Raw genomic sequence first — 141,679 nt, 5'->3', positions numbered from 1 at the left:
TGGCGTCGACCGATTCTTATAGCACCGCGGTTAATCCGATTAAGCCGTGGTTCATCTCTTTTCATCTTTTTACAGAAGCAGATCCAAGGGGATCAACCACTTGATCATGGTAACTGGTCGGCGCCATTGGCCGGACGGCCTCCTTTGCGGGTCATCTGCCGCTTCGCTCTTGAGTTATGCAGTTGGGTGAGAAGAGGCAAGGGTGTATGAGGTGGCCGATAGGATGGCTGGAAGGAACTTGCCTGAAGCTGTCTCCATTACGCTTTCGGCGTGGTCTGTGGAGGGGTGATGTGGCGGGTAGGATTGTGTGCGATAGTGCGCGATCGATGTTCTGTAGTGTTGTGCAAGCGTGTGGTGGTCGAAGGTTTCCAGTGGTTATGTTTGCGGAGGGACTCGAGAGGCGATTGGCCGGCGCCCGGAAGCTTAATTCTCGGGCAAACACATGAACACGCTCATCTCCAGGGGCTCCCTTGTTCCCTGGTCCCCATGTTGGGGTGATGGGGTCCGGCGGTGGGTTTGGGAGGTTGGAGTACACCAATTGGCCTCGACTGATGAGTGATTCCTGCTGTGTCGACAGTCTTTCGAGTATCGCCATAGGCAATGCGTGCCTATCCCTCAATAGAAGGTGACTAAGTGAAAAAGAGTGCATAGTTTGCATCGCTTCGGCTTTATAAAAAAAAATCGACGTGGGGTTGCTGCCGCGCGTTGAACTCATAGTAGTCAAAGACTATCTTGTACACGGTACAAGTTATCTAACGCGCGAAGATATTAAAACTTGCTATTAGTATGTCAATATGCACAATTATTTACAAACAGGTTGGCTCAATGAACACTTCAGAGGGTGCCGACTGCCGCCGCCCCGTTTTTTCGAAAACGGAATGGGTGCGTGTTCGCGTGTCTGCCTTAGATTGGGATATTATGTCTGCTTGTAAGTGACGTGCTACAATTCTACACAGCGGGATCGGTACGTATCACTGGTATGTTGCACCGATTCTGGAGTAGCAGAAATAAAAAGGGCATAATGCAGACTGTTTCAGCTAACCAGTGCGAAGATTTAAGAAACGACAATGCACTCTATGGAAATATACTATCGTAGGGCTGTGGACAGAGGTCTTGACAAGGTCAGCACATTTTCTTTAATGTGTCTGATTAGGATTTTTTTTGCCTTAAAATATTCTTGAAAGAAAAACTACAAGAGGTAGGTACACGTATTGCATATAAGCCTAATTATGTCAACGGTAATATTATTTTGTTAAAAACAAAACGCTCTGTATTTGTATCAGCAATATAGTAAAACCTCGTTCATACTTTCCCGTTTCGCACGATTTCCCGGTGTATGCGCTGAAAATCGCGGGCATTAGAAATGCCTATTTTTCTCCCGGTTAATATATTGCTAAATGACGATTTCAGGCCACTACTTTAAAATTTTGAAAAATCCTGATCGTATGTGTTTAGCTACTAACCGTACGCATGCATATACACAAATGGGCCGAACTCAGGGGCACGCGACATGAGTTGAAATGCAATGGCGGGCACTCGTTGTGGTTGCTTCTCTGCAGTGCACAATTGCAAAGGGGCAAAGCATTAAAAAAAAAAGCGGTGTGCTGTCAAACGAGCGGGCCATTTCTGCAGGGACGTGACGTGGAGGAGAAACACAGCGGCTTCTTCGCGGAACATTAAAAGACAAGGGAGCGAACGGAGCATCTGAGAACTACGGCCACGCGCTTACACAGGAACGGGCCGGGTCTGGGGAACGCAGCATGAAAAACAAGAATGCTACGACAATCATCGACTGCAATGGCTTCTTTGCAATGCGCAATTGGTAAGGGGCAAAGCATCTCGAAATGCCAAGGAAGCGATTTCGGCTCTTTTTGCCATTGCCGTCGGCTGACCGGAAGTTCGTTCTGCGCTTAAGATAACGCAAATCCAGGCTGAATTCTGCAAGCAGCAGAAAATGAGCTGTTCAAGCGTTGTGCCCAACAGAGCTTATTCTCGCTTTTACGAAGTGGAACTGCCAACAATTGCCTGGATGGGTATACTTCATTCTACAGTTGCATTTTTTCAAAATTAGGCGGTTTGGATGACATCGATAATACATTTTTCCGCATTGTTATTTTCAGACGTGTCAGCTATGTTTTAGTATATTTCAGCTTGAGCCCACTGTTAGCAATGGCTTTCCGGCGCTGCACTCAGACGCTGCTGCACAAATAAAGCCTTCAGAAGCTAGCCCGACTTTAGTTCTTGATGACATGGCACAGCGTCTGCGATGTGGATCTTGAGGCTTAAAAGTAACTCTTCAGATGCATACTATCACAAACGCTGCATAAACTATCAAAGTAATAAAATCAAAGAATAAAAGAAAAACATGCTTTTTCTTTCTAACATGCGCAGCAGCATAGCAAACAGCTGGTGGAACCATAGCCGAAGCTAATAAACTCCAATAAATTACCCATGCCTATGGGCTGCAGCATATTCAGCAACAATATGTTTAAGAAATATAGCACGTTTTCGGAAATCTCCTAGTTGTATACTGTCTTTACAGTCATGGTAAAATATTTTTTTATATACAGTTTGGTTCGTGGTATAACCAATGTAATAGTAATGAGTCATTAACCGTTTGTTTCCGGTGATGTTAAGTTAAAGTTTATGTTAGTGGCGTTTCTAGTGGGACGGGTATGAAGACACTGGCAAACGATGAACGATTCTGGCATGTTATATTATTGAGTAAAATTGCAACAAACATTTCAGATACAAATCTCTCGTTAGCTCTCTTGTGCCGGAGCAGTTATATATGCACCAACAGCTGATGGAGCTGGCGTCGAGAGGTAGAATATCGTTTTACGTCTTGGCGTCGGTGCTACTAGAAGGCATTGTTGTAGGCGTTACCGAAAAAAAGTAACTAAATACGTTACTCGTTACGCTAAGAAGAAAGGAACGCGTTACCGCAATTCTTTACCAGCAAAGAAAACTAACGCGTTACCGTTATCGTTACCAAAAAAAGTACCGCACGTTACTTTCCCGTTACTTCACGGCCATAAATTTTAATTAGTGCGTCTTCGCCTTATAAATTCACGATAACAATTTCATACAGCTCATATTTCACACAAAAATGCTCGCCCAAAGGACGATTTTGCGCGAAATCCTGATTTAACGAGAATACTTTGCACAAATGTTCAGGTGTTTAGTAATGCTATAGTGGCCTAAAGTTGCCTGTAGATTTACAGGTGATAGATTCCAACTCTGTGCTACACGGTGAAGCCAATTTCTGAAGGTGACATTAAACACAAAATTACACTTCATCATCAATTCTAACTTCATAAAGTAAACACCGCTGAACTCTCAATAAATTTCCGATAACTCTGAAAAATATGATGTTCCAAAATGCTCGGCATGCTTCCACTCTGTAGAGTTGTGTGTGTGAGTGGTTCGGGAAGGGGAGGTAGGTGAAGGAAGTGTGTGAATGCGTGTTTGTGCATGGGTTTCGTGCTTTATGGCTATTCTGTCTTTTTTTTTTAGTTGGGTGCGTCGTCAACAGCAGGTGTTTTCTGGCATGCATGCGAGCCGCAACAAAGGTCCTCGAGAGCACCTGTTTGTTTATTTGCAACATCAATTTAGGTGTTCTGCGCTTTTTTTTTAGAAAAAAAAAAGGTGGCGGAGTGGGGGACAACTGCAACAAAAATAACAAGTAACGTGACACCTCACATTACCAAAAATTTGTTAACGAAAGTACGTTACCCGTTACAGTTCCCAAATGGTATCGAGTACGTTACTAAGTTACCGAAAAAAGGAACGCGTTACCGGTAACGCAGTTACTTGTAACGCGTAACCTCCAACACTGCTAGAAGGCAATAGCCACAGCCATCCGTCACGTACGCCGGAGTTGCTGGGCGAGAATCCCATTGGAGTCCGGAACCGGTGAGCATTTTCTTTTAGAGCGAAAGCTCTACTTCACGACCAGAGCTGCAAAAGCTTGAATAAATAAGTAAAATAATTATTGCCGCGACTGGAATTTGAACCAGCAGCGGCGCGAATAGATGAGCTTCGCTGGCCACTGCTCGATAGCACTATGCTATCGCCGCAGATTTTTTTTTATTTATTGCGTGGAAATTGTGCTGTTGCAAATGGGTCGCAAGCCCCAAGGGTAGCGTTGGCCTGGCGGCCTGGGGCACAGCTGGAAACATCCGAAGGTCCTGGCAAAGGATGAGTCGACTGCCAACAGAACAACTTGTTTATTCTAGCATCGCAAAAGAGCAGCCGGTCAGGGCGACCACGTTACTCGACGGAAGAAATCGAAGTCTCTTCTTGGCGTCCGGGGCAGCTGCCTTTATACCCTCGGAGTCGAGGGCAAGAAGGAACGGCTCGGGATGAGGCGCACGAGACGGCGACGCACGGACACGTTGAGACGTGACGTGAAGCGTCCGCCGGGCCGGCGCCGGTCAGACTTCCTCGCCTCCCAGTTGGGGAGCTCCTCTCCCCGGCTGCCGCGCTTTGACAAGCGTGGGCACCAACATGCACACACACACACGAAGACACGTGGCATTGAAACCTGCCTGGACGCGTTTGGCGGGAGGCGTTGCGGCAGCACTGAACGGGCCAAAATGACCGCCACTTTGAACGAAGCCCCGGCGTCCGTTGCATCCACGCCGGCTATACCGCGCGTCGTAGGCGAAACGTAACAGACCGCCCCGCCGGGAGAAGGAGATCCCGATGGTCAGGGGACTGCATCCGCTGTCCGGAGGGATGTCGCTCGATGATGCTCGTAATCGAAATCGGTCGCCCCTCGGCGTTGCTTGAGCGCAGCGCACAGAGAAGGCCTCGTTCTCAGGTTCAGGTTCACACAGGACACTGCAAAGTGACTTCGGGAGAGTTGCCATTTTTGTTCTCGTTCCCAGCAAGCGTTAGAACTACGCCGAAACGCAACCGCTCAGTCAGCAAGCACGAGACAACCCTCACTAAGCTCTGCCAGGCTCTTTCCCCTTTTATACTACTGCCTAGTTCCTTACAGTAGTCAAGCAGCACTCAGAACGCGTCCACAAATGGGAAAATTGCACTAGAAAGCACGTCATCACTTTGAAACACTAAACAAAAGCAATATGATAAAAATCCTGCCTCAGGAAGAAAACATCAGTAACAAACAACTTTGAGGCGGATTCCTACGTTAGGGGCCTCGACTTAAGCCATCGGCGTTACCGTTAAGACTCCCCTTTTTGTAACGCACCTCAAAGGAATATTGTTGCAAAGCGAGGCTCCAGCGCAGGAGGCGGCCATTTTTGGGAGAGATGGTCTGCAGCCATTGGAGAGGGCAGTGATCCGTCTCAATGATAAACCTCGAGCCGGCTAGGTAGCATGACAATTTCTGAACGGCCCACACGATACACGCACACTCTTTCTCGGTGGCGCTGAACGCCTGCTCACGACAGGTCAGCTTACGACTAGCATAAAGGACGGGTGTTCCACTTCTCCATTTTCCCGTTGGCACAGTACAACGCCCATGCCTCGCTCACTAGCATCGCACTGAACAACGAACCCTTTTGTGTAGTCTGGCGATCGTAGCACAGGCTGGCTTGTTAGGGCGCTCTTTAGGGCGTTAAAAGCTCTGTCCTTTGTCTCGCCCCAGACGACTGTTTTGGGGCTCTGTTTTTCTTAGAGCATCCATCAGGGGAGCCGCGATATTGGAGTACCTGGGGATGTACCTCTGATAGTAGCCGGCGACACCTAAGAACGACCGAATATCGGTCTTCGTGCGCGGTTGCGGGAAGTCTCGCACAGCGGCCGCCTTTATTTCAGAGGGGCGGCGACGACCCTGTCCAATCACGTGACCGAGGTAGACAACCTCGGCCTGTGCTAATTGGCACTTGGGAGCCTTGACTGTCAAGCCCGCTTCGCGCAGGCGGGTTAGCACTGCCCGCAAGTGTGCCATATGCTCAGACCAGGATGCGGAGAATATCGCTACGTCGTCTAAATACGGTAAAGCGAATTCTTCCTGTCCCCGCAACACTTTGTCCATGAGGCTTGAAAAGCAGTATGGCGCGTTCTTCAAACCAAAACTCAAAACTTTAGGACGGAATGTTCCCATTGGTGAAATGAACGCCGCATACCTACTAGCCTCTTCTGTAAGTGGAACCTGCCAATAACCCCTGACAAGATCTAGGGTGGAAATAAACTGAGCGCTACTAACTTTCTCAAGGCGCTCCTCGATGTTAGGGATCGGATAAATTTGATCCTTAGTGATGGAATTAAGCCTGCGGTAGTCGACGCAAGGACGAGGTTCCTTGCCCGGTACCTCAACTAAAATCAAAGGGAAGGTATAATCACTCTCACCCGCCTCAATAACACCGAGCTGTAGCATTTGCTTTACCTCAGCCTCCATAAAATCGCGCTGGCGGGGTGACACCCGGTACGCCTTGGATCGTACTGGCTCTGGGGAGGTAAGTTCTATTTTATGAGTAAGGACAGAAGTCCTACCAGGCCTCTCAGAGAACTGACCTTGAAACTCTTGTAAGAGTTGGTGTAGTTCGGTTTTCTGCTCAGGCGACAGCGGTGCTTTACTGATTAAGTCACTAATGACCTGATCGGTGTCTTCCCTGTTCGTCACTGGGCCTAGTCCCGGAAGCTCGACCGGAAGCTCTTCGGGAACGTTTACCATCATACACACCACTGCTTCCCGTTGTCTATAGGGTTTGAGCAGATTACAGTGGTAAACTTGCTGTGCTTTCCGTTTTCCTGGAAGACTCACCACGTAGTTAACGTCCGACAGTTTTTGAACAATCCGTGCTGGGCTCTCCCACTGCACGTCGAGTTTGTTTTTTAGCGATGTGCGCAATATCATTACCTCATCGCCCACCTCAAAACGACGGGCCCTGGCTGTCCGATCATAATAAACCTTGGCCCTCTGCTGGGCCTTTGCCATTGCTTCACCTGACAACTCCTGTGCCCTTCTTAAGCGTTCGAGGAGACTAAGCACGTACTCGACCACGACTGGGTCGTCGCCCCTGCCTTCCCACGAGTCTCGAAGCATGCGAAGCGGAGACCGCAGCGAGCGACCGTACACCAGCTCAGCTGGCGAAAACCCCGTAGCCGCATGCGGCGCGGTCCTTAATGCAAACATCACCCCAGGCAGACACAGCTCCCAATCACTTTGTTGCTCAAAACACAATGCTCTCAACACGCGCTTCATGATGGAGTGGAGCTTCTCAACGGAATTCGACTGTGGGTGGTACACTGAGCTGTGTAACAGCTTTACCCCACACGTTTCGAGAAAGGCTGTCGTCAAAGCGCTAGTAAACACTGTGCCCTGATCTGACTGGATTTCCGCAGGAAAACCAACTCGCGCAAATATGGACAGTAGTGCATTGACTATCTCAACTGAGCTGAGTTCTTTAAGCGGCACTGCTTCAGGGAACTTTGTCGCTGGGCAGATCACAGTCAAAATGTGTCTGTACCCCGTGGCTGTTACCGGCAGAGGTTCCACTGTATCCATAACGAGCCGTCTAAAAGGCTCCGTAATGATAGGTACCAACTTCAACGGCGCCCTCGATTTGTCCCCTGGTTTGCCAACCCGCTGACAGGTGTCACATGTCCTCACAAAGTGTTCTGCGTCACGAAAACACCCTGGCCAATAGTACTCTTGCAAGAGACGGTCCTTAGTCTTCTTAACTCCTAGGTGTCCGGACCACGAACCGCCATGCGACAAGCGCAACAGATCCTGACGGTAGCACTGAGGCACGATCAGCTTATCGAACTCCACTCCCCTGCAGTCTAGATACTTCCGGTACAGGACCCCACCTCTATCCACAAAACGAGCATTTTTCTTGGCGATACCTTCCTTGACATTGCAGCGCATCTTTTCTAGGCTGCCATCCTTTTTTTGCTCGGCTATCAAAGCCGACCGGCTGACTTTTAGCAACCTATTAAGTCCATCGGACGTAGGCGGGATGAGCAAATCTGCAGATAGCTCTTCTAACTTTCCCGTGTCGGGCATTTCCTCTTCAGTACCTGGTGCCTTCAACGCTACAGGCTCAATTTTATTCAGTTCGGACGTGCTCTGAATATCAGCTTGCTGCGCCTCCGACCCTTTCTCATTGTTCGACAACGTCGGCCCCGCAACTACCGCCTTTGCAGCGAGCTCCCGAACTCTCGATCTGGTTAAGGCCTGAACGCTAGCCTCACCAAACAAAAGCCCCTTCTCGCGCAGGAGGTGATCGGACCTGTTCGAAAATAGGTACGGGTACTGGGGGGGGGGGGGGGGGGGGGCAGCATAGATGACACTGCGGCCTCCGTCTCAAGTGCTCCGAAAGGTCCTTCAATAAGCACTTTTGCTACGGGCAGACACACGCTATGAGCTTCCACGGCTTGCTTGATCCATGCGCACTCGCCCGTGAACATATCGGGTTCTACGTAAGAGGGGTGAACTACATACATTGTAGCTGCGGAATCACGAAGCACTCGGCACTCTTTCCCGTTCACGAGGAAGTCTCGCATGTAAGGCTCGAGAAGCTTCATGTTCTCGTCAGTGCTACATAATGACAAACACACGACTTTTCTTTTTGTTTCTGGACACTGCGCCGAAAAGTGACCCGGCTTCTGGCACGTATAACACACGCGCGCTTGCCTCCTCTCGAACCGCTTTCTGCGTTCGGCTTCGGCTGCCGCCGTCTCCTTACGTTCGGTCGGACTGCTTTCACTCGCATCCGCACTACGTGTGTCCCCCCTTGCTCTCATGGGTGTGAACTTCGGCCTCTCAGACTTGGAGCCAAATTCACCCTTTTGACCGTCCCTAGCTCCGCGAGCCCGACGCGTCACAAACTCCTCGGCTAGCTCGGCGGCTTTAGCCACTGTACTAACGTCTGGCCTATCCAAGACCCAGTACCGCACGTTCTCAGGTAACCGACTATAAAACTGTTCCAGCCCGAAACACTGCAGAATTTTCTCGTGGTCACCAAACGCTTTCTCTTCTTTGAGCCACTCCTGCATGTTTGACATAAGCCTGTAGGCAAACTCTGTATATGACTCACTTCTGCCTTTTTCATTTTCCCGAAACTTCCGACGGAACGCCTCCGCTGACAGCCTGTACTTTTTTAGCACACTCGATTTCACTTGGTCGAAATCCTCTGCCTCCTCTCTCTTCAAGCGAGCGACTACGTCGGCCGCCTGGCCGGGTAACAAAGTGAGCAAGCGCTGTGGCCACGTTTCCCGAGAGAACCCCTGCTTATCGCACGTTCGCTCAAAGTTAACCAGGAACAAACCAATGTCCTCTCCAAGCTTAAACGGCCGCATCAGGTCAGTCATTTTGAACGATAGGCTCGTTCTCCTGCACCGTGTGCCTGACTTCCATTACGAGCGCATTCCATCTCTACCTCGAGACGCTTCATTTCCAAAGCGTGTTGACGGTCGCACTCTTCTTTCTCTTTTTGTTCTTTACGTTTGCGCTCGTCTTTCTCTTTTTGCTCTTTACGTTCGCGCTCGTCTTTCTCTTTTTGCTCTTTACGTTCGCGCTCGTCTTTCTCTTTTTGCTCCCTCTCCTCAATAGTCTCAAGGCATTCCGACAGCTCGTCATCCTCAGCCTCCAACTCAAGAATAGCCCTTAGCAGTTCTGGATTTCTGAGTTTGTCTGAGACATCCAGACCCAACTCTCTTGCAAGCTCCAGCAATTTCGGTTTGCTCAACGATTTCAAATCCATGGCTGCTCCGAATGCTGCTTTCTCTACTGCCTACTATTGTCTTGCCGCAAACTAACCCGCAGCAACGACAACACAATTACCAGCTCTGTTTCTGACACTAACAAAAGCCTGGCAAAACTCAGAAGAAGAAAGTCCCGCACTCACCAAACCTCGCAGCCAAGAATTCAGCGCAGTCGTTCCGCTGCAGGCAACCAGTCATCACACAGGGCTCGTTGCACTGCTCCCGGATGGTCGTTGTGCTGCTCAGCATACAGTCGACCGCATATCTTCGCTGCTGGCCTCCGTTGTCGCGATCTCACCGCTGGCAACCAGTTGTTGCAAATGGGTCGCAAGCCCCAAGGGTAGCGTTGGCCTGGGGGCCTGGGGCACAGCTGGAAATATCCGAAGGTCCTGGCAAAGGATGAGTCGACTGCCAACAGAACAACTTGTTTATTCTAGCATCGCAAAAGAGCAGCCGGTCAGGGCGACCACGTTACTCGACGAAAGAAATCGAAGTCTCTTCTTGGCGTCCGGGGCAGCTGCCTTTATACCCTCGGAGTCGAGGGCAAGAAGGAACGGCTCGGGATGAGGCGCACGAGACGGCGACGCACGGACACGTTGAGACGTGACGTGAAGCGTCCGCCGGGCCGGCGCCGGTCAGACCTCCTCGCCTCCCAGTTGGGGAGCTCCTCTCCCCGGCTGCCGCGCTTTGACAAGCGTGGGCACCAACATGCACACACACACACGCACACACGAAGACACGTGGCATTGAAACCTGCCTGGACGCGCTGGGCGGGAGGCGTTGCGGCAGCACTGAACGGGCCCAAAATGACCGCCACTTTGAACGAAGCCCCGGCGTCCGTTGCATCCGCGCCGGCTATACCGCGCGTCGTAGGCGAAACGTAACAGTGCCTAAAAGAAAATCTCAGCATGCTTACGCCACAACACACCAGGCCACCATATACCTGCACGACCACACCTTCCAAAACATCTAAAGTCTGGGAGGCACACATGCATCCAGATAAGGGAGCCAGCTAGGCGGCTCTTCCAAGGCCGCATATACTCCCCGCACCAAAGCGCATTGCTCACGAAACAAAGGTTTCGACGACCGTGGTGATTCGGCGTGGCGGTCCATCATGCGGCTCTTCCAGAGACTAAATAGTCCCAGCAACATAAACAGATCATATGGCACAACGCAGTTTTTCTCCACAGGCAAAAAACGGATACTGTAGGAGTTGAGTTGAGTTGAGGTGTTGAATGCTACAGGTGGGGTTAGCATGGCTTTATCTGCCGGCAATTGCTCCACCATAGTGTCTATTCTATATTAACAATGTCCTGAAGCCTCTCGCATCTACACCGCTATGCGCACAGTCTCTTATAATAGCACACATTCTCTCCCGCAGTCACCATCTATGCACACAATCACTCCACACAGTCCACTCCAGAAATCACCATCTATGCACATTTTCAGTCACAGTAGAACATAGGCCATTGTAGTGCCACAATCCATTCACAATCCATACTGTGATGGAATGTGTGCGTACATGGTGTCTTCCGGAGTGGACTACGTTATACTGTGAGTGAATGTGTGTATGGATACTGTAGGGTACGTGTGATGTCAATTCCTTCTTAATTGTTCGTTGTAATATATCCCAGAAGAACACAACATCAATGCACAGAATAAAACAATGGTCAATTGTCTCTAGTGCACTGCACAGCCGGCAGTTCACCGATCACGTGATCGCCGCAGCCGATCGCGTCTCGTGTTAAACTCCAAGACATTCTCACGCTGTGCATTACACATCGTCGTCTACATCAACTTCTATCAGCGGAGCGAACAGATCGGATCAGCTTAACCTCGATCGGAGCTTAACCTGAGTCTAACACTGTCGCCAGACGTGCCGACGACCAAGCAAAGCAAAATCACGAGCCAATCACGCTAAACACATGCTTTCGCAAGACTACTCGGTTTAGCTATACGTTAAAACCCTACCATTTCCTCCTACCAGCTTCCTCCGGCGCTCGGCTTTGTCGGTGGAGGAGGAGGAGGAAGCAGAGGAGGAAAGGCAGGGAGGTTAACCGGAAGAATAATCGGTTTGCTACCCTACACGGGGGGGAACGGGGTGAGGCGAGAAAAATGAAAGAGAAGGGAAAACACCTTAAAAAAGGCGCCATCTGTCTGTGACTAAAACTAGTCTGTATTTGTGGGCATATGGAATCGGAACCAAGTCAAGTCACTTTGAGCCAAGGTGTTGGCGGCGCCGCCTCGACGAAAGCCTGTGTGGCAGCGCTCGCTCTGCGATTGGTTGCCTGTGGGAGCGTCATGTCCAAAGCCCTTCAGGTCGCGATGAACTCAATTAAGTGCATATGAATAACTATTCGGCCTGTAAACGGCAAAGTCCTAGCCACCACGGCTTGACCTCCCTCTGAGATGGTTTTCCAGACGGAAAGCTCACGTCGTTGCGGCACTTCCGATCATCCAGTCTACTGTCGAAATGGGAGGCGGGCTTTCCGGCCGCCATTATCGACCCCTGCTGCTGAGTGCGCGCGCGCAGGCAGTGGCCGCCATCCGATCGATTTAGATCCGTCAGCCAATGTCGGGTAAGCGGACACTCCCCCGTGAAAGAGGGCCGAGACAGAACGTCCCCAGTCTTCATTATGCGCCCACACACGGCAGAAGCACTGGAAGCTAGAAGCCACACGTGCCACATGCTGTGCAGAGTTCGGTCTTTCATAGCCTCTCTCCAGTGCGGGCCGCGGGCTTGCGAGAGCATATAAGCACGGGGTCTTATGTAAGGCCGTAGCCTTAACGACCAAGGATTGTCGAGCAAGGTGGCCACGCATAAACGCGCTGCAACGACCTACAAAGCGGGCGTCGCCTGGGGACGGCTCGTCTGCGGCGCCGTATACCCGAGCGGAACGATTCGTGCTGCGCAGTCATGCGACAGAGTTGAGTTGATATTGATGCTAGCTACTTACAGTGTCAGCCTTGCGACTATTCTGCGGTCAGTTGCTCCACGGTAGTGGTAGTTGAATATTAAATAAATGCAAATCAGCCATGCGACACCCCGTCTGCAGACCACAACAGCGCCTCGCTCCCTCGTGTGGAACCAGCACTCCATGCGCCACCAGTTAGGAGACGCAGTGTGTCTCTATAGCTGCTCGAGCGGGCACCAGCTCACTGAGGGATTTCAAAGGGAGTTTTTTTACAAGTCTTTGATGTAAACGGCGCTGTCGCCGCAACTGCCGCAAACAAAACGCCCCAGTCCGCACGCAGACCATAGTAACAATGTGAGCCTGCTGAGCCTAAACCGTAATGACAATTGCTGCTGCAGAATAGGTTGTTCTCGAGGGCCGGACATTTGTGGTCCTAGAGGGCGCTGCTGGTGATCATTTCACCATCATGTCACCTCCCTGCTTTTGAGCCACCAATCTTCCAATCGCTTTCTGCTAATTTCTACTGCAGACTTATTTACATGACCACTGTTATCTCTAACCCCTAGGACCTCAGGAAGAGTGACTGCGCCTGCATCGACATCGGGATGGATACCATCACATTCGAGTATGAGGTGTTCAATTGTTTCCACAGATTTACCACACACAGCACATGTGCCATCTTCTTCATTAAATTTCTTTCTGTAGCTGCGCGTTCTAAGACACCCTGACCTAGCTTCAAAGAGTAGGGCACTGCCTCTTGAGTACCATACAACGCTTCCTTCCTGATCTGCCTTTTCCAGTATCCATATAGTTCTGCACTATGCTTCTTTTTCGTTGGATTAATCCAATTTTTGCCTTCCGCGTCTTTAACCTGTCGTTTAGTGCTCTTATCTCCGTCCTCGTGTCCGACATACTTACTGGTTAGTTTCCTAGTTCTTTTCTGCCAATGTGAGTCAACGCTCTTTCTGTATAGGGATTTAAACAGCTTCGCTGCCCACCTGTTATCGTCCAATTTCCTCAGGCGTTCTTCGTATAGTACTGTACTCTCAGCTTAACGTGCTTCGAGAGATGCCCAGCCCACAACCCCTGTACTGCCTCATTTGTGTTTTCCCCGTGGGCACCCAGTGCTAATCTTCCAACAGTTCTCTGATTTACTTCTAATCTCGACTGAACTTCTGCCCTCAAACACAGAACCACATTCCCGAAAGTAAGCCCCGGCACCATTATTCCTTTCCAAATACCTCTCAGTACTTCATACCTGCCGTACCCCCACAGTGCCCTATGTTTCATTATCCCGGCATCTCTTCGCCCTTTTGCTATGAGAGACTGCTCGTGCTTTTTCCGTGTACATATGCCCGTTGTTTACCCATACCCCGAGATATTTGTATTCGGCCACTGGGGGTATTTCATGGTCTTGTATTGCAAGTACCTGATCAGTTGTGCCGTTGAAAACCATCACACCTGACTTAGTTGCACTAAAACTGAAACTCAGAGCGTCTCATTCGCCTCCACAGCAACTCACCAGAGTTTGCAAATCTTCCTGTCCATCTGCTGACAGTACAATATCGTCCGCATACATTGAACCCGGTAGCCTTTGCTCTACGACCGTTCCGTCTAATCTGTACGACAGGTTGTAACCTGCAAGGAAGACTGCTTCCTTGCAGCCTTCTTTCCATACTTATCGTATAAAGCATGAACAGCAGCGGTGATAGAGGACAACCTTGCCTTAATCCTTTGTCTACCTCGACAGTTACTGTGCTCTTAATTCCTTCCCATGTAATTTTATCTTTATTTTCTCGGCATATCTTCTGTAGAAAATCAATTACGTCATGACCGATAACTTAATGTTTTAATAGGTTCCACAGGAGTTCCCTGTTCACGTTGTTGTATGCACCGCTTACGTCCAGGAAGGCTAACTACAGAGGTCTGTTTTCCGCCTTAGCTAAAGGTGTAGGAAAACGTATTTTAAGAAAATGGTGAATCTTAGTATTTTAGATAACAGTTAAACAAAAACAAAGAAAAAAAGCCGAGCATGGTGGCAACTGCCACCACCCCGTTTCAAAGGGGACGCTTCTACCTTCCACCCATCCGTCAAGATGCAGGCGGGGTTAGCCCATTCGTGAGCACTGAGGCACAAAAACTAAATTTGGTCGAGCTTGTGTGTAATCATCTTGAAACCATGGCGTTCCTCACAGCAGCGGAAAGGAAGGGGGTCGAATTAACAAGCGCTGACTATAACAATTGAAGCTCTATTTCTGCGAGAACGGACATTTTCATATGCGTATCAGCTGGAAAAGCAGGGCAAACCAACGAGAGAACGAGAAATAAAATGAACTGAGATACCGCTGGCTCGCACCTACAAAACGAAATATTATAAAAGAACTCTTAGGTGATCCTCGGTGAATCGTTTGAATATGTTCGCACACAAAGTTCATTTTATCCGATGTGGCATACTAAGGTTCTTTATATCCGAGGTGGCGTATACTTGTGTTCTTATAGCCGAGGTTGACACAGTAAACTTAGTTATATTCGTGGTGGCATAGTAAGCTCCGTGACGGCCACGCGTGACGACCATGCGCCACGACTGGACTGCATCACGCCACCTGCACTGACTAATGTTAACACTAATGTTAACGCAAACTCCGCTGCATGAAGCGCGCATTGATCGTCTGTAACTTTTTTTTAACCAGCCATACCTGTGAGTGATGAAAAAGAGTATGGATTGTGACAAAGGAGCAATTAATCATTAGCACCCAACCAGCGCATCCACTCACTTGAATTCGCTTAAGAAAAGATATTCTGTATATTACATCTCGAGGATTCATCCATGCTATGAGGCTCACCGTACTGCAGTACACCGGATTAGTTCCGATCGCCTGGGTTGTTCAAAGTACACCGTATAGTCCCATTATTCATGGCCGTGTTTGTATTCCGGCTTCACCGAAATGTGCTTGCCACCATCGCGGTGGGTATAAACGCCCCGGCGACCCGCTCGAGAGCATATCCCTTACAAATCTGATTTCTGAGCTTCAATTGACGCCTTGATGAGCTCTTGTTTAATCAACTGGAAACCAACATGAATGCAATGTACGTCGAGCCTATACTCAATATGTGCTAAAAAAAATTTTGGTTAGTTGTACTCAACATAGTCTACATTGGAGAATTTATTTCCATCTTTAAAAGCTTTTACAGAGCATACAAATCGTAAATTCAGGCCCATATGTGCATTAGATGAAACATGGAAATAGACCCCTTTTAGAAAATATTTGATAGGGCAAGTGTTCCGCTGCATTGTATATTTCGATATATTAGGGGTACGATCTCACATAAATGACAAGTTACACGAAAATTTCCAATGTTGCGATAGTTATAAGCACTGCCGAACATTGAAATGTGCTGTGCTAACACGTGCTAACCTGCACCAGTTGCGCTCCTCGGCGCGAGTGGCGCCCTTGCCAGCGCCGGAGTTACGTTCGCCCGTTGGGCCCGTTGCGTATACTGTGCTGCCAATATGTGTCTGTCCTCGTAGCCAACGTGAAAAAGACTCAGGCCATGATCACTGCACCCGCGTGTCCTTACGGCGAAGAAGAGCTTGGAACGTTAATGTTTAGCTTTTTAACGCGCAAGCATTACTTGGCTCATGCGTGGCGTTAACAGAAAAAAATTAACAGAAAGTATGGACACTTACCCAAATACACTCGGTAACTCGGTTACTCGGTAGTAACTCTGATAAGCTCGGGTAAGTTCGAAGGAGCGTCGCGCCATCTGTGCGAGAGGTTGCTCGGGAATAGTAACATGGGTCGCACAATGCCTAAGGGTGGTTGTCACCAGAACAGCTACATGCCAGTGCGGTGGCGCATCGCTTAAACAGTGCGCTGCACCAACCCGAACGTTACACAAACGCACCAACGGAAACAGCAGCAGTGCACAATGCTTTCGCATTCATAACACTTAAGCAGACTCAAGTGCTCCCGGTAGTTTTTTTGTTTGTTTGCGTGTCGAAGCAAACTGTAGTAGCAGATGGCTGCAGGTTATTTTCGACCCTCTTCGACGTTCAAAGAAATCCCAAAATGGAGGCGGAGAGGAGATGAGGGGGGCGTGGGACCGAGGTGCAGGAGGTTTGCATTTCACCTGCATCGAAATACGACCACTGTGATGTCTAACACAACTGTTCTAACATTTACTGTTCTAACGTGAGTTGAACAAGCACAGGCAGCAATAAATGCTCGTCTCATTTTTCCCGTCATGGTCACCACGTCGTGATCTTAGTGCACTATACGCCGCAGGATCGAGCATGCGAATTCGTGATCATCGTATACAGAGAAGCGTGTTAGCGTGCATGGCGGTAGAGAGCTAAGAAGATACAGGGGAAACTTTTCACACTCATTGGCGCGCCATCGATGCTGGTACCTTGGCACAGCCATATGCGCCGGTACATGAACTATTGGGAAAGTTTGGGCGCGGGCTGGATAAATTATGAAAATAAAAATAGCTTTAGGGGATTTCCTCATCACGCCGGGAACGATTAATTTCTTTCGTCTTGCTTGAAAGAGGATTTTACTAGTGGATTGGTACAGGGTTGCAGAGACATGTCACCCTTCTTGTTCCAGGGCAGAATATATGAACCGGTGAAATTGCTTAAGGGCAGTTTTTTCAGCTAGTGTCACCTAGTTTCAGCTGGAATGAACTGATTGATTGATTGATTGATTGATTGAGCTATGGGGTTTAACGTCCCAAAGCGAGTTAGGCTATGAGGGACGCCGTAGTGAAGGGCTCCGGAAATTTCGACCACCTGGGGTTCTGTAACGTGCACTGACATCACACAGCACACGGGCCTCTAGAATTTCGCCTCCGTCGAAATTCGACCGCCGCGGCCGGGATCGAACCCTCGTCTTTCGGGCCAGCAGCCGAGTGCCATAACCACTGAGCCACCGCTGCGGATCAGATGGAATGAACTGTTTGATCACTTAGGATCTTTTCATCTGAGCTGAATATTAATTATTAATTACTCCATTAATTCACTGCTGTCCTCCTTATGTCCGCAAACCACCGATTGCTTTCAGTACCGTTTTATACCAGCTGAAACGCCCCAAGCTCGTGCTTGGCTCATTCGTGACCGAAACTTGGCGTCTTCAGCACACAGAGCAACAGCTTCACCGTGCTCACATTTTTTTTTTTTGCTTACCGCACTACAGCCGTCGGACACCTGGAGTATTTTGGTGTCGGCAGCAGGAAGTTTTGGCAGTCTCATGCGGCAAATACGCTAAATACGGTAGTTATATATGACCCCACGGAAAATGCGGGTAAGCACGGCCCAAGGATGCCACGCGTTATCGTATTGGCCGGCCGTGCGGCTGTGCTAAAGCAGCCGAAAAGCAGAGAAATTTGTAGGCAAGCAAAATGAAAGCGTTTATTAAGGCGAAAGCCTTTAATGGCTCATACTCCAGTTCGGAGTCCATCCGTCCTTTACATCGCCAACCGGAAGTCATGACAACGGAAGTGACGTCATACCGTCCGTCAGTCCGTTACGCTCGACTCGATAACAAAAAAACTTCGTGCACGGGATTCTAACCACCATCCTTCCCTTCCGCAGCCAAGCGTGCTAACGACTATGGTACTTCCTGCTTTTTTTTTCTTTATTGCCTGGCTTTGGCCCAAAACATTTAACAAAAAAAAACACTCAACGAAAAACACACAAAACGCTATGTACATACGACACTGTCGTGGTCAGCCAGCATGAGTCTGGCTTCGTCATACTAAAATTCACAAAGCATACAGAGCGGCTCTAGCCTCGAGAGCCACTCGGGAGGCTCCGCAGCGGCTTTCTGGATGGCCGGAAAGCAGTCTTCTTTCCCTAAAATAAATTCGGGCAGGTCGTGCGTCTTTTTCACAATAATGGCCTGCCATTCTGGAGCGCCATATACAGCGGAGGCTCAAGAGCATTATGAGATCAAATGGTACCCCATCCTCATTGTCAGTGCTTAAATAACGAATTCCCTGCGCGTCATGTGGTACCTCTTTCTTTATTGTCCTTTGTAACACATCCCAAAAATAAACCCCTCCCCAGCAATGCAAAAAAACAGTATTGTTTCGGGCTGTTTACAAATTAAGCAGTTAGATCTCCACGGTAAAAAGAAATCCTTTCCCTCCAAAAACTTTTGATTTGGCAGTGTCCCGGAGTGTAACTTAAAAAAAGGTGTGTACTCTTAGTCGCACCAGCATTTTCTTCACCCTTTTTAAGACATCAGCTCCCGGACCTCCACTGTACAAGGCCCTGTACATGGGCTCTGGGAAAACAATATCACAAAGATCATGGTACAACTTTTTTCTTTTAGTTTTATACAAATAATCGCTGGAAAACGCTTTGAAAGAAACCTAACACTTGCTACAATCTTTGTAGTAACCAAAAATTCCACCCGAGAGCTCTTCTGTGGAAACAACAAACTCTGGCAGCAATCGCCGCAGCCTCACCTGGCACACGGTGCGCAAGAACGGGTCTGAAACGTCGCGAAAAAACAAAAAACGGTTCACCAGCTGCCTTAAAAAGAGGTGCCCTAGCCCCAACCCCCCGTCTTCTACCCGCCGGAACAGGTTCGTTCGGCTGCAACGTTCCCATTCGGAAGCCCATATAAAGACGGCAAAAATCCGGTGTAACTTCTCAATGTTCACCCGAGAGCAATGCAAAACCTGCATCACATACCAGAGCTTGCTAATAAAAAACAGGTTGCAGACTGTAGCTCTGGCGAAAATGGAGAGATTGGTGCCTTTCCATTTTTCAGCTCTATCACGTGCTTCTTTCGTTTGCTGTTTCCAATACAGCTCGCTTTCGCGATAAGCATCGAGCGGAACGCCCAAATACTTGCCCGGGGTCGTCGCCCACGGTACGTTGGCGAAATGGTCCGGGTGGGATGGCCACCATCCATGCCAGAGTCCGAGGCATTTGGACCAATTAACCCCGCTACCGGCGACTTCGCTGAACTCGCGTACACACCCGACAGCTTCGCTTATGCTCTCCTGATCAACCGTGAATACAGCAACGTCGTCAGCATACGCCAGCAGCTTAACTTCAGCAGCTTGCAACCTAAAGCCATTAATACTATTGTCTTCTAATATTTTCCTACACAGTGTTTCGATGTAAATACAAAATAAGAGAGGGCTGAGGGGGCAGCCCTGACGCACCGAACGCTGCACGCTAATGGGGGCCCCCAGGCACTTGTTAACAATCAATCTTGTCGTGCAGTTTCGATACGCCAGGGCTACACCATCGCGGATAACTGAACCGACATTCACATGGTCTAAAACGGAAAACAATATTTCATGAGAAACACAATCAAAAGCTTTTTCGAGATCAATCTGAAGCATGGCCACCCGCCCATTAATTGCATCGCAGGTTTCAAGTACACTGCGTGCTTTGTGAATGTTGGAAAAAATCGATCGTTCTTTTATTCCACATGTCTGGTGGGGTCCAACAATTTCCTTTATCACTGTCTGTAGTCTTCGCGCCAATACCTTCATAAAAATTTTGTAGTCCACATTAGTGAGTGCTATCGGTCGATATGCGGTAACAGATTTTAATTTCTCTATATCATCAGTTTTCGGTATGAGTACCGTATGGGAGGTCCCAAAAGACGGAGGCTAAAACTTTATTCCATAGGCTTCGTTAAACATTGTACATAGCACCGGGGCAATTTCATGCTTAAATTCTTTATAAAATGCCGCACTGAATCCATCTGGTCCTGGTGATTTTCCGAGGTTTAATTCATCTATCGCATGCCCTACTTCGTTTTCAGTTATTTCTAGTTCCATTTTCTTTTTCCTTTCTTCGTCCAGCCGTGGCATTGCACCAAGAAACTGATGCTTAAATGCAACTGCGTCTGCCGGATGCCACGAAAAAAGCCTCTGGTAGAATTGTGTAAAGGCTGCTTCGATGTGGTCATTGTCTGCCGATAAGATACCCCCCCATTCTATTTTATCGATGTGATTACTTTCAGCGTGGGCTTTTTCTAAACCGAGAGCACGTTTTGATGGCGCTTCGCCAGCAGCTGTGTCTTCCGCCCTCGCCCTCACCAGTGCTCCGCGATAACGCCGTTCTTCCATGAGTTCTATCTTTTGCTTGGTTTTCCTGACATCTTCAATCCATTTCCCAGGCGCTTTGCATTCCTGCTTCAGCAACGTTTGCAGTAGTGCCCTTAACTCAGCTTCGTCTTGTTTTTCCTTATACCGGATACAAGTGGCCCTTTCTATTGCTTTGATCTTTAAAGATTCTTTGCTTAGCTCCCACTGTTGCCAATCTTCAGGTTCTTGCACGAGTTTATTTTTCCTATTTCATCCTTTACTGCTCGGTATTACATATCGTCGCGAAGAAGCGTGTTGTTTAGCTTCCACATTTCCCATGAAAATGCCTTGCTTCGCTTGACACTTCCGAGGCAGCACTCAACTAAACAGTGGTCTGAGGAGGACATTCCCACAACTTCGTACTGGCTGCATTCAGGGGCAAGGTCCACTGATGTATAAATGCGGTCCAGCCGTGCATGGCTTGACCCCCGAAAATGGGTGAACTTCACTGCCCGCGCACCCTCAAGACATTCAGCCACATCTTCAAGGTTTCCGTTATCAATAATTCTGATCAATACTTCAGTGCTCCTGTCTCGAAACCCCCGGATGCTTGACTTATCGCGAGCATTTAGGACACAATTGAAGTCCCCTAAGACGATGAGCTGCCTTTCCGTGCAAACGCGTTCTAGGAGGCTTTGGAAAAAAGCAACTCTTTCCTCTACCCCATTCGGTGCATACACGACAACAATGCGCCACTCAATGCTATTCAGGGAAAAGTCAAGGACAATACACCGGCCAGACACACACGAAAAATATGCTTGCACCTCTAGTCCCGGGATCTTCTTTACAAAGAGCACGCAACCAGCAGATGTCCCCACTGCATGACTGACGACAGCAAAAAATCTAGTCGTGAAACGCAGCACCATGCTGTCGGTTCCTTTGTTGCCGTCCACTTTCGTCTCTTGCACGGCCAATACATCTATCTCGCGCTCCGTAATAAGCCGATACACCTGACGTTTTTTTCTTGGTCGCCAGGCCCCTGACATTTAGCGTAGCGACTTTAAAGGCGGGCGCGGGAGCCATTTTAACTCAAGAGGAAGCACCCAACAGCATGGCGCTTACCTCCCACGTCTAGCGCGCGGCTAGACGCCACTGTTGCCGCCGGTATCATCCGGCGGAAGAACATCGGCCTGATCGAGGAGTACCTTGTCGCCGGCCCGCTTGTCATCCGAGAGGTTCGGGCGCGGCCGTAACTTCGGACGCCGGGATTGAGCCGTCTTTGCAGGGGGTTCCTCGACGCCGGGCGCTACCACCTTGTCCCCTTCGGGGCTGGTCTGGTCGTGGGGACGCTTCGCCGGTGTGGTGACGGGGGACGTGACGCTAGTTGCACGGGCGCCGCTCTTCTCGTGGATGTCCTCGCTCGGCTCTTTTGCCTCGACGTCCTCAGGCTCTGTTGGGCTGGCCCCGTTCCCTGACGTCTCGTTAGCAAAGCGGGGGCAGTCTACCGTCGGCGGTTGGCTCGCTGGTTCGTCGGCCGCCTTGGTGCTATCCTCGGAGCTCACACACGTGGCAAGCGTCGAAGGCGGCTTGCCCGCCTCGTCCGTGCCAGTCGCTGCTTCCTCCGCCTCGGCGACGTCCATGAGTTCCACGGTGTCGTTCGCCTTTCCGAGACCGGTAGCCGACGCGTAGGTACGGGCGCAGTCCGCGTCCGTGTGTCCATAGCGCCTGCACTGGGAACACCTGGGAACCTTGCAATCTCGGCGAACGTGGCCCGTGCCGTGACAACGCAAGCACTGCATCGGTCGCCCGGGCACAACCACGAGGGCCAGCTCACCGGCTACTCGCAACTGGTGTGGCAAATCATCCACCTTCATTCCAGGCTTCAACTTGAGTAGCACGGTCCTGGTGGTTGAGCCTTTCTCCTTCATCCCTTGGACGCGCCAACGCTCCCGCGTCACCTCCGTCACGTTTCCGAACGCCGCGAAAGCAGTCCTGATGTCTTCGTCAGCCACACCGTGCAGCATCCAATGCAGGCGCAGCTTAACCTGCTGATCCTCCGGGTCGAAAATGATGCACCGGCGTCCTTTCACTTGTAGCTCCTTCAATGCAGCAAGCTTTTTCGTGGCTTCAGCACTGCTGAGCGTCACCGCCCACACATGATTTATCTGATACGCCCCCAACGCCACGACGTCGGGGAGCGCACCAGCGTTGGCGAGGGCGTCCCGAAAATCTTCCACCCGGTAGGGCCTCGCTCGCACGTCACCGTGCAGAAACACCGTGTTAAACACAACACGTCCTGTTGGCAGAGTAGGCAGAACAATCTCGTAGTCCTTATCTGCGTCCGCAGCAAACCTGTTTCCGCGGCCAGCAAGTTCCGCTATCGCCGCTCCGCCGAAGCTCATGATTCTGCGTCGGCACCGAACGGTTGCCGGAAGTAGAAGGACTACGGTACTTCCTGCCAACGCATGTGACGTTGTTGTCTAGGATGCTGGAGAGTTTTTGCGGAAAGGCGTCGAATCAGACGCATGCCTCCCAAACGCCCCCCAGTGTCTCCAGCATTTAAGATTCACAAACAATTGTGTAGGTAATCAACATCTTAACGACACATCAGTGACACAAGCAGCAATTAACACCGCGCTTAAGTTTTTCGCCTCACCGCACTTAGGTCAACAAAGTTTCCCACTGAATTTGTTATGAGGAAGTACAGCGGCGCGTTTATCGTCGGTGGCGTGCATTTGGCTGTCATTTCAGAGGCGCCTGACAATTCAGCTCCTTCACATGACGTACGTGTCCCTAATCAAGAAAGCGGGGATATATTCAATTTCTCCCGCAAAAAAGCTCCGAATTTAATCCTGTAGGACATGCAGTGCTGTCGAAACAATTGTCCGCACGCTTTCTCTTGCGGGGCCTTCCGGTTAGCGCTATGCTACTCAGTCTGCCGAGCTGGCTGCGCCGGAGCACCGTACGGAGGAGCGATCCTGCAGTACCTCCGTTCGCTGGGTGGCGCTGCATGCTAAGCGATCGGGGCGGCTCCTAGCGAATGCCCGTTGCCTATACACAGCATCGTGTGCAGCTCCGATGAACGAATTCATAGAAAACACAGCCAAGCAAAGGGAGGTTGGCCACACAACACCGTCAGAAGTGAAAAAAAAGGGAAGAGTAACAAGCCAGCTGTTGGCGTCTTATACAGGATTCATGACAGTGCTTCGGAAGTGTGTACAGCTCTGAGCGAACGGGCTCACTGTATGCAGCTCGACGGTCAACGCCATGTTGGACGCCGGTGTGTGAGAGCCACGAGCTCGTGGAACCGAAGACCACTTGAGCCTCGAGGCTTACGCACTGTGCTGCCGTAGTCCAAAAGTCGCGCGCTTATAGGGAGAGGTGGAAAGCTGTTAAGTGGTCGTCGTAATAGTCTAATCGGCTATGGAATACTTCAGAGGTATATCTTGAACAGTCGAAGTTAGAGCGAGACTAAATGCAGTGCCAAGGTGGCACTGCAATTGTTCCATTCGGCGACTCAAAACTGCCTTTGTCAGCCGCTTGGGCCACTGCAAACGCGAGAACACATTCTGCGCGATTAGATACCCGCGCTTGGCTGACAGCATTCATTGCCTAGCTTCTATCGGCGTAGCCCAGATAGCTGACGCACGGCACGTGCGCCTTCGACAGAGCGCTGAGGCTCGCGCCAATAAGCGCCCGAAGGTAGCGCGGAAAAGTACTAATGGTACTACCCAAAACTGCTTGCTCTTCTCGCTAGGCAGTGTGTTATGGCGCTGCAATTGACACCGCAAACTTCAGCGCAAGATCCCCATTGATTTGGACTTAGCGTATGCGCCGAGTCGGCGCTCCTCCAATACGTGACCAGCGGAGGTCGCTTTCGCTGACGCCTGACGCGTCATTTGCAATGGCATGCGCAGAAACAGTATCGGCTGAAAATCTTGCAGGGAAGCCTTCCGGGTAACTTGAATGCAAAAAGGAAGAGGAAAGGGGCAAAAGGGCGAAGGTACAGCGTCAGTATCCTTACGTAGCCATCAGCTAAATCTGGAAGAAGCAGGTTAGTGAAGGGGAGGGGAAAAGTAGAGTCACTGGGGAAGGGCAATGTCGGCGCTGCAGACAGCAACTGGAAGCAGCCGAGCAGCCTGAGACAGTAGAATATATGCACGGAGCGGCCAATTCACGGTCGCGCTGCCAAGATCGCCGACAGATAAACGTCTCGGCGAAAGCGTTTAACTTCCGTCTCTTACTTGTTTCCTCCTATAATACGCGGTCCCCGCTTATCGCTGTTGAAGATGCATATCAAATATATGGTCGGCTGCTATAACGACTGGAAATGCGAACGTGGGTTAACAAGTTGCAGTTCGGTACGTCATCACCGAGGTGGAAACGTAGTAGAGAAAGTGTACAGGGTGATAATTGCGACCATGATAGTCGGGGCATGGATCATTACGCACGATTCGTCAAGGCGCAGATTAAACGAGCGGACTTATCGCGTAGTTTTCAGCTTTGCGTGCGAACGACAGCGCGATGCGCACAGTGAGCAGTCTGTACATCTATGACAGCCCCTCAGACGCGCGAGATAATGGGGTCTGAAGAGCCTGCATTTGAATATTATGCGTTGTGGTGGAGTCTACCAATCTAGCAAAGGAAATAAAATGAAGTACAACGCGACGTTTTCAGCCGTGCTAATTAAGCCTGCTTTTGCCAACTTGTCATTTCTAGAGCAGCCAATTACCTAATTAGCACAGTAGGAAGATCGCAAATGGTGCTAAAACACAGCTATAACATTTACCTGCAGACACTGATGCCTATAGAAAGGATGGCTCGGAAGTGTTTAGTGACCAAAATGACCAGTTGAGCTCTAAATCCTATACCATGCAGCTGCATGGGCAAGTGTTGGTAATTACTCCGTACAGCGCTAGAGCACATCCGCGATTGCGAAAAATCGTCAGATCCTGACATTTTTTTAATCATTAGAATGACTGATTGATCTACACACAAGGTTGCATACAGCCTGAAGCGGTACCAGTCGAGGTAGACCATCAAGTCGTTCCAGCTACGATGGTCCCCTGTTGTTGCGCAGAATTTAATGCGCGGGACAGAGGATCCTAAGAGCAAGCAACACTGAATTTATACTGTCCTCTTTTCACTATATCACTACACTGCACCGCTATATATAACTATATTACTCACTGTTCTATTCTTAACTTTTGTATGACATTCTAGTCAGGGGAACGACGACAAAAGGGAACTACGATAGGCTACAAATGCAGCATAAATGTGTCCACCGGCCCTATTACATTGTTATCAACGCAACCACTTTTTCCTACATTTGATCTTTTATGAGCAAATATAATATATCCATGGATATGGGCACAGCAAGTATATAAAAAGAAACTCCACAATATGTACACACCTGTCTTGGCGCAATATGATATTCATAACACGAAACGCAAAAAAGTCAGAGCAAATTATGGAAATAAGATCTGGAATATCAGGTATTACACATGTTAAATAACTATGCTTCTATTTTGGATTTCTGCCTACCCAGAAAAACGTGAACTGCGTCCAATTTTGTTTACTGTTGACGTTGTCAAGTAACAGTGATAACTGTAAGCTTCCTTTTCATTATGCCAACGTTAACTTCTTTTTTACGGGTTTTTGTAACATGAGCGTTCACTGTTATTATAAAAGAAAACCGTCCATAGTGGTTGGGTAAGTAGAGCCATGCTGTATAGAATGTGCGCATGTATTTGTAATGCGGCTTATCTTTTCATATTTATTGATGTTAGTTATTGTGCCAGCTCTCTGATGTACTGCTGTAGGCTGCTCCTTTTGTTACGGGGGCAGACGCAAGCATCGACAGGCAACCATGCATTTAATCTCTGCCACCCACAGGAAGATCCGATTTTCCTGCAAATAGAAACTGACTGACTGACTGACTGACTGACTGACTGACTGACTGACTGACTGACTGACTGACTGACTGACTGACTGACTGACTGACTGACTGACTGACTGACTGACTGACTGACTGACACCATTTCTAGATGTAGCCTTCACCAGCGGCAAAGACTACAACGGGCGAGTGAAGGCCGACAGTTGAAAGCCAGAGCGCCAAAGGTGATCGATTTTTTAGAATTCTAAAAAAGTGACACGGTCATAATAAAGGCTTACTGCAAACATCTAATCACGCGTAACTGCAATAGTTGAAAGTTACAAATTAATAAATGAGCTTACTATTTGACACGACTTACCTATTCTCTGATGTCCGCCAGAAATGGTGCTACAATACTGCAGAAGTCCTGTATATATTCAAGATCATATATTTTGCAAAAGTGAGCATTGAGTTTCCGTCTATATTCTGTTGATGCTTTGTTGACCAAACGGTTTTTCAGTGCTAATTCAGCAGTAATTTAGTTTACTCAAAAAGTCTCAATGAAATTTTTGTTGTCTATTTCACAACGAAGAATTTGTTGAGTACATGTTGTTGAGATTCAGTTGTGAAGGCGGTGATGTAGCTAAGCATAACTTAAGTAAAGTTGGCTTAATCTAGACGCTCCTGATGTGCCTCACTCTTATCATGTGCTTTATGCTCAGTGTGACCGCAGCTCCTGCAACGACCCTGGTAAGCCGTTCAAACTCTCCCTTTCACAGCAAAAAAGGTCCTGATGCTACAATGCACCCTCAGGTCTATGTTTTCTGGAGGTTCGTATGTGCTTTCATGCAAAATCGGCTCTTACTATTGGCTTTATTTTTGGTGTTCTTGATGGAATAAAGGTATTCAACCTACAGAATATCGCATCATTAATTGAATGGCAAGTAGAATAAACAAATAGCCACAATAATAATTTCGATAACTTTGATTCTTGATTGGCAGTTCATCACCTGCGTCGATCAAGACGCCCTTGTAAAGGAGGATATAAGGATGAAGCTATGGTAAAGCAGCATCAATGGATCTTCAGTAATCAGTATTTTACAGCCCCGTGTGCAAACTGCTGCATCCCCTCGCTGTGTGCGTGCGCCCGCTTAATATCATCTTTGTGTTTGTAGCACCACATAAACATGAGCTTGCAATATGGAAGTGCGAGCACTGGTTGCCGCATTTATTGTTGAAGGAAATGTGTCCCGCGAATTGCATCTCCATTCGCCTTCCAGCGTAATAGGAAGGCATGCATATGAGGTATTTTTCTAGTTCTTTTCAGTAGCAGTTCTCAAAAATTCCCAACAAAAATCAGCAATTAAACAACAAAATTTCAACACAACATCAAATTTAAACACAACAGTTTTCAATATAAATTCAATAATATTTCATCGGCCAATATTCAAGAGATCTCAATGACCCTCAATGTTTTATCAACAAAAATAACGTTATTTCAAGGCAAATTCTCAACATTGGCGAATAGCATTTCAATTACTTTTCAAAGAAATTTTTTGCAAGGGATATCTTTTTTTCAAAAATTCTGATTCACCTTCGCTGACACAGTCTGTATATATATTGGGAAAAAATAAAGGTAGTTCGCTCAAGCGCGTTGAAGAGTTGATATCATATCCGAATTTGCGGTGGGGAGCGGGTCCGAGATAGCGTATTGTTGAGATAAATTTTATTTGTATGCGTTAAGTTCCAATGCAGGATCCCTTCAAAGTTGCGTTGGTGAACCGGCTGCATCAAGCTCAGCGGTCAGAAATCGCGTGGCGCATGTACAAGGTCAGTCGAAAGTTCCCAAGCCACAAGGTCTGCTATTGAGCAGTATATTTAGGCAGTTACGACATCCGCGAAGCTCAAAATATCTGTAGAGGATAAAAGAAGTGTCATTCTAAACTCTGACAACCTTGATCGCTAGAGTAATTAACATAGAGAAATTGTATAACTATCCCCTTTGTAAAAAAGTGAAGGGATGAAAAGAAGCAAGGCATTAATTTCATAACTAATCTGGGAGACTTGCAAACGAATACGCATTCTTGTACAATTAGACATCCTGAGCTCTGGGAACTCCAGTGTAGCCGCAGTAACTTCAGTGAACAAATGTTGCGACAGACAGTACCAAGTATATTAAATAATTTTTCCCACAAAGAAACTGATCTGATAAGCATTTCGAATTCAGATTTTAGAGATTTTTTCCTTTAGTCGTTTAGAAATAGCGTTGAGAAATAGTAATTTCTTTTTGTAAATATTATATATGTGCTATCTATGCACTACCTTTTAAGATATTTTTTTTTCTGCAGGTTTTATCTGTACGCCGTATGTACCTGTTGATTCTTCTGTTTTTACCACTGCTGTTCTTTCGAATTTTGTAAATCATTTTGAGCACGACTATTTCCACTTCATTTTGTACTTGTACATTTCATGGGTTGTCTTTCACTATCGTTACCTTAGTGATGTACAAAATATTCACCAAAAACGTGTTTTTTGTTTGTGTGCGCTGATCTCTCTCTCTCTCGCTATATATATATATATATATATATATATATATATATATATATATATATATATATATATATATATATATATATATATATATATATATATATATATATATATATATATATATATATATATATATGCAGAAACATGAAATAAACCGCAGAAACATGCAGAAGAAAGAAGCAGAAACATGAAATAAACCGTATCCGTATCGGCATCTTAAATGCCAAGAGCAGACCCTCTGGCCTGGGAACTTTTGACCAACACTGCACGTACGCAGCACAGAGTTTCTTGCGTGACGAAACGCATACGCATCGCCCGCAAGACACTCACAAATGAAAAGAAGAGGGCGAAAACCAGTTTTCTTTCGTTTGACATGAATAAATGAGAGAGCGCCGGTGCCTTAAAATGCCGTCGGCCTTTTCTGATAGCAATTTGGCAACCGGAAACACGAATGAAACATTGTGCGAGCTAGGAAAGCACACGGGACTAAACAAGCCGGTAAAACACGCTGAAGGAAAAGAAATGGGAAAGGCATACAAAAAAATACAAGTGAACAAAGCAGCACCTGGTACACCTTACACAATGAAACAACTTCGCCGCGCAATGAGGTTGTGGCATGCAAATTCACAAACTCCTATAAATAACTATCGTTTCACAGAGACGTTTCTTTGTGTGCTGTTACAACTTTACCTCACCGATCCACGTTCAATCGTCCAAGTGGAGCGTTTGGAAAACGCGCCAGTTGTGCGTGGGAGAACTGAAACCCAGATACCCAAATTACTTCACACCTTTTTCCACGCCCCGGGTAAAAAATGTCTGATGCACATGCAACATTAATTTTTAGAGCGTTATTCGCTGAAGACATCTGTATGGCTCATTAATGAAATATTTCCCGCTCGGGGGTAAGGAGGGGCGGTGTCCCGCCACCCTATATCGAACAGCTGCTAGATTGCGAATAGAACGGTGTAAAATGACATTTAATGTGAAATTTAGTTGCGCAAGGTTTACGAACAGGGAAGCTGAATGAACGCTGATAAATCAAGGTTCATTATTAACCCTTTCAGGCCCAGTGTTTCCAATAGAAACCATCAAATCTAGAAGGCACCAGTCTTTAGTTGGACGCGAAAGCCGCATTGTTTTTGCAGTAGTGCCGACATTTAGATAGCGGCCCTTCACTGGACCGACATATGCATAGAGATATACGTAGAAACTGTGTGCGCTTTGCTGTCGCCATCGGCTGGCACCCCATTTCTTGCACGGTGTAGAAGGAGGAAAACCATTTTTGTTTTCCTCAAATCGTATATGGAAGTGTTCAGGTAATTAAGTGCACGTTACTTCTTCGATATAAACTCTTTCGGAGAAACACATTTACAAGCGCTGGAATATTTCGCAAATATGAACGATTCCAAATGGAATCACCGGCACCTGGAGGCCCTATTGAAAGATAAGCAGTGTGTTCGTAGTTGAGTTACCTGTGGCTGCTTCTGTCGGATAAATATCGCTTCTTGCACAGTCTATACGTAGCAATAAAGGTTCTTTTCTCCAAAGACGATGTCTGCATTCAGCACTACTCATGTGGAAAGGAAAAAGTTTCAAGAGCGGCCCACCTCGCGCGTTGAGGTGTCGATTCATTCGGTGCAGTAGAAATAGCATTCACGGCACGAACCCAAACACTAAGTGTAGCGCGAAAGCGTTGAACCTCTTTGGGATATTGCTCATGGCAGCCAATTAAAAACTACAGGACGATGCAGAACCGAGTGGTAGCGCAACTACGCCGAAGGCTGGAAGCCATCCAGCTTTCTGCCTTCGAAAAGACCAACTCGCTTAACAGTTCGTGCGGGGCATCCAAAAAAAGTTTTGTGGACGCACCATGGTACAGCCGAACAAGGCAGAATTCGAGGTTACGAACCCTCATCGCAAGGAGCACCTCCACCGTATGAATACTTGAAAACTTTCTCCATCGACTCAATCTTTGAGAATTTCGCATTACAAATGTTCGTTAATGCAGAAAGACGCTGTGAGCTCGATGTTGTAAAGCTGGATACGGGGACGCGGGGTCGCCCGGCTTCTTACACGCCACCCCCCCCCCCCCCCCCTCGAAAAAAAATTGCTTGTCTTCAACCAGCTCAACAATTCCACTTGCACACGACAGCACAGTGGCTCTCACAGAATGCAAAAATAACAACATATGTGCAAGCTGTGTGTTAAATCAGTCTCTCGTATTCTAAGAACTGTGGCACTCACCTATGTACTTCGGCAAAGACAAGCGCGGTTTCAAAGCAGCTCATATGAAACTAAATTTTCAAAGAAATAACCGGACTAAGCATTTTGCACCCACTAAGTTCCACAGATTGTATTTGGAATCATCAAGAAAACTGGTAAAGGTCGTACGGAACTTTAATTTCTGATCTTGGTGAATTGTCCTCTTCCTACATATGCTGGCCTCTGGATATCAATTCTTATATTGAACAGTTTTAATTTGGGCCACAAAGGGTTAACTATAGCGCAAGAAGGGCAGACGCGACGAAAACAACGGGACAATCGCTCCGGGGGGGGCTGAAATACGCTCAATGCATAAAATTTGTGCTTTTTAACAACGAAGCTGAGTTTGGTTGTCTACATATTTTCGTCATTATACCGGGTCTTTCTGCAGACACTCAAAAATTTCTAAAAACAAGAAGTTAGAAATATAAAGGAAATCGTTTCAGAAAGAAACAGCCAGCCGCAGCGGACGTCAGTTAGTATAAAAATCACACATTTAGGTAGCTAATGACTAAAATTCGCTAATTAGGTTCTAGATTTGCGAAGTGTGGCGCTTGGCGGCAATGGGGAGCTCAAAGCCCTGGACAAGACGATTCCGCAAAAGTGTGAAACAAAGAAAAAATTTGGAGGACGCTTAAGCTTCGCCTTTATGAGCAGGACGCGACAGTGTGTTGCAGCATTTTTATTTATTTATTTTATTTATTTATAGATACTGCGATCTAGTACAGATCATAGCAGGGTGGGAAAAAAACAAACAAACTACAAGCATATAAACACTCAAATTCATAACATTTGCAGGCACTTTTCAAACATCAATAAAGAATTATGACTAACAGTCTCGCTATTAAGTTTATTCCATTCAGTAATTGCCAGGGAATCCACGGAACGCCATCGTCCTTCGGTAAGACCCCTTGCCCGGACAATTTAAGGAAAGGAAACATATCTTGGTGGACACCCGAACCGTGCTGTAAGGCAAGAAAAATGAAAATAATATTTTTTAAGGAAAGGACGCCTGTCTCACATATCTCGGTGGACACCCGAACCGGGCCGTAAGGGAAGGAAATTGAAATGAAAAATGCTTTTAAGGAAAGGAATAATAATAATGATAAGATGATAATAATAATTGCTTTGGGGGAAATGAAATGGCGCAGTATCTGTCTCATATATCGTTGCACACCTGAACCGCACCGTAAGGGAAGGGATAAAGGAAGGAAAGGAATTGACGCCTGTCTCACAATTCTCGCTGGACACCCGTGCGGTGCCGTAAGGGAAGGAAAATTCCTTCCCTTACGGCGAGGTTCAGGTGTCCACCGAGATGGGCCATTTTTCGCTCACGGTCAAAGACGCCGACGACACCGGCTTTTCTGCAACACGAGCTTCTTAACGCTATCGCGTTAAAATTCATTCCGACCGCGGCGGCTGCGTTTTTATGGAGGAAAAACGCTAAGACGCTCGTGTGCTGTGCGATGTCGGTGCACGTTAAAGATCCCCAGGTGGTCGAAATTATTCCGGAGCCCTCCACTACGGCACCCCTTTCTTCCTTTCTTCTTTCACTCCCTCCCTTATCCCTTCCCTTACGGCGCGGTTCAGGTGTCCAACGATATGAGACAGATACTGCGCCATTTCCTTTCCCCCCAAAACCAATTATTATATTAAAGCTCCGCAGCGCGAGGAAATCCGGCCCTTTCTTCTGCATAATAATAATAATAATTGGTTTTTGGGGAAAGGAAATGGCGCAGTATCTGTCTCAGATATCATTGGACACCTGAAGCGCGCCGTAAGGGAACTTATAGAGGCGGGAGTGAAAGAATAAAGGAAGAAAGAGGTGCCGTAATGGAGGGCTCCGGAATAATTCCGAACACCTGGGGATCTTTAACGTGCACTGGCATCGAACAGTACACGGGCGCCTTAGCGTTTTGCCTCCATAAAAACGCAGCCGCCGCGGTCGGGTTCGAACCCAGGAACTCCGGATCAGTAGCCGAACGCCCTTTCTTCTGCACACATCCGAAATATAGCTCATGAGGCACGCTGGAAGATCGGTGCAAACGCAACGTCCGCTGATGTGTTGCAGTGCCTACACACTGAACATAAAGGAGTAAAAAGTAGTAAGCTGTCCTCTTGCGCACTCCCCTTTCATAAAAGAGTGCGCTAGTGGACAGCTTACTGCCTTCACAGTGCACTAGCGTCAAATTAGAGCTGCCTACAATATTGTATCACGTCACGTACGTTCTTTTGCTTCGACTCTTGGTGCAAGGAAGAGGATAGCCAGCGCCAACTGCGTGGCCGTTATTTTTGAGAGCGACGAAGCAGCAGAAAGTACATGCTACAATGAAGTCGGCAGGAGCTTCGGCTGACGGATTGTATAGCTGAAAAGATTTGCTTTCTATTTCTAGCTCCACATTTTCACGAATTTCTGGAACCATTCGTTGAAACATCCGGCACACATTACTGTTGACAGAGTGGAATTGATGTAATTAACATGTAACACTGCAGAGGTTCCTCCCACATACACTGGCTTTTCTGCTAAGCTGGCGTATTTCTTTATCAAAGGTTTGCTAGTCAACTGGTTAATACTCTTTAGTGTATCCCGCCTGGACAGCAAATTTCAGCTTCACGCTCCTCATTCCACCACTCATTCCTACATCACACCCTTTTCCTCCGCCAAAACTTCAGAGAGAAAAACCTATCTGACCCCCCCCCCCCTCCTTCCCCCCCCCCCCCCCCCCCACACACACACACCCGTGACGAACGCTTTGCCCAGACGAAACGTTGGCTGCAGTCAAGCATTCTTGGACAACCATTTTGAATATGTGAATATTGTAAAGTACTGTCATGAAAATATTAACGGTAATGGTCCATTCGTCCGATGTGTAACAAAATATTTCTTTTAATGTTTTTTCCATCGTTCCCATTGAGCAGTTAAGGCTGCCATAAAAACCAATGGGGAACGTTTCTGACGACAGCAAAAACGTTAGTAACAAAAGAATGCAAGCCTGCTGAGGGGAGATCTGATGATATATTGATCGTTATAATGAATTATTACAATATACTGTTTCTTGTTGAAAAATGTTTTTCTCCAGAATTGCTGAGGAAGACACCCTGAAGCTCTCTGAGACATATCGCCATCCAACTATCTAGCGGAATGTCTCTGAGGGCCTCAGGGTGTTATGCCCCGCAATTCTGGAGAAAAACATTTTTCAACAAGAAATAGTCTGATTTCATAAATTGTAATGCCATCCAACTAGCTAGCGGAATGCCTAGCGCGCTGTTTGACAAGGTTACAACCAACTTAGTTCTCAGAGAGATGTAGAGGGTCATCCCTGATATACTATCTCTGATCATAAGACTGCACAAAGCCCCCGTGTTTTCGTTCAGTACATTCGATGGAGATATGCATTTACCATTTCAGAAACCATTGCCACAGTCATGGCGACGAAAGAGGTCGATGAACACGCCGTTTAACGTAATCCCGAAAGGATTCTTACACTTAACGCACTGAGCCTCCAGCGTGAGAGGTTTTTCTCTTTTTGACCGCGTTTACGATCTCAGCTGACGTCATCTCCGATAACTCACGCTTTTAAGGCTCATTTCCCCCTTCAGCCTTTCTGAGGCCGTCTGAGCGAGTCTCGTGAGCTCGCCCTTGCACTGTTGATCGATCGCTTCGGGGACGGGGAAAGCAGCCGGCACTCAAGGAAGTCGGCAGACATCCTCATCGCAAGCTCCGATTCAAATGACAGTGCAACAATCAGCAGATTCCTTGGACTGGGAAGGGCATCAGGATTTGCCTTACACCCTTCTCTCATCGTGCCTAGTGCGTGCGTACGTGCTTGCTAGCATCCCGGACCGTTGTAACCCCTGCTGTGCCGATAACGCTATGTCACAGCACAGATGCCATAGTACAGATGGTTAGCACCGAAGATCCCGTCTGTCGCTCATATCCAAAATGGACTAAAATGGAATAATGGACTAAGAACTTGCCACGAGCAGTCTGCACTTGCATCGTATATCGCATCGTATATTGCATACGATGCATCGTAGCACTTTGCATCATATATTGAAAATACAGAGGCCACCGACTTCATTGACGGACCAGTTCTCGGAAGTGTTGTAACATCCCGGGGTATCCTAAGATTTGGAGGTGGAGGATGATTGTTTTCCTTGCCCTCGAAAATGTTGAGCACTGGCAACCCAAAGCGAGTCTAACGAGGGGTAAGAAACTCAAGCTATTTTCGGTTTAAACTATACTTCAGAGCACCTGGTGACTGGAAGAGACCTCAAGTTTGGCTTGGTTTATGGTTTGATGAGGTTCAACGTCCCAAAGCGACTCGGGCTATGAGCGACGCTGTGGCGAAGGGCTGCGGATAATTTCAACCACCTGGGGTTCTTTAACGTGCACTGAAATCGCACAGTACACGGGCCTCTAGAATTTCGCCTCCATCGAAACGTGAGCGCCGCATCCGGGATCGAACCCGCGTCTTTCGGGCCAGCAGCCGAGCGCCATAACCATAAGCACGCCAAAACAGATAATTTCTGCACATTCAATATTGTATTTTTAACGCGCACAATACTTGGCCAAAATGAGTATATTGGAAAGTTGGTAAGACGTTAGAACGACGAAACACCGCAGGACGGAGGCAGCCGACATAACAAGGAAGACATATAGCTCCTAACTTTCTGGTGCTTTGCCAAGAGAGTATATTTATCATTTTTATGTAAATACGCGTTCTGTCCTGCATGTATTTAACTAAATATATCTACACGTCTCTGGAAGTCTAATATGAAAGAGAACAACCAGTTTTCAGGAAAAGACGAATTTTTTTCCTTCTTTACAAACCTTGGCATTTTTTTTTTTATTTGGATGTAAAACATCAAGAGAACAACTGGTTAGATAACAGGAAAAAGTGCGCTTGTCACGCAGAATTATGAAGTAATCAATAATTGAACGTTCAAACTTCGCTCCCTTTCTTAATGGTGCGATCTGTACGTGATAAGACGTTGCTGCAGGTGTCTGAAGGCACAGAGGCCCATAGCAGAGTGTAGAGCATTGATAAAACTCTCAGAGGAAGAACCATTGGACCTCCGCCTGCAAAATGTCCAGTGTATACATTCATGAGAACACTTGACGACGGTACAAAGCAGGCCACTGGCGTAGCAGGCGCAGTTAGAGCCACGGGTGAAGCTGAGAAACAATCTGCTTGACGCGCCGCACCTATCGTCTCTTTCTCTCTCTCACACCTTTCCTCCTCTGGTTCTATCACCCAGCGCTCTCGCTTGAGCCGAAAGAGATCTTGCTTACCTTGCTCTAACCGGACCGCGGCGGCTGCGTCTTTATGGAGGAAAAACGCTAAGGCGCCCGTGTGCTGTGCGATGTCAGTGCACGTTAAAGATCCCCAGGTGGTCGAAATTATTCCGGAGCCCTCCACTACGGCACCTCTAATTCTTACTTGCTTCTTTCACTCCCTCCTTTATCCCTTCCCTTACGGCGCGGTTCAGGTGTCCAACGATATATGAGACAGATACTGCGCCATTTCCTTTCCCCAAAAAAACCAATTATTATTATTATTATTACCTTGCTCCTGCGAGATCCCTCTACGCGCATAGTACGTATCGCAAGCTTGGCCTTAACATCAAAGAAACACCTTACTCTGCCGAGTTATTATTGTAGCTTTCTTAAACCAGCATACAGAACGCGTTTGTTTTGTTAAGTGTAACTCAAGGTATAGCGTCAAAATTAGCGTGAATATAATTGAAATTCAGCTTTAGGTTTTGTTTTTGGCAGGTGCCGAAGTTTACGCATTGGAACTCATCGTGCACCTGCAAGGCAGGACAAGAAGGCCCCAACAAACACGCATCAAGTGTAGCGCACTATGTACATTTTGCATAAAAAGATCTTCTCCCAAGTCGCCCAAGAAGCCGGGACAAGCCTTCTGTGAAGACTCTTCGTATAGTTTATAAAAAGGGAGCCTCCTTGAACAGCTTTCTTCTGCGAGCAGTGGGGCATAGAGAGAGAGAGAGAGAGAGAGAGAGAGAGAGAGAGAGGAAAGGAAAGCTAGAGAGGTCGGCCGGCGGTAAGGAGACCCTGGCCTGCTACTCCACACCGTGGAAACAGGAAAGGGACACTAAAAGGAGGGTGAGGGAACGAATGGAGGGTGGTAGTGTCATAATGGAATGAATTGGAGCACAGTGTTTCATTACGCCCAGCTGCTCTACTTGTTCAGGCAGCGGCAGTCGCTGCATTGCGCCCGCGTTTTTATAGGGGCGTCCAAGAATCTGGTAGAAATGGCTTGCCACGAATTTTCTGCATACCCGCCGCGGCGGCTCAGTGGTTAGGGCACTCGGCTACTGATCCGGAGTTCCCGGGTTCGAACCCGACCACGGCGCCTGCGTCCTTATGGAGGCAAAACGCTAAGGCGCCCGTGTGCTGTGCGATGTCAGTGCACGTTAAAGATCCCCAGGTGGTCGAAATTATCCCGGAGCCCTCCACTACGGCACCTCTTTCTTCTTTCACTCCCTCCTTTCCCGTTCCCTTATGGCGCGGCGCAGGGTTCCGCCGTTATATGAGACAGATACTGCGCCATTTCCTTTCCCCCGAAACCAATAAAATATTATTATTTATTATTATCTTCTGCAGCTGTTCGAAAAAAACCCATCATATAGCAGTCGGTTTTTCCAGGCTTCGGACTTTACGTGAAGCAAGAGCTCCGATTTATCCTGACTATCAATCACCACACGCGCTCAAATGCGGAGAGAGCGGGCGCTGGCAGCCATGACATACATACATACATACATACATACATACATACATACATACATACATACATACATACATACATACATACATACATACATACATACATACATACATACATACATACATACATACATACATACATACATACATACATACATACATACATACATACATACATACATACATACATACATACATACATACATGCATGCATGCATCCATCCATACATACATACATACATACATGCATGCATGCATGCATCCATACATGCATACATACATACATACATACATACATACATACATACATACATACATACATACATACATACATACATACATGCATGCATGCATACATACATACATACATACATGCATGCATCCATACATGCATTGATGCATACATACATACATACATACATACATACATACATACATACATACATACATACATACATACATACATACATACATACATACATACATACATGCATGCATGCATGCATGCATCCATACATGCATGCATGCATACATACATACATACATACATACATACATACATACATACATACATACATACATACATACATACATACATACATGCATGCATGCATGCATGCATGCATGCATGCATCCATACATGCATGCATCCATACATGCATGCATACATGCATGCATCCATCCATACATACATACATACATACATACATACATACATACATACATACATACATACATACATACATACATACATACATACATACATACATACATACATACATACATACATACATACATACATACATACATACATACATACATACTTGACCGCAACAACTAGCCTAAAAAGAAATGTTAATGCATACATACATACATACATGTGTGTGTAACCACGCCATTTTTAATAAGGGAGTGATACTCACTGGCATCCACCCAAGCACAGCCATACGGCTACAAGGGAAAGATATAGAGCTTTCTCAGTAACTTCGCAGTTAAAGAAAAATTCTTCTTGGTGCGGGTTACGAACCAGGGACCACCGCTCCACCGGAGCAGTCGCTCTACCAACTGAGCTAACCGGAACGGCAAGCTTATGGTAGGGCGAGAGCGAATTGATCAGCAACTCGAAGTGGGAACAGTGTTGGTCAAAGCTGTTTTAAGGCAATCCCCCAAGGTGAAGTAGATAAGTAATAAGGGAGCGATTACTCCATTACTCATTGGCATCCACCCAAGCGCAGCCATGCTGCTACAAGGGAAAGCTATGCAGCTTTCTCAGAAACTTCGTAGTTAAAGGCCAACCATGCTATTTATCGGTAGCTTATGGCCGCTGCAGTTGCGACCGTTGCGTGGCTACACGTAACCCTTTAAGAACATCCTAGATCGATGTAAGTGTGGGCATTTTCTAACACGCAGCCGACCAGCATGCCGCATTGCCGATGCGTAACGATCGACGTGATGTGAGCTGGCAGGATGCTAATGCCGCTTTGCGATGTGTATCAAAGCACCGCAGGGCAGATGGCTATTAATCCGGTCTGCCGGTCGGCCCTGAGGAAACTAAATCGTTCTTTAAAAATGGCCTGCGCACCAATTTTCACGTACTACAGCAACAACAGGCCAGGCGATGCGATGTTCGCGATTAGGTAGAATGAACTGCTGTGTCGAATACTAAAGTAGACTAACTAAATAGCGCGCGCGTAGATGCAGGTTTACATAACAGCCTTCCTGGCATTCCGCAACATGCATGCTTGACTAAGACGGCCGTTGAAGACGATAATCGTATTCCAGTTTCTTGTCACATGATTTCTATAGTGGTTTTATGTAGAGACAGCTAATTACTTTGTTCATTGATGCCTGCAAGGTCTTAATGTGGGACATTGCATGGGGGTGAGGGATTTACAGCAATTATTGGTGACTAGCTAGTGGTAAACGCGGCAACTATGACATAGCTTCCTCAATCTCAGTCTTGAAGCAAGCACGATCATGGATGAGTGCCAGGCGGCTGGGAAGGCCGCTCCAGTAGTGAGCGGCGCATGCGAATAATGGTCCGTGGAAAGCATGCAGTAGCGCGGGCACATGGTGGGATCGCGCTGTTAGGATGGCCTGTGCGAGGTGTTGACGCACTTGCTGGATGAGCTGACTGTCACGGAGTGAAGCATGAAAAAAAAAATTACGAGACACTTTGGCAACTTAAGTGTTGAGATGCGAAAGCCGACTATTCTGTGACAATTTTCACTATGCCGTGACGACTTCCGTCGAATGTGACGTCACACCGTTTCAGAGGTCTTAGGTATTAATTACGCTTCATTACACATTTCTCCATCTAAGTTGACACAAATCCGACGTTTTTCCGACCATACTGTGACAATTTTCACTATGCCGTGGATGTAACGTCACATTGTTTTGTGGTTATATTACGTCCGCGCTATTTCGACGCAATTTTGACTTTTTTGACCATGGGGGAAGGAAAATTTAGTTTTCCTTCTTCCTTGTTTTTCACTATAATTAATTAGCTAATTACTCTACGGGCATCAAACCTCGTTTCTAGGTTCATTTTTTCTCTCCTCTATGTTAAGCAACCATTGGTTTTCTCCTATCTTTTTTAGTTCCCGAGTTAACACGTGTGACACCCTCTCTTAACGAAAGGAGGACAGTATGAGCCATTAAAAGCCTTCGCCTTAAAAAAATCTTGCGGGAGAGGCAGAGCCATGAAATTTGGCGGCTAGAAGCGAGAGGAACAAGTTGCAACTGGGGTTTCAGGGCGTAAGTGCTAGAGCAGTACGAATATTTTGACAGAATGGACTATGTGGCACGATTCTGAACAGATTAAAGAGCAGTAGTAAAATTAGATTGATGTGGATTAAAGATAGCGAAGACATATTAGTGTTTATGCCGCACAAGGAGTTTGCAAGCTAGTAATTTTGAAGAAAAAGGTGCCACGGGCAGGTTACGGTGGATGTATGCTACATTTCGGTTAGAGGAATTAATTGCGTGGTTAATGTGGCAAGACCATGTTAAATCATTACTTGATTAGTCAGGTGAACACCACGGCACTGACGAGTGTTGGATGGAACAATAGTACTGTCGTTAATTCTGTTAGTAGGAGGTGTGTGTACTTTCGGCGGCGGTGGAAAGAAATCAGTACAGTCTTAGCGGCATTCAGGGACATAAGAGCGCACCATTGTTGTATGCGAACGGTGTCATTTTGGAGGGCAGGGGCATCGGACCCGTGTTAGTTACAGAGCGGTACAGTACACAGTCACGGGCGAAAAGGCGGATGGTAGAGGCTGCTGATGAAGGCAGATTGCTATAGAGTAAGCTAGAAAGTGTAAGGGCTAAGGATAGTGCCCTGGTCTAGACCTTAAAGAGCTCGTTAACAAGAGGACGAATGACTATTAGTGGTAACAAGCTGCATGCGGTCGGTTAGAAAGCATTGGATCCAGTTAAGAAATAATGGATGGAGGTTTAACTGAGACAGCTTAAGTGAAAGGCGGCAGTGAGGTACTTTGTCAAATGCTTTCTCGGAATCTAGAAACACAGCATAAATTGGGATTTTGCAACTAATATTGGAATGAGTGTCGGAAAGGAACACAGCTAGGTGGGCCTTATATGAATATCCATTACAGAAGCCGTGCTGGTTTGGATAAAAAAAAAGTTGACAGACGATAGAAATGAAGTCACATGGGACTAAATGAGGGCATTGGCAAGTAGCGAAATGGATCGGAATTGCCTGAAAATAATGAATCGGTCACCTTCTTGAAGACCTTAAGGACGTTCCCAATACCCCAGTCAAGAGGAATAGAACCACTATCAAGTGACAGCTTGAAAATCGGGGATAGTATAAGGCTGCGAACAATGAATCGTGTTTTTAAAGTCTTTGGAGCTGATTCCGACAATACCGGAAGAAGAAGATGATGATGATGATGATGAATTTTTCTGGCGCAAGGGCATCTGAGGCCAAAGAGCGCCATGGCACAAGGTATTTTCGATTTCCCAAGGTGGGGTCAAGGACCCATTTCCCATGCATTTCACCCTGAATAAGCCGAGCACCAGACCAGGGGAAAGCTTGTACCGTATCACCGGTTGGTACTGGGGATCGAACCCCGCACCTCCCGCATGCGAGGCGGATGCTCAACCACTCGGCCACCGCTGTGGTGCCGGAAGATGAATGCTTTAGCGAGTGGATTATTTTAGCAATGCCATGTGGGTTAAAGTAATGCTTTCCATCGGTGGATGCGAGAAGGGCAGAGAATCATGAAGGTCATGAGTTGGCTAGTTAGCAAAAACTGAGCAAAATGCAGAATTCAATCATTGGGTGCTTCGAATACGGTTACTTGTAAGCTGGAGTTGTCACAGAGTGAAATAGTGCTAGTTACGTCAGGGTTAATTGTCTTCCAGAAGCGCTTTGGGTTGGTTCGCAGCATAGCAGTGCATGTAGCTGAAAAGAACCTGCGTGTAGTTTGGGCTTCGCTGTGGCGTGATCTTTATTCCAAGCCAGTTCAGTGTTAGGTGATTCGGCCGATCGGAAAACTCATTTCTTCTTCTTTTTTTACGTTTGAGCGAAACATTAAACCATTGGGAACGTCTTCGCTCACTTACTGTGGTAGAAGGAATGTAATGCCTTATCAAGCGCTGTAATTCAGGTTTGAAAATGGACCAGTTAGAATGAGATGAAGGCAGTTGCTAAGTAGAGGCGAATTAATTATAAAAGCAGTAAGATCACGATTCATGCTTGCGAAATAACCTTTGTCATAAAGAGTTCGCACTTTCTTATATTTAGAGTTCTTTGAAATCTTGGAAGAAAAAGTGATCTCAACTGCAACATGATCACTAAAGGCGGAAATGTATGAAGGGCAGAGAGTTTTGGAGGGTGAGATGTCATTATAAGATCAAGAATATTGGACGAATGGTAAGTATTGCGCATGGGTTCCGTAACTATCTGAGACAAGCCGAGGGTCAGGCATGTGTTCAGGAAATTACCTGATACGTTTCTTTTTGTTAGGGTGACTTCTGCCTCTCTCCGGTCTGTGTACGGCCGAATAGCAAATTAGTGGATTCGGATAAGCCGATGTTATAGAATGGAGCATATTATAGAAAGGTGTTATGAATGAACTGTGGATACCTGACGGGCGACTGTAGACAGCGGTAAGTATTTGAGGAGAGCAATCATGAAAGGACATTTAAATAATTTTATCTGGGGTTGTTACATTCACGAGGGAACAATTTAGGATGTGGTTGGCAGCGATGAGCACACCGCCGCGGCGGCAGCCGTCAGACTTGTCTTTTCGGAGCATTACAAAATCATATAGGCCGGGAAGGACTTCGGTATCCAAATGGAGCAATTTAACAACGTTACCATTAGCAAATTTGCTACGTTATTAGATGAATAACTGATAAGGTCACACGAGGAATCGCGTTCATGTATTATGCCGCGAATGTTAGTGTAAAGAAGCGAGAGATTGTTATTTTTGGTCATTCTTGGTGGATGCGATTGGTAGTTGCTATGGGTGACGTTCAAGCACACTCTTAGAAACGCAATCAAAAATGTAAGTTTCCCAGCCGGGAACTTGTCCTTCGTAACGGGGTTTGAAAAATTATAGCGCAGCAATGGGAAAATCCTTGTACTTTATTATCGTCGATGGTTTTGTTAATTATTTTATTGACTGACATGAATATAGAAGGTCAACTTGCCGTCTGATAAACAGCCACATATCCCTTGTCCCAACAATGGAAAACACGAGGGAACTAACTCATCGGTCGGGAAAATATGCAGTCCAACTTTCAATACTTAAAGCTTCGATACCTAAACATCAAGTGAAGCACTCAGTGTAGGGCACTACAACACAAGACACAGCTCAGAGTACGTCAGGTAAAACACAGTGAACAAAGAGTAGTGAACTAAACGTAAGAAAAAAGACACCTGTGAGAAGCATAGAAAAATGACACAAAGAATCTAGGCAAACAAGTGCACTACACAAAATTTCCCGGTTTTTTTTTTTCGAGCAAATAGTATGTATCGCATACAGAGTCACTAGTTTGCACAAAAAATTCACGACAGGTGAAAACAAGGGCAAACCCGAGAACCAGAAACCATTTTCAAAAATTCGTTAGTGCCTGCTCAAAGTTATCACTTCACGTGGCCTTTTCTGGTAAGTTATTTCTGTCAGTAATGGTTTGGGGAAATAGGAAAATTTGAACAGATTTATGAAGGCAAAATAGGCTGAAATAGAATAGTTGTGATAGCAATCTTACGACTGTGCTGTGGTTTTAGACAGGTGAAACGCCAAATTCCCTATGCGAAAGTGACGACAGTTGGGCCGGAATGAAACGCGAATACATAAGCCTTACTTATCCGCTTCGAGCGAGATATTTATTTACAATCGGTTTATGAATATATACTCCAGTGGATATATTACCCTTAAACATTAATCAGTTTAGTTGTGCACTGCAGCTGAAAGTACACATGTAAGTTATTTTGTTTAGTTGAAAGGCGCTGTTCGCGTTTCATTCCGGCCTGACTGTACATAAATGCCAAGCGTGACACTTTTCTCTTTATATGAAGAAGTGGGGTGCCATTTGCCGCCATTAATTGATTCGATGAATCAATGCATTGACATTTGTTATGGGTAAAACGGACAGTGCGTTCTCATACCTCAGCTGCGTTTTTAATCCTGAATTTTAGGTGCGCACTGTTAGGTCTTATTAGAGAGTTATGCACTAGAAAATTTAGTCTGCTTCAGATGTTTCTTAAATTCATTTCGCAGAAGGAAATGTTTTCGTGATGTCGATACCGCTCTTTGTTAAATATGAGCAGTCCAAGTTAGGTGCGAGTTTGTGACAGCACAAGGGCATCGGTATTTTGACTCTGGTGTTAAAGAACTGCTTTAATGAGATTAGCAAGACAAAGGTATTTTTTTCCTTTCTTGTTATACCTAACATAAATGTATTGCCGGCGTGCATTACCATTTTTCATTTATTATCACGCCAAGCTATATCGTCGAATACAACTCAAGAATGAAGCGGTAAATGCCCTTCAAAGGAGACCCTCCGGCTAATGGCGTCGATCGACTGTCATGACGCCGCGGTTAACGTAATTATTCCATGGTTCATCCCCTTGCTCTTGCTATATGACAATTCAGGACGCTGTAAAATGCAAACGGGCTGACCACAGATTAACCGGGTTAACCACGACGTCATGACAGTGGAGCGACAGCATTCATTAGCTGGAGGCGGCTTTCCCGCTCCTTTCGCTGGAGCGAAGATAAGCTGAAAATAAACTGGCTCAAAAAAGTCAGAGGAAATACGAAAAAAATGTTTGGGAAAGTAAAACAGTTAGGATTTGGAATATTTCATTGAAATTCACCTGGTCATTATACGGTTTTTTTGTTCAAATGTGTATTGCTCACTTCTTTTGCACCGGGCAGACGTATTCTTTTTTGTGTGTACATGTTCATCTTTTTTTTCTAAATGAATTGACTTGATTTTCTACATGTCAGTCTTTATATTATAGTGCTATGTGAGCCACTGGCTGCCTGTGCCGCACTCAAGCATGATTTAATTAAGCGCCGCAGAATTCAACCTTGTACACGAAGGTAAAAATAGTCTTTATTATTATTATTATTATTATTATTATTATTATTATTATTATTATTATTATTATTATTATTATTATTATTATTATTATTATTATTATTATTATTATTATTATTATTGTTGTTGTGTTGCGTTCGACCATAGAAGACTCGAATATTTCGGTACATATTCACTTGAGCCCGCAAACTCCATGTTTACATCTTCATGAGGGTGGCAGTGGAGGGATTTCTCGTCCGTTGAAGTCATGCGTCGCGTTCGCGTATGCCAACGCGTGAATTTAATTCCGAGGCAACAAGGCTAGTGGCCTGCAGACGCCGAAGGCAGTGCTGACGACGCTTCTCAAAGCCTGATGTTTTCGTTTCTGCAGTGTCCTTTCCTTCAAGCGCCATGCCCTCATTGGTGCAACGCTACAAACACGTTCCTTCACGAAGTCATTTTGCTGCCCTCGCTTAAAGCTGGACGCACTGTTAATTCCATACACCTTATTTACTCTTAACTCTTCCTGCAAGACGCGCTCTATCCTGCTGGAATAATATCGGGTATCTTTACTGGAGAATTTTCTTTCCGCCTCAGTATGCTTCACCGTGGGGCTCCGATTTCACGCATGCCAGCGCCTCAACGCATTCTAGTGAAGAAAAAAAAGCGCGAAAAGAAGCGGCGAGCAACAAATAAATAATTAGCGCTTGCTTGCGTGAAACGCTGCGATCATACAAGAGATGGGAAGTCCCTGAGACAGGCATTCAGGCGAGGAAAGGCTCTGTAATACGTAGGAGGAAATGACTTTGAGCGCCACGGTTGAAAAAGTAATCCTCGATCACAGGAAAAGCGTAAAACCATTACGTTGGCCTTCGCTCTGCTCCCGTGCATGCCCAGTGACGTCACCGGGACAGTGTTCTCTTTCCGACCTCTCACTCTCTCCCTCTCTTTTTCTCTCCCTTCGGCAGACTGCGTATGCACTACGCACCGGAGCGCTGTGTATACAGACAAGTGGCAGCCCTTACTATTTTAGAGAGAGAGAAAAACTTTATTGTTGGAGAGGAAGTCGGGGCACGCCCCTGGGTCTGCGCACGACCCCACTGGACTCAAGTGTTTATGTCCCTAAGGTCCATAACACCGGCAGCCCGGCCGGTGGCGATTGTCTGCACGGCCGGGTCCTCCGAGCGCAGCAGGGTCTCCCAGTCCTCCCAGGTCTTGAGGTCCTCTAAGCCTCGCGGGGGAGGGTCCGCCGGGCAGAGGGAGAGGATGTGGAGGGAAGAGGCGAATGGTTCTGGGCACAAGGTGCAGGCAGTAGTGGGGAAGGAGGGATGATAGTGGGCTAGGATCAGGTGTGAGGGGAGAGTGTGTGCTTGTAGTCTCCGCAGGTGTGTTGTGTGTTTGTTATTTGGGGTGGGTCAGTTAACTTCCGATAGCTGTGACGACTCCCCGTTTATGTGTCTATTAGAGCAATACTTCGCTATCTTGCATACCCTGCAATGAACAAAGCATACATAAGTGTATGTATGTGTGTATGAACAAACGCTTTTTTCAACCGGAAAAAGTTTATCAATGCAATTTTTTTCATATATTGAAGATTTCACTATAGCAATCAATATATCCGAAGACCTCCCGTCGTCAGGCTTGCAATTTTTTTGCTATTGACGTGTTTACTATCGTCAAAAACGTTCCCCGTGAGTTTTTTATGGCAGTCTTAACTGCGCAATGCGAACGCCGGAAAGAATTACAGAAAGATTTGGCTATGCATCTGACGAATGGACCAATACCGTCAGTGCTTCGTAACAGTACGTTATAATAATCGAATATTAATCTTTTTTTGTCCAAGAATGCTGGACATGCCCAGTTGGGGCAGGATACGGATTTCTCATAAATTATATGTCAAATGAATCTAAAGACAAGCACCTCAAATATGAGGTGCTATTTTTATAACCCTTCATTTTCGGGTTTTATATTCTCCAGAATTCGGGGGGTACCTAAAAAATTGGGTCTTATTTTCTGAGCTAATGTTCGATTAGGAATCGAATTATTCTGCAAAAAGCTGATTAAGTGGTTTATTTGAAAATGAAGTACAAAAAGGAAGGAAAATGTTGGATTTCCTCAGATCAGTTTCTTTTTTTGCAGCAAGAGAAACTTCACTACTAGTGTGTGTGGGACTGAATGAGGTCATTTCTTAATCCTAATTTTCCTAAACTACTTGGAAAGAGAAGGTGCATTAGAAAAATGATTTCCAAATCAGATATTTCTTTATCTTGATTAATTATAATTATTTTGTCGCGTACTTTACCACCTCCTGTTCAAGACCTTGTTGCCTTTGTTGGCACACCGTGAACACGTTCATTAAACACAACAGCGAGCAAAGAAACAAGAAACTTGGAGCAGGAAACATCTAACACGGGTAGCGCTTGATACAAAGATGCCAGTAACGTTGTTCTCGAAGCTATTCTCAAATTTAGCCGCGTAATGAACAGAAATTGAATTGACAGAGGTTTGAAATCGAAAGATGCTTTCAGTTAGCTCAAAACCCGCCTCTCGAATAAGTACACAATATCCTGTAATTTCCGTTCAATGTCTTCAGCAATGAGCACTAGAAAGCTAGGTTGTCTAGAAGGCGCATTTGTGGGCAGAAATGGTATTCAGCCGGATATTTAGGAAATATGTTCGGGGTGAGAAAATCGGGTAAAATCGGGTTTTACCCTAAAGCGAATCTTATATAATAGAAACCGTCTGTGGCCTCCCGGCTAGTGCCTATAGCAAGCAATATACTTGTTATGAGCCCTGCATGGAATCAAAAGCGAATCTAGCCAGTATGTACAAAAAGAACATAAATCAAAGCGAAGAACTGTTTCACAATGCGCCAAAGTAAATTTGAATGGTAAGGCAAATTAGTTGCCACCATAGGAATGGTACGTGTCCAGCATAGAAAACTGGCGAACGTTTGGTGCGGAATCTGAGAGAAAGGAAGAAGAAATGAAATGTCGTTTTACAGGTATGTCAAATGACAAGTGAGAAATTACAAGGAAAATTTGGAAAGAAAGCTAACGTTCTCAAAATAAGCTGCATTTCATTTATTTCCAAATAGACATGACAGAATTTTAAAAGAAGTTAAGATTGTATTAGCGAAGAAATCTGCTGGTAGCGATAGCATAGCTCTGAAGACGCAGGCGCCAGACAACCGCTGAGTGGACACCCATCGCCGCAGGCTTGGCATCTTGGAAACAAATGCTATTTGTAAGCAATACTCAGGCGTAGCTGATACTCGCCGCGAATGATTGCAAAACGGAAGCACCTCATGCATGAGGAAGCAGTGGCCCAAGTAATGAGGGATTCGACTGAATTTTTAACAAAAAAATTAGCAGTGCCTTAGCTCGGCTATGCCAGGATATACGTAGCGTGAGCTACGCTGAGCAGCAATTTCGCTCTCCTTCTCCATGGCTATACCACACTGGCAAATGTCCCGCTATACGTATACCCCCCTGATACCTCTGCGCATGCGCACAAAATGAGAGGCGCTATCAAGCGGCTCCAGCGCAGCGTCAGACTTGCTACTGCGCAACGGAGGCGCACAGCTGGGCACGCGCCGGCGCCAGTGCGTCTGCCGCGGCTATGACGTCACTCCTCTGGAATGCGCAGACCGGCGAGGCGCGAATGGCGGCGGCGGCTCTGGCGCGCCAGCTGTGCTCCGTGTGACGTCACTGCTCCTTGCGCATGCGCAGCACGGCTGTCCAGGGGCCACGCGAAACTGCTCAACCTCGGCCAGTGTAGATCACGCTACAAAACGTTCTATATTGGGAAACTCGCTGCGACAAGTGCACGCCGATGTTCAAGTGGTGCCAGATGGTAGCCGTAATACCTAGTGTGAGACCAAACTCGTTCACAACGCTCCGCGATGGGTGTATATGGACGGGAGAGATGAGGTGGAGGACCGTCAGAAAACTATGATTTAAGTGTGTTGCAGAGTATGGCCGGAGGCCTTTTCTATTTATTCTATGAAAGATCTGGCCGTAGTCATAATGTCATATTAACATAAATGCTGGAAAATTCTCTAGCACCGAAACAGGGTATCGTACTCACGCGTATGACGAGCATGTATCTTTGGTATTAATATCGTGACGAACGCAGACACCATGCCGAGATTTCCGGGACTTTTCCATCGAGCGCCATCTGTCGGCCACCAGTAGCGAACACTGCGTAACTCAATGGAAATATTGTAATAAAATGTGCGGCGAGCTGGTGCGCCAGATATTGATACCGATCACCTAATGCTTGCTGCTGCGCCTGCACCGGCTATTTCTGATGGCATTAGAAATTGGATTGCAAAACATTTATTTCGTCAGAAGGCAAAATGCAGATGATCCGTGCTAAGTGGATGTCAGCCCACGGCTGACAGCGGCCTGAGTAGACCACTCAATGGCCCGGGTTTGAACGCCCAGGTCTGAACAGACCAGCACGGCCTCCCATTGCTCGAGAGTAGGAACTTCTATTAGAGATTCCGTTGGCGGCTCCTCTTTACAGTTCCGCAATATGTGATCGGAAGTGGCTATTTCGCCACATAGTATACATTCCGGGTCGCAATCACCGGGATAAACTTTTGATAGTAATTAAGGAGTCATGGAGGATCGCATCTGGAGTTACCTCCAGGTGGTCTCCTGCTGCTTATCTAAGCTTTCGTGGAGGAGGCAAGACCCTCCTTCCTAGTCCAAAATGATTTGTAATGTCGTGATATTATGCTAGGTCGTCTTTTGAGAAACTCACAGTAACTAGCGCGTCCCCTGCTCGGCGGACGAGTACTCGAGCTTTGATGTGTGCCGCTTCGTTACCTGGATTCCCCGAATGAGCCGGGACCCTTATCAACCCAATAATTCTGTCTAGGTGTTTTGTTTGACCCGATATTTTCATTACTGCCTGAGAAATTCTGCCCCTCGCATAACTGCGTATGGCGCATTTAGAGTCGCTTAGCATAGTTTCAGTGTTGGTCTTAATGATGGCAAGGGGGACAGCCGCCTCTAGAAAATCAGTGGTTGCATTATAAAATCAGTGGCGTGTACGAAACATTCGAAATTACAGCGGTAATATTTTTTTTTTATTTTCAGTGCCCTGCGACATATGGCAGCAGCTTTGCAAACTTTACGCTTTTGTCCAAATTTTCTGAGTTCTGGCGCAAAGTTTTACTTCGATGGTTGAGAAGAGCCCACAACGTAAATTAAGAGCTCGAAATATTTTGTTTACATATCTCATTTAAACCGTTTTGCATCTTGAAGTATCGCGTTAGTTGAGTTACACAATTGGGCAACCATTGAAATTGAGCCATTTTCGTCGTGCTGGCTTCAGTATTATATGTAGCTGGGCGTGCAGGTATGTACATATTCAGGAGCGACACTTGAGTGCAGAAATACGAAAGCGGCCGTAGTGATGGAATGGAGTCCTCTTGCTCACTGCGACCGCGGAGTCAGGTCGCGCAGTCGACTGGACTCGACCCCCAACTCCACCCCAAGGGGTGGGTTGATTCGCAGCCCCCTCCGCAGAATACACGTAATACTCTTTCACGCTGGGGGAAACCATTTTCTGCAAGGGAGAGCAGTAGCGGGAGCCGGTTTACTGTTCGTGTGGTCGCACCTCGCAGGGCGTGCCACGAAAGTTGACTCGTTCGTACCGAGTTCATGTAAACAGAGAGACCTTGTTCAGCTCGGTCACCTGTCTCGACCCGCCACTGTCGGGTTCATGTAAACGAGGCTTCTGTCGAAGCCATGCAAACTCCACTATTGCCGAAATCCAGGTCTCTATTCTCATGCAGCGTTAGACGGCGCTGTTTTCCCTTCTCTTGACCTCCCTCTTTTCTAAAATCCCTTCTCCCCTCTCTCATTGCCCGGAACCCCTCTTGACGACGCTTCATTTGGTCTCAGATTTCCACCTTTTTTTGTTTTTCTTTCTCGTGGACTCTGGTGGAGCTTCCCAGCTCTGCAGCCGCTCGCTCCAGCCTCTCCCTCTCTCCTCCCTAAGCCTTCCAGGTTCCTCCTCTCGCGGTTCGTCGCCGGGTCGACAGGTGAATTGAATTCCCGGAAGGCCGCCGCCACCGATGTGGAGCGCGAAGCATTGTGTTGCGCTGGCGCCGAAGCACTTGCACGCTGTCATGTCGCCGGAGCGGCCCGGTCGCTCTGCGAGGCGAGGCTGGATGACCCACCCGGAGGCTGCAAATAAACAACAAAACCGTTGTACTGGTATGTCAGGCACCCAAATCTCAGCGGAGCAGTGTCTACAGACTTTGTTGTAGTGCTTTCGCAGCACGCGCTGCCTGCATCATACCCTCACAACTCGCTCTCAAGGCCACGTTCAAGAGACAGGCACGGGCTGAGGAGGAGGTTTTAGTCAAACGAAAAAGGGGGTGGCGCGGGAGTGAATTTATGTGTGACTCTCGGAGGGGGCGGTCCTGTTTGCGCAATGCATTTCTGTAACTTTTTCCTGCAAAAAAAAAAGGGGGGGGGGGCATTCACATGGTTTTTCCTATACAAAATTCCTAGTTTTAAATGAAATTTTCTTTTCGATAGTGTTGGATAAAAAGTACTTTCAACGTGGGATGTGATGACGACATGGAGGCTCGTACTTGCTAAATCTCATTACTCGAATGCCATTTTCAAAAGGACAGCTGCTTATTGACAACTGAGAAAGAAACAAGCAAGGAGAAGACTATTTAAGAGTAACTGACTCGCAAAGAAACGCCACGAAATCAGCCCCTCATGGCGAATAAAGGAAATTATTTTGGCAGTGTAAGGGGCTGATTTCGTGAGATGATGTCACCGCACTCTGAAGGGACAACAGATTATTTCAGCCCAACTTATAAAAGATCATGGAAAGTCAAAACACTTCCCCTCATCTCCAACTATTTATTTATTTATTTACTTATTTATTTATTTGTTTGTTTATTTATTTATTTATCCAAATATTACTCTAAGGCCCTCTGGGAGAGGTTATTGCATAGGGGGGCCACACAAAACAAAATAATGACAATTTCTGAGAAAAAAATGCGGCAGCAGTAGAAAAATCACAAAATACGCCAATTTTCAAACACAACTAATTTCCCTCTCTGCGCAAGGACGCCTTCGGTCTTTGCAAAACACCCTTGTTTTGCCACGAACCCGGAATATGTACTACCAACACATGCGCTTATTGTCCTCATGAGCACTCACAGTCAGGCCGTTTTTGTTGACAACTCATCTTACTTAAAGTGCCACCAGAGTTCATAATAACCAAGACCACAAGCCCACGCAACTACAACTAACGGCGTTAGCGTCAACAGAAACGCTCATCATTGCAGCTCACTTTATCCAGTTCCGATAGGCAGGAAGTCGTCGTCTTATAGAAGCAAGAGTGGTAACACGCTGCGTAATATGGGCCCGAGCCGAGAAAGACGCGCCACATGGAATGCCCTTTATTCAGGTTGTTCGATCTGTTGTCGCCTTAGGTCTGTTGTTTTTCTTAATTTTGCCTAATCTTAACTAATTGCATTTATTTCCTTTGAAGGCGGCCGCATCTTCAAGGCGGTACTGTCCCTATGGGAAGGGTAAGGCCGTTCCGGCGCCGGCATTTCTGAAGGGACCCCGCCACCCGAAGGAGGTCCGTGGAGGAGGCGGCCATGGCTTCGCAGGGCGGAGATCGGCCAGGCCACGGGAATAACCACCACTGCAGTGAGACATCATCGCTCAGTGGGGACGAATCAACGATCGCGGACTGTGACGAGTTAGTGGACGATGTGGCCGACGTGGATGACAAGGGCTTCAAATTGGTGAGTCATTGGAAGCAAAAAGCGGTCGGGATCCGGGTGATAGTTTCGCCCACAGAGAAAGGGATTGATTTGAGAGAGCAGAACACCAGCATGTTTTTTCGCGGCCATTCAATAACTGCTAGGATCAGCTCTGATTCGCAGCCGATTCACCACGCGAGGGGCTTTTCATTTGGATATTTCAACAGAAGAGGAGGTTGACGTTCTTCACAAGTGCTCTGAGACTGGTGATGTAAGAGATGCAAGTCCGACTGCCACATTCCTACATGAACACCTGCGTTATTAAGGGTGTGCCAAAGTGGTACTCAGAAAGGGACCTTCTTGATTACTTGAAACCACAAGGTGTCCTTCACGTGAGACGACTGATGCGTCGTGTGAAGTCTCAGGAAAAGGAATGGGTAGTGAAACCTGCCAACTCTGCTGTGCTGACATTCGCTCACAATACAGAGCGCCTAGAAAAAAATTGGCCGAGGATTCACAAAACATGCAGTCACCGAGACCACTGAAACTTGATGTGTTCTCCGTTGTCGAATACGAGGCGTATGCAGTAGCTGTTTTGATATATGACATCCTTACAGAAGTAATAGTGCACTGTCAGGGACGTAAGTTTTCAGCGTGCGGGAAAAAAGAATTCTCCATGGACATCGCTTATTATACACTGAATACCATGGGAAGGGTATTCACGTGTGCCTCATGCGTAGACATGCGTGCTTCATCCGTTGGAGCATAAATGCATGAATTGGCCACGAGGCAGCTGAACTCTATGCACTGCGTGACGGCTCGCTTCAGTATTTCGGTTCTCACGCCATGCTTGCAATTGAGTTTTAAAGCGAAAGCCTTTAATGGCTTTATACTCGCGGCCATGACACTTGTCCGTCCGATGTCACGCTCTTCAGCAACTCGATAACAGAAAAAATATTTATGCACGATAAGATTCGAACCACCATCCTTCCGTTCCGCAGCCGAGCATACTAACGATACGCTACTTCCTGCTAATAATAATAATAATAATAATAATAATAATAATAATAATAATAATAATAATAATAATAATAATAATAATAATAATAATAATAATAATAATAATAATAATAATAATAATAAATGGTTTCTAGGGGAAAGGAAATGACGCAATATCTGTCTCATATATCGTTGGACACGTGAACCACGCCGTAAGGGAAGGGACAAAAGAGGGACTGAGAGAAGAAAGGAAGAAAGAGGTGCAGTAGTGGAGGGCTCCGGAATAATTTCGACCACCTGGGGATCTTTAACGTGCACTAACATCGCACAGCACGCGGATACATTAGCGTGTTGCCTCCATAAAAACGCAGCCGCCGTGGTCGGGTTCGAACCCGGGAACTCCGGATCAGTAGCCGAGCGCCCTAGGCCACTGAGCCACCGCGGCGGGTAAAATATGTAGTTCTCCCTGTCTAGGACGCTCGAGAGTGTTTGCGGAAAGGCGTCAAATCAGACGGATGCCTCCCAAACGCCCTCCAGTGTCTCCAGCATTTAAGATTCATAAAAACTTGTGTACTTAAAGGGAATATGCAATGAAATAAAAGTCGCTTGCAAATGTTTTCAATGCTTAGAAATGATGCTAAGGAGCATTTACACTAAGTATGAGTCTTCGAAACTGAGCCTACAATTTATTATGAATTTTTAAAAACCGTGTTTTTCAAAATTCGCGGGCAGATTGTTTTATTTATTTATTTATTTATTTATTTATTTATTTATTTATTTATTTATTGACACTGTCAGCCGTAAGGCTGTTACAGGGTGGATGCCTACAACTCAAGAAGTACCCACAGCCACAAGTACAAAATTTATACAACTTATATGAAATCATCTTGACAGCAGATAAAACCACAAGTGCGTCAGATAAGTAAGTGTTCATAATAATACGCTCGGTTTCAGACCACCAAGGATCGGAACCGCAGGTAAAGAACATAATGAATGACAGCAATGACAAATGGTTTCTATAGGACCGATAAGTTTAAAACTGGTGTAGATTGTCTGCTTGTAAAATGTCCTGAGGCAAGGAATTCCATTCAGCTATGGTTCTGGGGAAGGAGGAGTACTTAAAGGATTTGATTCGGGCCGTCATGGGTGTAACCTGATCTTTGTGAGAAGATGTCGCAGCTCTATATAGAGGAACGCTGTTTCAAGTAGATGCTTTTGTGTTCAAGTTGAAGTGGTTATTATATAACCGATGAAACATTTTTAGCCTGGCAACCTTCCTTCGCTTTGAAAGTTCAGGCAAGTTTAGTTCACGAAGCATGTCAGTCACTGAATCTGTACATCTGTATTTTGACAAAATGAACCTAGCCGCCCTTCTCTGCACTTTTTCAATCCCGTCAATTTGGTTTTTCTGATGCGGATCCCATATGACGCTCGCATATTCCAGTGTCGGTCGTACCAGCGCGAGATAGGCTGTTAGTTTTGCTTTTGTGGAAGCAAGCTTCAGTTTTCTTCTTATCAACCACGGTTTTTTTTTTCGGCCTTTGAGCATATGTTATTGATGTGTGTATGTCAGTTTAGATTTGAAGTTATAGTGACGCCTAGATATCTGAAATGGTGGACTCGAGTTATATAGTGCCCATCTATTTCATAATCAAAAGAAAATATATTTTTGGTTTTATTGGAAATTGTAACAAATGAAGTTTTTGCATCATTAATTTCCATTTTGGATAATGTGTATCATTGATTGATGGCGCTCAATGCCGAATTTAATAGTAACTGGTCTTCTTGGTTTGGAAATGACAGAGTAAATTAAACAATCATCCGCAAAAAGCCGGACTGTAACATGGGGTGGAATAGAAACTGCGATATCATTGACGTAGCATAAAAATAACAAGGGACCCAGCACAGACCCCTGAGGGAGTCCCGAGGGTACCCCCAGGACGTCTGATTTAGCGCCATCTAATTCAACGAACTTGGTTCTGTTATTTAGATAAGCCTGTATCCACCGTACAATATTCCTGTTTATGCCAAGCTCGAACAGCCTATCAATAAGTCCATCATGTGGTACACGGTCGAATGCTTTAGACATTTCCAGGCAAACTGCATCCACTTGATTCCTGTTGTTTATTGCTTTAGAAAAATCGTGCATCGTTTCTACAAGCTTGGTAACAGCAGATAACCTCCGTCTGAAACCATGCTGATTGGGATTTAGCTTGTTGTTGCCCTCAAGACAGTGTTTTTGTAGTGAAGGATTTCGCAACTAAAATCGTGAAAATAGACGTCACTATACCCATGACGTCACCAGGCCACCACACGCTGTCATTCGCTGGACGCACGGCAGCCACGACGTCACGGGCACACTTCCGGTAGCCGTGAAAGTCGTCTGCTCGTGCCGCCGCGCGAGCCCCTCAGGCAAGCGCGAGCCAGGGCATTGCCTTCGCGCATATGGTTTCAATTTGCCTCTGCCGCCTCTTTCTGTCGGGAGTTCCGGAGCCACTCGCAGTGTCTTTTTCTTCCGCAACAACAGACGACGAGCAAAGGAATCCGTCGCGCGGCGCTATCCAGAAAGGGGAAGAGAGACCGCGGAGACGCTGCCGATGCTGCTGCTGGGACGCTGGTGCCACAACCGGAAGTTGCAAACCGAACGTCAGCGGATGACGTGTTCATAAGCGGGGTCCAGTCTCAGGGCTGCTTTCTTTCTTTTTTTTTCTGGTGGCCCGAGTGTACGAGTTGAGGGGGAGAGGAGGAGCGTAATTTTCAATCGTCTATATCTTTGTTGTTATTGATGCTAGCTCAAAAATCCTTGCACTGGGCTGACGAGTGATCGAATGCCTATCTCTGGTCTGCTTTATGTAACCTCAATTAATTTATTGCATAGTCCCTTTAATCAAAATCTTAACCACACATTAGTGACACAAGCCGTAACACCGCGATAAAGGATTTCGCCTCACCCGGCTTTAGGTCAACGAAATGCCCCCCCCCCCCCCCTGAATTTTTGTGAAAATAATGGCTTTAAAAACTTGCTCGGCGAACGCGGTGTTCAGTTTGAGTGTTGCCAAATCACAGGCGTGTGTATCGTGCGCGCGATAGATCTAGTAAATAGCGTCGGCGTAAACACACGCCCGAAACATTGTACTGAGTATTTTATAATAGGACAATTTTTAAAGCGCCACCGCGGTGGCTCAGTGGTTATGGCGCTCGGCTGCTTATTTATTTATTTATTTATTTATTTATTTATTTATTTATTTATTTATTTATTTATTTATTTATTAGTACCTCACAGGCCCCGAAGAGCATTGGGTGAGGGGGGCAAATACAGATGTACATGCAGATGGAAAAAAAAACCATAATATCGGTGCAAGAACGCGGTACAAGTCAAATACAAGAAAGGAACACGAAATTTATACAAAACCGAGTTAAAATAACATCAGACACGAAACAGCGTTAAGAACAAATGAAACTGTTGTACATTTCGAACATCACTATGGCAATAAATGTATACATAGATGTTTTTTAAACTCACCAGGATCAATGAAAGAGATTATGTTGTCAGGAAGATCCTTCCAGAGTTTTATTGCTCTAGGTAATGCAGAGGAATTAAACGACAGGGTCTTCCCATATATCCGGTTGAAGCTGAGTTGATTGTGTAAGCGTTGTGAAGAGCGGAAAGGTGATGCCAGAGGTAACAACGAAGGACGGGTGTGAACATATTTATGGAATAAACACAGAAGTGAAATGGAGCGACGAATTTCAAGTATCTGTATGTCATTAAGGTATTTAAGCTGGGAGACACTTGCGAGGGGACTATAATTGCTAAAAATGTACCGGGCAGCTCTGCTTTGAATGGACTCGAGCATATCTATGAGATATTTTTGATGGGGAGACCATTGTGACATTCCTTGTGTGCTACGAGGTACATTCCCTGTGTGTGCATCGAGTTGGGGCTTAAGGCCGCCCCTCTTTTCCCAGAACGAAGGGACCCGCCGCCGTGACAGCGGCATCATCAATTACCCAGCCATGCTCTTTGAGTGACGACCAGAACAACCGGACCCGCCGCCGCCGCCGCGGGGAAACAGGCTTTATCCTCCCCAATTTCCGGTTACATTCCAGGACAAAGGAGCTGTCAGCGGGCCAGAGCGCCGTACCACAGCCGACGCTATGCGCTACCGCGAAGACGACATTCTTTCCCTCCCCCCCCCCCTTTGTCGTGGGCTATCGCCGGGAAGGCACCCACAGCTTCCCAGAAGGGCCGCGACGGACACCTGTCATGGCGGACAGGCAGTACTCGCCAAGAATGTGGAAAGACAGGCGCTAGTGAATTAGCTCCGAAGAGAGAGCCTGTGTATACTCTCACTTGAGAGAGAGTGGTGGCGTTTTTGTTGTTTATTTAGTTTGTATTGTTAACAGACTCTGGGTTCGAGGCTAAGCCCAACCCAAAGGGGTGGTCCCCATCTCGCATGTTGTTTTGGATTGGAGAATTGATGCTTTGGGCGGGCCACTGGAAATGACCGCCCTTAGTCCTTTGTTAATCAAGTGCTTAAAAGCGCATGTAAACGGATGCAGTCCAGTCTGAGCTGGGGCTCCATGCTTAGCATGTAATGTGATGCTACTTAGGCACTAACCTGCCCGGTCGATGAGTAAAGTAGTGCAAAGTTTGTTCTTTTGTAAATTCAGTTCTGCTTTTTCCAGTTTAACTCTGTGTATATGTATGTTGTAAAATTATGCTCTGCTGTCATCATCTACAAGCTCGCCTCCTGTTCATCTTCCAAGCCGAACGACACTAGAGGAAGGGTTTGTGAACCATCCTCGAAGAAACGGACGACTATTGAAATTCTACTGCATACACGCTCAGGACGACATCGTTCGCCAAGAGGGCCTTCAGCGCCGAAGCCCGACGGCGTGCAGCTTCTGCCAGCAACCGCTCGAGCCCAACTCCGGAGCCACTCCATCGCCCCCATGAAGTCGTCGGCACGTAAGCTCGGACGCCCCAGCCTCTGATGTATAATCTTAATAATGTGTAATTATTGAATATACCTGTTTGTTTAAACTGAGCCATACGGTGTCTCTTTGCCTCTCCGTCCCGTGTGGACCTGCGCATTATGGGGGTCATCACACCATATAGGTGAGATAAATTCCAGCTGTGGGCGAACAAATGTAAAATATGCAAGTTTTCGAACGGAGCTAGGTGAGTTTCGAAGGTTCCGGCGTATGAAACCTAATGTCCTCGACGCTTTGTTGCAGACTGCAGAAATATGAGAAGACCATGAAAGATTTGGTATGAACTGAATTCCAAGGTATTTGTACGACGTAACCCTTGATAGAGAGGTATTATTTATAGAGTATATGAAGTTAGAAACAACATGCTTGCGGCTAAAAGTCATTGATTTACATTTATTAGGGTTAAGAATCATTTGCCAGTTTTGACACCAATCAACAATAGTGTCAAGGTCATTTTGAAGGGTCAGGTGGTCAGTCTCAGAAGCGATCTTACGGTAAACAACACAGTCGTCTGCGAAAAGGCGTAAACGGGATGAAATGTTAGTGGGAAGGTCGTTAATGTAGATTAGAAAAAGTAAGGGTCCAAGTACGCTTCCCTGTGGTACGCCTGAGGTTACGTCACATAGGGATGAGGAAGAGCCGTTGACAACTGTGAATTGCTGACGTAATGAGAGAAAGTTTCGAAGCCAAGATAATGTGAGGGAATCAAGGGAAAGGGTAGATAATTTTGTAAAACGCCGGCCATGTGCAACTCTGTCAAACCCGAAAGACACGGCTTCGATCCCGGCCGCGGCGGTCTAATTTTGATGAAGGCGAAATTCTAGAGGCCCGTGTACTGTGCGATGTCAGTGCACGCTAAAGAACCCCAGGTGGTCTAGAATTTCCGGACGCCTTCACTACGGCGACCCTCATTGCCTCTGTCGCTTTGGGACGTTAAACCCCCAGAAACCATAAACCAGCAAATTCTTTCGTCTTAACTTCCGCTTTGTACGCAGTTCCGAAATATTGTGGCAGAGGTGAAGATTTGAGTTTAGCTGCAAAAATTCTAGAGGCAGGTTTGGTTAGTCACTTGCCCTGCAATAGCGGCAACAGATGTCAACGCTGTGGAACTCTAATTCCTTTTATTCAAAGTTGGCGTGCCCATGACCGCAAAAGCATGACCACGCACTTGCAAAGCTGGCATTAAAGCTCACTACAAGCCCGCAGCCCCGGTGTGCGTTCATGCAAGTTATCACGAAGTAAATTCATGCACCAGCCAGCCCCATAAATGGGGCAAGCCAGGTGGGAAGACATTATGGCCGATTCACACGACGGTCCGTTCTCCCGAGGCCCACGCATCACGTGTTCGTGCGTCACCAAATCGAGAGGCGTGCTTTCGGCCCGCGGACTGGGCAACCAAGGAAGTACAAGTGCCTCTCCCCTCGCGGGAATTAGCGGCGGCCCGCGAAGATGCGTGCTTTCGGCCCGCGGACTGGGCAACCAAGGAAGTACAAGTGCCTCTCCCCTCGCGGGAATTAGCGGCGGCCCGCGAAGATGCGTGCTTTCGGCCCGCGGACTGGGCAACCAAGGAAGTACAAGTGCCTCTCCCCTCGCGGGAATTAGCGGCGGCCCGCGAAGATGCGCGCGCCAGCTCTGGCAACCACCGCTCTTGCCAGTATTTCGGCTGCCGCATTTCGCTCAGTGGCGTTGAGCTGGCGCGCTGTTTTGACAAGCTGCACTCGGCTAGCACGACGACCCAGGCTATTGAGGAATTGGACAAAGGGCCGCACCTGCACCATTCAATCGCAGTCATGGGTCGGGAGGAAAAACCAGTTTGACCAGCGTTGCCAAACGCTTTAAAATAATCTGGCAACAGTGGTACACCCAGCGCGTCGTCTGCTCTTTTGGTCCGTCGCGTCCGCTTGACGTCATAGGATCGCAGGCCAGTTTTTAGCGGCGCATGAATACGTCATGTGCGGGCCGCGGGCGAACGGACCGTCGTATGAATCGGCCATAACGGGATGCTCCAAATTTCTCCCCCTGCTCGCTTGCTTCATGACAGTGGCTGTGTTAATATCGCTTCTTACACTAGCTGATTCGCACTGCAACACCGCAAGACTAGCACGATGTCGACTCTGCTCAGCTTAGTGGTGTGCTTTCGCACGAAACGCAACCAAAATGATGTAAATGGTAGGAGGCTTTCTACGTGTATGCAGTGCGACGTGTTGAGACGCGGTGCGCGCAGTGGCGTATATGTGTAGTTTGATAGCTGACTGGAAGTTTTTGCATGCTGTGAGGAAAACACATCTATCGTCTGCTAAATTGTGCATGTTTCAGCCCTTGACCACCTTCGTAGTGTGCGGAGGAAACAAACAAATATGCAATGACAGACGCGTTAAACTAGTTAAACGCGCGTGAAACCGATTACCGTGAATACACAGAACAGCCAGCCTACGCTGGCATATTTATTACAACCACGACAAAACACTCTTACCTTTCGTTCTTGTCAATTTCTGCGCTCAGGACGCGTTCATAAGCAGCACGAGCTGATCTTACGATGATGCTGTGCGATAAACGATGTCACAGAACAGATTAATGAATGCATAAGCGATGCACTCACATGCATGGCAATTGCTATGCCAAAGGCAGTGTGTTGGGGAGATTTGGAACCGGAAGTAGCTGGAAGACGATTTTCCCATGGTTCTTTGCTTTCACTTCGAAAACGCACCTCATCTGTTAGGGTCTACTTTCTCGCAGATAAGGAGCGGGGATCAAGTCATCCTTCTGGAAAGTCTCTGACCGAAGACCTAAAACAAGAAAATGTTATTTAATAGTTGGCGTTATGAGAAACCCTACGTCCAAAATAGCTGTTGTGTTTGAGCCTTTGTGCACATGTAGAGCTGGAGTACAAAAGGAAGCTCGTCCTGGCAGTCGTGAATTACAACTACGCAAGATTAAAACTGGGAAAATTAGCGAAAGATGTTTTTCAGTGGTAGAGCTAATGATCTGGGTAAGTGGAAGTTGGTTGTGAATGCAAGTAACGTTCCTCTCCACGGAATGCCAGTACCAAGGCGCGCCTGACGCCCAGAGCACCTCAGAGAACAATCTAGAAGGATGCTTTGGAACCGCCAGTTTCACAAAGTCGATTGGCTGTGCCAATATTTGCTCTCGCTCTGCGAGACATTGCTACGTCAGTTGTCGGGTATCAGAGGCTGAAGTGTCGACAGGGCGCGTAGCTGAAAGAGTGCAGGGGTGGGAAGATAAGAACGGACGCGAGGACAAAAGCACATGCAGCCTAAAAGGGGCAGAGAAAAGGACGAGGGGGAAGAAGACCGCGGATAACACCGGAAGATGAGATTAGCGGGCGGAGGACGGGGCACCCGACGGCCGCATGAGGGGAGAGGGAGAGCCGGTTGTCGCGGGCCTTGGGGTGAAATACAACGACGGGCCGCGGAACGAGCGAACAACCTTCGGCCAGCGAAGAGAAGATAGAACGGTAGTACGCGAGCGGCCGCGCAGGCTCAGTGCGTGCGCTCGTTGGAACGGAGAAAGAGGTTCTAAACAGCGAGAGAGGGAAGGGGTAGTAACACTCACTCGTCGACTCCCGTCCGCAAGTGCGGGAGGATGCGGGGAGAGAAAGTAGCCCCCTTCGGTGCTGCTCGCATGCTGACGTAGCGGAAAGAGAAAGGCAGCAAGTGGGGAGGGGAAACCCTGCGGGGCGGCAACAGGCGTCGGCGGCCAAGTTCATCGCGTCGCAGCGCTGCTCGCTCGGCAGACCCGCTAGAGACCGAGAAGCGACGTGGCTGGAGACCGGGTCAGCCGCTCTCACATCGCCGCGCGCACACACCGACGGACTTTCCCCCCGACCTCCGAGAGCGACCACCATGGAGGGCGCCGGCAACAAAGCGTGGCACCTGGTGTACAACCTGTTCCTCGTGTTGTACTACATCGTCGAGGCGATCGTGATCAAGCTCGTGCCGCGCAAGTACCTCCACCACAAGAGCGTGTCCGGCGAGACGGTGCTGGTGACGGGCGCGGGCAGCGGCATCGGCCGGTTGCTGTCCCTGCGCTTCGCGCAGCAGGGCGCCCGCCTGGTGCTCTGGGACATTGACCGGGCGGGCAACGAGGAAACGGCGCGGCTCATCCGCGAGGCCGGAGGCAAGGCCTGGCCCTACGTGTGCAACGTGGGAGACAGCAAGACCGTCTACGAGACTGCGGCACGGGTCCGCGACGAGGTCGGCCGCGTGGACATAGTGGTCAACAACGCCGGGGTGGTGTCCGGCAAGCGGCTGCTCGACCTGCCGGACGAGATGATCGCCAGAACGTTCCAGATCAACACGCTGGCCCACTACTGGGTGAGTATCGGTGCGTGTGTGAGAGTGTGTGCGGGCAAGTGCAGGTGCAGGCAACGCGCCTCACTACAAAGACTTTTGCGCGCTCTGCACGGGCCGAAAGCTGCCCGGTCTGCGAAGATGCGCGGACATGTGCTGCGGAAAATGTACCACGGAATTGAACAGGCGCAGTTTTTGCTTGTGACGAGAACAAAAATTAAAACAAATCTTCGTTCCTTGCACTTGAGCCTGCGCACTTTACTTCTTAAGCACGCACACGTTGTTTGCGCAGTTGAAATCAGTTCAGGCGTGTGTGGAGCCTCCGCTACGAAATGAAATTTGCTTTGGCAGCGGAAGCGCGGGGTCTATAGTAGTGTCAGCTGATGCGATTTCTCCGACGCGTGATTCCAGGCGTTTCTTCATGACAGCTGTCAGAGTGCACAATAGAGCCGCACGCGCTAACACTCTGCGTATGCGGCCAAACGGTACATTTTCATTCTCTGGAACAGCAGGTGTGTACGCGTACTTTAGCGCTACCGCACGCCTTGAATTCATCGCGTATAGTTGCAGTGAGGTCAAATTCGAAGTGCCCGTTTGTTCCTAGCGGCATGGATGTCCACAAGGGTCAGTCCTACTTCTCGCGATGGTCATCGGGTTAAGTATCCACGTTGATTTCGTTAAACGAGACGTATACACTTCGCGCACTCTTTACGGGGGTGCGTGTTAGTATATGCTGACCGGAAGTGCTCGGAATCATACTGGGTGTGAATCATTAGAGAGGGAACGAAGGAATTTAAAGGTCTGGGTCCGCTTGTTCCACCAGAGAATGTTCGAGATATTTTACTTGAAGCGGAGCCGGCGCAGAATAAGCATATAAGGTACTTTCAGTTATTTCGTTCCCAAGAGTGCAGTGAATAAAAAAATAAACCAGAACGGTCAGCGTCTGCTTCTAACACAGGGACGCCGATATTTTTCGTTTTCCGTAATCGGGTTTGGTCGGCTCTCACTCTTGGCGTTCCGGAAACCTGGACTTCTTCACAAAGAACCTTTAGCGATAAAAGGGAGGACTTCACGAATAAGACAGGGCAGTACAAATAGAAACGACACCGCGTCCTATGCTTTCTTATTCTTTCTCGTTATTGAAATGAACTGACCAGTACGCAAGAAAGTTCTACATCTTTGGCGAGCCTTCAAATGGCTTGTTTCGAGTGCTTGAGACCTTGAAGTTTGTACCGCGAAACGTATATTGTAAAACTTTTCAAAAAGAGATACAGTAGGCAGGTTGCTCACCTGCCCAGGTCTGTATATATACCTGGACAGGTTGCCCACAAGCCGGTGGGCAGATGAACAGTCTGCTTAAAATGACTTTAGAGAGACAAACACACAACGGCTAAATGCGGGGAATGGCCAGTATGGGTGCCAGCGCACTAAAACTAATCCTCCTTCCAGGCAGCCCAGGCAGATGCAGAATTTGTCCTCGTGCGAAGCGTCCAACAGTGATGACCTTATCGGCTCGGGCTCTTTGCCTATACTTATCGCATGTCCCTGCGCTCATAGGTCATCTACCAACAGAACTACAACACATCTGCGATAAGGTATCGCAGGCTGAAGGGTTGGAGAAAAATCTGTACTAGACACTCGAAATCTTTGAGCCAAAAACAAACGCCTTTAGAGTCCTTGCCATTGACCTCGGCATTGTTCTTATCATTACGCGTAGACGCCGCCGTGGAGGCTCAAATAGCACGTTATATGATAGCGGACTGTTCCTCATCGTGTAGCACAATGAGAAAACAGTTTCACTTAAATCGCCGACAACATACCGCAGTCACACTCGTGCTCGTCCTTCCCCCCCCCCCCCCCCCCTCTTGAGGGACCGTCTGCAGATCTTTCTTTTGTCTTGCAGCTCATTCGGTCTTACCTCATGACCCTTCATTCTTTTGTTTTCGAACAAAAGCTCCGAAAAACGTGATTGCACCAGTGCACTGGCGGCCACTTAAACTCTATGAAGCTATTCTGATGTGCGTGTCGTACTCCTGTCTTCGACTGGTGTCATTTCGGCTTAATGGTCTATTGCTGTATACGCAGACCGCAATAAAGATTCCCAACTCGCACACGGTATCAATTTCTCAGCGGAAACGACATAGCCTTATTCTTTATTTTATTGCAGCCATGGCTGTAAACACATGGAAACATAGTTGTTTGCCATGGCAGCCATAATGCGCAGATAACAAACGTTAGGTTTTAATGTCACAACGCAGCTGTTCCACGTGGACTGGTTCGCTTGGCCCGAGCTAAAATCCTGAATTGCCAGCAAGCCCAGCATGTGCCTCTGTCAAGAAGTTGTAGCAAGAGAATCGGAAAAAAAATTCACACATTCTTGATAGGTTTGGAATAGTGGGCTACTTTGTCTGCGAGGTATGCGCTTAGTTAAGACCTACTGTAAGGTTTTTTTTTTTTTCAAAATTAGCCGAAGCCAGACACTGAATTTAAGTGAAATTCAGCTGTAATTGTTAGTTCGCCCATAGATCTTTCGTATTAAACACTATCGAAATTAAATTGGCCGTATAACTAGCATTTTAAAGCATATCACGGGACAGCCGCCAATGCGTTGCTGCGGATAAAAAGCCTCGTTTCTCTCGGTTTCTGTCAAGGTGGAGTTAGCTCATTTCGAGAAAAAACAACAACATATTGTCATCATAACGTGGCCTTCATAATTGGCACAAACGATTGGAGGAATCTGGACGGCAAGATCCTGACAGGCAGACGCTGCAGGATGCCTACGTTTTTTTTTGTGTGTTTTCTTTCGCAATCAGAATGGCCGTTTCGACACCCTTAAGTCCATTGAGAAATAGCGTTGCGGCAAAACGAGGGAGTTTCAAGGCTCCGTATGAGCGACTGACAGCAGTTACTCTTTCCTTCATCATAGAAGCAAGTTGCAAAAACTTCAATAATGACTGTTGCGTAGGTGATTGCCACCGAAACGCGCAATCAGCCAAGGGAAAAAAACAGCCTTCGGAGGAACGATAATAGAACGAATTCTGTTGGCTACTGTCCAATGGAGCCGACTTCGGGCTAGCTTCAAGAAGTCGTGGACCGGTGCCGGACGGTCATCGTAAAGGACGAATCCTTCTTATTCTCACGAGGGCATAAGTCCGACTGAACAACAATAGAACATGTCTGTGCTCTCTTCTCACCTCCTTGTTTCTATTTGAGGGCAGCATTCAGTCTTGTATGTTTATATGTATACGGGGTGCCTGTAATACGCACGTACCAGAGACAATCCAGCCTTGAGCGTTCAGTATGTTGACAACAGTTGTTCCCCTATAGCGCTCTGCCATCTCCCGGCAAGTGGTAAAGCGAGCACATATGGCGCACACGCGAGCTTATTAACTGCATGTCCAGCTGCTCGACTTCTTTTTAACTTCATTTGTTCATTTCGCACGTTGCTAGCGGAAAGTTACACAGGTGGTGTTCGCTCATCTCGAAAGAGGGCCCGCACAAGCGCTCGTCTTCCCCGCTCAGCCCATGAGTCGACCACGCGCGAATGCAATATGCTGCTCCGAAATCTGTCTCAGCGTTAGAAAAAAAAAAGTACGATTGCGGTTTTCCCTAGTGCAACATTTGAGCGCAGCTCTCTCGGTGTCTCAGCTGTCGATGTAGGCTCATTGTTTTGCTTTGCGTTGTCGTCGGCACGTCTGGCGACGATATTAGTTAGATAGTAGTACTAGTTGATGATGAGGACGATGTGCAATGCACAGCGCGTGAGAATGTGTATATTAGCCCGATAGGAGCATTAGTCGACGACGACGACGATCTGCAATGCACTGCGCGAAAGTGTGTTGCAGTTCAACACATTTCCATTGCCACACTTTTTTCATTGTGTGAGGATAGCAACAACAGCAGCAACAACACATAGCGTGAGCGCCTGCGGCGATGGCATAGTGCTCTCCTGCAGTGGCCCCCGAAGCTGATCTATTAGCGGAGCCGCGGGTTCGAAATCCAGTTGCGGAAAGGTTGATTTTTATTTATTAATCTATGCCTTGGCTTGGTTACACCGACGGCGACGCTGTTCAATCCATTAACGGGCTCTTTACAACGGCGCTCTGAAACAATGCAATGCTTCCCCCCTCCCCACATATGGTTGTGGGCCAGGTTCACCGCCCGTTGATTGTCCTGAACTCAGGCCCGTCACACATCGGGACTCGCTAGCGTGCGCTATGTTCTCCCAATTACGTTGAAGACGCTAGCCCGTGGTTCAATGCTCGCAACGACATTCTGCATGCACTTTTCCATCGTGCGTGTACAAGCTGGCGTCAAATCCGCTGCTCTTTTAAGAGTTTCAAGCAAGCAGTCAAGCAACGAATATGGCGACGCCCACGGAGTGGCTCTTGAAAAATTTGTGCATTGACCGTTGTTCCAAAAAAAAAAAAACCGCAGGGCAGGAGGAAAACAGACGGACGAAGTGTACAGGGCATACTAGTTTTTTCAGCCTGTTTTTTTTTCCTTCCAAACAAGCGCACTTGTACGTTTATTTTTAAAAGCCTAACTACTCACGCAGAAGGAATGAAAGGGAAAAGAGCAGGAATACACTAACAACGTGCTGTAGAGAGGACAGTGGTTCAAGAACCAGCATTCAGCATGGTGGGTATCTCATTCTGCGATAAGAAGACCTTTAACAGTGGTGACCTCCGAAAGTTGGAGGGAGGGGGAGCGGAGATAATAAGGTTTGTCTAGTTTAGCAACTAGAAAAGGGTGGCAATAGCTTTGCGGGAACAACACAGAAGCATCGTACACGAAAGCGGGGGGCGAGGGAAGATGAGAGGCGGAAACAGAGTGGAAACAACGGAATGCGCAGAAGCGCACACCAGAAACAACTTTCTCTGTTCGCGACCTTCCTGAGGTTCCATAGCCGAAGGTATACTGCACGCGCTGAATTTATAGCCGGATGTCCCCATGCCCGGAGCACTTCTCTTGGCACTGGTGCGGCGAAGCGAGTTGGTTCACTCGTGCTGAATCCGCCGAGGTTGTCTACTTGGTCGAACCGGCAAAAGAATTGGCATGGCCTGTGTCTACAGGGGCGGCTACGCAAGCTGTGCTCCGAAGCCGCGTGGCGGCGTCCCAGAATAGTTTACGTGAGAGGAGGTTTTGTTTTGTTTTTTGTTGTTGTTTTCTCCCACCTAAAGGGTGGTGAGAGGAAGGCTGGCGCAGCTGCTGTCGAGGAAGCGGAAAGCGGGCGGGCGCGGATTAAAGGCGCCCTGTGCCTTCTTCCTGCCAGCTATCCCGGGCGTAGGACTGCCTGTCGACGCGTATAAGAACGAGAACGGTCACCGCGGCAGTGCTCTTTCCGTCTGGATTAAGACGAGGGACCAGCGGATGAGCTGCGCTATGCTCGGTCACGTGACCCGCAGGCCGATATCCTCGATTCGCGCACGCGTTACCGTACTCCTGCGCACCCCGAACATCACCAGGAGGAATTCAAAGTTGGGATGCATGTGGTGTACACCTACGCAACATATTTAGCACGTCTGTGGCTTAGGTGGGCCTCCGAAACACAAACGGAGCACTGAGATGAGACCCTTCGAAGCAACGTCCTTATGTGCCGTATAAGAAAAGGGTTGCGTGATACATACTCTTCGTAGCAGGGCATTCAGGAACCTGAAATTATCCGCAGTGAAGTCGCAAAAGCAGCTGAGAACCACGTGCACGCTTGACACCCCATAGTAGTAGTAGTAGTAGTATATAGTAGTAGTAGTGGTGGTAGTTTATTGTTAACATAAAAATGAAAAGGAAGGAAAATATTTCTGCCAGCCCCGGCATCTGCCATCGCTACGGAGGCGCCTGAGCTGGGACAGTGGAAATGGGGCAGACAGACTGGAGAAATGAAATGAAAGAGGGGAGGGGACAAGAAGAAAACGATAGGAGGGAGAGGTGCCATATACAAATAATCTATTTACATATAATATATATATACACAGTTCGCACGTGTGATATGCTCATGAAAAGAGATAAAAGCACCCGCGCACAACACAATGTACACTGCAGCTGGAGTGTGGCGTCCAGATGATAATTGTCCAAGGTAGCATACGCGGAGCGTTCGGTCACTGCGCGTCACTACCTGGCGGAGAACAGACGGGACGTAAGGCACGTGTACATCATGTCGCCGTGTATGCCGTTCGGTGTAGCTAACTGTTCTGTTCGAGCAGTACGTTGTGCAGGGACGGAGGAAGTGTGTTTAATGCGGTCTTTGTATAAGCAGTTATAACAGTTCGGTGCAGACGCAGGACAGATACACAGCACGCAAGATGCGCAATTGATGTATGCCTACAGCTGACAAGAGAAGTCACAGAGCCTCATAAACGGATGTATGAAAAAAAAAAGGTCTTCTTCCGCCCATGACTCGTCGAATGCGGGCCAAAAAATTGAGTTGTATCCCCGACTTTATGAAACGCCCACTTTACAAAGAGAGTCGCACCTGTCGGCGCAATGACGGCAGAAGAAATGAACGGGAAGCGCAAATGCATGGCGTGGCTTCGTCTTGGTCCGCCGGAGCTGCACGCGCAGGCGGCCGGAGAGAGGCGGGTCATTGACCTTCGCGCCTCCTCTATAGTCGACTTCGAGAGTGAACGCAACGCTGCATATGCTCTGCTCGCAGGGTCCGCTCTGTCCGCAAACTTTCGCTGGCGCCGCATCGGTGGGGCAAAAAAAGTACTTATCGCGTCTAATCGTTCGCGCTGAAAGTGCAAAACAGCCTCGCGACCGCTTTCTGCGTCTATCGTTCCGGTTCGCGCTCTTGCTTACGCCGCGCCTCCTCCTTTCACCTTTTTTTTTTCTCGCCTACCGCCACGGACGACTGGTGCGTGTGGCCTTTGCAACGGACTAGACGTTGGAGCACCTTCTGCTCGAGTGCCCAGAGCTCTCTGCCCATACCACCGTATTGGTGCCGTCCTTTAAGTGGACGCGTCTGCCGTGTTACAGAGGAAGACATTCTCTTCTCCAGGGGGGTTCCATCCTCCGACATCCAGGAGTTCCGAAGCTTGCTCCGCTTTCTCACCGATTCTGGCCTCGCCGCTCAGCTGACCAGCGACCTTTTTATTTTAATTTTTTTTACTTCCACTTTTTTTTGTTTTTATTCTTCTTCTTTCAAATCTCTTCGGGAGATCGGTTCCCATCCGTCAGACGGGCATGGCGGCTCTTTCCACTCCTCCGCCGCGTTCTTCCTTCTTTCCCTCCTTTCAGGCAACTTTTTCTACTCTTTCCATCCATCAACCCCTCACCCCCCCCCACCTCCCTCCCAGCCCTCTCAAACCCCCCAACAACGTACTGCGGCGCCTTCCCATCCCTTCCATCAACCCTTCTGCCGATATAAACCACGTGCTGCGATGCTCTGCGTCTCCCTAATCTTAGCCGGGTGAACAGTTCAGTGGACCAGTTTGTCTTCCCTTTTCGCACCAAAGCACATTTTCTCTCTCTCTCTCTCTCTATGACAGCGCGCGGTGGACGCGGTTTCAGCGCGTACAGCCCTTTTCTCTACGGGGATGCGACGTCAGAGGAAACCAGACGTTAGAGAGATTTAGTTTAGCGGAGACGTAAGAGCAGTCGCATACCGTCCCCCGACAAATCGGTATACGCCTACGCTAATACGTCTCTGGTATGTGAAATCTCTCTGTTGTTGCTGTTGTCCGGCGGGGTCCGTTTTCTTACCGCTTGCAACGCAGCTGGAATAGCCCTTCGTGGTTTGTTTTCTTCATTTTCCTCTTTCGTCCTCCGCTTGATTCATTGCCTACAAGTCTCGCTTCGGTGTGCGTGCGTGATCAGCAGTCCGGTGAAGGTCATTGTTCATTAGCGTGTCAGAATATAGCACAGCTGCTCACACACACGGCAAGGCTGGTGAACTGCTGCCGGTATAGGTTATTGAGCTCGCCGTTGTAGCGCCTGTCAGAGCGCCCCTCCCTCCCCCGTTATTTTATTTCTTTGCATTTTGAGATTCGTTATCTCTTGTTCTGCTGCGTAAACCGGAGCGGCTTTGACAGCCCGCGTTTCCAAACACAAGAGGATGTAGGCGAGACCAGCTGCACAACCATGGGGACAAGTGACCGGACTCGTTCATTCGTACTACAGCCCACCGCCACACCCTCCTTTATGCGGGCCGAGCGAAACACTTTACCGAAATTAGTTATTTCTATAGGAGCCCTCAATCTTGATGACTGTAACTGACCAGGGTCGTTGTAACTGACCAGGGCCAAAAGAAACATGTTGCGAGTAGCTGACAAGAAGGCGCTCGATCGCTTTGCACCTCGCAGAATTCATAGTCGCCGTATATATGCAATCGTTTTGTGTCCGATCCTTGCAGCGTTCTTTTTTTGCTTTCGTCACCTTCCTTCGCACGTGCGCACGCTGAAGTCGGCGTTCAAACACATTCCTTTCGCTTCATTCCGGTAACTCCATCCAATGCACGCCATCTTCCGTTTGTTTTTTTTCCCCGCGTTCCGACTCTTTCCAGCGCGCAGGCTGTGATGACTCTTCTCTATCTTACTTTGATATTCCGGAATATCCTCCATATGCCGGCCAGCATCGGGCACGTACGCGCTAATCGAAAAGGGAAAGAAAACAGAATCATGGATTCCACACGCGTGCCGTATAGACCTTTTTATTATGAGCAGTGCGAGTGTTCCGGCAGTAATCAAGGCTACGTACACGACGCGGCCGCTTCTGCCATCGGCTGCTCTTCTGTACGCTCCTTCGTGCCTACAGACGGCCGCAGGCGTACAAATGGCGGGCAGCACGATCGTCACGGAAGTCTGTCCGGTTTAAGGCCCAGTGCAGTGTCGGCCTGCAAATGGACCAAGTGTGAGCCGCCGATGTTTTCCAGCCGACGGCAGCCGTACGCGATGCTCTGAAGCATGTGCACGATGCATATACAGTCGAACCTCGTTATAACGAAACGGTCTATAACGAAATAATGCACATAACGAAGGAATGACGATTCCCCTCGTGTGGTCGGTCAACACGGGCTGCAATAAAACCACGGCTATAACGAAGTAATCACCGGACACCTTGAGATTCGTTATAACGAGGGTTAAACTGTATGTAACGATGTACGCGAACAAAACATCGCACGTTATGAGGGCATCGGCGGGATCGCTTGGTCAACACATCTGTCCAGATGTGTTGCGGCAAGTGGCCTGCCTTCTTAGATTACAGCAAAGTTTATACAGTGCTCCGCCCTTCGTTCCCCTGGCGGTGGGCGTATGGTCTGAGCGTAGATAGCCGTTTTGAGCTGATATCCCGGCCTTTACTCCATGTGGAAGATACGACGGTCTGCGCGTATTTCGCCAGCACCTCTTCTCATGTTTCTCTGATTGGCGAGAGCCTCGAGTTACAAAGGTCCGCGAGTTACGAGGGGTCGTTTTATTCCTCGATAAAACGTGTGTATAGAGCCGGCCAGGGTTGGTATTCGTGGAAGCCAATAGAGCGCGGTGGCAGCTGCTGTCCTTGACACATTGCTGCTACGCTTCGCTGATGTAAAAACCGGCTTCAATTCACATGCTTGTTCCTTTTTATGCTTTGTATTATATATAGTGGCTTTCCAGTTGGCACTAAGATAGCTTGGAAAGGGTTGCACGAACAAGGTCGACTTGAAAAACTGAAGGTTGGAAATAGAAACCCGGGGCAGTGCTTTGCTACGGGTTTTCCCCCGGTTTAATCCATAGCTATTTACCCTTGAAGTCAACCAGTCGAAAACAACAGAACAGTTGGTGTTGTCGCAATAGATTTTCCGTAATGTTTTTGGCCAAAATCTTGTAACAACAGAAAGTTTTGTTGTGACAACGGAATTTTACGTAGTTACTACAGAAAAGTACTACATAAATGTACAACACCAAAAAACTACAGTACTAGAGAGAAAATACTTGAAAAACAACAGAAAAATCTGTCGTTACAACAAAACTACAAAACATTTTGTCGCATTGTTGACACGGTTCTGTCATTTTTTTCCGACTGGGCAGGGCTAACTAGCGTAACGTTGTAACTGATAACTAGCCAGCAATATATGCCGCCGCCTCTGGCACGGCCAAGATCCAAAATATTCTATCGGAAGGAATAGGGGCCAAATATGACGCCTCAGATACGAAACCTGGGATCACAGAGGCTTGCTTTTCCTCATTGGTCCTCTTAGTCTTCTTCCGTGACCACTAAGCTGAGTCATTGGACTGAGGGGGAAGACGACCCGCTTGCGCATTGTGCCAAATTCTGCCTTTCGTGCATAATCGGGGCGTAGATATGACATGAAGTGACCAGCACCAATGCGACTATCCTAATGAGGCGCACATGTCAAAGATGGCGCGTTAGCAATAGGAAACCCTGGTCGAAGTCTTCAGCAGCGCTCGGGAGATACCGTGGCATGACAAATCTGCGGGCCTTCCACTTCGTAAAGCCTTCGATGCATTCCATCAGCTACATGCCACTTCCAACCCTCGGCCGACGGGCTGCCTTTACAGACTGCAAAGCATCTCTGCAGATCCTGTCCAACCTGGTGAAGAAAAGCAACTATCAGCCTGTTTCCCTTGACATCGAGTATCTACATCATTTTGCTATTGCCGCAGGCCAATGCATAACAATTCAATGGATACCAGCACACTCTGGCATTCTCGGTAGTGAAAGAGCAGATGAAGCGGCCCGTAAAGGCCACCAACATCGGATATGCATTCGGGCTTTCTTCTCGAATACTGATGCGTTCTAAATGGCTAGAAGATTTGCTCCCGAAACAACCTATTGGCTCTGGAGCTTGCCGACACATCACTAGCAATTTCATTACTCAATCGACCAACATCTGAGCTCAAGACTCCCACCTAGAATCCCTCGCCATCTGGAAACACCTTATCGGCGACTTCGCCTGAACGCTGCATTTGCAAACGACTTGCGACACCGTTTCGGTGAAATGAACAGTGCGCATTGTGACAACTGCAGCTCGGTCGAAACTATGAAACATGTCCTGCTAGAGTGCCTTGCGTATGCTGACGAGCGTGCGTACAATGAACATTGCATGGAAAAGCTCTCCCCAGTGCCTCTAACAATGGACAGTGTTTTAGGTCCCTTAGCCTGCATTAGGCAACAGAATGAACTTTTTTTTTGCATATTTAAAGGACACTGAACATTTTGACAAACTCTAATGTCACCTTGCATGTTGCCCTCATGCGTTCTTCACGCAGTAAACTTTGACAGCCCATTTGTCGGACTATGCACTTTATCATTCCATATGTAAGATTATTACTTACCGATGCACCTTAATACGCATTTAATGGCCGCATTTTATATTCTCTTCTTTTTATTTCTTTTATGTCACCTTTTCCGCACAGCTCTCCTTTCGTCTCTATCTCCCAAATTGCCTTCCACACGCAGAGTAGCATGCAGCTATTTTTAAACGCCGGCTGAATTCCCTGTTTCTTTCATTAAAGGACTTCTCTCTCTCGCCCTCCCGGCCCTTTCTGAAGTAAAATTCTCGACGGCAGTTATCACGGCCCTATCGACTACAGTGCATCGCCGTACAGATGCGGAGCTGTGTAGTAGAATATCAAGGACACTGACTTCACTGCCGCCACAATGCCACAGAGCCAGCACTGATCGCACATCGAGGTCATGCCTTTGAATGTAACACAGCTGCGTCGGCCCCTGACACTGACGTCACAGCGAGCGTGTATGCGCGCGCGATCGCGTATCAGACTGGGCGGTGGTAACACGGAAGGCGGCCGCTTCCACCCTCGCTGCTTTCGCAACTGTCCGCTCCCGAAGGCCGGCATTGGCAGGTCGTCCATGTGACGTCACGATCGCGGCCGCCGTCTAGGCCGCGCGTGTGAGGCCGTTCACCACGCGTCCCTGATTTCGGCGCCGACGTTCTAGAGCGGGGCCGACTGCAGGTCGGCCTCCTGTTCGTTTATTTCTTCGCCGCCGGGTTCGCTCGGAGCACCGAACGCCGCCGAGGAAAGTGACAGCGCCACCACCGCTGAGCGAAATCGTTCCTGGTTGTCGAGGGCACCCAACACATACCGACAGCCTTCCTGGTGGTGGTGCTGCAGGACGCACGTTATCATACGCTCAGTTTTTACGTCAATGACAGTTGGACGAGGGACATTGTCCGAAGTCTGCATTGTTTTCAGTTGGGTTAGTACGTCGTAACAGAATACTCGCGCGTCCACATGCTGGTCAGTGAGAGAGTGAATCAGGGAAGTACTGAATCCTGTGGGCCAAGAGTGTATACTTACCATACTGTGCCCGTCGTGATCATGTGGTCAACATAAGCCGAAACCGTTTTGGTGCCTTGGAGCTCTCTCGGGGGGGGGGGGGGGGGGGGGGGATTTATTTATTGAGTCAATCGTACCCCGTTAGCCCTCATTTGAGGGTCGGGACAGGGAGAGCATAAAAACAATTCGATTAACACACTAATACATCCTAAAACCTCAAACACGAAACAACATGGCGGCGAACATTTCGAGTTAGAGTATTGCAAACACAAACATTCAAATACTGCTACAGCGGAGCTAATCACGCTGCAAGCAAAAAATACGCAATTCAGCATATACTGCCAGAACAAGAGGTTAGCTGTGTATGAAATACTAGTCAAGACTTGCTTGAAAGGCTGTCATGCTGGTACTATGTACAACATGAGCAGGCAGTTCATTCCACAGCTGTACCGCACCAGAAAAGAAGCAACGAAGGAGGTTCTGCAGAACATGCAAAGTAAGGGCGTACTCTCATATCAGGATTCATGGGAGGAAGGTCGCCCAGCACGGCCGTAACCGTCAGCACCTCGCTGCGGAGCAGGCCGAGAACTCTCGGAGCTTTTGTCCTGCGTGAAAAGGCCTATTCCAGCTGCTGCGCATCGATGCCATTCGAAAAAAAAAAAACGTTCCTGTCAGCCTTCTCGCCGTGTTCACTGGCCACGACCGATAATAATCCCATGCCGAGCATTCTTATTGGCTGAGAAGTAAATGCAGGGCCGAAGGAAGTCCATCGCCCAGTTGTTGCTTTGAAACAAAACATGTTACGGGGAGACAGTGCATCCGGTCCTCGTGTGGCGCTCAGTGTTACAAGGGGGTCCATAAGACATGCGCGACGACGCCTCAAAGAATATTGCGCATTAAGTAGCTTTGACTCTGGGCAATTACCGGTGTTCATGCTGACAACAGATTCACATCCTGCTTAACTGACTGCTGTGAAGAGTACCGTGTCGGTTTCCTCCGGCGTAATCGCTGCTAATTACTGGGGGATTCTGCAGACAAGCTCCCTCATGTGACCGTCTTTTAACGGCTTCACTGAAGTGGGAACGGCATCGGCGACAAAGAGTTCTCGCCGTAGTATGTTTCATGGTTTCCTTGTATGTGTTAAGTTTTCCTTAAAAGTTCAGTGTCGGTGCGGTGATTATGCGTGCAGTTGTCGCCGATATGACATCTCCGCAAACTGCACCGTGACGCATTGAAGACTGTCCCAGTTGGACCTGTGATCTACGCTTACTTTTATCTTACTGTACGATATTATTATTAATACTGGCGGCAAACGACGGATGTTGAAATACGTGTTTTTTTTCGCGCTGTTGCATTAAAAAATATGAAGACAACAAGCACAAGTGCGCGCGTACTTTACCGACAACACTATGACGTGGACATTGCAGTTGTTTACTAACTTGGGGCAACCTTTCTATTTCGCGTGAATTCATGCCAGTGTATTTCCGCTCCTTTGGTTAGAAAAGGTTAGGCGTGGTTGTTCTGAAGGGCTGTCGTTAACATTTGCTGGACGGATAGAACGATATGGCGAAGACAGCACAGACACCGAGGTTAACTACTCCTGTGATAGTGTCCTGCATCCGGAAGAACATCGCGGACAGAAGAGGCGAAAACTATACGGCTTGAAATACTGCAGGGCGGTACAATAAAGTTATTCTCTATGGTTCAGTTTTAAGCAAATTAGTGGTCATTTTACTATAGAGATTACTTCTCTGTAGCTCCACGTGCTCAAACTCACGAAGCTCCCAGAGGAATTAGCATGCTGCTGTAGCCCTTCCGCAAGAATACAGCTCTGATTTATTGCTCCCCTGTTTCTTGCCAGTGCACCTGTTGAGTACCTCGCTCTTGAGATGAACGCAGGCGCGTTTAGCAATTGCCCTTTGTTAATTTGGTTCCCGGCGCATTGGCAATGTGCCAGCACTCGTGGCGCCCGGTAACGACTGGTTAGTTGTTCTTCAGTGCTTCTGGCTCCTAGTTACAGCACATCGTCCACGAAGTAAAAGCAGAAAATGCTGAGCCGACTTTACTCCTCTCATGCGCAGCCTATGCACAGAATGGAGAGTTAACCTAAGAGCGGTGCCGAGCATGACGCTTGCATCGGCTCTGTTTCGCACTTCACTCGTGGCAATCTCGTGACGTCACACTCTCATATACACTTCGGCCAGACCACGTGACCATGGATAACATACGTAATCGAGAGCTTCGCGTCACCGGCCCACCTCACTGTCGTGCAAGTGACCCCAGCTTGAAATGAATAAGAGTTTTCGCGCAAGAACGAATCCCTTTATTGCTGCACTGAGGTTGAAAATGCCACAAGGTTGTTACCTGCCCCGACGAAAGGTATTTGCAACAGAGGAGAAAGTGTGCTCTTCGCTCAAACTTGTGAAGAAACGAATGGTTGAATGCTGATGATCTGTTCGCTTTCATGTTGGAGCTGCCTGAAACTCTTTATTGGACCCAGCGGGCGATTAGGGGAGTACTTGGTTGCACCAGACTACGAGTATAGGCCAGCAGTGTGGCTGCCCTGTTTTGACGCTTCGAAGTGACTCCCTCGTGGTATACCTGTGCAAGAGGCTACAACCGATAGCTAACACCCACTGCTTAAAAGGGTACTACTGCATGCTTGCCCCCTTCAGCCGTGGCAAAGTGAGAGTTTCTGTCACGCGTATGCCGTCAGCACTCCTAGCTACATGCTCAAACTACAGCTTACGAGAACGCTTGTTGGTCTCGGTACACATTGCCTCCGACGTTTGTAGCCGAGAGCGCAGGCCCGCAGGGATAAAGGGCAGAGGGTATGGGTTTCAACAGGAGCTCATGCGTCTAGCACTGACCTCCGGGCTTCCATTATCAGACTCGCCTTCCCCTGCGCGGCAATGGGAGGCGGGACGTGTTCCTCTAGATTCGCAAGCCTTCAGCGCTGTGCCGTTAGTAGGGCCCTGACGTGTGACATCCCGTTATAAAACGTGCACGCGAGGCCGCCCCGCTATGGAAGAAAGAAATGCTCTCCAGCCGGGATACGCTTTGAATGTTGGCAGTGGGAGAGGGCTAATGAATCTCAGCAGCAGGAGGTTAGTAAAAATACTGTGGTTATAGGCGTCCATAATATAATTTTCTGAGGAAGTATAGCGAGAATTGTGCAATAGTTGGTCGTACTAACAAGTAAATTCAAGTGAGTGAGCAAGCCGGAGTCGCTGAAGCTCAAGTTAGATTTGTCGGCGATTCCTCCTTGCAGCCATACGAGTGCTAAGGGCTCTGTCAGGGATACAGGTGGGCTTCATCAGCGCTTAGTGGCACGTTGTAATCAAAAACACCCTCGTTCAACCGCTGTTCATTCTATAAGGTGGCCCAGGTGAAACAGGGCCGTGCGACGATGCAAGATTTCCAGAAATTAAGGTATGCCAAACGTCGCACCCAGGTAGCTGCGATGGTTCTTTCTTTCTTTCTTTCTTTCTTTCTTTCTTTCTTTCTTTCTTTCTTTCTTTCTTTCTTTCTTTCTTTCTTTCTTTCTTTCTTTCTTTCTTTCTTTCTTTCTTTCTTTCCTCGCTTCCTTTCCTTCCTTCCTTCCTTCCTTCCTTCCTTCCTTCCTTCCTTCCTTCCTTCCTTCCTTCCTTCCTTCCTTCCTTCCTTCCTTTCTTTCGTTCTTCTTTTCTTTCTTTCCTTCTTTCTTTCTTTCCTTCTTTCTTTCTTTCCTTCTTTCTTTCTTTCTTTCTTTCTTTCTTTCCTTCTTTCTTTCTTTCCTTCTTTCCTTCCTTCCTTGCTTTCTTTCTTTCTTTCTTTCTTTCTTCCTTTCTCTCTCTCTCTCTCTTTCTTTCTTTGACCCACTGCATTGCTTCTGACGTAAAGTGGTCATAAAGAACTGTGTGAGCGGTCGTGAGCGAACGACCACGAAACCAATCATGCGTCGTCAGTGTTTGGCTTCTTTCGGTTGGTTTTTATGTCGCCTTTTAGCATTCTCAGTTTTTACAATTCACACTCTGGTTCTAACGGCGCGGCACACGTCGTTTCTGTATAAAAAAATGAAAAAAAAACTTAATCACCCATAAACAGTTGTCAGTTCGAGCTTTGTGCGTCGTGTCATTTGTTTCATGGCCGTCAGTAAAGTGCATAGCGCATTGAAATAATGACAGAAAGCCAGTGGAGAGAAAGAGAAAAATGTCTGTTACGTGGCAAAGTGCGTCGCGCTGATTACGTCTGCTTTTGCAGCGCTCACGTTTGTTGCGTTAACGAGTGGTGTATCTGAGGCCGATCTTTACCGCAGTAGCATTGAAGTCGACTGATCAACAACCAAACGCCAACTCTCACGAGCCTTGCAGATAAGAAGGAAAAGCGCTGCTTTGTACACAAGATGCATTACGTCCCTCTTCCGGACACCCGTGAGGCCATCGCGTGCTCTTGAGGAAAAACCCCCAGTTACGTGACGTCACAACGACTTTCTCGCTGGCTGCTCTCGCCTCGATCGGAGAGATCGTCGCGAGATCGGTATCTGCATGCCTGCGGTCGCGCTCGGCTGCCGACGACAGTCAGAGGCCGTTCACCGTGGCCTTGATAGCGGCCGCTACTCACTCCCCCCTTAACTTTCCGCCTTCTCTGGGTATCCTTTCGCTTTTCTCGCCGCCCGGCGGACGGCGCAAGGAATCGACATCGCGAGGCCTTTCGGGTCCAGAGAGGGCGCACACGTGCTGGGGTTCGCTTCGGGTCACCGTGACTAACACACGCGATTTGAAGCAGCGCGACTCAGGCGTTAGCACCAGCTTGGCTTTGAAGCAAGCAGTACAATAGTGCTGGGGAAAAATCGTACCATGGTGAGATTCATTTCGAGTTTTCAGAGAAAGTGAAACATAAATAATGCTTATTTGAAAACAATAAACAGTACAGTTTAGTTATAAACGCGGTTGTGTTGATGTGGTGCACAGATCCTGCAAGACATTTCTGGCGCTTGGTTTTCAACCCAAACAGATCTGCGTATGCCCAGTGACGGCGCAGGACACTTTATTACGACTCCGGGCAGTTTTGTAAAACACTGGATAGAAGTAGCGCACGTACTTTGTGTTTCTGGTCCCTACGGGCCATTCCGAGTGTTAGCTTTAACTTTTCATTCTGCAATGTTGCAAGCGCCGCTGCAGAGTGGTTCAGTCTTCATACCAAGCCTCAGTGGCGGTGGCTCAGTGGTTACGGCGCTCGTCTGCTGATCCGAAAGAGGCGGGTTCGATTCCGGCCGCGGCGGTTGAATTCGATGGAGGCGAAATTCTTGAGGCACGTGTACCGTGCGATGCCAGAGCACCTTAAAGAAGAACCCCAGGTGGTCGAAATTTCCGCTGCCCTTCACTACGGCGTCCCTCAGCCTGAGTCACTTTGGGACGTTAAACACCCATAAACCATAAACCAAACCAAACTCTTCATACCACTCCCACATAACTATAAATGGTATGATCAAACAATCCGCGGTTAGCTGTTGGGAGATTTCACACTAACATCGTCAAGACGCAGTCCTCGTGACTTGGTTGCTTTGTAATCCTCCGCGTAGAAAACTACAGAGACGCGGCGGCCGCCGCCGCCTTCGACTGCATCGTCGTCGTGGCCATAGAACAGGCTGACCCTATCGGTATAGTGCCTGGAATATCCTCTATCGGTTAGGGGCAGAGGGAAATAGCGTGGCGCCAGTGCGCATGCGCAGGACAATAACCGGAGGGGCGTTCCTCTCCTGCGCACTGGCACCCCCACTATTCCCCTGTGCTCCTATAACCGACAGGGTCACCGTATTCTAAAGTCTGTATTGTCAGCGATGGTCTACATTTAGCCAGCGGGTCTGCGCAAGAGACGAATGATAGCCTCATATGAAGTGCCCCGCTGCGTCGCTGACCGCCTGTGCCATCAAGTGCGCAGACCACGAGGGGCAGCTCTCAAGGGCCAGGGCTAATCTACACATACTCTGGATTCGATTGCGAGATAGGCTGCTGCTACGCAGAGTGCGTATCAGGTAGCAAGCACGAAGACACTCGTTCCCGCGTCCTGCGGCTTGCCGTGTACGCCATGAAGTAAGGACAGCAAACCTGCTGCGTGTTATCAAAAAACGCCCTTCGCCGTGAACGTTGCCTCCCGGTGACTAGACGGGCTCGAGTGAATGCGCACTTGAAAGGTCTGCTCGTTTTGTATACCCTCGGGCGCGGATCGACGTTGTTGTGTCGTCATCCTTGACGTAACCTGTGCTGCCTCAGAGGAGACAAAAAGTTTAAAGGTTTTTCCTTGCGGGCGCAACAAAGAGAGCGAAAAAGCAAAGCGCCGCCAGAGGGCGTTACGTACTGTGCCAGCGGGAAGATACGTCGTAGCGGAACCTCAACGACTCGGGAGTTGGAGGTGGAGCGAATGTTGGCGTAATGCCTGCCCGTCAGCAAAGAGGCATCGCCACTGCAACAGACGCATCCAATAACGCCTTAGCCGTGACAGCAACCAGACAAGGCTGGTGGCACTCGACAGGGCGATTTGCCGTTGTCAGAACGACGAAGATCACATGGTTGGGCTCTGGTGGAGTGGCATGTTCACAGCAGCTTAGCATGGCTCCTTTGTCCTCTACTCGGTCTACAAGATTCCGGCGTTATGTGTTCCCCACTATACAGCGGCATTCGGCGAGTTTCTAAAGCCTTGCTGGGCGCAGGTTATAGCTGTTACTAGCTTCGACGTTGCTTTCGTTGTTTGGCTGCTTTCCTTTCTCTATGGTAGAGAGAACTTGGCCACGCGGTTCTTGATAATCACCAAGTGAACAAGGGAGGGGAAACCTCAGGGTGCTTGCCGGCTCTTCGACCAGTGGACTTGTCTTCGTCTGGGCAAAGCGTTCATCATTGGCCGGGTTTAAAAGGGTCGTCCCTCCGAGGAGGAAGGCCCGGTGAGGGGGATGAGGGTGTTCGTTGCGTGTTCGCTATTCTCGTTGTCCTAGTTGCAAACAGGGGAAGCGATTTTTAGTTTTTTCTTTCCGCTATATCACGTTTGCTGCCGTGTGACTCCCGTCCCTCATCTGATAACCCTTTAATTTTCTGTTTATATAGTGTTCCCAGAGGAAACTGCAGCCCGTCACAATAGCTGTCAGTTTACTTTTTTTTTTTGTCCAGGCTTTTAAGGTATACAAAAGAAACAAATTGCTTTCCTAGCGCGTGCCCATATCGTGCAGCTTTTTGTTTTATTTATTTTTTCTGCCGGCATATTTTCTTGGATCACGTAAAACCACACTCTGCATATCACTTCGTCAGCTGTGGGGTTGTAGTGCTTTAAAACGTTCACAACACTTCATATTGGATTCCGTCGTTCAATATCAAAACAAAGTGGTAGTCGACAGAGTGGAAGCCCAGAGACTTACCGCCGCCAAATAAATTCCTCTTCAGCCCAGCCAGCGCTACGTAAATGATGGGCGCCATTTTTATAGCACGGCAGAGTTCCCAAGGGCAGAACAGTAACGGCTAAATCCCATGAAGTCGTTACGCGAAACAACTTCCTCCTGGCATTCAGGAAAAAAAAAAGAAGAAAGACGGCTAGGAAGTACTGCACCCGTGCGTTTCCATCAAGGAAAAGTTCCTCTTCACCGAGGCTGTTTGCGTTCGGATTTTCTCGGTAGCCAAGTCCAGGATTCTAGGGCATCAATTTTAATTTTAAAGCAGTCGTGGAAAATTGTAAGGTACTGTTATGGAAATATTGACGGTGATGGTCCATTCTTTCGACGCGTAGCAAAATCTTCGTTTTAAAGTTAATCCATATTGCTCGCATCGAGTAGTTTAAACTAGCATACAAAACCAATTGGAAACGTCCTTGACGGCAGCAAAAACGCGAATAGCGGTGGCTCAGTGGCTAGGGCGCTCGGCTACTGATCCGGAGTTCTCGGGTTCGAACCCGACCGCGGTGGCTGCGTTTTTATGGAGGAAAAACGCTAAGGCACCCGTGTGCTGTGAGTTGTCAGTGCACGTTAAAGATCTCCAGGTGGTCGAAATTATTCCGGAGCCCTCCACTACGTCACCTCTCTCTTACTTTCTTCTTTCAGTCCCTCCTCTATCCCTTCCCTCACGGCGCGCTTCGGGTGTCCAACGATATATGAGACAGATACTGCGCCATTTCCTTTCCCCAAAAACCAATTATTATTATTAAAAAAAGAAATGCAAACCTGCCGAGGGGAGATCTGCGAATATATAGATTGTTATAGTGAAATATTACGCTATAAGAAAAATAACGCGTTTATAAACTATTTCTTGCGGGAAAAATGGGCTTTTCTAGAATTTCTGTGTACGGTAACCTTGAATAAGTTCCTCATGATCCGCGCTCGCCTGACCTCCCACCCAGGGTTTTTTTTTTCTTCAATGCTCAAAGGTTTCTCGCTCTTACATCACTGATCCTCCAGTAGGCGACACGCACCCCTAGGAGAAACATACTCAGCAGCTAAACAAGTACGGCGTCATAGAAGCCAAGACTGTGCGACTCTGAAACGTGATTTGTTCGAAAAATGAAGTCGATTCGAGCTCTATGTGTATAGCTTCTCTCCAGCGTATAAACTGCTGTCCAGCGACCTTGAGCGCATCTCGGACATACTCGCAATCAATACGCAATTCCGCGCGGTTGCGCGACCGCCCATTTACTGTAGATATTCAGTCGTGATTGCTCGGTAAGCCCATCCCGGCATACCAAGCGCATGGAGCAAACAAGCGACCAGGGAATGTTGTTTTTCTTCTTGTGTCTGTCGCAACTGAAGCTGTCCAGCGCTTCTGCCGTTGTTTCTTCATTCCGTGTTGGCGCGCCTTCTGAGCAGTAGGGCTGTCGCAATTGCGCGTCGCCAACAAAGAGAAGGCGTAAAGTGGATGCGCAAGCCCTGCTTCAGCCCACAAGGGCGGCACGCTCGGGAGCGATTGCTGAAATAGCCGGGCACGACTGCGGCCGGCACGTTTAATGGTGCGGGAATTCGCTGCGCGATTTCCTCTTTAGAGAGCATAAACTTTCCCCGAGCCCAGCCGCTCGGAATGTAACCGATCGCACTGTGAGCGACGCTCTAAACGCAAGAGCACTTCCTGAAGTGCATTTGTTCCACCTGGCAAGCATTTCAAGCGAGTCCCCCCCGCCCACCCACCCGCACGCACGCACGCACGCACGCACGCACGCACGCACACACGCACGCACACACACACACACACACACACACACACACACACACACACACACACACACACACACACACACACACACACACACACACACACACACACACACACACACACACACACACACACACACACACACACACACACACACACACACACAAACACACACACACACACACACACACACACACACACACACACACACACACACACACACACACACACACACACACACACACACACGCACGCATAGCAACGACGACAGGGAACAACTCCCTGGCGACGTCGAATGGCATTGCGAATAGATATGGATGAAAGGAAGAGTCATGTTTATTTAATGTGTACAGAGCAGCTTTGCTTGTAGTGCATGGAAATGTGTATGCCATGCAGCAATACGGAAACCGGCGGACATTCCTCGCCCGATGTGTGCTCTTGCTGTATGCTTGCAATATTTACGCAGCAGCCTCTTTCGTAACGCTTGCTGAATACCGAGCGCTTACATAAATTATCCCCTTAAGCGATACCCTTACCTATGGAGCCGCTCGGAGCTACTGCTGCCTATAGTCTTGAAGGCTTAGCTAAGATAGCACATTCGACGCCGTTTGCTCTTGTTTAGCGAACTTCATTAAGCTCATTGACTAATGGAATCATAAACAGCGAACATGATCTGTTTGAAGACAGTCAAGAAAAGAGACGTTCGTATTTTTGCACACGGCCCTCAGATTGAACTAATATACTACATTCCCAACGCGTACAAGTAGTGGTTCTTGCTCTTGTCATCGTTTCATTGCACGCACTGCCTTTTTTGCGAGAGTCCTATATAGTTTGTAAGAGTTCTATGGATCTTTAGCCACCTGTTCTTGCTTTGAGAGAAAGTCAGGAACTAATTTGTTTATTTTCTTTGTTAAAATAGCGATGGGACGATGGCGGGGGACTAAAAACTGTGGGAACAGCTTGACGCAAGGCATCGACCCTATCAAGTGTACGTTCCAACTCATGACTCACGCAGTGTTAAATTTTACACACTTCTAGCCTCAACTGACATCACATTTTTCATCCCGGTCATGTCCTTTTATTAGTGATACCCCCGATCAACGCAGAAGAAAATAAATAGCCGCAACTGATTGTGCGGGTGAACGTCTCCAATAAATCATTTGTCAGCAAAATTTATGGGGATCGAACTCGCTTGAACGCATAACACATATGACAAATACTGCTCTTGGTACATTGCTCAATCATCGCTGCAAAGTCATTGACGAAATGGTTGCTGAGTGGTCGAAGTGGCCCTGTGCAACTTAAGTACAGTCTTTGCCAAAAGTAGCGAGGCTCGACGGTTTGCTTCTCAGTCATATCCCTCAAGCACTAAACCTCTGTATGGCAAGGAGAACCCTTCTCCTCACCTTGCGAGAACTTTTTATCTACTATTCGAATGAGAAGCAAACCATGCAGCCTGGTTATTTTCGGAAAAGGCTGTACCTTTTAAAATGTGCTCTTCCTTCGGGCTGCGGCAGCAGCGTTTAGATTTGCCAATTTCGCACAGGCAGCTCACTGGGCATCCACGGCACGAGCTGTAAATAGTGAACAGGTGTGCGCCAAAACAAAAAGCTGCCGGAGCCGATGAGAGCGCGAAAGCGGAGGCGAGAGTTGCGACTGCGGACGTCGCGAAACCCGATGAGAGTACCACTTACAACTGTCGCTCGTGTAAATAAATAAATAAATAAATAAATAAAAACCCTAAGCGCACGCAGCTCCCATGAGATTCAAGTGCGATCTGACGTCATCAAACTTTATGTGGAGTTACAGCTGGCTTCCTTACCTTTGTCTCTCTATAGTCCCTTCTGCGCTCCCGTGTGTTCGGCGTCTGCAAACAAAACGTCGCACCAAAAGGCACTTTCCCGCATTAAAAAAAATATATATGCAACCCAAACAACCGGCGTCAAGACCAGTCAAGTGTTCCGTCTCCCGAGTTCGCGGCCTCCGAGAAGTCGCCAGCTAACTAGCAAAAAGAGGAAAATTTCAGAACCAGCATCTTTAAGCGCTGGCTGAGCCAATGTTTTCATCGAAACCGGACGTGCACGTCGTCACGCTATAGCTGGCGCTTAGTGAAATACAGCGTCGCGTTCGCTCCGGCGTTAATCACGTCACGTCACTGCATCGTGCAGACACGCCACGCGCGTTGCTCTCTTGAATATTCTGCGCCTCCGCAGACGCGTCCGGAGAGAGAGGGGGGGCGGAGATAAATCGCCCCTACCTGTCGCCACTAACTGTCTGACCGCGACTACGTGACCCGACAGTTAATTGCGACAAAGCCTCGTGCGCGCCCCGTTACAAGGTAAACGAGCGTGTTTTCGCTTCGCGAGCCGACCCGCGAAGTGGTCGCGAAAAAGAAGACGAAGAACACGTGCCGTTAAGCCGACCTAATCTGCTCGTAGCATTGGAAGGACGCGAAGTCTGTTCATCGACCGACCTCGCCGAGCAGCTCGTGAGCGAGACCTCCCGCTCGAATCTGAAACCTACCCCTCAACATTTACCGCGTTTGTGCGAAGGCCGCTCAAAGCAAGCCGTGCAGTGAACTAGGGGTAATGTCAGGGTTCTGCGTCCTAATGGCATGGCTACAGCGGCTATATATATGCTCTGTTGGGCGGTCTTCAGGTTCATTTTCCGGCTAAGACATGGTAGAAGCACTTCGATCGGGGGCGTCGGCAGATAACGGCACGCTGTCGGTCCGGCGCGTTTTCAACGAACGCGGTTCCCGCGTGACCTTGACGTGCACGTCGCTCCGTTGCTTTGAGCCTTGAAAGAATGGCATTGCACCCGGCTCTCCGCCGAGACGAGAAACAATTACGGAGCGGTATACAGCGCTCACAAAGAGAATCCTTGCATAGAACGACGGCGGCTGGCACATCCACAAAGTCCTTGTTCGAGGATGACGAGTCAAGGTTCGGGCCTGCACGGAAGTTGCGTTGGACAGGAGCAAAAACACGAAGCTGGTTTAAAGCGAAACATACGGGCTCGGTTATGCGCTAATTCTCTGTCGGGAAAACTTGAAGGCGCACAGAAAGGGCTGCTTGTCATCTGTAAAGCACTCTCCATGGTTAGATCCGCATTAGTTAAATGATTTTGATTTGAAGGCGTTTAACGTCCGAAAGCGACTCAGGCTATGAGGGACGCCGTAGTAGAGGACTCCGAATTATTTCGACCAACTGGGGTTCTTTAACGTGCACTGACATCGCACAGCACAGAGGCATTTATTTCTCTAGCATTTCGCCTCCATCGGAATGCCACCGCTGCAGGCGGGATCGAACCCGCGTTTTCAGTAAAGTGCGTAGCAGAACGAACGCGGACATACCAAGCTATGTTACAGGTCCCATGTCAGCCTTGCTTTTGTTTTTCAACTGCCCTGCTCCTATCTTCGCCACATTAGTGGGAAGCTTACAAACATTCGTGATCAATTTCTGAGAAAAAGTAATTGATTTCAGACATCACGCTCATCAGGTATTTCTCATGATTTCTGAGTTTCTGATGCATCGGTGATTAATATTGGCCACCGGTTTTCTGATTAAGGGCTCATTCACACTTGCGAGTCGCAAAGGACACGCGACCAGCAGTCGCCTCCGACTACACCGCAGCTCGACAACACCGATGTTCACACTTCCAAGGGCGACCTGCGGGTCGCCTTCTCAGAGTTCGATACTCGTTTGAAATGAGAACTCTTGGGAATGACGCTGCTCGCGCGCTTTCGACAGTTTCGTCTGCTTTGACCGCGTCTACTGCGCTCGCGCTTGGCCCTCGAAAGTGCTCTGGTCCCTCGATATTAGCAATGTGCTGCGACGACCTGAGCGGAGAGGAAGATATCGCGGCAATGTGCACCACGGCCGTACAAGCGGCCTGCCAGCCAGCCTTGATGCCGGCCGCTAGCGTCAAAAAAATGCGCTAGTATGTTTGTTCGCGTTCATACCATGACCTGGGAAGTCGAAATTCAAAAATGAATCAATTTTGAGGGTCGTTGGCCAATACTCAGCCGTTGGATGCAAACAAATTTCTTCTTATAGCCGCTTTGCTGCTGTTGCCCAAAGCGGCTCGATCGCCTGGCGCCTGCTTTCTCCGCTGCTGAAGGCGTCGCGGAAATCGAGCATATTTTTATATTACCATGAGACGGGGTTCACAATAAAGCCGTGACGAGAGTAGCATCTTGGTTGCAGCGCTGGTCAGTTCCGGAACGCCCTCAGCTGCGGCATCGATGTGAAACCGGCTAGGCTTAGCGAAGACTAGGGCAACCAAGGAGCAGATAGCGCAGTTCGTCGCCCGGCGCACCCGCGAGCGGCATCGTTGTTGAAAGCTCGGTTCGCTCGCTGAGTGGTTCAGCGGTTTGCGACTCTCAGTCGCACGGCTAGAAAATCGAGCAGTAAGCGACTGGCCCGCGATTGTCGTTTTTCGACCAACGTGACCGTTCGCGAATATTGCTTTTCGGCTAAAACGGTCGCGCGACCTCTGCGACCCTCAAGTGGGAATGGACTCTAAGACGTGATGTGTGTTCTCCTGTTGAGATTCTCATGAATCTATTTTGCATATATGCTGAATTCATGATGCATTTCTGATTGGTTTTCGGTGCACTGAAACCAGTTATGGCCAAAAAAAAGAAATGGTTGTGAATTCCATTTTTAATGGCTCTTTAACATCACACAGAAACCGCTGCAGTGAAATACACTTACATGTAATGTAAACATCTACTAGACTACTCTGAAAGGAGCAAGTAACAAAATCGACAATAGGACATTACAATCTCTGGAAGAGCATGTCACACCGGTACACTCACCTGATTTTGTACTTCATACCGCTGGCCCATGCTTATATACTGCCAATAAGGTGCCCCCTAACAAGTGTTAGTGAGGAGCTGTTAATAAGTTCAGTTTTCTGAGATAATTTTGTCATTATATACGCATCTCTGACATGAATGCATGAAGAGATTTAACTGCAAAGTTTTGTTGATGTCCATCATTGCTTCGCGAGAAATTCAAAAGTGTCTGGGGCGGTGCTTGAAAAAGATACTGCTCTGACGCCTTCACGCACTAGAACAAAGAACTTTCATCTGGAAAGTTCATGCAAAAACACACCAAGAATTTATGTTAGTCGGGTCCCTAAAAGTTAGTGCGAAATTTCATCAAGAATTTATGTCAGCCTGGTAAAAAAGTTAATGCAAAGACTCATTAAGAATTGATGATGTCGGGCTGATGCGAAAACAACATATGTAGCCTTTGTGGTTAATTTGTGATGACCCACCACGATTATATCATAATGATATCAGAAATTAAATATCCATTTTTGTAAGGAAGGCTTGGAGTCTACCCTTTCGGTCACTCATAGCCCTTTCAGCGCTGATTCACTCTTCGTTCAATGGGTGTTTTCTACGCCGCGTGCTGCTCGCTGTGACTTCGTATTCTGTGACCGGCACAGTGCTTAGGACTGGAAAGAATGAGGGGCCGGATGCGGCGTTCGCAATAAATTGAGTTTCACATGCTTGGCGACGTGGAACGCTGAGCTGCGCTTCACTGAAACTTGCTAGCCTACGAACAGGAAGGCGCCGTCGTTTCACCCCTTGCGGCAAGCATATGTAGGTAACTGTCTAGGCAGGGGCAACAGCTGCGTGTTTGAATGGAGACTCGAGCTACGTTGTTGTATACTGAGAAGCGGTGCTATAGGCGTCCGCCACCACCACTATCCTCATCATTGTCGGTCCCGTACAAACCAGACTGACGAAACTGAAAAGTTCGAGCTCCTTTGAGGCAGGACTGAGAAAGTTAACTGCATCATGAACTCGTCACACGTACGTGGGGAAGCCGTATGTTTTATGTGCGAATTCATTCTTGAACTCACCAGTGGCACATGTAAACATAAATGCGGAAAATAAAATCCCTCTAATCAACGCTCGGTAATGTGTGAGAATATAATGGGACCTTAGTGTAGGTCGTATTTTTTTGGCCTCGCATATATGCTTAACTTCGGTCCGTGTGCGACACGCTGACCAAATAAGTTAGCCGAGACACCGGAGAACCTTGCTTATACGATCGGCCGTGCTGAAACATTAATGGAGGCGTATCTGGACTACTTTCTACAATGCTGCAGGCAATGTTGTGGAAGGCGTGGATTCGACCGTTCAAACGTGTAAGTGGCCGATATCTCAGAACTGCTCAGAACGGTTCGAAAATTAGAACGAGGCAGATGACTTGGCTGTAGTGCAATGGATTCACATGATCGACCTGTCACGGATGAATGAATGAACAAAACTTTATTGAACACATAATCGTCGCAACTCGGGCCCGCTCTACCATTCCTTATTGGTGCTGGATGTCCGAGCCGGACAGCGCGTCCAGCCACTGCCCAGTCGTCGGACTGTCCACTCATGTAATGGCTAGATGGTGTTGCCCTAATAATGTATCACCAAACTGCCTTTCTGGCTATGGTGTGTTGTAATGCCCAGATCATGTGACATAGGTTTGCCTTTCCGCCGCAAAACAGGCATTCTGCGTTGTACAGGTCCGGATAGATTTTGTTCATTAGACTGGGGTAGAAATCGACCAAGCCGCAGACATCTGTTATCTGCGAAATTCCTTTGAGAATTCGGCCTCTTATTAGAGGACGCCAGCTGTGACCTCCGCAATAACGCTGCCACTTTCTTTTTATCGAGAGAGTGTAGTGGGACAGAGGGTTGATGTTTTCGGATTGAGACTGGACCAAACCACGGTTGGGATTGGATGAAGTGGAGCCACGCCTCCACAACCTATGGTATCCTCCAGATGGCGCGACGGGCGGTATGAACGGAGTAGAAAAAAAAAACGATGTGGTATGAACCCAGAAGAAAGGGTGAAGACTAGAAATTAATTGAAAGCCGCGCACAGGTAGTGTGCTTTGTGGAAAACTTCTTTGAGTCTTTGGTCCCTGTAATCTTCGTGCTTTTAGCCGTACTACGTTAGTCCGATCCTTTGCCCGCTTGGTATCAGCGCGAAGATAGAGTGACAAATTATAAAAATGTTTTCAAACATGACATTAACTCGCGTCTAGGTCGGCATCTTCGACATTATCTTGTTCTTCGTCGCGACTGTCAAGCGCATGGGCGCCCACCAATCTTGGTACTCATCTTACGTTCAAGAAGCTTTACGAATAGACACAATCCATAGCACAGCATTTAAGAAAACCGTAAGCCGTGCGTTGCTGGTTCGTCATGAACATTCAGATACTCGCCGAGGACATTATACCTACTGCCCGTGCCATAGACTCTCGCCTCTTGACCACGTGTACATAGCAGATCGCTGCCGAGCTCCATTTATTTTTTCCGCCTTTTCCTTTATCGCATTTGTTGCCCCATGCTCAAGGGCACACTTGAAGTGTGCACCCAGAGTCAGAGGAAAGTGCTACTCTTCTAGCTCTTCATGGAACTTCTTATCCAACCTCCTCTTCTCCTGTGCGTGGCGTAAACTGTGCACGAGGCTTACGGTGGCGCGACTAATGCGCCAAAATGCGACTCACTTTTAACGCCTTTCGCCTTTCGTCACCAGTTCCTACGGTTGAGGTGGCAGGGCACAAGAACGGCACTAGATCGGAAGCAGCCACGCGTGGTTTAAAAATCAAAAACTGAGAAAAAAATAATGGCGATTTAAGTGCAGGAAGAACCCAACTGTTGCGTCCTCCACTTTCCTGCTTCCTCTTTTCACGAACCATTTTTTTTTATGTTGCAATGGACCCTTTGGTTGCCCCTAGCACATGAAGAAGGAAAAATGGAAATCTGCATCGCCTTTCAGCTGCCAAAGGCGGGTGAGTCAGAAGGGGCGTCACTGTGACTCGCTGTCCTGGCTCGCGTTGGCTTCGTTGCTCTCTTGGGCTTTGAGTTTGGCTGTCACCCGAGCGGCGCCGGCGGCCTCCGACTGCTCGACGGCTATAGTGGCGGCCCCCGCTCTCACGACGCCGTTGAGCTGCTCGAAGGCCGAAGCCGAGGGCGCCGACGCTGCTTTCGCTTCGGCGTATTATTTAGCTTTTGTGATTTCTTGGGAGTTGAGGAGCGTATATCTTGGGATTTCTTGGAGAGAGCACTACGCGCTGGCACCTTTATGAGCCGGAACTATCTCGTGCAAACACCTGTGGGCTGGAGTGGGCGGACATTTTTACAGAACGAAAGCCTGTGCCTCGTTACTTATGACCGTATACTTTTTACGCAAAGAGATGAGAGCGAGCGCTTTCGCCACCCGAGCTATACGTCGCTAAGCTGAAATTGCGTCGCTTCGGGAAGTGTTCTTATTCAGTAAATTCACCGAAGAATTCGGCGGAGATGTCGACAACAATCGTCAAGGCTATTTCCGCTCCCTTCTGCAAACGTCTCTTGATTTCTAAAGCCGAAATGCGAAGACGTTCCTGCATACCGGCATTTCGATGCCTGCGTGAGTGAACGAACCTTAGGTGGGAGAAATTGACCCGGAGTCCTCTAGTACTGCGGCGTGTCCCGTAATCTACAGGGTTTCTTTGGGACTTCAGATTCCTTTTAACGATATTGCGGGAAGGACTAAAGGCAGGCTTCTCAAAAGCAAGGTGAAAGATGAATAGCATCCTTTCTCTGGCCCATGTTGTTCAAAAATTCTTTCGGGGAAAAGAAGCTGCTCACCTGCCTTTGTTTAGTCACTACCGAGTGACAATATACCCTTACTGAGCACCCTCATCCGCACCATCGCACTTCGTCTCTCCTTGCGTGTGCAACGCATTCTCGCAACGTTGTCGTCGAAGCCAGACTGTCGGGACAGTCGTGCTAATCTAAAGTATAGGAAACGACATGCAAGCGCCTTGCGATCACTAGTTAACGGGGTCAAACCGAAGCAACGAAGAATTTTGTGTGGAGCCTCGGAGTAACTCGGGTAAGCTCGGGTTAGTTCGGAGCGTCACGCAAGCTGCGGCCAATGGGAGGATAATAATTGGTTTTTTTTGGGGGGAAAGGAAATGGCGCAGTATCTGTCTCATATATCGTTGGACACCTGAACCGCGCCGTAAGGGAAGGGACAAGGGAGGGAGTGAAAGAAGAAAGGAATAAGGAGGTGGCGTAGTGGAGGGCTCCGGAATAAGTTCGACCACCTGGGGATCTTTAACGTGCACTGACATCGCACAGCACACGGGCGCCTTAGCGTTTTTCCTCCATAAAAACGCAGCCGCCGCGGTCGGGTTCGAACCCGGGAACTCCTGATCAGTAGTCGGGCGCCCTAACCACTGAGCCACCGCGGCGGGTGAAGCTCGGGTTAGTTCGGGGGAGCGTCGCGCCAGCTGTAGCCAATGGGAGGAGGGAGTCGCACGAGCTGGCGCCGAGTGGAGCGCGAGTGTGGAGAAGATGAAGAGCGAGAAACGCGGTTGCGTGCGCATGCAGATTCCAGAAAGAAGAGCGGAAGAATGAACACATGCTTTCGCACGCAGACTCGGTTTGACTGCGTTCAAGACCCTACCAATTTTTTGTAAATCTTCGGTTCTCTTCTCTCTTATTCTCACTCCACCGCAAGAGAAGCAGCTTGAAGTAGTGACCACGCCCATCCGTTGCTCTTATGCACCTATAGATCAACCTTATCTCCTTCCTCGGTTTGTTCGAGACGCGCTCGCATATAAAGACGTAGTTTGTAACACGAGAGCGTCCTCATCGCATGATCGCGCCATGTGGTCGTGCGTGCGCGCGTAACGCGTGCGGTAGGTCTCGCGTGGGTTAGCGTTCGCGCGCCGCCCACCTGAGCTTCCGCAAACTGCCACGACGGGTAAGCACGTCTGGCAAATATTTGAGAGTCTCGCTATCAAGCTTCCCCGGTTCCATGCGTGTATACGAGAGCTGAAAGCGTAGAGTAAATTCAGTTGTCACTGCCTGCCCCTTACAAAAAATTCTTTACATAGTCTAAAGAATGTCCACAGACTTTTGTGTATAAAGTCTGTAGAACTTCTACAGATAAATCCTATAAACTAGTCAATAGGCAAAGCAAATCACTTAGGCAGTCTATAGACAATCTTTAGGTTTATGGCCATACACTTTTAGTGGAATTTTTTCTATGACAGTCTATAGACTATGAACAGACAGAAGGAAATATCTACAGGAAGGCAATAGAATATATAAGAAGTCTATAGATCATTTTCTGTGGCGCTCTACTTAGAACTCTGTATCGTAACAGTTTGCCATCTGCTCTGTTTGGTTTCCGCGTCGAAACGTCCTTAGAGACCGGGGTCCGCCTCCGAGTCTGGCTGCCGCTGGCTCCAAGTTAGCGCTTGGTCGTAACTTCATTCGTGCACACTATATCCGAAAACTGATTTTTTTTTTGCCAGCTGTAGTCATCTTTGCTGAGCCGCTTTTTACAAAATTTTGAGAGTTCCGGTCTACGTCTTCCAACACTTTAGCCAGACAGCTGGATGTCCACCAAGGTGAAGTGAAACCTGCAGGTACAAAGCTGCACTGGCCATAGTGTCTTGTGGAGGTGTTGGCAGGGGCCGCAAGTTTTCGCGGGTTTTCTTGCAGTTTATTGGCGGTGCGACAGGAGATTATGCTGAGGTGAAAGAGTTTCGGCTAAACGACACTGGTTGTGTAAAGGCTCAAGTTATATCGCTGTATAATTATTTATGGCCTTATACATACTACGTGTAAGCCTGTAAACTCACACTATAAACTAAGAGTAAAGCGCATGGTATACAAACCCTTCATCGTGGAACACGTACAATGTTCCCGAGTTTGTACCTACTATCGTTGGTACATTTTCACAGGAGTTTGAACCGAGCCCTGAAGCGGCTAGTCAACATTTGTCTGCGGATCTAAGTGACCCGAATACGGAAAACGCGCGTATCGCTAGATAAAGCAAAGGCGTGTCGGAGTAAGTAAAGCAGTTTTCTCGTTGTGCTAGTTTCGGGTTCGACTTCAACGTAAAGTGAAACAAAAAGTTTGGCGATCGCTTCCTGAAGCACGTCCCTTATCGGGATATGTGGAGTTGTTTTTTTTGTTTATTTTTCTTTGGCAAACCTGACTGGGGTGCGTCTGTCGCTTCCTCCATACGAAACGCGCACGATAGGGCTGCCTGTTACGAAACCTAACGCGCATTTATATACCGCATTTCCGGAGCGCTTCCAAGCTTTAGATAGCGGGGGAAAAAATTTCCCCATCACAGTGTGCGCGCATCCGCGTTCTATTCTTCGTTTTGTCGGATCGCCAAAGGCGGTTAGAAGAAGCGCGGCTTGCCGCTGTTTTGTCTGATGTGGAAACTGGCCCCGCTCCACGTCTTCTCTTTACTTTCTGTTTCTGCTTTCTGCCCTGCGCCTCCACGGCGACGAAACCGCTTAGCGGAAGTTACAGACATGATTGCTAGTCGATTATTTCGTGTCTGGCCGCTGTTGCCGCAGACGAGCCTTGTCACACGTTCGCGTATTGAACGAGGTTTCGCCGCATCAAAAGAACTTGAGCTGTAACTAAAAACAAAGCGAAACAACCTGTTTGGCAACCAGGATGACAGCAGGCATTAAGTGCCTATAGAAATCACACGGAAGACGGCATATGCCATGCGTATATCTATTGTGCACTCACCATCCCCATCATGGTCGTTGTCCTTACGTTTAAGAACAAGCATTTTCTTCTTACTTGGTACTATAAATGCACCGCATGCTTTGATTAACACTTTCTGAGAACACATGCTGGCGCCTTAATTTGGGCACGCGACTGTGCTGTTCCCTCTCGAACCCTCTTTAGCGAAAGGAGTGACCATTGCGTTGAAATGCGCGACCAAACTGAGTGAAAACAACATTATAACTCGCTCTTGATCCCCCCCCCCCCCCCCCTATCTTCCTTGTCGCCGTTCGTCGGTTTACAATCGTGCCTACGCGTTTAATGCTGGCAAACCAGATAAGTCTGCTGGTTGCTTTGCTTACAGCGCATGCTCGCCGCATCTTTTTCACTGTGTGATGAATACCACGCTGAGAAGAAGAAAAAAATGAACGTATGGTTTAACACCAGGAAACAAGGCTTCCAGTGAAGCACACGACGGTTCCCGATATCCTTAGGTGCAAGAAAAATTTCATGGGATTTTATTATTTCCTAGCCTTTTCAATGAAGACAGATAAGAAGGTCTTGCACAGCAACATCGCACAACATTCCCCGAAATTTTCTTCCACAGTCCAGGATTCCTGGAAGATCTATATGGGCCACTTCGCCTGGTACTCTACTCGGCCGACGCTGTATGCGACTGTTCTCGCATGGGGCGTCGTGGTATCCCAGGCTCAGTCCTTTTACATAACGTATTACCGACGCGGCCCGGAGACGATTGTTAATTTCCTGTCTGCGTCGCCCTGCTGACATGCGATGTTGTGTAAATCATGGTTTGAGAACCATGCACAACGTAAATAAAACATGCGCCATGTGAAGATTAACGCCCGCATCAATCATCTTCCTGACCGTCCTGGATAACTGGGAGGCAATATCCATCTTATGAATGATCCATAGGCACCGGCCAGCTTATGGCTGCCTCTCCGACACTCTGTTCGCTCTGAAGCACATCAGTCATGGCCGCTCACTGCATGCGTGCATGCGTGCGTGCGTGTCGAGTCTGATTCTTGGAAGCCTGGCCGTGCTTGCCTGCGTTTGCTTTGTACGCCTCAGCTGTTGCGCGCGCGGTCGTTGCGATGGTGACAAGCTGTCTCACCCCCCCCCCCCCCCCCCCCTCCTCGGCAAGCGACTGGCTAAAGCATGGCCACCACGGGAAAAGGCCCGCTAGCGTTTCCCGCTTTCCTAGCGTGCAGAGTTATTTATCGGCTTACATCTCGGTGTTGCGGCATTTCGTTCACCTACGGGCCAAAAGAAAAAACGCGAACTGAAAAATTATTTTCTAAAATTTAGTTGACGAAGATTAAACGCGTCCGATGGTGCTTAACGAGCTGCGTTTGCACCATCTCTGCCAAAAGTAGCCAGGCTGCCGTGACAAGGGTTAGTAGCTATTATTTTTTCTCTTTCAATTATGGGTTGTCTCCTGAGAACCATGCTAACATTTTTGACGGTGAAAATAACAGACGGCTGGCGCGCATCGTGTAATGGGATGAGATGGTCAGGAACGCATATATATGCCAGTGGCATTTCCGTCGCATGCACTTGTACAGGCGATGCAAATGAATACGGCCACGTCAGAGCAGGCTTGTGGTTATTGGCGCTCGAGTCGCCGCAAACGTCAACGATTGATGCGTATACTGTGCTGCGCATGCTCAAAGCAAATTAGTAAGTACCGCTCCGGTATTGGTATTAGCATATCCTCTTTGGCCACTATTAATATACCTTGGCTAGGAAAACGTTAAAAATTTTCCGCACGTGGAAGCGGCGTGATCGAGGATGATATTCGCCGTTAGACAGGTCGGAATCGTTCAGTGATGGAGTGATACGGCTATGTTACCTTTTCCTGCCAGCAGTTTCCCTCTACATGTACAGAGAAAAACGAAGGAAAAGGAAGAGGACGAAATTAACGCGGTACCTTCACGTCCTCGTCGGGGAATATGACAGCTTGTTTGGCTGCAGGTTTTATTTTTTGCTTTCACTGAAAGGCTGCTTGCTCACTTGGCCGGTAGGTAGCCTTTGAGCGCGCCTGTGCTCACCGACCGTGACGAGCGGCGGGAACGTGTTGCAACATGTGAACACGTGCCCGTGCGTTGCGGACTAGTCTCTCGGCTGAGCTAAGGACCCGCTCTGTTGAATACGAATGCGACGCTTCGGGCGCCACCAGAGCGCCGGCAATAGGCGTCTGGTCAAACTCTGTATAGCAAGGACGGGCGCCCGCCCTTGGTGGCCGCGGCGGCCTCGTCCTCGGCACGCGCATATTGCGCGTGGTGATAATGGGGCCATGTTATTGTAATCTCATCCGTAAGGCGATGTCCAGCCTGCGCGATTTATTCAGGGCCTGTGACCCTGTGGCCGCGGAATGTTATTCGAAATCCTTACTACCAGAAACAACCCTTTGCCCGCTTTTCTACCATGCAGAGAAAAATACTTTGATAAACGGTGAAGGTTCGTGAGCACTCTTACAACGCAGTAATGGCCCTTTGGAGGAGGAATAAGCGTTTATTGAATTCAAGGGTTCTTGTCGTGGTTGATGCATTCAGTCAATGGCTCCGTTGGTACTTGGCCCTCCGGTTTAATGTTCTTTTTTTTATGAGTGTTAGCTCTTACTACTTACGGGACCAAAACAGGGACCACGTGACCACACTATATCACATAGCAACAGTGAGCGTGTAGGGCCTCAGTTGTTATACCTATACTTTCGATCCGTTATATACTGGATCCGTTAAATTTAGGGGCCACCCGTTTGGCGCAGAGTGTTCGAAGTGGTGTCAAGTTACTGGGAATGTTCCTGAGGGTAAAACTGCTAATTGAGGTAGAGCCCAAAATATGTGTGGGATTCGCACCGACGACCTTTCCGCTCCCCAATCGTACATTCCGAGGACCTTCACACGGCGATTACAGTAGAACCGTTTGTCGCCGGAAGTTTTGGATGATGTCAAACGATTTGTCTTGTTATGATGCACCCGTCTGTAAAACTTATTAACCGACGTAACGAAGAAATAAACCGGATATAGCGAAAGTATCTGTAAATCGAAATATTAGTTCAAAATTCATGCGGTAGATGGCGCTTCTTGTATCTTAGAAGGGATGTTTCCGGAAAGGAAATATCTGCGGATGTTTGGATTTGGTCTTCTCCACGTTTCCCGAGGATACTGATGTAAAAACCACAGGCTCCCGTAGCTAGCGCTCTAAAGTCGAAAACTGAGGCAGTGTTTGGCGAAGAATTTTTTTTTTGTATGCCAAAGGAATGCTATGTCTACGGGTGTCGTATTAGCGGACGACTCCGCTTTGAGTGCGCATTTAAACCCGCACGCAGCTAAACATCCATCTTCCTTTCACGTCGATGACGCCAAGTGTACGAACAAAAATGCACTGACCTTTCGCACAATGCGCAGTTAAGTCGAACATTTTATGCCGTTTATAGAATGCGCACTTCATAGTAAGCGATGCGTACTTCGACCAAACGACATTCATTTATTGTTCGTGAAGCTGCAGCGCCTACTACGCGATCATGAAACGTTCGGGCGATAGTTGTCCTTATGTATGGGAGTCAGAAGAGGGCCCATTTCCACCGCTTAGAGACAGGCCGGCCATCATATATACGCCCCCTCTAGCCAATGTCACCTCCGAAACACGAGATATCACCCGCAGAGCGAACCGATCTGCCGCATCCGGCAAGCGGACGCTGCCGATGGTCGCGACAGTATAGCACAGAGATGACAGTACACCGACGGCGGGCCGGGCGAGGGCGTTGCACGTGCCACGTCCGGTGTTTTGTCTGCATGCCGACCGGCGCATGCGTGTACTGGCAGGCGCTCATGCGGGTGCCTTCACGCAAGGCCGGCAGTGCGTCTAATGGCGGGAGAGCTGCGCTTGCAAGGAGAGGCAGCAGCGCTGCACACGTTACATCCACGGGATATGCTAATCTCTTGCCGTCGTGCAGCGGCTCTCGGAGTACGCGCTGTTGCTGTGCGGTGTACGGTCAGCAACGAATGCAACGCTAACAAGAGGTAGCAACATAAAAAAATATTAGCCCCCGGAGTGGAAATACAAGTGAGGTTGGATAACACCTCTAGTCGAAATAATAGGAGCTAGTATTGAGCTTATTGAGCTTCCTGTGGCTAAGAGCTGCGTATCTTGCTACGCGTGGTTCAGCTGTCTTTTCACGTTTCATTTCTTGCTGATAGTACTAGGCAAGTTGCATCTACGCTCGGCCGCATTCTGTTTGCTTTTTTTTTTATTTCCAACTTGGCTGAAAACCGATCAATACTGGTAATGAGTTACTTATCTTCACCAGCTCCGGGTATACACCAAGTCGGGTGAAGTTCGGCAATGAGCTTAACTTGTTGGGGCCTTTGTGCGTTGGGACACTTATTTTTTCTGCCGGTAATAGAGAGTTTTAGCCGCGCCGTACGGTAAAAACGTCAGCTACGGCAACTGCTATACCGTGCGGAAAATGTGGCTAGGCAAGCCAGGCAACGGTGGCAACGGCAACGCGTTACCGTACTGGCCGTGCGGCTGTCCGACTCCGCTAAAACTCTCTAACAACGTTGTTTCACGCATGTCGCGAACATACACCATCCTTTCACGTTTTTTTTAATGATGTTTGAAACTCGAGGGCCTAACTGTCGCAAGTGGTGGCTTCTGTTCAAGCTCATAATTTTTCACCGCAACGGCACACGGCCAAAGGAAAGAACAAAGAAGAGAATGAGGACGAAACACAGCGCTGTGCTCAAGTAATCAAGTAAATCAAGAATACCAACTAGGCCAAGAACTAACTCTACTGAGGCATGTATTCGTTTAATAATAATTCAACTAGACCAAGAACTAACTCTACTGAGGCATCTATTCGTTTAATAATAATTCAACTAGGCCAAGAACTAACTCTACTGAGGCATCTATTCGTGTAATAATATTTATTAAACGAATAGATGTCTCAGTAGAGTTAGTTCTTGGCCTAGTTGGTATTCTTGATTTACTTGATTACTTGAGCACAGCGCTGTGTTTCGTCCTCATTCTCTTCTTTGTTCTTTCCTTTGGCCGTGTGCCGTTGCGGTGAAAAATTATGAGCTTGAACAGAAGCCACCACTTGCGACAGTTAGGCCCTCGAGTTTCAAACATCATTAAAAAAAAGCGTGAAAAGGTTGTGTATGTTCGCGACATGCGTGAAACAACGTTGTTAGAGAGTTTTAGCGTAGTCGGACAGCCGTGCGGCAAGTACGATAACGCGTTGCCGTTGCCACCGTTGCCTGGCTTGCCTAGCCACATTTGCCGTACGGTATAGTTTAAAAAAGACTATATCGATAGTGATGAAAACATCGCTGTTTTTAGGCCGAATAAAGTTACAGCGGATGAAACTTAATTCTTTGCTTCATACGTGTTCCCACAGCTCCACTCGTACATCACGTCTACTCAGTGTTCTATTCGGGAAACCTCTGCGAGCTAGCCCTGACCTAAATGCTGCCAGCGGCGGTGGGGGCATTGTTTACGTGACAAAGCTGTTCGTGTAACCCTCCCTCTCCCTCAGTCCTCTCAATGACATCAAGGCGAGGTCGAAGTCAGGTGGCTCAGTGGTTAGGGCGCTCGACTACTGATCCGGAGTTCCCGGGTTCGAGCCCGACCGCGGCGGCTGCGTTTTTATGGAGGAAAAACGCTCAGGCGCCCGTGTGCTGTGCGATGTCAATGCACGTTAAAGATCCCCAGGTGGTCGAAATTATTCCGGAGCCCTCCACTACGGCACATCTTTCTTCCTTTCTTCTTTCATTTCCTCCCTTATCCCTTCCCATACGGCGCGGTTCAGGTGTCCAGCGATATATGAGACAGATACTGCGCTATTTCCTTTCCCCAAAAACCAATTATTATTATTATTATTATTATTATTATTATTATTATTATTATTATTATTATTATTATTATTATTATTATTATTATTATTATTATTATTATTATTATTATTATGATAACTATCCAGCACGAATGGACAGCGCTCGCTGTACATGCGTTGTGGTACTTGCCCGTCCCGCGTAGCGAGAAATCATGCGGAGTATGAGTCTAGGGGACATACGCGTCGGCGTTGCGCTGGCAAGAGCCACATGTTGACCTTAGTACGGGGCAATCGCAGCAGACTGGCTGGACTTTCGCGCGATTGCAACTCCTGTCATCGTAAACACTAATACCACCATGGCACCACATGGAAATTGTGCGCTCGGCTATACGGGGCATTTCATCTAAGACTTTACACAATTTTTAAAATAGGCTTTTTTTTTTTCAGTTAGAAGACCGATTTTTTTTTGGGCATAGCATTGTCAGCGGCGTATGGCAGAAAATAGCTAAGATCTTCCTTTAGCAGGCTGGTTACCTATTATTGAATAGTTAAGTTTTTAACAATTACTGTTAGGCTCGTTAATTATTGAGTGCGATGTAGCCTACGGCAAGCAATATGCATATCAGTTTTTAGAATTTCGAAGCGCTGTTACTCTTGGCGTTGTGGCCCAACAAATTTTGGTGTTTTGACGAGTCACGTTCACTGGAGAGGTTGCTTTGCCTGCGAACTTCTAGAAAGCGCATGCATTTTGGCGCGATGCAGACTAAATTTGTTGGGCCACAGCGCTGAGGGTAACCGCGTTTTCGAAACTCTAAAAACTGATATGGATATTACTTATGGTGGGCTATGTGTACCTCAATAATGCAGGAGCCTAACACTGATAGTTAAAAACTTCACTATTTAATATTAGTTAACAAGCCTGCTAGTTTGCACATCTTAGCTGTTTTCTGATGTACTACACCGCTGACAATGCTATGCCGAAAAAATGATTCTTCAAAATTCGAAAACACTATTTTTAAAAATCGTGTAAATTCTTAGGTGAAACTGCCTGTATGTAGTATTTAACATTTATCAGAGAGGCTGAAGAAATGGACGCTCGCGAACACTTTTGTACGAGAAAGCGTCGGTGTACACAATGGCATAGCAATCGAAATAGACGCGCTGTTGGCGGAATTCGCGCGCGTACCCGCAGAAAAACAACAACGCCGTGTCGCTCTTTTAGTAACTGGGAAGTAAACAGCGCACATGAGCTGCTACGTGCGAAGTCCCGTCGTTATCTCCTCGTATTTGCGCGAGCCAAGGTTGTGAAAGTTGCCTTTGTTTTCCCCAGGTGTCCCACGATCTGCTCCGCGCTTCTCATTCGAGCGCACGAGTTGCGCTAATTATACGGCTCGACTGGCAAGCGCAGTCGTGTTATGCAACACCGAGGCCGTTCCATGGCGGGACACTGTCCTTGCGTGCAGTGCTTTCCAGATGCAGGCATTGCCGGCACGTCGCAGTCTGGCACAGTTTTCGCGCGCACGTATCGGCCCTGCTTGCGTTTCCGGCGCTTTCGCTTGAAACGTTGCCAGCGGTAGATGTACGGAAACGGCTGCGTTTCATGCGCGGTTCATTACGGTGGTTATAGCGTGCGGCAGTGCGGACGGTTTCTCTTTTTCTTTGCTTCTCTCTCTATCTTGGCGACAGACACGCTTCATGAAATATGCATGCTGTCTCGATCCTTCGCGAGGCCTTGCACTGGGGTCAGAGCCAACGATTTGCGGTCGGCTTGCAAGTGAAAGCGAGGACGAATATGCAGCGAATCGGTATAGTTAACGCGGAGGAAAGAATAAGATGCGCCGATTCGCTGTCAGTTATAAATTAAAAAAAATGTTTAAACGAAAAACGAAAGAAGCAATAACGACATGCTGACCTATAAAATTTGGACACAGGGAGGAAATTTATATCCATTTGGCATTTGAAATCAAGGCGCCATTTGTAATTCCACTGCCTTGATTAGGTTGTCCATTTCTGTCCAAGAGGAACGATTTTATCTTCCGAAACCACAGAAGCGGCTCGCTAAAACGGGGCTGACTGGCGAAGGCATGCGCTATACCACTTCATCTGATCGGGCTAATTAACGTTGACCGCTCACCCGAACAGCCTGGTGTACAAGGCTGCCCAAGCTTCCTTTGTAATTATCTCATACCGTGTCAGCGCGATTTCGCTTTCCGCAACGCTGCCCAGCCTGTGGGCTCAACAACCCACTTCCTTCGGCACCGTTAGCTACGCCGGACAGCCATTGTGCCCTCTACACTTGCGCGCGTTGGCCTCACGCGCTGTGTTGCCAGGCCGCTGCGTACGTCTAGGCCTTTGTGCTTGCAAAAGACCGTGACGACTGGGTAATCGCTCTGGCCGCTACGGGGCAGGTATGCCATTACTGCACTCCGTGGTCGCTTTGGTGTTAAGGCCACACATGCTAGAGCAAGAAGTCGCAGTGGCATACTTCGAGGCAGCGATCGTCATTGCCCGGCTAATGCTCTGCAGTGATATCTGCATGAAGAAGTTTTTTCAGGCGTAAACTTCGCCGGCGTATAGTAGCAGGTTGTAACCGAAAACGCGTGCGTCCGCCCGCTTCCCCAAAGAGAACGTACCCAGACGGGCCCGAGCCATAATGGACATGTGGGCCGGGAGAGTGGGCCTGTAAAGGGTGTACGCCAGTACACAGAGTGTGAAGAGTGGCCCACCTGCGCACACAGTTTTGTCACCTGTGCCATAGTACACAGTGTGCCGAGAGTATGTCACAGTAAAATAGCTTTGTCACATGTGCCACAGCACACATTGTGCCACCTGCGGCACAGCACGCAATGTGCGGAGAGTATGCAGCATGCACACAGTTTTACCACTCGTGCCATAGTACAAAATGTCCCGCCTACGTCACAGTACTCTATGTGCGGAGGGTATATCACTTATGCACACAGTTTTGCTACCTGTGCCACAGTACGCGTTTTGCCGCCTTCTGTGCAGCACACAATGTGCGGTGAACATCACATGTACACACAGTTTTGTCGCCGGTGCCACAGTGCACAATGAGCGGGAAGTATGTCACATGTACACACAGTTTTACCACCTGTGCCACAGTACAGAATGTGCGAAGGGTATGTCACATGTACACACATTTCTGTCGCCTGTGCCACAGTACACAATGTGCCGCCTGCGGCACAGTTCCCAGTGAACAGAGAGTATATCACCTGTGCACACAGTTTTGCCCCCTGTACCACAGTACGCGTTGTGCGGAGAGTATGTAACATGTACACAGGTTTTGCCACGTGTCACAGTATGCTTTGTGCCGCCTGCTGTACATTACAAAATGCGCGGAGAATATGTCACATGTGCACACAGTTTTTTGCCTGTGCCACAAAACACAATGAGCGGAAAGTAAGTTTCATGTACACACAGTTTCACCACTTATACCACAGTACACAATGATAGTGCACAGTGTGCGTACAGTATGTCACATGTACACACAGTTTTGTCACCTACAGTACACAATGTGCCGCCTGCGCCACAGTTCCCAGTGAACAGAGAGTATACCACATGTGCACAAAGTTTTGTCACCTGTGCCACAGTACGCGTTGTGCGTTGTGCTTTTTATGTAACATATACACAAGTTTTGCCACGTGCCACAGTACGCCTTGTGCCGCCTGCTGTACAGTACACAATGCGCGGAGAATATGTCACATGTGCACACAGTTTGGTCGCCTGTGCTACAAAACACAATGAGCGGAAAGTATGCCTCATGTACGCACAGTTTTGTCACCTGTGCCACAGTACACATTGTGCCGCCTGCGCCATAGTGCACAATGGGCGTACAGTATGTCACATGTACACACAGTTTTGTCATCTGTGCCACAGTACACAACGTGCCGCCTGCGGCACAGTACACAATCGCGGAAAGTATGTAACATGTATTCACATTTTTGACACCTGTGCCACGCTACATAGTAAACAGTACGCCGCGTCTGCCACGGCACAGATAATGTCCCGCCTATACCACGGTACACACCATGCCGCATGGGCACTTATTTTTGGTGCCCATGCCATAGTATATACATAGCGTGAAGACTGCCACATACACAAAGTTTTGTCACCTGTGCCACTGCACACATAGTGTACTGCCTGGACCACAGTTTCTACAGGGCAAACTATTGCATGTGCACACGGTTTGGACGCCTGGGCCACAGTATAGAGATTGAATAGGGCGCAACGTGTGTTACAGTACACGGTGTGCAGCGTGTGCGATCTGTACCACAGTACGCACAGTTACATAGATTGTATAGATAGTACGCATAGACTGCGCAACTTGTGCACACAGTTGTGCCATAGTGCACGGACTGCGCCACTATGAAGAGAGCGCAACCCGTGCTACAGCACACAGTTTGACACTCATTTGAGGAGCGCGCCACTTGTAGGCATAATTTCTTTACCTGGGGCATAGTACACACACTGAAAGGAGTGCGCCACTTAGCACACAGTACTTCCACTTTAATCACGTTGCACACAGTGTGTCACCTGTGCCACAGTGCACAGTTTGAAGAGTGCGCCCCTCTGCTACAGTACACATTGTGAAGCAGCTGCCTCCAATGTCATGGCACACAGGTGGACAGGTGTCATGGCGCAGGTGTGAACAGTGCACCACTTGTGCACAGTTGAGCCACCTGTGCCACAATGCACGCAGTGAGCCATGTGGCACATAACACAGGCGTGAAGAGAATGGGACCTGTAAATGCAGAGCACGCACTTTTACTACTTCGGTGATGGAACAAACTTCAAGAATCGCCAAGCTGTCGTAATGAAGCCTTAGTGCTGGCACGATAGTACGAGACGATATCGAAGACTGCAATCGAAGACCTTAACTGAAATCTGGCGTTGCTCTATGGCAGGAAGCATCCTGAGAGGACTGCGAATTGAAAAAAAGTGCCAAAATAAACCACGGTCTTTCAAAATATAGCGGTAGTACTGTATGCAATAAATTTGTTTCCACTTATGTTACTACAATAAACTTACCGGACTGCCTGCAGTCCGCTGAATTTATCTGGAACAAAAGTCCAGCCATAACAGTAAGAGTCTATGCGCAGGATCGCGTATGACATAAAAATATATTCAGTCGATATGTTCTAATGTTGTATTCTCTGCACCGGATACACTTGGCATGCTATTGGAGTAGACGGACCTTTATTTGGTAACGACGCATTTAATTAAACACACACAGACGCGCACACATATACACACGCACACACACGGGCACTTTCTAAAGCGTGCGTGAGTGACATCTTTTATCGAATTCCTTTGTTTGTTTGCGGAGGTTCGTCGATATGCCAAAAACCAGCATGTTGGACAAGTTAAAACTGGTACAAAAGATGAGTTGCGCGAGGACAATGACAAAACAAAAATACCGGTGTGGCGATATGTCCTCTCACTGACAGGAGTGTGGTTGCGTGCCGCTGGTCACCTATGCTGTACCTAGCAGAGTCGCCAGTCATAAGAATAAAACTGTAAGGCTAACTTGGAGGACGCGTGCTGTGTGTGTATGAATCCGTTTGATTGGATATACGGACTGGGAAAAATAATGATATTTTCTTTTGCGGGCTGCGGTGAGACCTTGTATCAGTGTCCGGCGTAAACAGTTATTTCACAGATGGGCCATTAGAAGTGGCACGTTGTGGTGCCTTCTTTCCCGCGTTCCTTTCGCGTGCGCTGCGATGTTTTCAAAACACGAGCTTGCCCAACAAAAGGTCTTTCTTAGTAGAATTCTGACGCATGCGCACAACACAACGAAAGAAGAAAGGCTCAAGGAAGCTGGTGGACACAGCCGTCCATTGCGATTATTCTCCAGTAAATAGGCTGCCTCGCGTCCTTCAGTTCATCTTTCATTGATTAATGCATGTCACGCACGCTGCCGCCTTTCAGCAGGCGTGCGACGCTTTGTGGACCTGTTGGAGGCTGAGCTCGCGGGGAGCGCTGTTTTTGCTGGTTTTAATCTTTTTCTCGCTCTCTCTGTTCTGCCGGTCGGAGGCCGTGCAGTCTGCGCTGCTAGAAAAAAATGAGCACACAAGTATAGCAGAACTCTGTCCCTGTTTGCTCAGAACCGGCATAACCGCCAGCTGAATGTACACCGCTTCATTGGATTTGCAAGGAAAAATGACCGATCCCCGCACCGACATTTCATTTTACTGCATGTTTGCAGAACCGGTGTTTTTCGCTAACACAAACTTAATAGCAAGTGCTGCTTACTGGGGGAACATGTGGCGCATGATTAATCAGAGTGCAAAGGAAAAAGAAATGTAAAACAGCGCTGAAATTTGCGCTTATCGGATGGCTCACTAAAGAAAGTCCGCCTTCGCATATTTCATATGGAAAGTCCTCCAATTAAAGAAAAAACGAAAGCATGCCTTAGCACGGACTGTTTATTGCTTTCTTTTTCTTTGTGTATTTATACGTTGGCCATTAGAAATAGCGACCGTCGCCTTCATCTCTGTCTCGCATATGAGCATCTCGATTTAGGAAAAGTACAGTGAAAGTTCACGTAGCTCTGAAGGTTCATAAGCAAGCCGCCGCGGTGGCTGAGTGGTTACTGCGCTCGGCTGCTGGCAGGAAAGACGCGGGCTCGATCCCGGCCGCGGCGGTCGAATTTCGATGGAGGCGAAATTCTAGAGGCCCGTGTACTGTGCGTTGTCAGTGCACGTTAAAGAACCCCAGGTGGTCGAAATTTCCGGAGACCTCTACTACGGCGTCCCTCATATCGCTTTGGGACGTTAAACCCACATAAACCAAACCAAACCATTGGCAAGCATCGCATTTCCTTCTTACATGTTCCCAAACGCTATGCGTGCGTTTTCCTATACGGTGTATACATTCATTGTGGTCTGCTATAGAGAGGTGCCCACAATCAGTTTTGCAGACCAGCACTCAGATTACTGTATCCATTTAAATTCTAGGTCTCTAAAAATTTTAACGAATGCCTCACTTATTTATTTAGTTGACTTACTCAATTCTTTTTCTCTTCTGCCCCACTGACATGGCAAACATGCGAGCAAAGTCAGTTTCCTGGGTAGAATCAGAAACTACTACTCCTCATAGCCCATTCTTTCTTTAGATCCCTTACTGTCCTTTCACTGTTTATAGCAAAACAACAAAGAACACCGGTGTTTTTTTTTTTGTTCTGTATAACCTCTGATTGTCGCCCACCTTCTCATCATTACGGGAACATTGCGGTGAATGAAAATAGGCACATTTTCCTTCGAGCAGTGGCTCCGGCGACTAGAGCTTTCGGCATGAGAGCACACTTCACGTTCTCAATGGGTGCTGCCGATGCGATAGCATTAGAACATCTGGCCACTTGCAAGGACGACCGCGTTCAGTCGCTTGTCAGTCTAGACCCTTCGTTACTTTATACACGCAGTTTGTGTCCGGTGTGTCCTCACCTTCTCGCAGTAATGCCCTGGCGCGGCCGTTAATGCTGCCCGCGTAAATGGTCGGCATGTATAGCTTTATCCTGCGCTATAAAAACAGCCCGCGGCTATCTCGCCTCGATAATCTCAGAAGACTGCTGAATTCCAAGAAGCGGAATGGCCGGTAACCCTGGCGCTGATGTTCCTCCGTTTTCCTCTATCTGGCCACTTGTCGTAATGCGCGGTAGAGTGACGGCTCCTGTGCAAGTGTGACCTCAAGCTTGTGTCTTCAGTTTTTTTTCCTTGAATGAACCACCATTAACGCGTCAGGTACCCGTCGTGGTGGCTGAAGTGCATGTAAGGTGGTGTTCGGTTGCACCGTGAGCGCAAGGTCACGAGATTGACCTCAGCAACTGCGGTCGCATTTCAATAAGGACCAGATGTAAAAATGACTCAAAGACCACAGTGTCTTTGTTTTTATTCGGAGTTTGTGCCATTAAAGGTATGAGAGGAATGCAATTGCAATGATGGTCATAAGAAGGAATAGATTCCATTTCACAAATAAAACCGGGGAAAATGTTGGTATAATAGTAGTATAATTTTTGCTTTTGAAGTCAGATGCGCGGTTGTACCGTAGGCCTTTATTCTAATATTGATTTCTAGCTCGTGAAAAGCATGAACTGAAAAGCATGAGTGTATCAGTGATCCCACCACGGTAGGTCTAAACGCGTAAAGGATGACTGCATCTGATGGCAAATCGTCAGATAAAGAGATTCAGCGAAGTTGCGAAATCTAGGAGATGCTTTGAAAAGCCCTCGTGATGCGGTAGTGCAAAGCAATGCATCGGACAAAAAAAAAAAGGAAAACGCATTTCCACGCTTCCCGCATTAGTGGCATCCTGTCTGGAGGATGCAAGCTCTTGCTATGGGGTGCGTCCCGGTGAGCTTGATTGCTAGCATAACCCGGCGTGCAAAAGATGCATCAGCACACGCAAAAAAAAAAAAGTATCAGCGCGGCTACGGTGTATGCCGGCGTGGCATTGTTCGGATTGGTTGTGTTGCGCCAGCTAGTCTTGTGTGTTGCCGAAACGCTTGACTGCTGCGATAAAGCTCACTTTTTCTTTTGTTTTTCGTGCTATACGCGCAGAATGTTTCTTTCCGTAACATGGTATATAGATTCCGTGGTGAAGTGAGTACAGAATGAGACTCTAGTCATGAGTATGCTTTGTGATGAAAGGGAGTGAAATATGGGGGCAATGATGGCCGAGCAAGGGACGCAAAACAGAGATAAAAGACAGCACAAGAATAGAATGAGTAGGCGACAGCTTACTCGAGGCGCTTTCCCCTTGGCAAGCGGCTCGTTAATCCGTGCACGGATCGCGCCGCCGCCATTCGGCACGGGCCTGTTTTACACGTGGTGCACCGATGCACAAATAGCTGCCGATGTGATTCATATCTGACTAACCGTCGTCACTTTACCTTTACTCTTGTTTCTTTTTTCATCTACTCACGAGCCCGTTTCAAGCCTACGGAAAGAGGCTTCCGCCATTAAAAATAAAGCCAAAACACAAGGAAAGAAAAAAAAGTGTACAAATGGCATTCGCTTTCCTCATTAAAGCATGATAGCCTCTGAGTGCTGTGTCAGGAGTACGTATTTATAACTTGGTTTCTTTAAGCATACGCGTTTTTTGGATGACCGCGTGAAGATAATGTTTTTAAAAATTGTAGTCGAGTTGCAGCTCTATACATGCTCACATACCATGACGAATCGGTGAATTCGTGTTCTCCGCCAGAATGCGTTTGATCTCTGCATATCCTTGCTTCGGTGACACATCAGGTTGAGAATGAGAAGCTTACCACAAAAATCATTTTTAAGGTGACATGCGAGGACATCATATGTAGGCTTGCTTCTTTATGTCACCTATAGCACCGATGCTTTCGTTGGTGAACTCTGATACGCGAAATGTCACTTATTTTTTTTTACTTGGCCGTTGAAATACTCTAGCATCCACTGTGTCTACTAAAGCTCCAGATCGCCAGAAAATTTGCCGACTAAGCATAATAGCTCAGCGCCATTGTTTGTGAAACGTGAGTACAGGTGAGAGACGCATGAAGTCAAGAAAGGAGGACGCTTCAGGGAGCGCTTTGCCATTTCTTGCTCTATAAGCACAAGCACAAGACTCTCTCAAGACGAGGAACTCCGGTCATTCGAAACCAAACTCATGAAAGCGCCTGAGACCGGCTGAGCGCGATTGAGTGAGTCCATGCGAGCGTTAACTGGAGTCAGCCGGCGCGAATCTGAGTGAGCCGAGCCGAGATCATGCCCGTATGAGTCCGCGACGCCACAGAGTTGTGCACCTTATCACTGTACTGGTTAAAATAATCAAACTGAAGCCTGCATAGTGTTATAGTGTTGTTTTCATGCATAAAGACATGCATAGAGACATGCGTAGGCTCTTGCATAGTGTTCTTTTTCTTCACAAACCTGGAATCCACAAAATTAATGCTCGCCGGTGACGGCGTTACAAAGTTCGTGACAAAACAAATCGGCAAATACAGCTGTAAGTCACAACACCTACAGGAGTAGTCAAAAAGGGCTGTGAAGAAAATTTTTGTCAAACCAGATATTAACACTGGTGCTTCGGTTCCAGCTCGTATCTCTTCACGACTGCGGTTTGCATGCTCCTTGGGTTATTTCGACGCAGTTGTGCTCTGCTGAATGTCCACATTGTTGTGTTAAAAGGGTCAAGTTGGCCAGCTAATGCGACGTTTCATAGAGCTCATGTAATATTGTTCAAGCAGCATTGTTGTTCAGCATTAAGCAGTTACATACTAGTGAGTTTCACCTGACCATGCCAGCATCAAACTTTGTTACTTTTTAAAACTATTCCCTGCGCGTGTTTCGTACCCTCACAGGAGATCTTAGCCCTTCGCACAGAAGTTCAGCACACAATTTACTTGTTTTGGCCATCCGCACAAGAGTTCTACACTAGGGGCTTGTGATTTGTAATTTTTCCAAACTGATTCGAATACGAATATAGGCTAGCTCTGCTTGCGAAACGGATAAGAGCAGTACAGTTAAAGACCGAATCGAATACGAATCGCAAGTGTTTATTCGCTAAGTGTGCGAATATTCTTACACAACGAATATCCATGAGAAACAATGAAACGCTAACGGCGGCATTATAAGTCATAGATTTAAAGCTGTAGTTGTCCAAAGACATAACACTGGTCTCTGCCGGAGCACGCAGCGAGGAGTCAGTATATTAACTCTATGACCGACGTGTCATACGCATATAGGAAAGTTGACTTTTGTTGCTATTGACGACAGCGAACAAACTGCCGCATAATCTTAGTAGAGAGGGGAAAGAGTTGACTCATGGCCTCCGACATTGGGCATGAAAACATGGTTTGCTAAGCCTTCCTCAACTCTGTTGGGGAACCGCGTGGCGGCGCTAAGCTCTTCTAACTGCGGGAGCAAACTTCCCGCACATACTTATTGCGGAAGCATGCTGTGAGGCGCTGGAGTGTGCTTTGTTTTCGAACAGTCGTTGAAAAAAACTGCAGGGCATTCGAACTTCGTGTCAGTTATTCGAAAACTATTCAAGAACTCGAGAACGGGTGTGATTCGTTTCGAATAATTTTGAACATGCTCAATTTTATTAGTTCAGTGAATGGAATGCAAGGGTATTCGATTTGCTGAAGTAATAAAATATTTTCGGCTATTCGCACACCCGTATACAGTACGCACTTTACAAGAGTTCTTTGCCCGTGTGCGTGGTAGTTCCATACCCTAGCAACTGTTTTTGGTTCCTCTACACTGTTCTCAGGTGGTGAAGGCGTTCCTGCCCGACATGATGTCTGCCAACCACGGCCACATCGTGTCCATCGCCTCGCTGGCCGGCCTGGGCGGCGTGTGCCGGCTCACGGACTACTGCGGCTCCAAGTTCGCCGCGGTGGGCTTCCAGGAGGCGCTGGCCATGGAGATGGCCACCGAGGGCTACACGGGCATCCGCTTCACCACCGTGTGCCCCTTCTTCATCAACACGGGAATGTTCGCCGGCGTCGAGCCGGGCGTGTTCGGCTTCCTGCGGCCCGAGTACGTGGCCGACGAGACGGTCGAGGCGGTGCTCAGGGACAAGCCGCTCCTCATCATGCCCAAGGCCTTCTACTCGCTCGTCGCGCTCAAGACGTGAGTCCCGCACATCTACTTCCGCTCTGTTCGCGATTGCTTTTGTTATCTCGGATGTGACGAAATTGAAGCACTTATATTTGACGTTGCCGCAAAGTGGTATGCGATTACCACTGCATGACATAGTGACAACATGCGCCATGATGTATCTGTTCTAAGTAAAGCTGCAAATGGGGCTAATTGGTTCATGTCTAACTTTATTAGTGTGCTACTCATGGCAACGAACAACACTGAACGCAAAAACCACTCACACAAACAGGGCGCAATGTATGTGTGTGTGGTATTTGTATCCAGTGTTGTTCGTTCCCATGAACAGCGCACTAACGAGGTTCAGTATGTGTTCTACTTTTCGTGCGAGCAGGAAATGCAAGCCCTTTCCCTAACAACAGCTTTGAGAACTATAGCACTTTTATTCGAGCTCGTAGCGACTGAACTTCGGTAACAGGCTAACGCAGCTGAGCGTTTCATCATTTGTGAAGGTATGGTACTACGAACGTGCGAACTTTTTTGATCTGGGACAAAATTTCGATACTTAGCGGAGTCTTTATTACACTGCCTGCCTTGCAGCGAATAGGCTTTTGATACAAAGCCATGGCTTGTTTGAACACGATCGCTTTTGAGTGAACTGGTTAGCATATCGCACCTTCTCATTCGCATCATATGAGAGGTAATTGAACATGTCCGGCAAAGCCCCAGGTTTTTCCTTGCCTGAGGTTGTTCTGTGCACGCTGAGAATTTAGGCAAGGTGCATCAGGCTCCTCGGCTGTGTCCTTGCGATAGGTGTGAGGTTGACATCAGCAGATATTCATCAATCACTGAGATTATAGTGGCGGGAAAAGTCAAATTATAAAAGAGATAAGAAGGCGTAGAGGACGAAAGGGCGTTCCATCCTTACACGTTCCGTCAGTGTTCATTAGCTGTTTTCCAGAAATTCAATTTACTGTCCTTCAACACTGGAAGAGGATGATAAGGGTCTCTTTCTGACTTCCTCGTGCCTGATTCAGCGCAGACAACTACCGGCCATCGTATTAGGACTTTCAGTACGGTGAACCACTTTACTGATGAGAAGTTCAGCGGATGTGCGTGAACGAGTTTCCTGCTTGTTAACGAGCAGCTATTTGTAGAGTGAGCACTTGTTAGCTGCTTGTTGACTGTTGCAACAGTGAGACGTAAAACAGGCTCAGCCACACAGCAGAGTATGTCGGCCTCACGAAACCACGTCACACCTTGGTGCGAACCAATTTTGTTGAGGCATGAAAACAAGGTCACATTTTTCACGCGAAGCAATGTATGCATGAGAGAGCATCTGTAATGCGACGCAAGCGTCGCTTCGTAGCCCATGCTCTCTTCACTTCCGCTAAAAGTATCGTTTAGCGTCTTTCACTTTTTAAAGCGGATGAAATGCTTCAAAACGTCTAGTATAGGTCCTGAGATCCTGTTTCTTGTAACAGTAGCCGCGAATACTAGGAGATTTTTCTCCTCATATCTTTTGTGCTTGCGCAAATAGGTATCAGTTCTGCTGAGTGAAATGGCCTTGTTCTAGTTTTGCAGACTCCCTTTTCTTCTTTTCTTTGCTTGTAGTCAGGTCAGCTGCAGCACCTTGGTGTTAGCTCTGCACTGGGTGTAACGTACAGTGGTCCTATGTTGTCCGCTTTTGTGAGAAATTGGGAGAAAAATCGTCATAGAAGAGCAAAGCAGCTCCGGTTCAGTGTCGTGCAGGCTCGCCAATAAAGAAATAAGAGATAGCTACAGCGCTGAAACACATTTGCATCAACCAAACATAAATGAGTGCGTTCATTCTCAGAACTACCTTTTTCCTGCAGCTGATCTGTTGGTTTTTCTCAAGGTGTCTGTCTGTATACACTGGCGCAAACATAAGTGGACTTGCGTTAAATCGAACTCTTCCCTATATCAAGCACAATTCAGAACAAATATACATCTTCATTGAGCTCTGAGCATCGACAGTCGACTGTATCCGCGTTACTTGAAAACACCAACGTTCTTTTTTTTTACATGCACGGTTTCTTGTAATTTCTTCGCTTTTTTGTGTACGTGTTGCGGGGTTATCTGTTATGAGTCAAAAATTCTCCGCAATCAGCTTGACGCAGCAACGTGAAAATTGGTGCAACATAATCTCATCTCACGTCTTGCATACACCTTACTACCGGCTGCGAGATGGCGAGCAAAGCCTTCATCAAGAAGGAAACAGGCATGAGGTCTTTTTTTTTATTCAAGCCTTGATTGTTAACAATTTCGATAAACGTTACCTCTTAGAAAAAACACCAACAAACAGATCTTGTTATCAAATATGCTTACATTGTACAACTAAAATGTAGAGCATTCCAGACAGTATGCTGCGTGTTAATGGAAGGCCTTGCGTCTGCGCGGAAATCACCTGAGTGTTCTAAAATGATAAAACCTCTCAGGACCGTGGCCGTGTTCGGGCCTATCCGGTAGGAAGCAGGACTATACGCTCTCCTTTCCCTTAATTTCCCTTTTCCGTGCAGCTCATTTAGAGTGAAAGATAAATATTGAATATGATTTTGGAATTAGACATTTTGACAGCAACTCTAAACGCTGCAACAAGACATTCGCCATTACATGTTAGCGATAGTGCTTTTTTCTATGCCTTATGTGGCTTTATAGTATAGGCTTGCAAAGCATTTCAGGCTCAGGAATAACAGACCCATGTATATACGGATCACTCGGCCGTTAGGCTGAGCGGGCTGCGTTGCATACGTTTGCACAGAAGACAGAGATGCTCCCATTCTGCCCACCCACACTCCCGCTGCCTTGCACCCTTTTATACCCGCTTGAGCGCATGCTTGTATTCAAGTGTGGCTGCGATGCGCCGCCGTTGCGTGCACTGCGCTTACTGCTGCACCCGCAAACACTGCGGCGACAAAAGGCGGCTGGCTGGCCGTTACCGACGACGCGCCCGCGAGAAGCTGCCCCACCCTTTCCCTTGTTCCCCGTGACGTCAGTGGCCCGACTGCTTCGCCTCCCCCGCCTGTGCTCTACGTAAGTGTTCCAGCACTGTTTTGTTTTGTCGCCCTGTGCTTGGCGTCGCTGCTAGAGGGACATGTTGGCACCTGTCTTCAGGCTGGAAGTTGGCATGTTGCGCCTTTAACTGGAGTTGGTTGCTCTATGTGGAAGGGGCAGGCGAAGACAGCGCATGCGTGTCGCGGTTTAAGTACCTCATTCAGGTATAGCGCCACTGAAGGCCGGTAACGGTAGCGGTAGAACGGGAACGGTATTCAAAAGTGCTTCGTCTCACACTGCATTCAATGAAGGCAGTACTCAAATATATACAGCAAACAGCAGGGTGACGTGGACGTTTACAAATTTAACGCACGTTGGTTGTGCTGCCTGTCGAAGCCAGGCTCTGTTTTGTGCGTTCGTCTTTACGCCGTCCTGACATTGTTCAGAAAAGACATCTGTGTTGAACAATAACACGTCCCATCACCTTACGATAGAATGGATTGCCGGCTACAACAACGGATGCCTACATCGCCTTGCGGCACACATAAATAAAAAGAAAACAGAATCACCGTCGCGTTAATTTTAAGGGTTTTTTATTTTGCTTCTTGCGATTAATTCGTTGGTAATGCTTGTCACAACTCCTTACAGCTATGCGAACGGAAGTCCTTGCAATAGTCAAAGTCTGCTGCGCCCGATGGCGGCAAGCAGCTTCGAGTTCTCTTGATTAGCTTGCCCGTTTGTTTTAAGATTAATGTTGCCGCCGTCATAATGAGGGTCCAAAGCCGGGTTGGAAGTAACGCGAGGTCAGCATGCCAGCAAGTTATGACGTCATGGCCCTCTCGGAGCGACGCTGAGAAACTGTGTCTTGTTTGCTGCCTTGTCCCATCTTTTGTGTGCCTGCATGTTATTTGTGCGCTTGCTTCTTCGTCTCTTCATATCATCTTTAAATTTGTTGCTGCTGTGTGCTTGAATCCTATGGAGTTTTTGAATGTGTTTATATGACCTAAGTTTTTTTTTCTTAGCTTTCTTTATGTGCCTCATGTGGAAATTAGTGGTATAGCTACGCATAAGCTGGTCCATGCATATCTAGAGCGCTGGGATGCACTGGTTGCTGCGTCCTTGCTATTTTGAAAAGTGTGCTCATTGTGAGCAGACCCTTTCGCGTACTCTGCCAACCTAAGCTTTTGTAGCTTTGCGGAGGCTACACATGGAATGAGCTTATCAGTGAGAAGAAAAATACTATATTGTTGGCGAAAGGTCTTAAAATATTCGCGTGGTTCAACCTGTGGTTATATTGCAGCGGCTGTTGCTTTGCCTTTTCTTCCTGCAGTGTTCGCACAATATTAACTTTTATCACCGGCTTCACACTCATGTCCAAGAAGGCTAAGTATTGTTCTTAGTTGTGTTAGCGATCTGTGCACTGTACAGGCATAGCAAAACAGGGGAAAAAACTCGAGAAAGGAAGGCTGAGAAGCATGCCCTGCTTCTTGTATTAGGGCACAAGGAAGTGTATATGTTTCGTACGTATCTATACTGGATGCAGTTTCTATCTTTTAACTTCATGTTCTCCCTGGCTTGGCCCCATGCTGCAGAAGGCAACGGCTGCTTCCCGAGTGCATTTTCTTGTCGCAAAAAAAAAAAAAACGGGTGATGCGCAAGGTACCCAGTTTGTTTCCTCTTTTCTTTGGACGTCCTGCATGCTTGTCTCAGATCTTAAGCTTGAATTGTCGACAGCACTGACTGGAACACAATGGCAGCTCGAACATGCGTATGCGTATAGGCCACGGAGCTCGTGCGGAGCCCTAAGCACGTCGTAAGGCCGTTTTGCCACTGGCGCTGATCGGAGTTATTGCGTCGGCGCCAAAGATGGCCTTCGCCGTCTTTCCTCCTGCTTCTGTCATGTGGCAGCCGCTCAATACCGACGGCTGCTGGCGCGAGGCTTTCCTTTTCGCCCAGGCTTTTTTGCATCTTTCCTTTTGTGTTGCACTCTCATGAGCGTGTCCGCACCCGCCACCTAATCGCTTTCCTGGCAACGAACGCCTCTGTTGACGTGCGCGTATACGAACCCTGCTGTCTTCGATACAAGACGCGGGTGACGAGGATACAAATTAAAAAAAAAAACAGCTGTTGGTAACACTGAGCTATGGTCCTGAATGTGGGCGGAGCTTCACCGCAGACTTAAGTTGTATCAAACTGTAGTACCTGCTCGGTTGCTTTGCGAGTAGCTTTATTTTGGTCGGGCCGCAGCTCGGAACCATAGCTTCACCTATCCTAGCAGAGTTTGTGACTTTTCCAATTGTGCAGCTTTAGGAGTATAAATTACACTACGTGTTAGACGACTCCGTAATAAAGCTAATTGGACGCCGTCGTAGCAGCGATTGACATTTCTGTATTACGCGCAGAAGGTGTCACGATGACCCAACGTATGAAATGCGACGTACCGGGCCAGAAAACGTGCAGCCTAACGAGATTTGAAGGTTATGGCTGTCGTTTCGGCTGAGCAAGCTTCATAAGCTTTTCTTAGTGTGATAGGCTATTCACTAAAAACGACGGTGCATAATATAGGATCCAAGCGGCTATAGCTAAGCTCATGCATTTCGTTCAGCCTTTTCGCAAAAAATAAACCGCCGTAGGGCATTTAATCTCCGGTAGGTTAAGCTTAAAGTGATACTTCTTCTAGAGCGCTTGAATGATCCGAAGACCATGGGATGATATGGAATGCTGTAATTGAATTCCGGAGCCGGTAGTCTGCTTTTGTATCAGGTCCACGCTCACTATAGAGCATCACACTAAAAATTGATTAATATGGAGTAAACGAAGACGTGGCTTCTTTCATAAATAAACACGAGGAAGCAAGTGCTGGTACCACATAAATATACATGTGACCGTGTAAATTACAAAGTGGCACATTGTGTCACGTAGGACCTCCATCGAAAATTCTGTGCGAGTTTTGCGGTCTGTGACTGATACCGCCAAGGAACCGTTTAGTTCTCTTCGCGCTCTGTTCATTTGTTATCAGATGCGAGAATCAGCGCTTCCATTTCGTTAAAACGAAGGCCAGAATGCAGCCTCATTACCAGCGGATCTGCTGTTTATCGATGCCTCATCGAGACGAGTGCACAGGCCGCGCCCCATCCATGGCACTTTCCTCCTGGAACTCATTACACCTTCGTCGAGGCTCACGCCCCCGGGGTCTACGTTGATTCACGACTAGAGTCCCTGGATGCCACCGACCTGTACTCCCTAAGGGGCAAAGCAGGCTTATTCTGCACGCAGGTGAAATTCGAATAATCGATATGTGATCCAACGCACGCACATCTTAGCGTCGTTCTTTGCAGAGAGAGAAGCTTGGGCGGCGGGCAGATATGACCTGGCCGCCCGCAGCTGCGCTGTCAAGAAGATATACCCGTGCGAATCATCACTCACTGTCACCTTTTTTTTCAAGGTGACAGCTGAAACGACGATAGTGGCCCCATAGCGCAGGTCCTCTGCTACCCGCAGCTGTTATAACGTCGCCGGCAGCGATCCCCATGCAGCAGAAGTGATCTCTGCGGCGTTGCTATGCATGCAATGCATTTACCTGCCATTCTTTTTAAACTCAGGTGAACATAATCCTGAAACCACTTTCAGAAATATTCAGAAATTTTCTGTTCGTATGGCATCTAGCAGAAAGAAATGGCATTTTCCTTCCGCGCGCCCTGAACAAAATTCGAATCAACGGCAACTCACATAGAAGCAGCTTCGTTTTCCGGCACTCATAAAAATAAGCTGAGAATTTACTGAAGTTTCAGGGCACACGCAAAACAACTCAGTGCGACGATTTTCTGAATAGATAATTTTTAATTTTAACGTTTCCTTGGTCATACTACGAAGAAAACGTTTGAGACCCCGGAGTGGCAGTTATGAAAACTGTGGCGTTACGTGTTTTCTTTCATGTCATACACCTTTGTAAGTGAAACGTTACATAAACTTGCAAGTGACTCCTGAGTAAGTCTGAAAAAATGGAAACTGTTGTTGGCAGGAAGCGACTACTGAGAATATTGCTTCAGTAATCTCCAGGCAGTACTAGCGATGACAAGGCAGCGTGGATTCCGAGTGTCGACCAAAGCCAGACCTGTTTCTCCATCACGCCAGCGCAAGCGCCCGCCTATATCAAGCTGCACATCCGCCAGGAGAGAGCGCAAATGTGAACCTGGTTTGAAGCTCGTGCATCTTATTCATTTTTTTTTCTGCCACTTCTCCTTTTGCTGTTCATTATTTTGCTCCCTCACTATTGGTCAGCCCCGGGCCCCGCCTTCGGTAGCAGAGCGGTCGAATGGCAATGTTGGTTTTGTTGTCACTCCTGACGTCACAGGTTGCAAATGCAATGCTGGAACGAAAAAGAATAGAACGAGAAACGAATCATTGCAAAACGGTTCATCCTACAATAATGATGAATACTTTAAGTTATTGGAGTCACGCTGCATACCAGGCACACATATCCAGCAATTCTGGAAAAGGCCATTTTTAAATGGGAAAGAGTTTATAAATGCAATTTTGTCCTATACAGCAAGAGTTCACTATAGCAATCAATATATTCGAAGATCTCCCGTCGGTAGGGTTGCATTTTTTTTTGCCATTAACGTATTTGCTATCGTCAAAAACGTTTGCCATTGATTTTCTACGGCAGTCTCAACTGCTCCAAGCGAGCGGTGTAAAGACTTTAAAAGAAATATTTTTTTAATGCATCGTAAGAATGGAGCATTGCCTTGAATATTGCTATGCCTCACAATATTGTCCACGAATGCTGCACATGTTAGTAAACAAATACTCAATGCAACAAAAGCCCGCTTAGCGCCGCACCGTGCATTTTGCAGTGCACGCTCACAAAGGTTTACAGTGGGCCATCATTCCGGGCCTATGATAGACCGTAAGAGTAAACTCCCAGAATGGTGCACGCTTAGCGGCCAAATGCTTGTCCTTATAGGAACACTATCTGTCCACGGTCTCAACACTCTCCGCGCTGTCCGGAGAAGGCTCTTGTGGGGCTTCTACCGGTGCCAGACTATTCTAATTGCCTGGAGCCTCGTTGCGGAACGCATGCCTCAGGATCCCTGCGTCTGAGCCCTTACGCTGCAATGATGAACATGCTCCAAGTGGCGTGCATGCTTGTGACGAGGACACTGCGTCGTAATTAAACAAAAAAATAACAGGTTTTTGATTTAGTACGCTTTTTTTTTGACTTAGGGATTAGTGCACTGTTTTGCCATAGGGATGATTCCGCAGCTATTTCTGCCTCATGCTTCATCATGTTCACTGCTCGGGCAATACCTGGTAGTGACCTATACAAATGTTGCCAAGCTAGCTCTTGAGTTTGCTTCTCGGCCCTACACCGGTGTCAGTCTTTGGGCAGTGAGACAAACTCTATCTCACCCTTTAATTGAGAGCACTCAGCGCCAGGAATGCTGCTAGAGCTGTGCTGCTCGGCTGAATTATTCGCATCTAAACAGTTTCGAATGTCGCCTTCCTTTCTGTGAACACTCTTCAGAACATTCTTGCCTGCATGTCTCCATTCCTTCTTTGCTACACATGTTATGCTCCCCATCCCCCTTTCCCAGCCGGCAGATGTTCAAGCCCTAGCGGTGAGTCAGGAAGTTATATTGCAGTCGGGGTACTTGCTTTCCTGTCTCTTGAAATAAGAGGCCTGTCTACATATCCCTTTTTCTTCCCCTTCCCCAGTGCAGAGTATAGCAGGCCAGATATTCATTTTCCCGGCCAACCCCTCTGCCTTTTCTGTCAATAAACCCTCTCTCGCTCTCTTTCTGCCTACGGTCCAGCAACAAGTCTAGTTCCCTGAGAAGTTTTAAAGGGAGCAGCGCATTGCATCTAGCCACAGGTTTAATCGTCAGTCGCAGCGGAAGCCTATCTGCTCGAGAATCGTCTTGCATGCGAGAGATGCGAGGTTCGATCTCCAGTGCCGCCGAGTAACCACTGGTGATACAGCGGCTACAAGATTTCCCTTGGCATGGTGCTCGGCTTATCTGGGGTGAAGTGCTTGAGACCTAGGTCTCTGACCCCACCCTGAGTAGACAAAAGTACCTTGTGCAGTGGCGGTAATTCTTTGGCCAAAGCTGCCATTGCGCCATTAAGATCTATCATCATTGTCATCATCATCACAGGCCTACCGTCTCTCGTCCTTTCCTTGCGCTTCCTCATCTGCGTGCGTGGACTCGTGTGCTTCTTCTGTATCGGTGCCTGCCAGTGTTTGTGCCCGTTATGTGTCTCGTACCTGTACGGTCTTCCCTTTCTGGGCCTGAGTGTGCTTCGCTTGTTCTCCTGCTTCTCGCAGAATCGTTCCGGAGAAGGTGCTGCACATCTCGGCCCGATTAATGAACACGCAAAAGGCCATGATCCACTACTACGGCCGTTCGTAGGCGACCCGTGCCACGATGCGTCGACGGGTCCGCAGACGTGCCTCATCGGTCACCACCGGTTCCGCGAGGCTGTGTCCGAGGGCGGCACCTTCTGCGTGTGCGACTGTGTATACTGCATGAGTAGCAGAAAGCTCAGATGGCCCGCTCTGGGGCCTGCTGAGGAAGGCGGAACATCACTGTTTTTAGGGCCTAAAGTCTGCACGTATACCTGTACCAGCTCGCAAATCGTGCACGGGCGCTATTCTGTGCCTTGCTCCCCTGTGCCTTGTTTACCCACTGTTGTTGTTGTTGTTGTTGTTGTTGTTGTTGTTGTTGTTGTTGTTGTTGTTGTTGTTGTTGTTGTTGTTGTTGTTGTTGTTGTTGTTGTTGTTGTTGTTGTTGTTGTTGTTGTTACCCGGCTCGTTCTCTGTGCTTTCCGGGTGATAGCCCCGTTATTCCCGGTTACTCTAGTGCTGTGTTCACAGGCACTAAGGTCACGTTGTCTTTAAGTGTTTTGAGAAGGGAGAATTATTGGGACGTCGGAGGATGTTCCAGTAAGGATTCAATACACCCATAAATCACGAGTTGTCGCTTTCTTCCACTTAACAGTGCTAAGCGTGCGCACGCATTCTTTTTTAATCTACTTCGACGATGGTGCGGCGTGCATTCTTCAACGAAGGCTCGAACCACTGTTCGCATCTTTCGTCCGGCTGCGCGCCTTTGTTGAAGCATCAAATAGTCTATAAACGCCCCCCCCCCCCCCCCTGGTGGAAATGAATACGTAAATAAATTACACCTAGACGCGCCCGCTTCGGATAGATCTAATAATACGCTGCAAAGTAATATTCTGCCTGGTGGTGTAGGGGTTACTAAGTTTGATGTCAGATAATTATTAGCAGCAGGGACGGCAGCGAATTTGAAGGAATGAGAGTACCGACTTGTTCGGCTACACTCAAGCAATGTTACCTGAATGCAGCGCCAAGTTGGTCATCAATTTTCACCGAACCTATAGGGTACAAGGATCAAACGGGCATGTGCTCCTTTTAAGGTTACGAATTATCTGAGGAACGTATCAACCCTGCGCCTGTGTGTATGCCTGTTAAGACCACCGGTGACGAGTTCTAGAATTTTGTAAAATGCGTGATTACTTTACGTCGTGAATTTCATGCGTGTGCGTGGATGAGTTAAGGAATGGCTGCAACGCTTGACAATAGTCTGTTAAGTGTGGTTTGTCCTGTTTTAGGGGCATTGTTGTGTGTTTTTTGCCGGTGATTTTGTTGCTGTTATTCTCTCTACTATCCAATGGAAAAGGCCGGATTACGACGACGTAGAATGCACAATCGCGATCAAAATATTGCGGGACGCAAGTTCTCGGAAAAAGGTTTATTGTAGCTCTACCTCGGTACGCTGTCGCTTGGCATTGTTACCAGCGAATAGAGCATGCACCTCCCCTCATCCATTAACATATTTCAGGGGTCTGAAATACGTGCCTGCGTTTAAGTAATTTTTCCCCTCCTACTCGTGTCCCGTAAACTTTTGATCGCGATAATACATCATGCTCTGGGAGTTTTTGGCAATGGTCGGGGTGTGCAGCCAATTGTACTGTCACCAGCTACCAGCCTTGAGCCGCATATATATGGCCTTTGGAAAAATGGTGGCTACCTCCTAATCCACGAAATGGATTCGTGTCATGTACAACGTAAAAAGGCAGAGAGATTTTATCTACAAATATGTGCATTCGCACGGAACCTAGGGTACAAGGATCAAACGGGCATGTGCTCTTTTTAAGGCTCCACGCAGGGAGGCAGGAAGGTGCGCAGTGAAGACAGCTTACTCTCTTTTTACCCCGTTTTGTTTGGAGTGTGCAAGTTTTATATCGACGGACGTCTTGCATTGCGCTTTTCAACCTTCGGCTGGCTGACTGGTAACAGGCGCTAATTGCGGCGTTTCCGTACAAGGAGCCCTGCGGCCGCCATTTGTTACGGCATGTTATGCAATTGAGACAGGCTGCAGTCATGCGGTTAAAGGCGTGACTACTGAGTGCGGTGTCACGAGACAGCAGAAGAAAGATGCGTTCTAGTATCAGAAGCCGCTGGCTATATCGCAGGGTCGGGAGAGAAATCTCAAGGCATATACACATTGTACGGCCTTTCCTTTGTCTATTGTTCTGATGGCTGGAAGCCATTTTCAAGGCCCCGAATGATTCTTTCGAAAACCCGATCAACCCGATAAGCGTCCCGTCCAGAACGGACAAGCCGGAGGAGAGAGTACTTGCGACCGGTTCCGTGCAGCTGTAGACTGAAGCCTCTTAGTTCCTTTTTATTTGGTTGCCTGTTCTTAACTGGACGGCAAGCGATGTCGCATCTCTGAAATGTTTCTTTCATTTTGACGATACATTAATGTTGGCTGTAAGCGCACGTACCAAGCGCAAGAATTTTGCTCTTGTCCTTTTCCTTTTTGAAATTTGCAGCATTGTGTGAATGTAGCTTGTCAGCAATGAAAGCTCAACGCTTAATCGAACAAGTGCTATCCTAAGCTGTATAGCTTTCTTTTGTAGCCGTATGGCTGCGTTCGGGTGGATTCCAGTGAGTAATGACTCCCTTATCACAAATCTGCTCCAGCTTGGGGGGGATTCCCCTAACATCGGATCAATCCGCTTTCGCCGTTCAATATGCTAGCCGTACCGGTTAGCTCAGTTATTAGCTAACCCGTGACCGCCGCTTCAATTCTCTGGTGAAGCGGTTGTCACAAGGACCAGGACGAATTTTTCTTTAACTACTAGGTTTCTGTGGAAGCTGTATAGCTTTCCTCTGTAGCCGTACGACTGCGCTTGGGTGGATACCAATGAGTAATTACTACCTTATTACAAGCGCTATGCAATCCGAAGGTGTTCATCCCCGTCTGCTACACGCATTGCGTCAACCACCGTGACGGGGGCAAATCAGCTTGGGGTTTGCCGCAGGCGATCTTCAAGTTGAGTAAGCCTGAGGCGAGCTTCGCATCCGTGGTAGCGTTGCAATGTTAGGAATGAGAGTTCAAAATTAAAATGCCTGCAAATAAAAGGTACTCCAGCCAAACACATACACACACCGATGAAAAATCGTAAGACGTGAAGAGCACCCGCGCCCGATTCCCAACTTTCCAGAGGTTTAGAAACCGTTCTGATCCTGCATCTTTTTCACCCTGCATGGGTTCGCCGTTTTCTGAGAGAAAAAAGTAGACCAAGGCATCTAATACGGAACGATTTCACTGATTTGTTGGGATTACATAAGCAAGTTCCTCCCAAGTGGTTAGCACGGACACGTGAGCGGCTGAGACGTTGTAATCAGGCAGGTGCGCAGTGAAGACAGCTTACTCTATTTTTACTCCTTTTTGTTTGGCGTGCGCAAGTTTTATATCGACGGACGTCTTCCATCGCACTTTTCAACCTTCGGCTGGCTGACTGGTAACAGGCGCTGATTGCGGCGTTTCCGTACAAGGAGCCCTTCGGCAGCTATTTGTTACGGCGTATTATGCAAATGAGGTATAGGCTGCAGTCATGCGGTTAAAGGCGTGGTTACGGAGTGCGGTGTCGCGAGACAGCAGAAGAAAGATACGTTCTAGAATCAGAAGCCGCTGGTTATATCACACGGTCGGGAAAGGAATCTCAAGGCATATACACTGTACGGCCTTTCCTTTGTCTATTGTTCTGATGGCTGCAAACGTAAACGTGTCCCGCAACAGAGGCAATAATAGCATGGTTGTTTATTAGCTGTTCGTAAGCGGCTCCGCGATGAGCCTTGATCGTCTAATTAGGAGGCGTAGTGGAAGGCTACACTCTAGTTCTCAACTTCGACGATTGTCTAATCGACTTGACCGCTCTTTTCTTACCTCGGCAAATAAAAAAGAACAATTAGAGGTAGCCACCTATCTTTCAGCATACTTTATCCTCTTGCGTTGTGATCTTTTGCGTACGGTTGCAGACAAATGAAACACGAACGACGCCGGGGTTATGTGAACGCAGAGATGGGAACAAAGCAGAAGATGCCGGGCAAATAGTGTCATGGTATCTGCATGAACTGATAAACGGCAATACTGGTCTTATAGCAAGCGAAAACTGAAAATTTACTATTGGCCAGCCTGCATCAAGCAGTTTGTAAGCCCTTTAACTCAGTTTCGTACCGTCATGCTCTGGTGATTAGTCCTCGAGTTCGACCCCTGGCAACGTGGGCATCATTTTGATGAAGGCGAAGCGCTAAAACGTCCGGTCGTCGGCATTTTTGTGCATCTCAACGAACTCTAAAATTAATCTAGAGCCCTTCACAAAAGCGTGCCTCGCAACGTTTACACAGTGTTGCTTTGGCAGGTAGAGAGAGAGCGGGGGGGGGGGGGGGGGGGGTTAAAGGTTCCATCTTGCTACAGTGTCCAGATCTAGGTAAAGGGACGGGGCGCTTACAAACCAATTAATCAAACCGCTTCGTTCGTGTTTCATTTGTCGATGGCAAGGCAAGTGCTTGACTCTTTGCCCGTGTTATGTAGATTTGTTGATGTCCACACTGCTGCTTTGAGCTGTCCCACTACACACATTTACACATTTAGTGGCATGCATGCATTTAGTTTGGACACTATTTGAAACCGCATTGTTCTTTCGGCTTTGTTGCCTGTGCGTGCCCCAACATCGCATTGTGATAACTAATTACCATTCCGCTTAAGCACTATGCTTCACAGTGGTACACTTTGTGGGTACACCTGTTGCATACTGTGGTATTTTTTTGTTCGAAATGCAGCGAAGTTGTTTCTGTCAGTGATGGTGCAGCAACGTTCAGCTATGAATGCAACTGTAATGATGGTGCAACTATACTTCTTTGCATCGGCCGAAGGAGATCTCGAAACGCCTCCCCTGTGGGCCGTTTCAAATCGACGGCAATGCTGCTTCCATCACGTTAGCACCAGGAGCGCACAACAGTCGAGCGAGCAATATGGCGACGCCCAGAGTGTCCGTGTCGGGCACCTTGGGCCGATATTGGGCCGACGCTCGTAATGCTTCTCCCCAATATTGGAAACGTGTTGGCAAAGGCTAACCCTTTGTAGGACCTATTTTGGCCAACACATGTCCAATATTGGGTCGATGCTCTGTGCTGCTTGGGTATATGTGCGGACGCATTTACCCTGCTAAGTTGCGAGTTCCACAGCACGGCTTCGGCTACTGAGCGCACTGGCGTTATTCTTGGGGAGCAGTTCTGGACGAGCCTTTATCGAGGTCGCTTCAATATGCGTTTTTTTTAAAGGGCCAGGAATGTTGGTGCTCGTGTGTTTTGTAGCGAACAAGCGACCTGGATGCTGTGGCTGCAAGTGCTGCATTGGGCACGCTTTGTAAATATGCTATCAGGATCGCCCCGCAGGTAACACGTTTCTTGTCCGTTGTAACTTGGGACTCTGCCTGATTTTGTGCGGGTTGTTTGCTCAACTTTTTTTCCTTCGCTTCGAGCGTACATGACTGCTCTAAATGGGGTACAGTGTACAGACACGGCATTAACTTATCACTTGTTGTACCCTTATGTGTTGACGAGCGTACGGATATTATGCGGTTGTTTTATTTTTGCAGCAGTTTTCAAGAAACTGAAGCACTGCTGCCTGGTTAAAGTGTTGGTGCGTCTTTTTCAGTGCTCAAAATGTTGTAATGTGGGATGTGCAAATGTCACAAAGTTGAGTGATTGTACTAGTGCTGCACTTGTATGCCATATATGAGCATTTCGCACTCGTTACCTTCTGAGGAGTGTTTTTACAGGGCATTTTTCTTCTGTCTTGTTTTAGGCAATTTGTCATTTTACACTTGTTGTGCACCTTCTGAACGGATGGCATTAAATTGTTGTTAAGCAGTGCCGTCTTCAAGTGTAGTAAATTCGCTCCGTGTCGAGTTCATAAAATAATAATTAAGTGGGCCGCCTTTTTTTTCCGTGGCCAGTGGTGACGTGAGCTGCACTATGTAGATGTTAACCTTTTCTAACTTTTGTTCATTATCGTCGTCTGCATATCTGTCGCGTCACTGAACTGGCTAGTTTTCATCGTCACGCTTTTCGCATACGGAATGCAATGCAACGGACATGTGAGATATTCCTGTTTGCGTATATATAGAATCAGCTGAAGACCTTCAACTATGTTATTAAAAAGGATGAAATGCACGTGACGATTATCACGTATGTGCAGAAAAAAAAACCTCTGAAATATAATAATGATATTATAACTCGAAAAGAAAAAAGGTACTTGAAATTTTAAAAACCTCTCACTCTAAACAAGCGAAGCATCGAAAGCGAAATACTGTTTAACAATGGTGTGTAATATTTTTTAATCAGGTTTACTGTTTAGGGTGTGTAGCAAAAGTTATTATGGTAAGTAATACTTTTTTTATACGTGCGAAATGCGCCTAACCTTCCGCCCGCCAAATACGAACTCCGAGGCAGTACCTTGAATGGAGGTCGATGAGTGTCGAAAGGACATCTCGGAGTTGCTGTATTTCTTTTGCTCTGATTATTCTATCTTTTTTTGTTAATGTATTGTCCTTCTAGTTGAAGTTTTTACAAAACGCGGTGCCGTATACAAACCAAGAAAAGACAGATAAGTATTCTTGGCTTTTGCACTTGTACCACGTGATGCTTCTGCGTGCCAGGCAGTTCATCTATCCATCGACGGTATTTTATTTACTTTCCAAATTTAAATTTTGTTCAGAGGACTAGCTTCTAGAGATAGCTGCCTACTCTTCTGCAAGAGCAATGCGAGCATGCAAGCATAGCACCTTAGCACGGAGCTTTACTGAGGCGCCCGGGGTAAGCTGCTTCTCCATGCTTGCGTTACCTGAGAAAAGAACTGAAAACTTCGAAAATAGCACCCTATAGGCGGCAGTTATATCAATGTAGTGTAGTTTTGTAATCTATGTAAAAGAAACAAGAGCAATGAAGTTCTAGTTCAGCGTAGTTTTCACTCTCTACCGGAGAACTCCTCAATATAGTTTTCGAGCCGCCGTGGTGGCTCAGTGCAATAAAGAAAAAAAAAGCCGCGGTGGCTTACTGGTTATGGTGCTCCGCTGCTGACCTGAGAGACGCGGGTTCGATTCCGGCCGCGGTGGTCGCATTTCGATGCAGGCGAAATGCTAGAGGCCCGCGTACTGCTCGATGTCACCTAGTGCACATTAAAGAACCCCAGGTAGTAAAAATTATCCGGAGCCTTCCACTTCGGCGTCCCTCATTGCCTGAGTCACTTTGGCACCTTGCATCACCTCCTCCTTGCATCAATTGCATCACTTAATAATAATAATAATTGGTTTTTTTGGGGAAAGGAAATGGCGTAGTATCTGTCTCATATATCGTTGGACACCTGAACCGCGCCGTAAGGGACGGGATAAAGGAGGGAGTGAAAGAAGAAAGGAAGAAGAGGTGCCGTAGTGGAGGGCTCCGGAATAATTTCGACCACCTGGGGATCTTTAACGTGCACTGGCATCGCACAGCACACGGGCGCCTTAGCGTTTTTCCTCCATAAAAACGCAGCCGCCGCGGTCGGGTTCGAACCCGGGAACTCCGGATCAGTAGTCGAGCGCCCTAACCACTGAGCCACCGCGGCAGGGCTTGCATCACTTGTGAAAGTCGATTTCAAAACCCTATCGTTCCATGCGCGAGGTCGCTTATCCGGAATACGCAGACGGTTATGAGGCCTAAGAGATAAAGATGGTGTCGCAGAACGGCCATGGCGTTATTCATGAGTGCTTGCAAGGGTGAAGCAATTGTCTATCTGGTGGAAGTGAAGCGCTGTGCTTGAGAAGTGGTCTTCCAGCCAGTACCCGATGCACGTTGTTTTTTTTCTGTTTTTTCCCTCAGTACCCATAGTTCAGAAGAACACGTCTAATCGTGTACTGGTTTTTCAAAGAGCCCGAAGGTCTTTAACGTTTGAAAAAATATAATTGGTTTTTTGGGGGAAAGGAAATGGCGCAGTATCTGTCTCATATATCGTTGGACACCTGAACCGCGCCGTAAGGGAAGGGTAAAGGAGGGAGAAAAAAAACGAAAATGCCTTTTCGTTTTAAGATCAATTCGACCTGATGTGGAGAGTTTGGCAAGTCCAGCATAAATTTGGTCGCAGGTTAGCAATTCCGGAGCAACACACTCCAAATACAAATTAGCCGATATGGAAATAGATGGGGAGTAAGCTGTCTTCTCGTGCACTGCTTTATAGGGGCAGGATATGCTGCCCGAGCCCTGGCCCTTACAAAATTTTTCTTAGGCAGTCTTAGACTGTCCATAGACATCTGTCTATAAAGTCCATATACGCTCTATTATAGACAAAGCCTAGAGAACACTCTGTACGCAATACAAATCCGTTAGACAGTCTATAGACAATCTATAGATTTTTGACCATTTTGTCTACAGACAGTTTATAGACTATGAATAGACAAAATAAATATCTATATGAAGGCAATAAAGTCTATAAGAAGTCTATAGACCATTTCTGTAAAGGGGGCGGGGAGGTCGACGTCCATCACCAGAAATACGGAACACTTATGGTTGGCAACGCCAACAAATTCGCTCATCGAAACATGCGAAGTTCCAACGGTTCCGGAGGTTTTAACCGAGGTTTTAGCCTTATCTTTTTACTAACCTCCAGACCTGCGGCGCCGCGTTTAAAAGCATCCTCTCATTGCTAACAAGTTACTATGTTTTAAAGTGAAAATATACGCCTGCGCTGCCAGGAGAAAGCATTCCGTATATTTAGTGATCGGAAGAGCGCTAGAAGACAGCTTACTCCCTTTTTTTGCTGTCACATAGTCTAACTTGCGTTTAGAGTTCGCGATCACGGGCGCTGTGCTATCGCAATACAGGACTGTCTTGTTCCAGAACTGCGAATTCGGGTTACTATAGGCCTCCACCGAGGAACTTTAAAAATTTTTAAGTTTTGCCAGGTGAGGGGCCAGAAAGGAGGCTACTTTGTCAAGCGCGCACAGGGGAGCTGCACGAGCCGCCTACGCAAGCGGTCGTATTGAGCGTAATTAGACGGACCAAGCGGGGCCACTCTCTACGTGAAGCATACACAGGAGGAGGCAGAACATTGTCCGATCGTCCGATTGTCCGGACCCCGTAGAGTATCTGTTACGGGTCCAATTGGACCTATTTTTGTAAAAATGGCGGAGAGTTTGAAGGATGCTTCACTCCCGCCACCGGTTGGCCCGATATTGCACTGCCTCCGGGGTCGGCCTTGTCTTTAGCGCGTCTTTACTATCCTGTCTTTCTGTCCCATCTTTCAACTCTCTTGCTATCTGCACGTGGTAGCGATTGTGGCTCGGCTTGAGCCAGTGGGCAGGCCTGTGCACTTTCCTTTTCTTTCTTCCTGGCAACAACTTCTATCTCTACACGCGAGGAGGAAGCCGCGCCGTATGCGCTTTTCGGTGACCCTGCGCGGGTATCGGCACAGCGGATAGTAGTACATGTCTGCCAGCGCGGCCGACGACGTCAGGCTCACCGCGTGCTGCATCTTTATATTCCTCTCCCCATCAAGGTTCTTCACTTCGTTCTCATCATCGAAGGGCCCCCGACTTCCCGGTGGCCTATAGGTGACGGAAGGTGGGCGCATGCCACGTTCCTTTGGGCGCGTGCGCTCGATGATGTCTCGCGCTCTCTCGGCGCAGGTTATCGGTGACTTTTTCCTGCTACTTACTTTACGCCGGCGCTTCAGTGGCGGCGGGGAACTGTTTGATTTCACGCAGGGCGCTCTCATCTTTCCGTCCAGGTACGAGTGAGAATCATGAGCGTTTTGCTCACATTTTCCTCACTCGGTTCTTGCTGTGCGCATGTTGTGACACGTGTCAGTTTTGAAGTTGCACTGCTGATAAGAAAGAAAAAAAAACGGAAACAAAGGCGCGAAAGAACACAGGATGAACGCAATGAAACCCGACCCCTTATTAGAGAGTTTTAATAATAATATTAATTGGTTTTTGGGGGAAAGGAAATGGCGCAGTATCTGTCTCATATATCGGCGGACACCTGAACCACGCTGTAAGGGAAGGGATAAAGGAGGGAGTGAAAGAAAAAAGGAAGAAAGAGGTGCCGTAGTGGAGGGCTCCGGAATAATTTCGACCACCTGGGGATCTTTAACGTGCACTGGCATCGCACAACACACGGGCGCGTTAGCGTTTTGCCTCAATAAAAACGCAGCCGCCGCGGTCGGGTTCGAACCCGGGAACTCCGGATAAGTAGCCGAGCGCCCTAACCACTGAGCCACCGCGGCGGGTAGAGAGTTTTAGCAGAGCGTATACTATATACACCGCCAGTGCTACCATGTACCACGAGGCACCAATGCCGGTGCTCAGATGACCCCGACGCGGCAGATGGGTCCGCCGCTGGCCTGCAGCGCAGCCTCAGCGCCACCTGTGCGTGCGTATTTGCGGGTCACGGTAAGATTTAGCTCTGGTGGTGTGCACCTTTATATCGGGTACAGGCAAATGTTAAAACACCTTCTCCTTGGACTTGCGAGCAGCTGCAGGAAAAAGGCACTGTAAGTACCACTACACTAAGGGCATGTGCATATAACAGTCCAACGAGGAATACGGCGACATCCGGAAAGGACTTGTGAGAAAGGTCTATACGTTATGATAAAGCCGTCTTTTTCGGTGTTGATGCTGAACTCAGAACTAGTTTAGTCCACCAGCCCGAACTGAGCACTTACGTTCATACCGTACACACCTCTACGCATTTCAAGTGGTATGCAATAAATGTGCAACCTAAGTATAAAGCTGCAAAAGTGGGCCTCCTTAAGTCACCTCTTAGCATTGTAGATACGCGATGAAAACAAACTTACTCCGGATAGAAGCAACATAACGTAATACAAAGCAACGGCTGTCCTTTAAGCCAAATGGGGTGAACATTTTGCAACGTATAGCGAACATTTTCAAGTACAGATGTCCGGTTTCGTTTGCTGGAATATCGCAACTGTTTTCAATTAACGCGAGAAAGGCCTATCTGCCCAGCGAATGTCTCCGCTCTTTTTTTAATTAACCACCTTTTGATAATGGCTGAGGCGCACTTCTTACCGCCTGGGTGTTAGCAAGAACAGATAGCGTCTACTAGTAGAAGTGTAAAACGCAAATATATTAGACCTTCACTTAAACGAAAAAAAGTATTGGTTAGTGTTTTTCGCACTTTTTGTAAAGACGCAGCCAGGAAACGCACCACTCATTTCTACACATACGATTACAAATCCATCAAATGCAATTCGATCCTGATCGCCTGCATCGCCATGTAGTTCAAAGCATCGCACATAATACCGCGTGCCGAAGTTTAAAAAACGGTGGTCGACGTCTACTCGCCTGGCTAAGATAATTGCAGCAGTTCTTAGCAATGAAATTGCGTCGTGAGGTTTGTCTACTTGTCTACCTGCAGTGAACAGTTAACGTTCTCTGCATTAACAGAATAAAGAACAGCAATCTGTCAGCAGTGCTTTGCCAGTAGTGTGGCACTGTTCTTCGTGTTGGACGGTGGGGTGGGGATACAGGAATGGGAGCGAGAGGAGGCGGAGAGGAACCCTCTCCTTCTCTCTCCATTGACCGCACGTTCAATGACAACCGAACTGAATTCGTATGCTACGTGTCTTGTCTTTCAGCCATAGAGTTTCTTACTATTAACTAGAGGGAAAGCTGGCGCCTCCCGCCTATGGTAGTTTGCACGGAGCTTCCTCGAGGCCACCTGTACCACCATGGGCGCTCTAAGCATCATGGGGTGGAGAACTACCCACTGCAGAACCACAACTTTTGGCCAGAAAATAATGAAAAAAACAAACGTTGCTCGATAATCAAGAATATCCTATCATTCAATATCCCGTCTATAAATCGCAACAAACGAGCAGAAAAGCATAAAATGCAAAATTTGCTCAAAATAAGCGATGGCTTGCTCTCCTATTGGCCAAGCATTGCAGACAACAAAAGCCAACATTTCGTGCTTAACAGGCGCACTTTTAAAAAGAGATATGTTTTTGAAAAAAATGTTGTCGCTTCCACATTTAAAGGGTTTTTCCACAGCATTTCGGCAAACAAAAACCTTTTATTGGAGCCGTGTTCTGTGGCGTTTTCGCTACTATGGCTTTTGCACACTACTTTTACGCCGAAGTCGTCTGCGCGCGGATCGCGTCGTGGATACGGAATGGGACATCTCTGTAACGCCACTCTGTGTTCCTGAAAAAAACCTACTCTCCCGCGCCAAGTAGCTCATCGCCCCATGATGCTTTGCGCGCCCATGGAGGTTCAGGAGCAGTGCCGTCAGCTTTCCCTCTAGTTAAAAGTAAGAAACTCTATGCTTTCAGCAGTTGCTCCTTTCTAAATAATTCTGATCAAGAAAGAAAATGGCTCCTTTTTTACAGGTCTCGTTTGACGAGTATCCGTCGTAGTGGTGTGCGCGAGGACAGATCATATCTCGCAATTTTAAGGGGATGTGTACGCTCTCGCACTAGCGAAGGCACACGCCGCGGCGCTAAGTTTTTTTCTCCTCGGGAAATTCTTCGTTATAAGTGCTACTTGCGAAACTCCCTGTAGGCTCTGTGCTTCAAAAACCTGCTCGCTGATCGGCTTAGTTCTTCAGGTTTTCATGCGAGAAGGAAGACGAACGCCTGGCCTCTTTCTGGCCGACCCCTTGCGTGCACGGACCGAGTAAGCGTACGCTGAGTGCAGATGAGCGGACACGGGAGATTGCGAGATTGTGCCGCTAGGATTTGCTGCTGGGGCAGTCAGAGATCTTATCTGTCGCTCGGAAACGCCCGTGCCCATAGCACGTGCTCAGCTGTTTTTTTTTTTTGAAAGCGAAATTTATTGCTCCAGGGCATCAATGATGGGTGAAGGTGTGATGAATGATCTAAATGAATGGAAAAAGGTTAGCTGATTTGATGAAGTCCAGTAGTGAACGATGGTACGGTCCCTGCGTCCAGGCAACGTATGAAGAAGGGTTGCTTTGTGAAAGATCTGCTACCATCAGGTGCCGGATCCTTGTAGGCTTGAGAGCTGGGCAGTCCCACAGTAAGTGATGAATGTCGGCCTCAATGCTCAGCTGTTCACCGCTTTTCTCTTTCTTCTCTGGCTGCTGCGCAGGATACTCCCGGTCAGCTCCATAGTGGCCCTGTCCCGCGGTCTCGGCGGATTCGAAGTCATGGACAAGTTCACCGGCCGAGGCATCGCCGCAAAGGCATGAGACCATCAGCCGCCACGTCTCAGCTTGGACAAGCGACCACATCTTCCTGTGCTGTGTTCTTCCCTCCTCCTCCTCTCCTCTTTCTCTGTATGCTAGACAGCAGATGCGCCTTTACTTCAGTTACACTGGACACGCTTGTCTGTACTCTGTTCGTGGGTGCGCAAGCTCTACCCCACTGTCCTGTGTCAGCAGAAATCCTTTGGTCACACTGCAACACCCCGACTCACACTTGTGAGAGGTGGGTCCATTCGCGGGTGAAAACATTCTTGTGTTCATCATTGAATTTCGAATAGCATCGCAGGCAATAGTGCTGTATGTGCATAGAAAAGGTACCTCTTCTTTCCTTTGCACCACAGAGGCAAAGGAAAGGGCAGCTTCTTAGTGATCGATGATGTAAATGGCCATGTGAAGGTCCTAAACCGAAAAAAAAAACATAGCTGCTTGGCAGGCCACATGAGGGTGGCTCTAAGGAACATGCCTTTTAAAGGGCCAACGATGCGGTGGTCGAGTTCCTATTCCTGTTCTCTTGTGTCTGAACCGAACTTTACTGTAGCTTGCAGAGCAACGGATTGCACTGTGCTCAAAAAGTGTCAACTTCAGAGTTTCAGCTGGGTATTAGAGCGCTCACTTTATACGCCTGTGGTAATGACGGCAACATGTCGCAGTGACGTACGCGCTGGAACGTTATATGGGGTGCGCACCTATTCAGTGCGTGCTCCAAATGGGAATGTGGAGACATCGCTACTTGCGTCCCCATAGTGGAATGTCAGCTTTGGCTCTTTTGGCTGCAAGGAGAGACGTTATCGATGTACGCGTAATCGATGAGAAAGGATCAGATGCGTGTTTGGCTCTGCTTGGAGTTGTTGGGAACGAAACAAACAGAAAACGTGGAGCTTTGAAGATGTCATGCTCGGCTTCCAGTTTTAATAGTTTCTACAGCAAAGAAAATAACTAGCGTCCATTCGTAATTTCTTCCTTATACAAAAAGATGAATGAATAACATAAACGTGAGCGCCACCCTACAAGTATTAGAAGCAACGCGTCAACAACACAGAACAACACAGAACCGCCCATGAAGTTCATGAACAATAGTACCACATGAAAGCGTTTTTTTTTTGAAATCCTTACATTGTTCAGGTGCCCAACGATATATGAGACAGATACTGCGCCATTTACTTTCGCCAAATACCAATTATTATTATTATTATTAAATCCTTACATGCTCACGTAGCGCAGATTGACGACAGGAGATAATGGAACAAGGGTAACGATGTCCAAATGCTTACAATGTTCTTATAAAGCTGTTAGCCTATTTGTAGTACTGTACATAGTACAGGCTGCTTCAAAGCGCTCCAGCTTTCGACAGTTCTGAGAAACTACCTTGAGCGTGAACAATCTTTATATCTGTGCTTTTTCACCTTTGCTAGCATTGCTAAGGCAAGACGGGCATGCAAAACGGATACAGTGAAGCGCAGAGAGGAGAGCTGAGAGCTTATTTTCTTGTTGACTGATGTGCAGAGACTCATGCCGCGTCATTACTTGACATTGTAGTTTTTAGAGTGGCTGTTTAAAATTTTGCTTGTACTATAGCTAAAGCTTTTAAAATGTGTTGCTACTGGAAGACAGTGCTCTCTATAGCGGCCCCGATACGTGAGCATTTGGCACGTACAGTTTAGCTGCAAGACCTTTTTAGTTTATTCAAGAAAAAAACACCACCTCTGTTACGTCTTTGCTGTTCTTTGCAAAAGAGAGGTCTAAATTTTTGTGATTTGCTGTGGCAGGACTTACTTTGCTTTCGCGGGCGTCGTAGCTTGGAGGGATGGAAAGCTTCGTTCTGAAAACATTGTAGAATATGCATGAGGCAAACTTGTACAGTAAAAATTAGGGTGATCGCAGGCGTGTGGCTACAGCTACGAGGGCGCGAGTTTTCGAGCTTGGCTAAAAGGGGGAGCAGGGTGCAGATCGCCCGCCTGCTTGCCTGGGAATGCAGGCATGCACTGCTTCTGGTGAATATACTAATAGTGAATCACCTCCGCTGCTAGACTGAGGCAACTTCAACTTCGGCACCTAAAATCTGGCCAGGTCTGCACCCGTTCTCGTCTCGGTACATGAAATGAGTTAACGGGGGCCTAGCACCCAGCATTGCTGCAAGTTTCTGACATGCCGGCTAGGAAGCACGTATTTAGAGTGGTTTGTGGGGGTATGTACGACTATCCCTTAGACATCCATAACTTTTTCTTATCTCTTGTTGTTATCATGCACCATTGCTGTATTCCAGTTATGAGGTGCTCGACATGTCAGTCGCAACGCTTCCAATTTGTGCCTTAATTTGCTTTGCTGTACACCAAGTTTTACCAGCACTCTCCCATGTTCTTCCTACTCCAAATTCGTGTTGCTCGTGACTATAGACGAAAGCGTAGCACGCCATTTCTAAGGATACGATTAGCAGAAGACGACGTTTCAGGATGATTCGAGGGTGTCAAGTTGATAGTATAAATCATGCTTTAAAGAAACATGGATATAGCAGCGGTGTGCAATAGTGTTTTCTTCCTAAGCATCGAACCGTATGGTAAGTTCTATGCATGCAGCGCGAATTAAAAAATTAAAAGGGAAGCCTTATTATATTTCATAACGCACGCGTAGTGCCTTCACTGCCTTTCCCAACGCTTACTCCGACTGAAGGAATCGATAGCTTTTAATCAATGTGCCCGTAACTTCGTACATTTCTGGCTTAAGAAAATCGCGTGGTACTCTGAAAGTGTTCTTGTTTCTTCATGTTCCACTAATTACTTCACCTCCGACTAGCATGACAAGGCCACACATTTCGCGACCCAAGAACACAATCCCAACGACAACAGTGTCGTTATCAGTTGTGGCGCTACCTTTTCATTTTCCTTGTTCATTCTTCTGTACATAGTGTTCCTTGCACAACACGAAAGAAAAAGTTTAGTGAACGTTGAATAAAGTTGTATAAATAGATGGGTTACTACCCGTGTTGTGTGAGTTCTTCAAATGGAACCGGCAGTGCCTCCCTGCGAGCGACGCTCTGCAGTGCTGCGCTGCTAAACAAGATGTAGATGAAAATGTATTGATTACCGAGACAAGGTATTTATCGATTGAATGATATCGCTGCATGCTGTCTCCGTCGACTTCGTTGTCATTCAGACAAACCTACTTGGACGAGTAGGCTCTAATAACTAAAGCGTGTTTTTCGATTAATCTAGCATTATACTTGCGGAAAGAACTTTCGGCATACTAAAGAACCATGCGCTGTTCTTCATGTGGGCTCGGAGATTTCGGCTTCTAATGATCTGATCAGTGCCGTTCCCGCAGAATACTTGTGGAGCTCTACCTTAAAGTTAAACATAAGTGCTGACGCCAGAAATTCAGCGTCTGCTTTCTTTTTCTTTTTCGTGCTGGAAATGATATACGCATTCTTCCGGATCATCCGCTAGTCTTAAAGGCTTTAAATACAGATCGCATTTTGCGGAAGTGCTATTACAATTTAATCAGTGAAATTCTGTACTGCATAATACCTGAAAGAAAGTGTGCACAGATAAGGAGCGCACGTCGAACAATTCGTATTCACTTAGCATTGTGGACGTATAAGGAGAATCAATGTGCACGACGCGGTGATGAACAGGGTAAGAGAGGGAACATAACTACGGGAATAGTGAAGGATTGCGAGGCCCCAGTACTCTGCGCCAGCGACGACGGAGGTACTGCAACGTGACATGAAAGAGGCTCTAAGCATCTGTGGTTACATGACCGCGCAAACTTCTCGGGAGCGGCCATCATCCTGTCGCCTAAATAGCGTAGCCATTGACAAAGGCGCATAATTATGGCAGTTTTCGCTTACGACATACGACGCCGCCGACGCCTAATATCGGGGTATACCTCTCTTCGCGCCCGCCTGTACTGAAATAAGAAAATGCTTGAATGCATTGCCTGCTGCGCTGGAAGAATGCTGCGGCAGGAAGGCCTTTAACGGCGTGACGTGTTTCGACTACTTGGAAATACTCAGCGCACGATGCATTATATCGGACGTGTTGTTGACATTTAATGCGGTTGAGGGACCCCTTGATGCAACTCTACCGCACCTGGATCACGCGACCACAAGCAGCAATTTTCTCGTATACCACCCGACGGGGTACACAATTCCACGGAAAAATATGCGTCGATGCATCCGTTGGAGCAAATTTTTATCTCTTGCTGGGAGGAAGAAGTGGCGATGAAAGTTGAGGTATGTCCGCCACATAACAACCCTGCTCATGAAGAAGACCTGTACACACCGGACCACGTGTATAACATTACTGCAGGCGCCGCATTCTCATTCGACAGGCAATGGCCACGGACCGCAGTCATTGGAGTGACGCTGATGAGGTTTCCTCTGCGACCAGTACACCTACCAAGGCAAAAAGAAACGGAAAAAAATTGAAAGTTTACGCTCGTGGCGTGATGCAAGGCATCAGCGGTAGCCCTTAGCCTGCCCGCGCTTGCTTCGACGGGCCTGCACAGAACCCCATGGCCACAGGGCGCATAGTTTCGAATCCGTTTGTGATCTTCCTCGCGCGCGCTACGCGGACAAGAGAATGTGGCGCTCTGCTGCGCGACACTGCAGCGCTGTGTGGTGGCCGCGCGAACCTTCCGTGGCTATTCATGAAAGCACAGCGCGCTCGTAGCGGCCGCTCCACGAAGGTCGAGCTGCGGACCACAAAGAAAGGGCGCGCTCCCTTCGAGACCAGCCGTGTGGGGGCAAGGGCCAACACTATGCCTTAGAACACCGTACCAACAGCTACATGCCGCTGTAAAAAAGAAAAATATATGAGCGATTGTGGCGGCTAGACTGGAGAGATTAATGTCAAGGAGGTCTCTAGATGTCTGAGACCCCATCCACCGTTATTTACACGAGGTCCGAGAACCCCCCTTCCCCCCTCCCCCGTGCTAGAATGCGGAGACTGCATGAAT

At 47.7% G+C, this 141,679-nt stretch overlaps 2 protein-coding genes and 1 non-coding gene across 4 annotated transcripts; 1 reads left to right on the top strand and 2 right to left on the bottom strand.

Moving 5' to 3' along the window:
* Positions 1–21,137: 21,137 nt before the first annotated feature.
* Positions 21,138–23,663, bottom strand: LOC144129689 (uncharacterized). The gene is made up of 2 exons (XM_077663789.1): positions 23,639–23,663; positions 21,138–23,106 (listed from the first exon to the last, which is right to left on the bottom strand). Exons 1-2 carry the CDS (start codon positions 23,661–23,663, stop codon positions 21,794–21,796), a joined length of 1,338 nt encoding a protein of 445 aa, XP_077519915.1. The 3' UTR covers positions 21,138–21,793.
* Positions 23,664–63,089: 39,426 nt separating this feature from the next.
* LOC144128145 (epidermal retinol dehydrogenase 2) lies at positions 63,090–139,697 on the top strand. 2 transcript variants are annotated; one of them, XM_077661244.1, is made up of 3 exons: positions 63,090–63,736; positions 113,783–114,144; positions 123,455–129,376. In XM_077661244.1, exons 1-3 carry the CDS (start codon positions 63,266–63,268, stop codon positions 123,537–123,539), a joined length of 918 nt encoding a protein of 305 aa, XP_077517370.1. In that variant the 5' UTR covers positions 63,090–63,265; the 3' UTR covers positions 123,540–129,376. The 2 variants fall into 2 exon arrangements, with proteins under 2 accessions (XP_077517370.1, XP_077517369.1); XM_077661243.1 differs by lacking the exon at positions 123,455–129,376 and adding an exon at positions 136,612–139,697 and having other exon boundaries at positions 63,099–63,736.
* TRNAS-ACU (transfer RNA serine (anticodon ACU)) lies at positions 94,302–94,373 on the bottom strand. The gene has a single exon. It is a non-coding gene; the product is annotated as a tRNA-Ser (tRNA).
* Positions 139,698–141,679: the final 1,982 nt, after the last annotated feature.

Source organism: Amblyomma americanum, chromosome 4 (genome assembly GCF_052857255.1).
Source record: "Amblyomma americanum isolate KBUSLIRL-KWMA chromosome 4, ASM5285725v1, whole genome shotgun sequence".
Lineage (NCBI taxonomy): Eukaryota > Metazoa > Arthropoda > Arachnida > Ixodida > Ixodidae > Amblyomma > Amblyomma americanum.
This window is presented reverse-complemented; position numbering and strand designations above follow the sequence as displayed.

Coding starts and splice junctions, on each gene's coding strand:
- LOC144128145 (XM_077661243.1), top strand. CDS start 63,266: ATGGAGGGCGCCGGCAACAAAGCGTGGCACCTGGTGTACAACCTGTTC. Junction 63,737..113,782: donor ACACGCTGGCCCACTACTGG/GTGAGTATCGGT, acceptor CACTGTTCTCAG/GTGGTGAAGGCGTTCCTGCC. Junction 114,145..136,611: donor TCGCTCGTCGCGCTCAAGAC/GTGAGTCCCGCA, acceptor GCTGCTGCGCAG/GATACTCCCGGTCAGCTCCA.
- LOC144129689 (XM_077663789.1), bottom strand. CDS start 23,663: ATGCAGCGCCACCCAGCGAACGGAG. Junction 23,107..23,638: donor GCGCCACCCAGCGAACGGAG/GTACTGCAGGAT, acceptor ATGCGTTGGCAG/GAAGTACCGTAGTCCTTCTA.